General features: G+C 43.1%; 4 protein-coding genes, 1 long non-coding RNA gene, 1 other non-coding gene and 1 pseudogene across 12 annotated transcripts in view; 5 read left to right on the top strand and 2 right to left on the bottom strand.

Annotated features, from left to right (window-relative positions):
• Positions 1–21,601, top strand: part of LOC135526589 (protein phosphatase 3 catalytic subunit alpha-like) — a 48,152-nt gene extending 26,551 nt beyond the window's left edge. For all 5 annotated transcript variants that reach the window (XM_064955092.1, XM_064955095.1, XM_064955096.1 and 2 more), the window contains 9 exons: positions 6,777–6,916; positions 7,703–7,780; positions 8,121–8,215; positions 8,471–8,596; positions 12,962–13,045; positions 13,181–13,265; positions 15,008–15,105; positions 16,095–16,142; positions 20,926–21,601. In XM_064955092.1, the coding sequence (XP_064811164.1) occupies positions 6,777–6,916; positions 7,703–7,780; positions 8,121–8,215; positions 8,471–8,596; positions 12,962–13,045; positions 13,181–13,265; positions 15,008–15,105; positions 16,095–16,142; positions 20,926–21,104 (933 nt within the window). In that variant the 3' untranslated portion in view covers positions 21,105–21,601. The remainder of the gene's footprint in view (positions 1–6,776; positions 6,917–7,702; positions 7,781–8,120; positions 8,216–8,470; positions 8,597–12,961; positions 13,046–13,180; positions 13,266–15,007; positions 15,106–16,094; positions 16,143–20,925) is intronic.
• A 7,635-nt stretch (positions 21,602–29,236) lies between these two features.
• Positions 29,237–35,391, top strand: LOC135527108 (stimulator of interferon genes protein-like). The gene is made up of 6 exons (XM_064955755.1): positions 29,237–29,888; positions 30,026–30,206; positions 30,774–30,882; positions 31,080–31,321; positions 33,839–34,025; positions 34,189–35,391. Exons 1-6 carry the CDS (start codon positions 29,305–29,307, stop codon positions 34,458–34,460), a joined length of 1,575 nt encoding a protein of 524 aa, XP_064811827.1. The 5' UTR covers positions 29,237–29,304; the 3' UTR covers positions 34,461–35,391.
• A 3,935-nt stretch (positions 35,392–39,326) lies between these two features.
• On the top strand, positions 39,327–41,370 carry LOC135526587 (DNA damage-inducible transcript 4-like protein). Its single transcript, XM_064955091.1, has 2 exons — positions 39,327–39,608; positions 40,283–41,370. The coding sequence occupies exons 1-2, from the start codon at positions 39,437–39,439 to the stop codon at positions 40,729–40,731; spliced, it is 621 nt and encodes a 206-aa protein (XP_064811163.1). The 5' UTR covers positions 39,327–39,436; the 3' UTR covers positions 40,732–41,370.
• Positions 41,283–65,340, bottom strand: LOC135526585 (bromodomain-containing protein 8-like). Of its 3 annotated transcripts, XM_064955088.1 has the most exons (19): positions 65,233–65,340; positions 56,977–57,073; positions 56,768–56,837; positions 55,418–55,467; positions 55,171–55,293; positions 54,870–54,950; positions 54,631–54,695; positions 54,355–54,515; positions 53,892–54,083; positions 52,948–53,044; positions 52,231–52,263; positions 49,295–49,449; positions 48,712–49,161; positions 48,424–48,623; positions 48,111–48,203; positions 47,955–48,023; positions 47,512–47,797; positions 42,277–42,321; positions 41,283–41,823 (listed from the first exon to the last, which is right to left on the bottom strand). In XM_064955088.1, the coding sequence occupies exons 1-19, from the start codon at positions 65,249–65,251 to the stop codon at positions 41,764–41,766; spliced, it is 2,346 nt and encodes a 781-aa protein (XP_064811160.1). In that variant the 5' UTR covers positions 65,252–65,340; the 3' UTR covers positions 41,283–41,763. The 3 variants fall into 3 exon arrangements, with proteins under 3 accessions (XP_064811160.1, XP_064811162.1, XP_064811161.1); XM_064955090.1 differs by lacking the exon at positions 42,277–42,321; XM_064955089.1 differs by lacking the exon at positions 52,231–52,263.
• On the top strand, positions 64,628–96,864 carry LOC135526588 (uncharacterized). Its single transcript, XR_010453326.1, has 3 exons — positions 64,628–64,757; positions 86,637–86,716; positions 95,756–96,864. It is a non-coding gene; the product is annotated as an uncharacterized LOC135526588 (long non-coding RNA).
• On the top strand, positions 65,364–65,436 carry trnaa-agc (transfer RNA alanine (anticodon AGC)). Its single transcript has one exon. It is a non-coding gene; the product is annotated as a tRNA-Ala (tRNA).
• On the bottom strand, positions 68,130–73,747 carry LOC135526861 (microfibril-associated glycoprotein 4-like; annotated as a pseudogene).
• Positions 96,865–144,179: the final 47,315 nt, after the last annotated feature.

Below are 144,179 nucleotides of genomic sequence, written 5' to 3'. Positions count from 1 at the left end.
TTAACCACATTTTAACCACACACTTGTTGTTCGTGTACATAGATTTTATAATGTTGTGCTCCCCCCCAACACCGCTTTCCATCAATTTGTATAGCAGACCCTCATACCAAATTGAGTTAAAGGCTGTTTTGAAATCAACAAAGCTCTCTGTCTCATATCTCTCTCTGTCTCTGTCTCATATTTCCCTCTCTCTGTCTCATATCTCTCTCTCTCTCTCTCTGTCTCATATCTCTCTCTCTGTCTCTGTCTCATATTTCCCTCTCTCTGTCTCATATCTCTCTCTCTCTGTCTCATCTCTCTCTCTCTGTCTCATATCTCTCTCTCTCTGTCTCTCTCTGTCTCATATTTCTCTCTCTGCCTCATCTCTCTCTCTTTGTCTCATATCTCTCTCTCTCTGTCCCTCTCTCTCTCCCTCTCTCTCTCCCCCCCCCCCTCTCTCTCTCTCTCTCTCTCCCTCTCTCTCTCTCTCTCTCCCCCTCTCTCTCTCTCTCTCTCTCTCTCTCTCTCTCTCTCACTCTCTCTCTCTCTCTCTCTCTCCCTCTCTCTCTCTGTCTCTTTCTGTCTCATATTTCCCTCTCTCTGCCTCATATCTCTCCCTCTCTCTGTCTCTCTCTGTCTCATATCTCACCCTCTCTCTGTCTCATATCTCTCTCGCTCTCTGTCTCATATATCTCTCTCATCTCTCTCTGTCTCATATCTCTCTCTCTATCTCATATCTTGCTCTCTGTCTCATATCTCTCTCTGTCTCTCTCTGTCTCATATTTCTCTCTGTCTCATATCTCTCTCGCTCTCTGTCTCATATATCTCTCTAATCTCTCTCTCTCTCACTGTCTCATATATCTCCCTCTGTCTCATATCTCTCTCTCATCTCTCTCTCTCTGTCTCATATCTCTCTCTCTATCTCATATTTCTCTCTCTGTCTCATATTTCTCTCTCTCTGTCTCATCTCTCGCTCTCTGTCTCATATCTCTCACTCTCTGTCTCTCTCCCTCTCTCTCTCTCTCCCCCTCTCTCTCTCTCTCTCCCTCTCCCTCTCTGTCTCTCTCTGTCTCATATTTCTCTCTCTGTCTCATATCTCACCCTCTCTCTGTCTCATATCTCTCTCGCTCTCTGTCTAATATATCTCTCTCATCTCTCTCTCTCACTGTCTCATATCTCTCTCTCTGTCTCATATCTCTCTCATCTCTCTCTCTCTGTTTCATATCTCTCTGTCTATCTCATATCTCGCTCTCTGTCTCATATCTCTCTCTCTCTGTCTCATATCTCTCTCGTTCTGCCTCTTTAACTCTCTCTCTCACTCTCTGTGTATTCTGTTTTTTCTGTGGTCCAGTTGGGAGATATAAAGAACTGTCTTCTTCATTTCTGAGTGTTCTAGTTATCTCTTGTGTAAACACATTTCTATTCCATGTACAGTTCATTCAGAAAGTATTCAGACCCTTTGACTTTACCCCCCCCAAAATGTACGTTACAGCCTTGTTCTAAAATGGATTAAATACAAACAAATCCTCAGCAGTCTACACACAATACCCCATAATGACAACACAAAAACAGGTTTTTAGAAATGATTGCTAGTCTATTAAAAATAAAATAAATAAATACCTTATTTACATAAAAATGCAGACCTTTTGCTATGAGACTCGAAATTGAGCTCAGGTGCATCCTGTTTCTATTGATCATCTTTGAGATGTTTCTACAACTTGACTGGAGTCCACCTGTGGTAAATTCATTTGATTGGACATGATTTTGAAAAGCACCCACCTGTCTATATAAGGTCTCACAGTTGACAGAGCAAAAACCAAGCCATGAGGTCGAAGGAATTGTCCATAGAGCTCAGAGACAGGATTGTGTCGAGGCACAGATCTGGGGAAAGGTACCAAAACATTTCTGTAGCATTGAAGGTCCACAAGAACACAGTGGCCTCCATCATTCTTAAACTGAAGAATTTTGGAACCACCAAAACCTGGTGAGCTGGTCGCCCGGCGAACTGAGCAATTTCAGGAGAAGTGCCTTGGTCAGGGAGGTGACCAAGAAAAAATCAAATCAAATCAAATCTTATTTGTCACATACACATGGTTAGCAGATGTTAATGCGAGTGTAGCGAAATGCTTGTGCTTCTAGTTCCAACAATGCAGTAATAACCAACAAGTAATCTAACTAACAATTCCTAATCTACTGTCTTATACACAGTGTAAGGGGATAAAGAATATGTACATAAGGATATATGAGTGAGTGATGGTACAGAGCAGCATAGGCAAGATACAGTAGATGGTATCGAGTACAGTATATACATGTGAGATGAGTATGTAAACAAAGTGGCATAGTTAAAGTGGCTAGTGATACATGTATTACATAAGGATGCAGTCGATGATATAGAGTACAGTATATAGGTATGCATATGAGATGAATAATGTAGGGTAGGTAACATTATATAAGGTAGCATTGTTTAAAGTGGCTAGTGATATATTTACAACATTTCCCATCAATTCCCATTATTAAAGTGGCTGGAGTTGAGTCAGTGTCAGTGTGTAGGCAGCAGCCACTCAATGTTAGTGGTGGCTGTTTAACAGTCTGATGGCCTTGAGATAGAAGCTGTTTTTCAGTCTCTCGGTCCCAGCTTTGATGCACCTGTACTGACCTCGCCTTCTGGATGATAGCGGGGTGAACAGGCAGTGGCTCGGGTGGTAGATGTCCTTGATGATCTTTATGGCCTTCCTGTAACATCGGGTGGTGTAGGTGACCTGGAGGGCAGGTAGTTTGCCCCCGATGATGCGTTGTGCAGACCTCACTACCCTCTGGAGAGCCTTACGGTTGAGGGCGGAGCAGTTGCCGTACCAGGCGGTGATACAGCCCGCCAGGATGCTCTCGATTGTGCCTCTGTAGAAGTTTGTGAGTGCTTTTGGTGACAAGCCGAATTTCTTCAGCCTCCTGAGGTTGAAGAGGCGCTGCTGCGCCTTCTTCACGATGCTGTCTGTGTGAGTGGACCAATTCAGTTTGTCTGTGATGTGTATGCCGAGGAACTTAAAACTTGCTACTCTCTCCACTACTGTTCCATCGATGTGGATAGGGGTGTTCCCTCTGCTGTTTCCTGAAGTCCACAATCATCTCCTTAGTTTTGTTGACGTTGAGTGTGAGGTTATTTTCCTGACACCACACTCCGAGGGCCCTCACCTCCTCCCTGTAGGCCGTATCGTCGTTGTTGGTAATCAAGCCTACCACTGTTGTGTCGTCCGCAAACTTGATGATTGAGTTGGAGGCGTGCGTGGCCACGCAGTCGTGGGTGAACAGGGAGTACAGGAGAGGGCTCAGAACGCACCCTTGTGGGGCCCCAGTGTTGAGGATCAGCGGGGAGGAGATGTTGTTACCTACCCTCACCACCTGGGGGCGGCCCGTCAGGAAGTCCAGTACCCAGTTGCACAGGGCGGGGTCGAGACCCAGGGTCTCGAGCTTGATGACGAGCTTGGAGGGTACTATGGTGTTGAATGCCGAGCTGTAGTCGATGAACAGCATTCTCACATAGGTATTCCTCTTGTCCAGATGGGTTAGGGCAGTGTGCAGTGTGGTTGAGATTGCATCGTCTGTGGACCTATTTGAGCTGTAAGCAAATTGGAGTGGGTCTAGGGAGTCAGGTAGGGTGGAGGTGATATGGTCCTTGACTAGTCTCTCAAAGCACTTCATGATGACGGAAGTGAGTGCTACGGGGCGGTAGTCGTTTAGCTCAGTTACCTTAGCTTTCTTGGGAACAGGAACGATGGTGGCCCTCTTGAAGCATGTGGGAACAGCAGACTGGTATAGGGATTGATTGAATATGTCCGTAAACACACCAGCCAGCTGGTCTGCGCATGCTCTGAGGGCGCGGCTGGGGATGCCGTCTGGGCCTGCAGCCTTGAGAGGGTTAACACGTTTAAATGTTTTACTCACCTCGGCTGCAGTGAAGGAGAGACCGCATTTTTCCGTTGCAGGCAGTGTCAGTGGCACTGTATTGTCCTCAAAGCGGGCAAAAAAGTTATTTAGTCTGCCTGGGAGCAAGACATCCTGGTCCGTGACTGGGCTGGATTTCTTCCTGTAGTCCGTGATTGACTGTAGACCCTGCCACATGCCTCTTGTGTCTGAGCCGTTGAATTGGGATTCTACTTTGTCTCTGTACTGACGCTTAGCTTGTTTGATAGCCTTACGGAGGGAATAGCTGCATTGATTGTATTCAGTCATGTTACCAGACACCTTGCCCTGATTGAAAGCAGTGGTTCGTGCTTTCAGTTTCACACGAATGCTGCCATCAATCCAAGGTTTCTGGTTAGGGAATGTTTTAATCGTTGCTATGGGAATGACATCTTCAACGCACGTTCTAATGAACTCGCACACCGAATCAGCGTATTCGTCAATGTTGTTATTTGACGCAATACGAAACATGTCCCAGTCCACGTGATGGAAGCAGTTTTGGAGTGTGGAGTCAGCTTGGTCGGACCAGCGTTGGACAGACATCAGCGTGGGAGCTTCTTTTTTTAGCTTTTGTCTGTAGGCAGGTATCAGCAAAATGGAGTTGTGGTCAGCTTTTCCGAAAGGGGGGCGGGGCAGGGCCTTATATGCGTCGCGGAAGTTAGAGTAACAGTGATCCAAGGTTTTTCCGCCCCTGGTTGCGCAATCGATATGCTGATAAAATTTAGGGAGTCTTGTTTTCAGATTAGCCTTGTTAAAATCCCCAACAACGATGAATGCAGCCTCCGGATAAATGGTTTCCAGTTTGCAAAGAGTTAAATAAAGTTCGTTCAGAGCCATCGATGTGTCTGCTTGGGGGGGGATATATACGGCTGTGATTATAATCGAAGAGAATTCTCTTGGTAGGTAATGCGGTCTATATTTGATTGTGAGGAATTCTAAATCAGGTGAACAGAAGGATTTGAGTTCCTGTATGTTTCTTTCATCGCACCATGCCTCGTTAGCCATAAGGCATACACCCCCACCCCTCTTCTTACCAGAAAGGGGTTTGTTTCTGTCGGCGCGATGCGTGGAGAAACCCGTTGGCTACACCGCATCGGATAGCGTCTCTCCAGTGAGCAATGTTTCCGTGAAGCACAGAACGTTACAGTCTCTGATGTCCCTCTGGAATGCTACCCTTGCTCGGATTTCATCAACCTTGTTGTCAAGAGACTGGACATTGGCAAGAAGAATGCTAGGAAGTGGGGCACGATGTGCCCGTCTCCGTAGTCTAACCAGAAGACCGCTACGTTTCCCTCTTTTTCGGAGTCGTTTTTTGGGGTTGCTGCATGCGATCCATTCCGTTGTCCTGTTTGTAAGGCAGAACACGGGATCCGCGTCGCGAAAAACATGTTCTTGGTCGTACTGATGGTGAGTTGACGCTGATCTTATATACAGTAGTTCTTCTCGGCTGTATGTAATGAAACCTAAGATGACCTGAGGTACTAATGTAAGAAATAACACATAAAAAAACAAAAAACTGCATAGTTTCCTAGGAACGCGAAGCGAGGCGGCCATCTCTATCGGCGCCGGAAGTTGAACCCGATGGTCACTCTGACAGAGGTCCAGAGTTCCTCTGTGGAGATGGGAGAACCTTCCAGAAGGACAACCATCTCTGCAGCACTCCACCAATCAGGCCTGTATGGTAGAGTGGCCAGACAGAAGCCACTCCTCAGTAAAAGGCACATGACAGCTCTCTTGGAGTTTGCCGAAAGGCACCATAAAGGACTCTCAGACCACGAGGAACAAGATTCTCCGGTCTGATGAAACCAAGATTGAACTCTTTGGCTTGAATGCCAAGCGTCACGTCTGGAGGAAACCTGGCACCATCCCTACGGTGAAGCATGGTGGTGGTGGCAGCATCATGCTGTGGGGATGTTTTTCAGCAGTAGGGACTGGGAAACTAGTCAGGATCAAGGCAAAGAACGGAGCAAAGTACAGAGATTTCCTTGACGAAAACCTGCTCCAGAGAGCTCAGGACCTCAGACTGGGGTGAAGGTTCACCTTCCAACAGGACAACGACCCTAAGCCCTTAGCCAAGACAATGCAAGAGTGGCTTCTGGACAATTTCTAAAAACCTGTTTTTGCTTTGTCATTATGGGGTGATTGTGTGAAGATTGATGAGGGGGTGGAAACTATTTAATCAATTTTAGAATAAGACTGTAACGTAACAAAATATAGAAAAAGTCAAGGGGTCTGAATATTTTCTGAATGCACTGTTTCTATACATGTACGTATCTATAGATGTATGTATCAATGTACACTGAGTGGACAAAACATTAAGAACAGTGGTCTTTCCATGACAAACTGACCAGGTGATTCTAGGTGAAAGCTATGATCCCTTATTGATGTCACTTGTTAAATCCACTTCAGTCAGTGTAGATGAAGGGGAGGAATTAGGTTAATGAAGGATTTATAAGCCATCAGACAATTGAGACTTGGATTGTGTGTGTGTGCCATTCAGAGGGTGAATGGGCAAGACAAAATATTTAAGGGTCTTTGAATGAGGTATGGAAGTAGGTGCCAGACACACTTGTTTGAGTGTGTCAGGAACTGCAATGCTGCTGGGTTTTTCATGCTCAACAGTTTCCCATGTATCAAGAATGGTCCACCACCCAAAGGACATCCAGCCAACTTGACACAACTGTGGGACGCTTTGGAGTCAACATGGGCCAGCGTCCCTGTGGAACGCTTTTTGACACCTTGTAGAGTCCGGCGCAACTGAATATAAGGAAGGGGTTCCTAATGTTTGGTAAACTCAGTGTATATATATCTGTTGTGTTGTCATTGTCTCTATAATCCAGCTGGACAGGTTCAAGGAGCCTCCAGCGTTTGGACCCATGTGTGACCTGCTGTGGGCCGACCCACTGGAGGACTTTGGCAACGAGAAGACACAAGAATACTTCGGCCACAACACAGTCAGGGGCTGCTCCTACTTCTACAGGTGAACACAGAGACACTGACACAATGACGCACTACGCACACACACACACACACACACACTTCTAACGCAGGTGAGATCCAGTGTGATCTGTTGGCGTGATGTACAGGAGAAAGGTGTGGTACTGGAGGGGAGATGAATGAGGGGAAACATGTTGTAGTAGTTGATTACAAGCTTGATTCAGAGATCCAACAACCAAAGAAACATTGGGATTTGTGGAACAGCTGTAACACTGGCCCGTTATCTCACAGATCCACACACACAGTTTCAGCGCTAAGCCATATCCCACAATCCCTAGGGAGACTGCACCGTTCTGTTTCCATGACGACTGGCTACTACTGCCAGATTGGGGAGTGATATTAAGATACAGTGAGGGAAAGAGAGCAAGAGGGAGGGGGAGTGAGGGAGGAAAAGAGATGAATAAAATGAGAGACCAGAGGATTGACGTGATGGATAGTTGAGACTGTTGTTATTATATGGTGCTCAACCATATGGAGCCTACACCAGTCTACTGAGAGAAACATACAGTGCCCTCCTACTAGATCTGGTTCTGCTGTTTTTATTAGGGGCTCAATGATGACCCCTGGTGGTCATTCAATGTAAACTGTTTCAGACTATCCTCGTCTGATATAGTGCAGGGGTGTTCAGAATCAAATCTCTCTTACTCTCATGTACACACACATTGATTCATACACAGCATAGTTTGGCTACTTCACTATGATGTTTTGATTTACACAGAGGGACACTAACACTCTCTCTCTCTCGTTCTCTCTCTCGCTCTCTCTCCAGTTACCCTGCGGTGTGTGAGTTTCTACAGACCAACAACTTATTGTCTGTCATCAGAGCACATGAAGCGCAGGATTCTGGGTAAGAGAAGCCCTTCTTCTTCTTGGGTCATTGACAAACTGTCATTCTTCACATGGTGAGTGACAGAGTGACATTAAAGGGCTCTAACATTCACCTGTCCACCCCAGTGTGTGTTGATTGATCCAGGGGTGGGGGTTGTGATGGCAACACAAACGGTTCAGTCCACCGATACAGTTTCATAATCAAATCAGTCAATTTATAAACAGTTATCCATCGTCAAGGCGAACTTAACCACACAACAACCATATATTTAACCCTATACCCCTAACGGTTGACTCCCCAATCTTTGTAATCCTAACTCTACCCTGTATCCCAATCCCTTGACCGTTTCCCTGTTCAGGTACCGGATGTACAGAAAGAGTCAGACGACAGGCTTCCCCTCCCTCATCACCATCTTCTCAGCACCTAACTACCTGGACGTCTACAACAACAAAGGTCAGGCATGCGCGGGCACACACACACACACACACACACACACACACACACACACACACACACACACACACACACAGACAGACAGACAGACAGACAGACAGACAGACAGACAGACAGACAGACAGACAGACAGACAGACAGACAGACAGACAGACAGACAGACAGACAGACAGACAGACAGACAGACAGACAGACAGACAGACAGACAGACAGACTATCAGTGTGTAACAGGCCTGCCCTCTCATTCTCTCACAGCGGCGGTTCTGAAGTATGAGAACAACGTGATGAACATCCGTCAGTTCAACTGTTCCCCTCATCCCTACTGGCTGCCCAACTTCATGGACGTCTTCACCTGGTCCCTGCCCTTCGTTGGAGAGAAAGGTGGGAAAAAACCCTACACATATTACAAACACCAAAATAAACGGATTGTCTCCCACTCTGAATATGTTCTCTCTCTTGTTTTCTCTCTCTCTCGCTCTTATTCTCCTTCTCTCTTATTCTCTTTCTCTCTTATTCTCTTTCTCTCTTATTCTCTTTCTCTCTTATTCTCTCTCTCTCTTATTCTCTCTCTCTCTTATTCTCTCTCTCTAACTCTCTTATTCTCTTTCTCTCTTATTCTCTCTCTGACTATCCTATTCTCTCTCTGACTAACTCTCTTAATCTCTCTATCTGACTAACTCTCTCTCTTATTCTCTCTCTCTGACTAGCTATCTTATTCTCTCTCTCTGACTAACTATCTTAATCTCTCTCTCTGACTAACTCTCTCTCTTATTCTCTCTCTCCAACGCTCTCTCTTATTCTCTCTCTCTGACCCTCTCTCTTATTCTCTCTCTCTGACCCTCTCTCTTATTGTCATGGCTTTCGTCGTGGGAAGGAGGAGCGGACCAAAATGCAGCGTAGTTGTGATTCATTTTATTTGATAAGGAAACTATACACGATTAAACTAACAAAATAACAAACGTACGAAAACCGAAAACAGCCCTATCTGGTGCAAAACACAGAGACAGGAACAATCACCCACAAACACACAGTGAAACCCAGGCTACCTAAATATGGTTCCCAATCAGAGACAATGACTAACACCTGCCTCTGATTGAGAACCATATCAGGCCAGACATAGAAATAGACAAACAAGACATCCAACATAGAATGCCCACTCAGATCACACCCTGACCAACCAAAACATAGAAGCATACAAATAAACTATGGTCAGGGTGTGACAGCCGCAAAACCTGAACCTATCGGGGAGGGTCTGGGTGGGCATCTGTCCACGGTGGCTGCTCCGGTGCTGGATGTGGCCCCCACTTCACCGTAGTCCTCCCCCACCTTGTCCGCTTCTGTGACCTCCTAGCCACGGCAACCCTACTAAATAACACGGGACAGAGGGGCAGCTCGGGACAGAGGGGCAGCTCGGGACAGAGGGGCAGCTCGGGACAGAGGGTCTCCTCAGACTCCGGCAGCAGCGCCGTACAGGCGAGAGACTCCAGCAGCAGCGCCGGACATACGGGAGACTCCGGCAGCAGCGCCAGACAGGCGGGAGACTTCGGCAGCAGCAACGGACAGGCGGGAGACTCCGGCAGCAGCGCCGGACAGGCGGGAGACTCCGGCAGCAGCGCCTGACAGGCGGGAGACTCCGGCAGCAGCGCCGGACAGGCGAGAGACTCTGGCAGCAGCGGAGAGGAGGAAGGCTCTGGCAGATCCTGGCTGACTGGCGGATCTGGAAGAGTCTGGCTGACTGGCGGATCTGGAAGAGTCTGGTTGACTGGCAGATCTGGATGAGTCTGGTTTACTGGCAGATCTGGAAGAGTCTGGTTGACTAGCAGATCTGGAAGAGTCTGGTTGACTGGCAGATCTGGAAGAGTCTGGCTGACTGGCAGATCTGGAAGAGTCTGGCTGACTGGCGGATCTGGAAGTGTCTGGTTGACTGGCAGATCTGGAAGAGTCTGGTTGGCTGGCAGATCTGGAAGAGTCTGGTTGACTGGCAGATCTGGAAGAGTCTGGCTGACTGGCGGATCTGGAAGAGTCTGGCTGACTGGCGGATCTGGAAGAGTCTGGTTGACTGGCAGATCTGGATGAGTCTGGTTTACTGGCAGATCTGGAAGAGTCTGGTTGACTAGCAGATCTGGAAGAGTCTGGTTGACTGGCAGATCTGGAAGAGTCTGGCTGACTGGCAGATCTGGAAGAGTCTGGCTGACTGGCGGATCTGGAAGTGTCTGGTTGACTGGCAGATCTGGAAGAGTCTGGTTGGCTGGCAGATCTGGAAGAGTCTGGTTGACTGGCAGATCTGGAAGAGTCTGGCTGACTGGCGGATCTGGAAGAGTCTGGCTGACTGGCAGATCTGGAAGAGTCTGGCTGACTGGCGGATCCTGGCAGACTGACGGCTCTGGCTGCTCCATGCTGACTGGCAGTTCTGGCTGCTTCATGCTGACTGGCAGCTCTGGCTGCTCCATGCTGACTGGCGGCTCTGGCTGCTCCATGCAGATTGGCAGCTCTGGCGGCTTCTTGCAGACTGGCAGCTCTGACTGCTCCATGCAGACTGGCAGCTCTGGCAGCTCCATGCAGACTGGCAGCTCCTTGCAGACTGGCAGCTCCTTGCAGACTGGCAGCTCCATGCAGACTGGCAGCTCCGGCTGCTCCATGCAGACTGGCAGCTCTGGCTGTTCCATGAAGACTGACAGCTTTGGCTGCTCCAAACGGGCAGGAGACTCCGGTAACGCTGTAGAGGCAGTAGGCTCTGGCAGCGCTAAACAGGCGGGAGACTCCAACAGCGCAGGAGAGGAGGAAGGCTCTAGCTATGCTGAACAGGTGGGAGACTCCAGCAGCGCAGGAGAGGAGGAAGGCTCTGGCTGCGCTGAACAGGCGGGAGACTCCGGCAGCGCAGGAGAGGAGGAAGGCTCCGGCAGCGCTGGAGAGGAGAGGCGCACTGTAGGCCTGATGCGTGGTGCTGGCACTGGTGGTACTGGGCCGAGGACACGCACAGGAAGCCTGGTGCGGGGAGCTGCCACCGGAGGGCTGGGGTGTGGAGGTGGTACTGGGTAGACCGGACCGTGCAGGCGCACTGGAGCTCTTGAGCATCGAGCCTGCCCAACCTTACCTGGTTGAATACTCCCGGTCGCTCTGCCAGTGCGGCAAGGTGGTATAGCCCGCACTGGGCTATGCATGCGAACCGGGGACACCGAGCGTAAGGCTGGTGCCATGTAAGCCGGCCCAAGGAGACGCACTGGGGACCAGATGCGTAGAGCCGGCTTCATGGCATTTGGCTCGACGCTCAATCTAGCCCGGCCGATACGTGGAGCTGGAATAGAACGCACCGGGCTAAGCACCCACACTGGAGACACCGTGCGCACCACAGCATAACACAGGGTCCTTCTCCGAATAATTCCTCCTCCCATGTCCATTCCTCCTTTAGTTGCTCCTTGGGGCGGCTACACTCCCCTGGTTTAGCCCAGGGTCCTCTCCCGTCGAGGATTTCCTCCCAAGTCCAAAAGTCCTTTTTTCGCTGCTCCTGCTGCTGCCTTTGCTGTATCCCGTTACCACGCCGCTTAGATCACACCCTGACCAACCAAAACATAGAAACATACAAAATAAACTATGGTCAAGGTGTGACACTTATTCTCTCTCTCAGACCCTCTCTCTTATTCTCTCTCTCTGACCAACCCTCTTATTCTCTCTCTCAGACCCTCTCTCTTATTCTCTCTCTCTCTGACCAACCCTCTTATTCTCTCTCTCCAACCCTCTCTCTTATTCTCTCTCTCTGACCAACCCTCTTATTCTCTGAATCTCTCTCTCTTATTCTCTCTCTCTGACCCTCTCTCTTATTCTCTCTCTCTCTGACCAACCCTATTAATCTCTGAATCTATCTCTCTTATTCTCTCTCCAACCCTCTCTCTTATTCTCTGAATCTCTCTCTCTTATTCTCTCTCTCCAACCCTCTCTTATTCTCTCTCTTTGACCAACCCTCTCTCTTATTCTCTCTCTCTGACCCTCTCTCTTATTCTCTCTCTCCGACCCTCTCTCTTATTCTCTCTCTCTGACCCTCTCTCTTATTCTCTCTCTCTGACCAACCCTCTTATTCTCTGAATCTCTCTCGCACTTATTCTCTCTCTCTGAATCTCTCTCTTATTCTCTCTCTCTCTGACCCTCTCTCTTATTCTCCCTCCAACCCTCTCTCCTATTCTCTCTCTCTCTGAGCCTCTCTCTTATTTTCTCTCTCTGACCAACCCTCTTATTCTCTGAATCTCTCTCGCTCTTATCCTCTATCTCTGAATCTCTCTCTTATTCTCTCTCTCTTATTCTCTCTTTCCAACCCTCTCTCTTATTCTCTCTCTCCAACCCTCTCTCTTATTCTCTCTCTCTCTGACCAACCCTCTTATTCTCTGAATCTCTCTCTCTTATTCTCTCTCTCCGACCCTCTCTCTTATTCTCTCTCTCTGACGCTCTCTCTTATTTTCTCTCTCTAATCCTCTCTCTTATTCTCTCTCTCTGACCCTCTCTCTTATTCTCTATTTCTGAATCTCTCTGTTACTAACTCTCTCTCTCTCTGGACCTTTTTTGGAACACCATTATTTTTGTCTTACTGAGATTCAATGTCAAGGCCCAGGTCTGAAATAATCTGTGCAGAAGATCTAGGTGCTGCTGTAGGCCCTCTTGGCTCCGGACAGAAGCAACAGATCATCTGCAAACAATATACATTTTTCTTCAGAGTCTCTCTCTCATATTGACTGTGCCCTCTCTCTCGCTCCACAGTGACAGAGATGCTGGTGAATGTTCTCAGTATCTGTTCAGATGATGAGCTCATGGAGAATGACGGAGAGGAAGAGGTCTATGATGGTAATCATATCTTTATAAATAGATACACATGGGAAGACCTGTTGCATCCCAAATGGGACACAGACACTTTGATTGGTTCCATTTTTATGTCTATTCAACCTTCCTTTTCACTCCTCTGTGATTGGTTCCCTCCAGCGAATGCAGCGGCAGCTAGGAAAGAGGTGATCAGGAACAAGATCCGTGCCATAGGGAAGATGGCCAAAATGTTCCAAGTTTTACGGTGAGTGAATTTGTGTGTGTGTATAATTTTGTGTGTACAGTGGCTTGTGAAAGTATTCACCCCCTTGGCATTTTTCCTATTTTGTTGCCTTACAACCTGGAATTAAAATAGATTTTTTTGGGGGGGGGTTTGTGTCATTTGATTTACACACCATGCCTACCACTTTGAAGATGCAAAATATTTGTTATTGTGAAACGAATAAGAAAAAAGACAAAAAAAATGGAAAACTTGAGCATGAATAACTATTTACCCCCACAAAGTCAATACTTTGTAGATCCACCTTTTGCAGTAATTACAGCTGCAAGTCTCTTGGGGTATGTCTCTATAAGGTTGGCACATCTAGACACTGGGATTTTTGTCCATTCTTCAAGGCAAAACTGCTCCAGCTCCTTCAAGATGGGTAGGTTCCACTGGTGTACAGCAATCTTTAAGTCAATTGGACTGAGGTCTGAGCTTTGACTAGGCCATTCCAAGCCATTTAAATGTTTCCCCTTAAACCACTCGAGTTTTGCTTTAGCAGTATGCTTAGGGTCATTGTCCTGCTGGAAGGTGAACATCCGTCCTAGTCTCAAATCCCTGGGAGACTGAAACAGGTTTCCCTCAAGAATTTCCTTGTATTTAGTGCCATCCATCATTCCTTAAATTCTGACCAGTTTCCCAGTCCCTGCTGATGAAAAACATCCCCACAGCATGATGTTGGCACCACCATGCTTCACTATGGGGGATGGTGTTCTCGGGGTGATGAGAGGTGTTGGGTTTGCACCAGACATAGTGTTTTCCTTGATGTCCAAAAAGCTCAATTTTAGTCTCATCTGACCAGAGTACCTTCTTCCATATGTTTGGGGAGTCTCCCACATGCCTTTTGGCGAACGCCAAATGTATTTGCTTATTTTTTTCTTTAAGCAATGACTTTTTTCCTGGCCACTCTTCCATAAAGCCCAGCTCTGTGGAGTGTACAGCTTAAAGTGGTCCTATGGACAGATACTCCAATCTCCGCTGTGGAGCTTTGCAGCTCCTTCTATCTATTCTATCTAGCAACCTTTTGGTTACTGGCCCAACACTCCAACTACTAGGCTACCTGCCACCTCTGCTTAGTGGTGTTGCAGACTCTGGGGCCTTTCAGAGCAGGTGCTTATATATATTGAAATCATGTGACAGATTATGTGGCACTTAGATTGCACATATGTGGACTTTATATACTTTACTGTCTATTGACTTTTCTACTGTGTTATTGACTGTATGTTTGTTTATTCCATGTGTAACTCTGTGTTGTTGTTTGTGTCACACTGCTTTCCTTTGTCTTGGCCAGGTCGCAGTTGTAAATGAGAACTTGTTCTCAACTGGCCTACCTGGTTAAATAAAGGTCAAATAAAAAAATTAAAATAATAAAATGTAACTAATAATATGACTTCTGGAGGTAATTGGTGTAATCTTATTTAGGGCTTCATAGCAAAGGGGGTGAATACATATGCACGCACCACTTTTCAGGTTTAATTTTTAATATATTTTTTATGAGAGTTATTTTTTCATTTCACTTCAGCAATTTGGACTATTTTGTGTATGTCCATTACATGAAATCCAAATAAAAATCTATTTAAATTACAGGTTGTAATGCAACAACATAGGAAAAATGCTAAGGGGGATCAATGCTTTTGCAAGGCACTGCAAGTGTCCGAATGTGCGTAGAAGCATGTGAGACTGTGTATGTTCGTTTCTAATGTATGTGTGTGTGTGTGTTTTAGGGAGGAGAGTGAGAACGTACTGACCCTGAAGGGACTGACACCCACTGGCATGCTGCCCAGCGGAGTTCTGTCAGGAGGCAAGCAGACTCTGCAGAGTGGTGAGTACACACACATGCGCGTACGCACACATATTAAACACACACACATGCGCGCGTGCGCACACATATTACACACCCCTCCACACACACACACACCGGCAAACAGACCCACACACACATTCCCACTTTCTCACAAACTTTCTCTCTGTCTGCCTCTCGCTCCGTCTGCCTCTCGCTCTGTCTGCTCTCTCTCTGTCTGCCTCTTTCTCTGTCTGCATCTCTCTCTGCGTCTGCTTCTCTCTCTGCATCTCCTTCTCTCTCTGCGTCTGCTTCTCTCTCTGCATCTGCCTCTCTCTCTGCATCTGCCTCTCTCTCTGCATCTGCCTCTCTCTCTGCCTCTGCCTCTCTCTCTGCATCTGCCTCTCTCTCTCTGCCTCTGCCTCTCTCTCTGCATCTGCCTCTCTCTCTGCCTCTGCCTCTCTCTCTGCCTCTGCCTCTGCCTCTCTCTCTGCGTCTGCCTCTCTCTCTGCCTCTGCCTCTTTCTCTGCGTCTGCCTCTCTCTCTGCCTCTCTCTCCCTCTGTCTCTGCCTCTTTTTCCGTCTTTGTCTCTGTCTCTCTGCCTGACTGTCTCTTTCTCTCTCTAATTTACTCTGCCTCTCTTGCTCTGCCGCTCTGCCTCTTGCTCTCTCGCTTGCTCGCTCTGCCTCACTCTCGCTCTCTCGCTCTGCCTCTCTCTCGCTCTCTTGCTCTGCCTCTCTCTCTGCCTCGCTCTGCCTCTCTCTAACGCTCTCTCTACCTCTATTCCATGTTCGTCCTCTGTCAATCACTCTGTCACTCCTCACCTCACTACAACTATAGCCTGGTATATGTGTGTGTGAGCTAACGCTAGCTAATGAATGTGCTAACACCAGACACCCTCAGCACTGAAGGCTGCAGTACTGCTGTGAGGGTTTTGCATGAATAACCCTCACCCTTCTCTCACTTTCTCACTTTCTCTCTCTCTCTCTCTCTCTCTCTCTCTCTCTCTCTCTCTCTCTCTCCATCCTCAGCTACCATTGAGGCCATTGAAGCCATCGATCCTGTTGAGGACTCAGAAGGTAAATTCCCCTCATTCATCAACAATTAGAGTGAGTGTGTGTGTGAGAGAATGAAAGAGGGGGATGAGGCATGGTGACCCATCTACGCCATACACTTACCCACATTGCATTGAGCTCTTCTAACAGCACTGCTCATGGTGAAGCATGACTCTTATTCTTTCTCTGCCTCACACACACACACACACACACACACACACACACACACACACACACACACACACACACACACACACACACACACACACACACACACACACACACACACACACACACACACACACACACACACACACACACACACACACACACTTCCCCCAGACACACACACACAAATTGCCTCACACACACTTCCCCCAGACACATTCCACACAGGCACACACACTCCACACACACCACCCACCACAGTATGACAAAGTGACTAATCATGAGTGTGTGTCGGCTGGGGGAGGAATCTGACCCTACGATAACTCTAATATCGTCCCTACACAAATACATTGTCCCTACACAAATACATCATCCCTACACAAATACATCGTCCCAACACAAATACATGGTCCCTACACAACCCCTGCTATTTGGATTTGGTACAACATGTGCTGTGTGGAGCCTGTGGAGTTTTGCATTGGAAATGTGATGTTCCATGATAGAACACATTGTAAAAAAAACACAAGACCACTACAGTCTTTATGTCGAGCTTATCTTCTACTAATCTGGTTATTGTGTGTAGGAATTACTTATCATGTACTAAACTGGTTATTGTGTCTGGGAATTGCTTATCATGTACTAAACTGGTTATCATGTGTAGGAATTGCTTATTGTGAACTAAACTGGCTATCGTGTGTATGAATTGCTTATTGTGAACTAAACTGGTTATCATGTGTAGGAATTGCTTATCGTGCACTAATAAACTGGTTATCGTGTAGGAATTTCTTATTGTGCACTAATAAACTGGTTATTGTGTAGGAATTTCTTATCGTGCACTAATAAACTGGTTATCGTGTGTAGGAATTTCTTATTGTGCACTAATAAACTGGTTATTGCGTAGGGATTTCTTATCGTGCACTAATAAACTGGTTATCGTGTAGGAATTTCTTATCGTTGCACTAATAAATGGTTATCGTGTAGGGATTTCTTATCGTGCACTAATAAACTGGTTATCGTGTAGGAATTTCTTATCGTGATACTAATAAACTGGTTATCGTGTGTAGGAATTTCTTATCGTGCACTAATAAACTGGTTATTGTGTAGGAATTTCTTATTGTGCACTAATAAACTGGTTATCGTGTAGGAATTTCTTATCGTGCACTAATAAACTGGTTATCGTGTGTAGGAATTTCTTATCGTGCACTAATAAACTGGTTATCGTGTGTAGGAATTTCTTATCGTGCACTAACAAACTGGTTATCGTGTGTAGGAATTTCTTATCGTTGCACTAATAAACTGGTTATTGTGTAGGAATTTCTTATCGTGCACTAATAAACTGGTTATCGTGTAGGAATTTCTTATCGTGATACTAATAAACTGGTTATCGTGTGTAGGAATTTCTTATCGTGCACTAATAAACTGGTAATTGTGTAGGAATTTCTTATTGTGCACTAATAAACTGGTTATCGTGTAGGAATTTCTTATCGTGCACTAATAAACTGGTTATCGTGTGTAGGAATTTCTTATCATTGCACTAATAAACTGGTTATCGTGTGTAGGAATTTCTTATCGTGCACTAATAAACTGGTTATCGTGTAGGAATTTCTTATCGTGATACTAATAAACTGGTTATCGTGTGTAGGAATTTCTTATCGTTGCACTAATAAACTGGTTATTGTGTAGGAATTTCTTATCGTGCACTAATAAACAGGTTATCGTGTGTAGGAATTTCTTATCGTGCACTAATAAACAGGTTATCGTGTGTAGGAATTTCTTATCGTGCACTAATAAACTGGTTATCGTGTAGGAATTTCCTATCGTGCACTAATAAACTGGTTATCGTGTAGGAATTTCTTATCGTGCACTAATAAACTGGTTATTGTGTAGGAATTTCTTATCATGCACTAATAAACTGGTTATCGTGTGTAGGAATTTCTTATCGTGCACTAATAAACTGGTTATTGTGTAGGAATTTCTTATTGTGCACTAATAAACTGGTTATTGTGTAGGAATTTCTTATCATGCACTAATAAACTGGTTATCGTGTAGGAATTTCTTATCGTTGCACTAGTAAACTGGTTATCGTGTGTAGGAATTTCTTATCATGCACTAATAAACTGGTTATCGTGTGTAGGAATTTCTTATCGTGCACTAATAAACTGGTTATTGTGTAGGAATTTCTTATTGTGCACTAATAAACTGGTTATCGTGTGTAGGAATTTCTTATCATGCACTAATATACTGGTTATCGTGTGTAGGAATTTCTTATCGTTGCACTAATAAACTGGTTATCGTGTGTAGGAATTTCTTATCGTGCACTAATAAACTGGTTATCGTGTGTAGGAATTTCTTATCATGCACTAATAAACTGGTTATCGTGTGTAGGAATTTCTTATCGTGCACTAAACTGGTTATCGTGTGTAGGAATTTCTTATTGTTGTAACAACGTTCTTCGTTTGTCGAAAGAGAGTCGGACCGAAATGCAGCGTGTTGGTTACTCATGTTTTTTAATGGAACAAATGACGATACACGAAATAACTTAGAAATACAAAAACAACAAACGGAACGTGAAAAATCTATACAGCCTGTCTGGTGAACACTAACACAGAGACAGGAACAATCACCCACGAAATACAAAGTGAAACCCAGGCTACCTAAATACGGTTCCCAATCAGAGACAACGAGAATCACCTGACTCTGATTGAGAACCGCCTCAGGCAGCCAAACCTATGCAACACACCCCTAATCAACCACAATCCCAATAACTAAAAAACCCCACTATGAAATACAACAACATAAACCCACACCCTGGCCTGACCAACTAATTAACGAAAACACAAAATACTAAGACCAAGGCGTGACAATTGTGCACTAATAAACTGGTTATCGTGTGTAGGAATTTCTTATCATGCACTAATAAACTGGTTATCGTGTGTAGGAATTTCTTATCGTGCACTAATAAACTGGTTATCGTGTAGGAATTTCTTATCGTGATACTAATAAACTGGTTATCGTGTGTAGGAATTTCTTATCGTTGCACTAATAAACTGGTTATTGTGTAGGAATTTCTTATCGTGCACTAATAAACAGGTTATCGTGTGTAGGAATTTCTTATCGTGCACTAATAAACAGGTTATCGTGTGTAGGAATTTCTTATCGTGCACTAATAAACTGGTTATCGTGTAGGAATTTCCTATCGTGCACTAATAAACTGGTTATCGTGTAGGAATTTCTTATCGTGCACTAATAAACTGGTTATTGTGTAGGAATTTCTTATCATGCACTAATAAACTGGTTATTGTGTAGGAATTTCTTATTGTGCACTAATAAACTGGTTATTGTGTAGGAATTTCTTATCATGCACTAATAAACTGGTTATCGTGTAGGAATTTCTTATCGTTGCACTAGTAAACTGGTTATCGTGTGTAGGAATTTCTTATCATGCACTAATAAACTGGTTATCGTGTGTAGGAATTTCTTATCGTGCACTAATAAACTGGTTATTGTGTAGGAATTTCTTATTGTGCACTAATAAACTGGTTATCGTGTGTAGGAATTTCTTATCATGCACTAATATACTGGTTATCGTGTGTAGGAATTTCTTATCGTTGCACTAATAAACTGGTTATCGTGTGTAGGAATTTCTTATCGTGCACTAATAAACTGGTTATCGTGTGTAGGAATTTCTTATCATGCACTAATAAACTGGTTATCGTGTGTAGGAATTTCTTATCGTGCACTAAACTGGTTATCGTGTGTAGGAATTTCTTATTGTTGTAACAACGTTCTTCGTTTGTCGAAAGAGAGTCGGACCGAAATGCAGCGTGTTGGTTACTCATGTTTTTTAATGGAACAAATGACGATACACGAAATAACTTAGAAATACAAAAACAACAAACGGAACGTGAAAAATCTATACAGCCTGTCTGGTGAACACTAACACAGAGACAGGAACAATCACCCACGAAATACAAAGTGAAACCCAGGCTACCTAAATACGGTTCCCAATCAGAGACAACGAGAATCACCTGACTCTGATTGAGAACCGCCTCAGGCAGCCAAACCTATGCAACACACCCCTAATCAACCACAATCCCAATAACTAAAAAACCCCACTATGAAATACAACAACATAAACCCACACCCTGGCCTGACCAACTAATTAACGAAAACACAAAATACTAAGACCAAGGCGTGACAATTGTGCACTAATAAACTGGTTATCGTGTGTAGGAATTTCTTATCATGCACTAATAAACAGGTTACTGTGTAGGAATTTCTTATCGTGCACTAATAAACAGGTTATCGTGTGTAGGAATGTCTTATCGTGCACTAATAAACTGGTTATCGTGTGTATGGATTGCTTATCTTGTATGTAGCAGCAGGGTTGAGATCAATTCCATTTAAATTTCAGCCAATTCAGAAAGTAAACAAAATTCTAAATGTTCTTTAAGCATTGAAGAGATTTGGAAATGGAATTTCAATGTATCTCCCTGAATTGACTGGAATTTAAATGGAATTCACCTCAACCCTGGTAGCAAGTGCACTGTAACTACATTGTGTGTGTATTACACGAGCGTGAGGATATGTGTGTGTGTATTAGATGAGTCTGTAACTGAGTTGTGGTCTGCCTCCCCAGCAATCCGAGGCTTCTCTCCTCAACATAAGATCAATAGCTTTGCGGAGGCCAAGGGTCTGGACCGGATCAACGAGCGCATGCCCCCTCGGCGTGACGCCGTCAACAGTGTGGGTGTCTCCATGGGCCGCATGAACATGGGGGAGCCCAACGGCACCGACAACAACAGCAATATACAGTGATGCACACACACACATTTATACATAAACACAAATACACACAGATATAAAGTACATACCCACACACACACACATTTGACTTACACACTTAAAGTAAAGCACACTTACGGTAAACATACTTAGACATGCACTTAAACAAGGATCATACAGAACACACAGTCAACATATAGACCTACACGTACACAGTAATGGTACACACACCATCCTCCTCCCCTCCCCTGGCCTGTTGCTCCCCAGCCCTTCTCTCTACCCGTTTGACAAGACTGCCATGGATGGATCAGACCTCCTATCGGACAAACTGTACTGCAGGTTCCATCACTCCCTGACCTGGTCACACACTACTACAGACCCCTGACCTGACCACCTGACCACACTACACTACGGAACACTCTACTGGACGTTCTGGAACACTCCAATGCAAAACAAAGAGATAATGTTCTGTTCTAATTGTGTAGTGGGGCTGACTGGGGGACAGATGTTACCTTTCTGTTATGTTGGGGGCAGAGGGAGGGTGGGGCTGACTGGGGGACAGATGTTACCTTTCTGTTATGTTGGGGGCAGAGGGAGGGTGGGGCTGACTGGGGGACAGATGTTACCTTTCTGTTATGTTGGGACAGGGGAAGGGTGGGGAGTGGGGAGTGGAGGCATGTAGGTGAGAGGTCGACGGGGGCTAAGGTGGCATGCGGTGGAGGTACTACCTGTCCGTGATTTACAGTTTCCTCTTCTCATTTTAAAACAGGAAGTTGTGTCAGCCCTGTCGGTGGTTTACTTCATTCATTTTATTTGATAAGATATCTAGATAGGGAGATGGATAGTTGTCATGGCGGCTGTGAGTTTATTGGTGTATGCGTTTGCATCTGCGTGTGAAATTTGAATGCCATTTTCATCTGCAAACATACATGGTAGTGCTTTCCAATATGTTTTGCTACTAGTACTATATGATAATAACAGGACATTGAAATTAAGCATAATATTTATTAACTTCAAGGAAAAGATGAAGTTGTCAGAAGGTTCAAAATGCAGTCTTATTACCTGAGTGTTCTCCATCCTATTAAGCCAATATGCTCCACTGGCCAGTTAGCCAGTGCTGAGGTGGCACACAGAGTTCACAGTACACTCACTACCACCCAGGTAGACGCTGCCTCTAAAGTCAGATAAACAAAGCTGATCGTTCAACATTTTTAGGGGCAATGTCTGTCTGTTCCACTCTTATGTTCTATTGCTGCCAAGTCAGATGATTTCCAAAACTGATCTTATTTCAGTTTTAAGGACACCTTTTTACCACTTTTACATATTTTACTTGCTGGGACTATCTACACTTCTATGTTCTATTGCTGCCAAGTTAATCATAGAAATAGAAAGCATAGAATGGACACCTGTATCAGAGATTGAAATGTACAAACAACTATGATTGGCTGTTTAGTTGGCATGCAATCAGAATCAGCATGAGTGAAGTCTGTTCTATGCATTCCATTTCTATGGTGTCCTCTTATGTGCTGTCCAGTTGCCTATTACCTGAGTCGGCTGTAACTGGAGTAAGTCCCTATATATGCTGTTTTGTTCTACTTTGAAAATGAAATGGTGTTTTTGGCTGAGTGTGAACAGTGACTAACAGAAGGTTATTTATTTGTAAAGCATTTATAAACGCATCAGTGCATGCAATTAAGTTATTTGATAATAATAATGTGAAATTCTATTTGTGCTGTGTTTCAGTATGGTAAGTTATTTTTATCTTCTTGTTTCAAATTAACTAAGGGATGATATTTATTTGTGAAAAAAAAACATTTTCCAGTTTTTATTTTATTTTGGGATTTCGTTTTTTATTTCATTTGAGGTTTTTCATGACTGTATTATGAGTTAATGTATTGTTTTATTTTGATGCTGTACAGACTAGACGTTTGTATGAGGTGCCATGCGTTGTGACTCTATCGCTCCTCTCTTCTCTGATGTGCAGGAGTTGTTTTGAAACCTACACTTAGAAAAAAACGGTTCCAAAACGGATCTTCGGTTGTCCCTATAGGAGAACCCTTTTCGGTTCCAGGTGGAACCCTTTTTGCTTCCAGGTAGAACTCTTTTGGGTTCCATGTAGAAAGAACCCTCTGTGGAAAGGGTTCTAAATGGAATTCAGAAGGGTTCTACCTGGAACCAAAAAGGGTTCTTCAAAGGGTGTTCCTATGGGGACAGCCAAAGAACCCTTTTTTCTAAGAGTGTACAATAGTGTGAATGAATAACCGTATTATAAAAAGACACAGACTTACATTCAGGCAGCCAAAGCATGATTGCATGGTAAACTCATCTGTAAAAGCAGACAGTTACAGAAGTTGTCTCAAACATTTTAAAGGAAAAGTGTATTCTCTAATCATAATTCTTAAATTATATTCTTGTTATTTAATATTATCATTATTATATTTATAATTAACATTATTCTTAAGCTCTCTGCTAATTGCTCTTGCGTTTTGCTGATCCTTGTTTGGTCTCATTGTGCTTTATTTTGAGAGGTGAACTTACCGGAGACCTCGTGCCATATAGTTTGTGCCATGGTTCTCTCTCGGACTCCTTTATTACACAAACTGTAAGCATGCCCCATGGGACAAACCACTTTTTTACTCTTGAATAAAATATGCATGAACCTTTGGCATACTTCTGTTTATGGCCTGTCTCACGTCAGAGTTAGACGTTCATCCATGTTTCTCACACATCACATTTCAGTTCCAAATGTCAAAGTGTTTAAGATCAGGCATTAACTCTGATTTTTAAAGGTTTCTTTTGCTGGATTCGAACATGCAACCTTCTGAAACAGAAGCAGATGCTTACGCATCCCCATGCACAACGCCCTACGGAACCTACCTGAAGGTAACAGCGTTCACTGTTGCCCCTAGTGGCCGGTTTCCACATCATCTCCCCACATCCTCAGACATGGATGGATGTCGAATTCTGTCTTTTATCACGGCTGATCTGGCTAGTTTATTAACTCCTTCATACACAGACAAACGCATCCAGAAATGCACCCACATGTGGACACACACACCACAGGCTCTTCCTGACATAATAGGGTCGGGGTCCAATCCATCAAGGGGATAAATTTCAATTTGAGTCATGAATTGGACATTTGCTTTATTTTCTAGGAAAAGAGGAAAACAAGTTCAATTGACTCCAGCCATGATCACCTTGTCGCTGTAGCTTCATTCACCTCAGGAAATAGGGGATTTAACATTCTACAAACACGTCATACAACAATTAGCCTGCTATGCACTAGCTCAGCACCGGGATTAGAACTATAGTTTTGTTTAATGTCAAGTCAAACAGCAGTTACATAGACAATGCCATCTACTACAGCTGTCTTTAGCTACCTCTGCAATGTGTTGAGAAAAAGTCCTGCCGTTTCATGCAGCTGCGTCGATGCGGCTCTCTACAGAGAGGAAGAGGCTAAACGAGAGGTTTCATTATCACCAAAATCTGACCAAAATGATCCCAATGCGTTCCTATGGGGTTATTTTGGAACTAAACTTGTCGCCTGCCTTCGCACCTTTGGGAAGACTCCCGTTGTTAGGGTGGAGACATACATGTAAGCATTTTGTCATTGTATACAGATCTCTGCTCTCCACAAACCCAGCCAGTTGCCAGCCACACAAACAGCCTTCGCCTCCCGCTCCCAGGTGTCCGCATGGTATTCAAATCAGACCAGCTGACACTGCTAAACTGCATTTGCCTTTGAATCGGGATTGGAATGATTTTAGTTGCCTATTTTAAATAGTTTGTGTTGAGCTAGTGTATGGCCATACCCAATTGACACCCCTGTTTAATATTAATCTCATACAGAAGTCCACACCTGGATAGGTACTGTACATTTATAAGGTGTGAGAAGACTGGAGAGAGGTGGGTTGACCGAAACGTGTTAAATCACCTCCCGAACAGTTCATCATAAGAACACATACTGTATGGTTAATCAGAGATGTTCATTAAGACAGCTGTAGCAGTATATTAAAACAGTGATAAATTGGGTTATAAAAACACCCATGCCGCTTCTTCCACTCCCTGTTCCACTACTGTTACCTAGTACAGTACATCAACCCCTCTCTGTGGAATTTGTTTAGGGCAAGCTTTATACCTCTCTGTCTTTATCACTTTTCATCTAGCTCTATTGGTCTTTATCGCTCATTGTGTGGGATATATTGCCTCTTGTAAACTGAAACTGAAACTATTACCCAAATTTGTACAACACAAAGGGAAGCAGGGAGAGAGTGAGAACACAAGTGGAAAATGAGAGGGAGAAGTGATAGCTCTGATTTATAATCTCTATTCATCTGATTTTCTATCAACACACATCTATTTTAATCTCTTTCAATCTGGAATTGTCTCTGTTGTTCTGTGTTCTGGAACTGGGATCACTCAAAACACATAAAGGTAAGCTACATAAAAAATGATAAAAATGTTTTCTGCATTTGAACTGAACCTTTAAATGATTCAGTGTCTAGATCTGACTATAGGATAGCAATTCCCTCATTGAGATATGTATTTATTGTGTATATATGAATGAATGCTCTTTAATTACCTGTTACTTTTATTTCTTATTCTTATCCATATTTTTTTAAACTGCACTGCTGGTTAGGGGTTCGTAAGTGAGCATTTCACTGTAAGGTCTATTCGGCGCATGTGACTAATGCAATTTGATTTGATATGATTTGAGTCAGTGATAGTCTCCAGACTGTGGTATGAGAATGTAGTCATGGAGATTATGTATGTATTGTGGGTCGTTTTCACTACTCTGCAGTGCACGGTAACATCAGGGCACCATTTAATAGTTCATGGGTTTTACTGGACTATAATTCTTATTTCCTTCAATCTAATTCTAATATAAAGATGGTCCTCTTCCTTTCCACTTTATACAATGCAAAGCAAAGCAGGCTGAGGGTTTCTCCTAAAGGGATACTTTGGGATTTTGGCAATGAGGTCCTTTATCTACTTCCCCAGAGTCAGATGGACTTGTGAATTAATTGAACATTTGCTTTTTTATTATTTTTGAACAGATTTCATATGGCAGGTAACCTAGCGGGTAGAGAGCCGAGCAACTTAGAGGAAGTTTGGTCGTTTTACAAGCCAGTGCTAACTAGCCTTAGTGCAACGACTGGAATTCTATAGGTGTTATTGCACTAACGCTAGTTAGCACTGGCTTGTGAAACTACTGTACCTCTAACTTCCTTCATACTGGACACAGATACATACAAATAGTATCCACAATTTAATCTGAGTCTGGCAAGTAGATTAAGGGCTCATTGCAAAAATCTCGAAGTATTCCTTTAAGTAGATTAGCCATTTTATTTGATTAACGATAGTCATATTCCCAGTCTTCCCCCATGCAGGCATGCACTGGCCAATTGTAGGAATTGCTCACCTGTAGTTGACTTGAGGACCAGAAGATCAGGCTTTCCATTGTGTAGTAATGTAAAAATGTGTCTTTGATTGCTATGCCAACATTGCACAATACTGGACAACGAAAAGATAAAAGACGTGTTTGACTCTACCTTATAAACTTAAATCGGGTGCTGGATCCTGGTATATTGTGCAAAGAACAGAAATAGGACAGCACTCCAGTAAATAAACTTAAATTGACATACAGTATGAGCCCTTCTTCAGCGTGCAAGGCAATGGCAATCAATGTCGCAACAAGAAGACCTCACAGGTGGGCATAATTGTAAATTCACAGTCAGTATTGGCCCAATCAAGAGATCCCAGCAGAGAGAGCTGTGGGGGAAACATGACAATCTAAGAAAGATACATGGTGTCACGGCTCAGGCTAAGACTCAGATGCAGACACAGGAGGCAGATAGTACGAGTATCAGAGTTTATTATAGTACAAGAGGCAGGCAAAAGGTAAGTCAAGGCAGGCAAAACGTCCTAATCCAGAGTCAGGAAGGATCAGGACAGGCAGAAAGGGTAGAACTGTGGGCAGGATCAGGGTCAGGACAGGCAGAAAGGGTAGAACTGTGGGCAGGATCAGGATCAGGACAGGCAGAAAGGGTAGAACTGTGGGCAGGATCAGGGACAGGACAGGCAGAAAGGGTAGAACTGTGGGCAGGATCAGGGTCAGGACAGGCAGAAAGGGTAGAACTGTGGGCAGGATCAGGGTCAGGACAGGCAGAAAGGGTAGAACTGTGGGCAGGATCAGGACAGGCAGAAAGGGTAGAACTGTGGGCAGGATCAGGGTCAGGACAGGCAGAAAGGGTAGAACTGTGGGCAGGATCAGGGTCAGGACAGGCAGAAAGGGTAGAACTGTGGGCAGGATCAGGGTCAGGACAGGCAGAAAGGGTAGAACTGTGGGCAGGATCAGGGTCAGGACAGGCAGAAAGGGTAGAACTGTGGGCAGGATCAGGGTCAGGACAGGCAGAAAGGGTAGAACTGTGGGCAGGATCAGGGACAGGACAGGCAGAAAGGGTAGAACTGGAAAGACTAAGAAAACCAAAACTAGAGCACAGGAAACATGGGAACACGCTGGTAGGACTTGACAGGACAAGATGAACTGGCAACAGACAAACAGTATGAATGCACAAGGGATAATGGGGGAGATGGGAAACACCCTGTGCGGTCTGGAGACAAGCACAAAGACAGGTGAACAGATCAGGGTGTGACACACAGACACACAATACAATTACATTATGATGTCATTACCAAAGTGTTTGGCCTATTGATAACATACTACAAACAACAAGAAAAATAACATTCCTCATTAAGGCTGGAAACAGGAGACAAAGCGCTGTGAGACAGAGGTTTAATCCTAAACACATGAAAAGTGAAATGAATACGGAGGGTGTGGGGCAACAGAAGACAAACAGCAGAGGGGCTAAGGATTTTATTTATGGGGAAAGGGCCGATGAAACGGGTGGAAAGTTTACGGGACTCCACCCGGAGGGGCAGGTCCCGAGTGGAAAGCCATCCCCTCTGCCCAAGTCGATAGCGGGGAGCAGGGGTCCGGTGGCGATCCACCTGTCGCGATACCTGGATGTGGTCTTCAAGTCAAGCCAGGCAAAGGGTTGTAATCCAAATCAGAGTCAGGCAGAAAGGTCAGAACAATGGGCAGGATCAGGGACAGGACAGGCAGAAAGGTCAGAACAATGGGCAGGATCAGGGACAGGACAGGCAGAAAGGTCAGAACAATGGGCAGGATCAGGGACAGGACAGGCAGAAAGGTCAGAACTGGGAAGACTAGGAAAACAAAAACTTGAGCACAGGAAACATGGGAACATGCTGGTAGGACTTGACAGGACAAGATGAACTGGCAACAGACAAACAGAAAACGCAGGTATGTATACACAGGGGATAATGGGGGAGATGGGAAACACCTGGTGCGGTCTGGAGACAAGCACAAAGACAGGTGAAACAGATCAGGGTGTGACACACAGACACACAGACACACAGTACAATTTCATTATGATGTCATTACCAAAGTGTTTGGCCTATTGATAACATACTACAATCAACAAGAAAAATAACATTCCTCATTAAGGCCTGCTGGGGCAAGAATGCACAAGTAGTCTATCCAATAAGTCTCACTGTGGAGAAGTAATTTATCCCCATCTCCTCCCCTACATGTCCTTCACCAATTCAATGCCCATATAACGCAAGGCACTTAGTTCATGATTATGGCTGTTGAAATGTCTGGCAACCTTTCAAGAAGTTGTGAAAATGACAAAAGGGACAGGTGTTTACTGATGATTTGTATATATCTGTCATACTAAGTCATGGTGCTGTTATGCCTGTTCCTCAGATGCAACAGTCGGCAGGGGAGGAGAGTCTGGTCCCTCAGCCTCGTGGGAGTCTACCCAAAGCCGGTGTTATATCTGTCATACTAAGTCATGGTGCTGTTATGCCTGTTCCTCAGATGCAACAGTCGGCAGGGGAGGAGAGTCTGGTCCCTCAGCCTCGTGGGAGTCTACCCAAAGCCGGTGTTATATCTGTCATACTAAGTCATGGTGCTGTTATGCCTGTTCCTCAGATGCAACAGTCGGGAGGGGAGGAGAGTCTGGTCCCTCAGCCTCGTGGGAGTCTACCCAAAGCCGGTGTTATATCTGTCATACTAAGTCAAGGTGCTGTTATGCCTGTTCCTCAGATGCAACAGTCGGGAGGGGAGGAGAGTCTGGTCCCTCAGCCTCGTGGGAGTCTACCCAAAGCCGGTGTTATATCTGTCATACTAAGTCATGGTGCTGTTATGCCTGTTCCTCAGATGCAACAGTCGGGAGGGGAGGAGAGTCTGGTCCCTCAGCCTCGTGGGAGTCTACCCAAAGCCGGTGTTATATCTGTCATACTAAGTCAAGGTGCTGTTATGTCTGTTCCTCAGATGCAACAGTCGGCAGGGGAGGAGAGTCTGGTCCCTCAGCCTCGTGGGAGTCTACCCAAAGCCGGTGTTATATCTGTCATACTAAGTCATGGTGCTGTTATGCCTGTTCCTCAGATGCAACAGTCGGGAGGGGAGGAGAGTCTGGTCCCTCAGCCTCGTGGGAGTCTACCCAAAGCCGGTGTTATATCTGTCATACTAAGTCAAGGTGCTGTTATGCCTGTTCCTCAGATGCAACAGTCGGGAGGGGAGGAGAGTCTGGTCCCTCAGCCTCGTGGGAGTCTACCCAAAGCCGGTGCGATAGGATTGGCTGCCATGGTGATGATGGCCATCTTGGTTTTGGAGCCTGAGAGCTTCTTCAGACACGTTGCAGCAGCGATACTCATCCTGACTGTGGGGCCCTCGCTGCATGGAGTGTTTCTTCTCATAGAGGAATGTCTTCATCATGCAACCACCCGGTGAGGGAACTTAACTTCCATGGTCATACTCATACCCACAAAACATGGTCGCTGAATAAATAGATCAATATTGACATATTACCTGCCTCCCTCTCTACCTCTCCCTCTCTCCTTTTCTCACCCCTCTATCTACCCAGGTACCGTGGTGGGAGGCTGGGTCAGATGGTGACAGCCTGTGTGGGTGTGTATACTTTCCTGGGTGTGGGGTTGGCAGCGCTGCTGTTTGGCCTGACTGAGCCACAGCCCTGGAGAGACCAGTGGAGCATGGTGGTCTTGGCCTGTGGCCTCTACCCTCTACTCAGAACCCTGGGAGTACTGGTGAGATAACAAGAGCCTGATCTGGAACTCTCACACACAATATGAACCAACACAGAACCCTGTGTGTCTCCAGCAGCGTTGGGGTGAATTCCATCTAAATTCCATTAAATTCACGATGTTCCCTGAAGTTCCAAGTCCAGTTCTTTTGAATGCTTTACAATGAGGACAATTTGGAATTCTGCATCGACTGGAATTGAAATGGAATTGAACCCAATCCTGGTCTCAAGGATGGTTTTAATCATCAGTCTGGTGTGGGTCTCCAAACCCTCTCCTTTAAGCCACTAATAACATAGTTTAGCTTCCTGAAGCCAATTATACTGAACGATACTGTAGCTTACATGCTGCTGTAAAATGCTGACTGTGTGTTAGTGTGATTCTTGTTAGCTCACCAGAGTTGTGGTTTTTGATTGCTCATCATGGTTGTGGTTTCAGTAAATCCCAGTAAATATTTTTATACCAGATTCCCTGCATGTCTGTCTGTGATGTCTGTCTGTGAGTAATTCTGCATGTCTGCCTGTGATTAATTCTGGTTATTTCCCGGTTGATGTTTCTCTCTCCCATATCCAGGGTCCGTCTGAAGTGGAAGTGTCAGAGATTTGTGAGGAGAGGAAGATGAACGTGGCTCATGGCCTGGCTTGGTCTTTCCACCTGGGCTACCTCAACATGGTGTTGCCTCGTAAGTAGACTACCATCAGCTCACACACACAAAGAAAATCATATCCTCTGGATTTGATGCTGATTAATCACAACGAACAGTCAGAGAGAAGGCTGTACTCATTTTGACAGGGGCATTTATTAAGCTTTTTTCTGTAACGTAACAAATACTGTATCATGTCAGCTGTGTGTATTTGTTGATCTGTATTTTTGTGGTAGGGTTGGAGGTTTCTATAGCAGAATTCCGCGCCTCACACACGGCAGGTCCGTTTGAGACCAGGGGTTCCAGAAAGCTCCTCATCCTCCTCCCTCTCAACGCCAACATCGCTCACAAGCTGGAGGATGAGGACACCAACATCTATTTCTATGACAACCTCCCTAACACAGAGATCGACAGAGCAGGAGTCAGGGGGCGTGTCTACAAGCACAGTGTCTACAGTCTGTTGGACGAGAACAGACAGGTAGGTAGGGATTACCTTACAGTCAGTCACCTTCTCAAACACTATCCCAAAGTGAAATGCATTACACTGGCACCACCATGTGGTCAAACAGTGAATCAACAGTGAGTGGTTAAGAACCTCTGGAAAATACAAAAATTATGTGGAAAAGCCCAACACGTGCACAACGTGGCCAAATGTGTGCACAATCTATAAACCCATTTGCAGATTTTTTGGGTTGTTGCACTGAATTGCCTAATCCCAGTATTCCCTGTTTGTGTGTGTGTGTCAAATCAAATGTTATTTGTCAACATGTACCGAATGCAACAGGTGTAGTAGACCTTACAGTGAAATGCTTACTTACAAGCCCTTATTTGTTTATTTTTTTAAATAAAATTTTAAAAATTCTGGAAAGTATTTACTAAAAAGAAACTGAAGCAATATATATATTTTTTAACAAATAAAAAAAATTAAGGAGCAACAATAAAATAACAGTAGCGAGGCTATATACAGGGGGTACCGGTACAGAGTCAATGTATGTAGGCATCAGTTAGTCGACGTAATTGAGGTAATATGTACATGTAGGTAGAGGTAAAGTGACTATGCATGGATAATAAACAGAGAGTAGCAGCAGTGTAAAAATGGGGGTGGGGGGGACAATGCAAAAAGTCTGGGTAGCCATTTGATTAGCTATTCGAGAGTCTTTTGGCTTGAGGGTAGAAGTTGTTAAGAAGCCTTTTGGAACTAGACTTTGCGCTCCGGTACCGCTTGCCGTGCGGTAGCAGAGAGAACAGTCTATGACTGGGATGGCTGGCGTTTTTGGCCATTTTTGGGGCATTCCTCTGATACTGCCTGGTATAGAGGTCCTGGATGGCATGAAGCTTGGTCACAGTGATGTACTGGGCCATACGCACAACTCTCTGTAGTTCCTTGCGGTCGGAGAACGAGCTGTTGCCATAGCAGGTGGTGATACAACCAGTCAGGATGGTCTCGATGGTGCAGCTGTGTAACTTTTTGAGGATCTGAGGACCTATGCCAAATCTTTTCAGTCTTTTGACGTGGAATAGGCGTTGTCGTGCTATCTTTACGACTGTCTTGGTGTGTTTGTGGGAGAGGCTGTTATCCTGGCACCACACTGCTAGATCTCTGACCTCCTCCCTATAGGCTGTATCATTGTTGTCGGTGATCAGGCCTACCACTGTTGTGTCGTCGGAAAACGTAATGATGGTGTAAGAGTCGTACTTGTCCATGCAGTCATGTGTGAACAGGGAGTACAGGAGGGGACTGAACACGCACCCCTGAGGAGGCTCCGTGTTGAGGATCAGCGTGGCAGATATGTTACCACCTGGGGGTGGCCCGTCAGGAAGTCCAGGATCCAGTTGCAGAGAGAGGTGTTTAGTCCCTGGGTCCTTAGCTTAGCGATGAGCTTTGAAGGAACTATGGTGTTGAACTCTGAGCTGTAGTCAATGAATAGCATTCTCACGTTGGAGTTCCTTTACTCCAGGTGGGAAAGGGCAGTGTGGAGTGCAACAGAGATTGCATCATCTGTGGATCTGTTGGAGTGTTACGCAAATGGGAGTGAGTCTAGGGTTTCTGGGATAATGTTGTTGATGTGAGCCATGACCAGCCTTTCAAAGCACTTCATGGCTACAGACGTGAGTGCTACGAGTACATAGTCATTCAGGCTGGTTACCTTGGGGTTCTTGGGCACAGGGACGATGGTGGTCTGCTTGAAACATGTTGCTATTACAGACTCGGTCAGGGACAGGTTGAAAATGTCAGTGAAGACACTTGCCAGTTGGTCAGCACATGCTCAGAGTACACATCCTGGTAATCCGCCTGGCCCTGCAGCCTTGTGAATGTTGACCTGTTTAAAGGTCTTACTCACATTGCCTATGGAGAGCTGATCACAAAGTCGTCTGGAACAGCTGATGCTCTCATGCATTTTTCAGTGTTGCTTGCCTCGAACCAGCATAGAAGTAATTTAGCTCACCTGGTAGGCTTGTGTCACTGGGCAGCTCACAGCTGTGCTTCCCTTTGTAGTCTGTAATAGTTTGCAAGCCCTGCCACATCCGACGAGCGTCGGAGACGGTGTAGTACAATCCATTCTTAGTCCTGTATTGATGCTTTGCCTGTTTGATGGTTCGTCAGAAGGCATAACAGGATTTCTTATAAGCGTCCGGTTAAAAATCCCGCTTCTTGAAAGTAGCAGCTTTACACTTTAGCTCAGTGTGGATGTTGCCTGTAATCCATGGCTTCTGATTGGGGTATGTACGTACAGTCACTGACGTCATTGACGTCATCAATGCACTTATTGATGAAGCCAATGATTGATGTGGTGTATTCCTCAATACCATCGGCAGAATCCTGAAACATATTCCAGTCTGTGCTAGCAAAACAGTCCTGTAGCTTAGCATCTGCGTCATCTTCCACTTCCTTATTGAGCAAGTCACTGGTACTTCCTGGTTTAGTTTTTGCTTGTAAGCAGGAATCAGGAGGATAGAGTTATGGTCTGTTTGTTATGTGTGTGTTTGTCTGTAGGCCCATCACTGTGTGGTGGAGTATGCCACCCCTCTGCTGACACTGTATAAGATGTCTCAGGAGAGTAATGCAGGGTTTGGGGAGAGGGACAGGAGAGAGCAGGTACTGCTGTTCTACAGGACTCTACAGGACATACTGGACCGCTCACTGGAGTGCAGGAACCACTACCGACTCATCCTGCTCAACGGTTAGATGTCTGTCTTTCAGTCCGTTTGTCCGTCTGTCCGTGTGTCTCTCTGTCTGTCCGTCCGTCCTTCTCTCTTTCTCACTCTCATAATATAAGCTTGAATGTCCTCCTATGTGCCTAATATTACGACCTATGGACCCTATGTAATTTCTACTTCTTGTAGATGAGCATGAGGATGACCCTCACTTCCTGTCCAAGGCCATTCTGAAGAACCTGGATCAGCAGGAGAAAGAAGAGTTCTTTGTTCTCCCTGTCAACCCTCAGCCTGAGGTGGACCACCCACTCATCCCTCCCGCCACGATCCGCATAGATGACATGCACCAAATTGAGCCAATGAGCAGTGTACCATCACTCATGATCAGTCATGACATGCCGCGTACACTCAGGGAACCAGACATCCTTTCTCCATATGGTGGGACAGGTCTAAGGAGATAAACACTCACTTACATTTTAGTAGATGCTCTTATCCAGAGCAATTTACAGGAGCAATTAGGGTTAACTGCCTTGCTCAAGGCCACATTGACAGATGGTCAAATCTTTGTTAGTTTACTATGTTTGTTTGTTTACTATAGTTAAACACTGGATGTTCGGGTTCTCAATGCAAAAAAAATGATATTATTATACAACAGAATTAGTTTTAAGGAAAATGAAAACAGTAGAAATACAATAGATCCTGAACTGCTTAACTGAATATGAATGCTAGGTAATATATGTCAAGGAATTTAGGTTGCTACTGGTGTGTAGCTGTTTGTTATTTTGCAGGATATTGTTAATTGTGTATTACAGTCCTATATTGGCTGTAACATTTAGTGTTGTTTATCTGTGATCAATTTGTGTGTCATGTATGCATAACTGATGTAGTCATATAATAACAACCCCGCTTATTCCTTACATTGTCTGCATGTTGTTCTATACTCTCCTAAGCTCTGTAATTTATCTGTCCGTACTGTGTGTACACCGCTATGATGAATTTACATGGTTTGCACAGACTGAATGTGCATGCTTGAACCACGGTGTGAAGTAAACAGAGATAGAGAGAGAGAGAGAGATTCCATCTTTGCATGCTTGGCCGGGGCTAGGGAGTGAGCTGAGAGCTGAGCCTGATCATTCAGAGGAGAACAGAGCCTGAGCCACAGGTTAACAGGCATGTTATCTAGCTACAGTCAGTACCATAGAAATATCATTCATTGAATGGGCTTGGATGCTCTAACCCTGGCAATTTGACTGGTAAACTCATGGGTACCTCACAATGGCTGCCTGGTATTGAGATGTGATAATTTTCATGGTATTTTGGAATGTTCTATCAACTGATGCTGGATTGCCATGGTAATGTAGAATGTTCATTAAAATAATGTTAACTAATATGGCACATGCAGTGGAATGTATTTCCTGTAATGCTAGTTGAATTGACTCAACAAATCACATCACAGATTGAAGGGTACACTTCTTGCTTTTACTTCCTGGCATGGGTCTAGGTCGAAAACATACAGGATAAGACAACAAGGTCACAAATCTGGGACCAGCACCATTGCTAACTAGCATAGCTAAAAGTTGTTGCAAAGAGTTATAAGATATTATACAACGGGTGGGTCTAATCCCGAATGCTGATTGGTTAAAACCGCATTCCAGCCGGTGTCTATTCCACAAGTTACCTCCGGCTAAATCTATTACGTTAAAATGCCTTTTTACTCTTCTTCCATCTGACTGTGCAATCCACTTTCTCATCAGCCCAGCCAAGCAATTTATAAACTTGATCTCCACTATAAAAAGCATCTAGACATTATCTCACATTTCTTTTCGATTAACATTCCATTTTCAACAGCGGAGATTTGTATAAACCTCGCTGTCTGTCTCTCTGACATTTGCAACATTGTTTGAATATTCAAATTCGATCTCCAGCTGTCCAATAGAAATGAACGTGTCAGGAGTCGGGATGGGACAGACAGGCAGTCAACGTTTCTCAGCAAGTCGAAATCATCAATAAGCTGGCATCATTTTTTATGGATTTAAACAAAGAAATGTCAAATGAAAAAAGGTAGAACAAAATGAAGTGCAGCTAGTTTGCAGTCTTTCCAGCTTCAGTTTGAAGTAATTGTGTTAGTTGTGTTGCTGGCTATCTCCTCTGAACAACAGTGTACTGACTAGGGAACACATTTTCTATGCCAGGTGAAATCTGGCATCATTAGCCCATTGCTATGGATGTATCCTAATAAATGTCTCTAGAAAACAGCTTAAACAAATGCAAATGCAACTACTTTGCAGTTATTCTGGCTGCACGGTTTGACGTGACTGTAAGTTAGCCGTAGTTGGTAAGTTAGCCGTAGTTGGTAAGTTAGCCGTAGTTGGTAAGTTAGCCGTAGTTGGTAAGTTAGCCGTAGTTGGCTAGCTAGCAGGCAAGGGATGAGAACGTTACCAGCCAGTATAACAAACTACTGGGTCAGTCCATAGATACAGAACAAAAAGACTGAATGACTGGGTCTCGTCTCTAGCAACCGAACCAGCCGGCTTGGGTAGCAACCCTAGATTTGTGTCGGGACTATATCTTGTGGAAGGATGAAATAGTATAAATAAATGAAAAAAAATCATTATTTAAATATGTTGGTAACCCGTTGTATAAATGTGATAATACCTTCGAAGCCGGTGTTTGGAGGATATATTGGCACGGTGAAACAAAGTGCATATGGTGTCTGTGTGCGTTAGGAGAGCCTTAGGGCTCTAATCAATCCGTATCATGGATGTTCAGCGTTATAATTTAAAGGCAATGGTCCCGCGTTAGCGGAGACTGCATTCACAGGGCAAAGCTGCATATGTCTGCTCAATCAGGGCGGCCCATCAGGAAGTCCAGGACCCAGTTACCCAAACCGGCCAGCTTGGGTAGCAACCCTAGATTTGTGTCGGGACTATATCTTGTGGAAGGATGAAATAGTATAAATAAATGAAAAAAAATCATTATTTAAATATGTTGGTAACCCGTTGTATAAATGTGATAATACCTTCGAAGCCGGTGTTTGGAGGATATATTGGCACGGTGAAACAAAGTGCATATGGTGTCTGTGTGCGTTAGGAGAGCCTTAGGGCTCTAATCAATCCGTATCATGGATGTTCAGCGTTATAATTTAAAGGCAATGGTCCCACGTTAGCGGAGACTGCATTCACAGGGCAAAGCTGCATATGTCTGCTCAATCAGGGCGGCCCATCAGGAAGTCCAGGACCCAGTTGCAGAGGGAGGTTTTTAGTCCCAGGGTCCTTAGCTTAGTGATGAGCTTTGAGGGAACTATGGTGTTGAATGCTGAGCTGTAGTAAAGGAATAGCATTCTTACATAGGTGTTCCTTTGTTCCAGGTGGGAAAAGGCAATGTGGAGTGCAATAGAGATTGCATCATCTGTGGATCTGTTAGGGTGGTATGCAAATTGGAGTGGGTCTAGTGTTTCTGGGATAATGTTGTTGATGTGAGCCATGACCAGCCTTTCAAAGCACTTCATGGCTACAGACGTGAGTGCTACGGGTCGTTAGTGACTTTGGCAGGTTACCTTGTTGTTCTTGCTTGAAACATGTTGTTATTACAGACTCAGACAGGGAGAGATTGAAAATGTCAGTGAAGACACTTGCCAGTTGGTCAGCGCATGCTCGGAGTACACGTCCTGGTAATCCGTCTGGCCCTGCGGCCTTGTGAATGTTGACCTGGTGATAGACCATGCCTGAGCTAGGAAGCAGATGACTGAGTCTGGGACTGGTCTGGGTGTTCTGGACTAACTTTGAATAGATTTGAGCAGTTTCAGAGTGTCTCAACCACTGAATATGCTTGGAGGACAAAACGTTGTGACAGAAATAGGGCACATCAGTGATATATGGTGCATTTGATTAATTTACTTAATTAGGTCAATCATTTGATAACCTGTGAATACCTGTTCTCAATCTGATGAGGAAGCTGATATCTGTGAGCAAACACACACAAACAAATGGGAAATGCAAGCAGAGTGGCTGTCTGCAACAGGCCCAGCCAGACACAGTGGTAAGCCCCACAGACCCACACATTATGTGGTTTCCCTTCACTTCCATATAAAGATAGTAAACTCCCTCTTTACTGATGTCATAATGGTAGCCAGATCCTCACATGATCTGGGCAGGGCTGGTGTACAGATATAGTCACAAAAGGGGAAAAGTCCCTTTCTGTGACTCATAACTGAACTCTTTTACAGTCAGACTCCTTCCTGGGGCACAGATCTAGCCATAGATTCTGAACAGGTCCAACATGTGAGTTTAAAAATAGCACATACGTCTATATATATACTTGTTTTTTCAATTCCAATACCCACAACACACATTTTTATTTTATTTAACCCAGCAAGCAAGTCAGTTAAGAACAAATTCTTATTTACAATGACAGCCTACCCCGGCCAAACGACGCTGGGCCAATTGTGCACCACCCAATGGACTCCCAATCACAGCCAGATGTGATACAGCCCGGATTTGAACCAGGGACTGTAGTGACACCTCTTGTGCTGAGATGCAGTGCCTTAGGCCACTGCATCACTCAAGAGCCCAAGAGCTGTTTGGTGAGAAAACACTGACTCTTCTAGATACACATTAATTTCAACATGTCTGAAACACTTGTGTGAGTGTTGAAAGGGCCCAGGGTGAGAGGGAAACAGAGAGGAGAGCAGGAAGGGAGGATCCAAGGTTCAGGGGAAATCCACTTCCTGCCTGGTCAGTGAGTATCAGGCCATGTGATGTGATTCACCTGTGACTCAGCCCAGGTAGTAGCTAACTGGGCTGGCCTGGTCTAGATTCACAGGCACAGGTAGGGAACAGAACAGTGAGTGTTTTCCAGTGTATTCCAGACCCTACAGGTCACATACTTATGAAAGGATTCATCAAAAGGGAATCAAGACAACCATTTCCAATATCCAATACGATCATTTTTAGGGGGCTACCTTTTTAGGCCTAAATTAGGTATCCATAATTCTGTAATCAGCTGAAAATACATTATGAGATCAGAATAATCTTTGTTTAGAACAAAACAAAACAATTTGTTCTAAATATGAGTAATTGTTTATTTTCATCTTCTTGATAACCTACCAAAATATACCTGTCAAATAGCATTCATTGCACAGAAGACAGAATACTGGATAAAAGAGGGGATATTATCAGTATTGAGTAGCCAGCCAATGCAACGTCTAAGGCATGTTGCGTGAGGCTGATTCAACCCGGTTCAGCAGTTGCTCGCTGTCGCGCTGCTATGGTAACCAAGGAGGCGGTCCCACACGTGATCAAACTCAGCTGATGCAACCAAGGAGTATTTAAACACAGAGAGGGCTCCAATGACCACAATAAACTGACTTCTACATGGAGAGAATAGATAGAAAACGTGTATCACTGAGTGGAGTATTGGAGATAGAGAGACGGTCAAAATGGTCTATACCCCGGCACTGGTCCTCGGACACGGAATACCGATTGTGTCTGAAGAGGATAACATTGTCGAACTGATGAGAAAGTTTCTCTGTCAAATCACTTCGAGCGACAAAAAATATGTGCGCCGAGGCAGCATTGAAAGTTCCGAATTCATCAAGGAAATAAACTCAAGTAAGTCTCTGTTCTGAAATCTAAGTATGTATTTCATCAGATGTACTGTACTAAATAATGGCTTTTGATAACCATTCCATTTCATTTTGGTGAATTTATAGGCCTTTTGACAAACTTTGTTGAGGACCATAATGGAAACAAGTATTTTTACTTTGTAATCCTAGGCAACTTTGGTATATGTATCTGTTGCCTGGTGTAACATGTATTTTCCAAGCGGCCACAGTAGCCTGCGGTGATACAATGCAGCTGATGCTGCCAGATAGTTTACTGTTGCCGACAGCTCATGACTGTATCAGTTGATGATCTGTTCTAAGAAGTTAATTGACCTGAGCTCTGTCTCCTAGTTTAAAGTGGCTGATACATTGCCTTATTTTTACGATAAGTTCCCTATTACAATGTTACTAAGCATGTAAAATTCTAAATCTATAGTGCAACACGTGTTTAGGACTAATCATCAAAATAATGACATTTTTAAGATGGTTTGAAATGTAATGGTGCAATGTTCTTGAATAGCCTGAATAACTAAGTAGGTCAAAAAGTCTTGGCAAATATAGTAGATATAAGGCCTAAATATAGCCCCTGCCAAATGTCTGCAATACTAAAGTATAGGCTGTGCAACTTCAACTCCTGGTTGATCAGCAATATTGATATCAACACATCATTCTCTTTTCCAGGTCTGGACTCTGAAACGGCTCTCGACTGTGAAGAGAGAACACTCCATCAGGACATGACCAGGCAGATAGTGCGTTGTCTCTCTGAAGCTAAAGAATCCAGTCTGCGGTGCCGGATACTACTGCTTCCCCGCACGCTGACTGCCAATGTTGCCTTGGATGTGGTGCGTTCCTCAGCGGGAGAGCCGTGCGGGCTCCGTGGGGCCTTCATACAGGTCTATTTGGAGACACAACTGGGCCAACAGCTGCAAATGCTGGGCACTATAACACCCGACCCGACTGTCACTCCTACTTTCGAGCTGTCCGTCGTGTTCAAGCTGGACAAAGACTGTTGGCCGCTTCTCAAGCACATATTCGTTACCGACAATGTGTTGAAACTACGACCCGAGTACCGACTGGTCAAGAAGAAATTGTATTCCTCTGCGAGCCCCGTCATACATGAGTTCTGCTGAGACAATTTCTTATCAGGAATCAACATGTGGCCTATAATTCTCCACATTCCAGTTAGGAGAAAAAGCTGTTGCACCACTGTCTTTTTGCAGTGTACTAAATATATGTTAGTGTACACTACTGTATTGGAGAGTTGACATCAAATGAATGTTTTGCACTGGAATATCACTGAAGAACGGTCAGTTCAATTGTGAAAAGAGATCATTTTGTATTGTTTTAAAAAGGAATTGATACCCTATGTTTTGTACTACAATCTAACTCTGACAGGTTTTATTTTTTTGTGCACATTTCTGTTTGACACAATTGCTTGATTGTCTTTTGTAAAACCATGGAAATCTCATGCTGGCTGTGGAAGCAAGCTAGTGTTGCCCCTTAGCCTGTCTGACTGTTGCAGTATTTTTAAACAGAGAAATGTGAATGTTTTTGCACAGTATTCTTTTCAGGGTTGCCATACTCTTTCAATCAAAACAGCTGTCAGAATCACCAATGATTAGTCTATACCCTAAGAACTGAAGGTCTCAACTTAGGTCTGTCAAAGTTACGGACACTTCCATTGTTTGCAATTCTCTTACTTTTAATAAACAGTTGAACAACAAAACATACAAATGGGGGAAAAAAATAAAACTGTACATAAAGTTCAACACTCCAGTACTACTTTTTTGTACTCCCACTAACATACAGTAGACTCATAATTTCTTGCAGGATATTTTACAGTTGGCTACATCCTAAAACACAATGGGGCCCAAGTCAGTCACTAGTACTGTAGTAGTAAAACTGATTCAGTACTCCAGGGCTGCAGTGTCTGCTGGTTACTTGTGGCAACTGTCAATCTAGTGTACTGGCTTCAAATGCAAATCATAGACTTAAGTTAGTTAAACTGTACACAGGACTGCAGCCATACCGCGACCTAAAAACTCTGATTAAACTCAAACAACTAACTTCACAGAACAGTAACTCCATCAAACATTCTCTGGTTTAAATCGTCCAATCCCTACATCAAGTCTCATTGGCACCCTACTGCCTTTTGACTCCGGTTATTTCTTCATCTTCATGTCTGCTTCAATTGCACAGCGGCGCCCTCTGGTGCCCCCGTCCTGCAGGGAAGAGAGGTTGGGTTAGAGGTGAGTCCGACACCAGGTTAGAAACCCAGCGATGGCTCCTGGTCGGCCTGTTTAAAACAAGATTATCTCTGCTGCCTGCCAGATGAAATGAAGAAAACAAAAGATTAAAAGGACAGAAGAACAATGGACCAGACGGGACATGCTAAGAAAGAAGTTGAAGACAACCACTGAACACATAAAAAAAAGGCATATGGGGCTAAACAAATGCACGTACACCCACAACCAGGATGGGTCCACTTAATCAAATACCGAAGGTCAAAAACTTGGTGAGGGAAGTGGTTGTTAATATAAGAGGTGAGTGTATGCATTTTAAATGTTTCACTATAGTCAGTGTGAGTAGCAAACTTGTTTTGGTAGTGTGACGTAGAAACAGAGCGTGCACTCTGCTTAGTCTGGTGAGATTTGACCTTTGACCTGAATACTTACAAAAAGAGAGAGAAGGAAAGCGGGAGAGGCCATTGGGACACTGTCCTGTAGGAGGACAAACAGTTAGTGAGAAAAGAAACACACACACACACACACACAGTGACATTTACCCCTTGTACACACACACATCCAGAGTAAACAACACAAAAAAGTACAGTCAGACAAACAAGACAACACATTCAGACAGTCAAGTGAGAAGACAGGAGTCAGTCGAAATGGAGAGAGGAGAGACAGTACGGACAGACAGTTCAAATGGAGAGGGGAGAGACAGTAAACAAAGAGGGGAGCGACAGTAGACAGTAGTAACGGAGAGGGGAGCGACAGTAGACAGTAGTAACGGAGAGGGGAGCGACAGTAGTAACGGAGACAGTAGACAGTAGTAACGGAGACAGTAGACAGTAACGGAGAGGGGAGTGACAGTAGACAAACAGTAGTAACGGAGACAGTAGACAGTAGTAACGGAGACAGTAGTAACGGAGAGGGGAGCGACAGTAGACAAACAGTAGTAACAGAGACAGTAGACAGTAGTAACGGAGACAGTAGTAACGGAGAGGGGAGCGACAGTAGACCAACAGTAGTAACGGAGACAGTAGACAGTAGGGACGGAGACAGTAGACAGTCGGTAGTAACAGAGAGGGGAGTGACAGACAGACGGTAGTAACGGAGAGGAGAGACAGTAGACAGACTGTAGTAATGGAGAGGAGAGAGACAGTAGACAGACGGTAGTAATGGAGACAGTAGACAGACGGTAGTAACGGAGAGGAGAGACAGTAGACAGACAGTAACGGAGAAGAGTCAGAAGACAGACGGTAGTGACGGAAAGGAGAGAGTCAGCAGACAGACAGTAGTAACGGAGAGGAGAGTCAGTAGACAGAAAGTAGTAACGGAGAGGAGAGACACAGTAGACAGATGGTAGTAACGGAAAGGGGAGAGAAAGTAGAAAGACGGTAGTAACGAAGAGGAGGGACAGCAGACAGCCGGCACTGACAGAGAGGAGAGAGACAGTAGAAAGACGGTAGTAACGGAGAGGAGAGAGACAGTAGACAGACGGTAGTAACAGAGGAGAGTCAGTAGACAGACGGTAGTAACGGAGAGGAGAGACAGTAGACAGACGGTAGTAACGGAGAGGAGAGACAGTAGACAGACGGTAGTAACGGAGAGGAGAGACAGTAGACAGACGGTAGTAACTGAGAAGAGAGTCAGTAGACAGACGGTAGTAACGGAGAGGAGAGACAGTAGACAGACGGTACTAACGGAGAGCAGAGAAACAGTAGAAAGACGGTAGTAACGGAGAGGAGAGAGACAGTAGACAGACGGTAGTAACTGAGAGGAGAGTCAGTAGACAGACGGTAGTAACGGAGAGGAGAGACAGTAGACAGATGGTAGTAACGGAGAGGAGAGACAGTAGACAGACGGTAGTAACGGAGAGTAGAGACAGTAGACAGACAGTAGTAATGGAGAGGGGAGCGACAGTAGACAGACAGTACTAACATAGAGGGGAGACAGTAGACAGACGGTAGTAACGGAGAGGGGAGTGACAGTAGACAGACGGTAGTAACGGAGAGGGGAGTGACAGTAGACAGACGGTAGTAACGGAGAGGGGAGTGACAAAAGTAACAGAGAGGAGAGAGACAGTAGACAGACGGTAGTAACGGAGAGGAGAGACAGTAGACAGACGATAGTAACGGAGAGGAGAGACAGTAGACAGACGGTAGTAACGGAGAGGAGAGACAGTAGACAGACGGTATAAATGGAGAGGAGAGTCAGTAGACAAACGGAAGTAACGGAGAGGAGAGACAGTAGACAAACGGTAGTAACAGAGAGGAGAGACAGTAGACAGACGGTAGTTATGGAGAGGGGAGACACAGTAGACAGACGGTAGTAACGGAGAGGAGAGTCAGTAAACAGACGGTAGTAACGGAGAGGAGAGTCAGTAAACAGACGGTAGTAACGGAGAGGAGAGTGACAGAAAGACGGTAGTAACGGAGAGGAGAGACAGTAGAAAGACGGTAGTAACGGAGAGGGGAGACAGTAGACAGACGGTAGTAACGGAGAGGAGAGACAGTAGACAGACGGTAGTAACGGAGCAGAGACAGTAGACAGACGGTAGTAACGGAGAGGAGAGACAGTAGACATACGGTATAAATGGAGAGGAGAGTCAGTAGACAAACGGAAGTAACGGAGAGGAGAGACAGTAGACAAACGGTAGTAACAGAGAGGAGAGACAGTAGACAGACAGTAGTAACGGAGAGGAGAGAGACAGCAGACAGCCGGTACTAACAGAGAGGAGAGAGACAGTAGAAGACGGTCGTAACGGAGAGGAGAGAGACAGAAGACAGACGGTAGTAACGGAGAGGAGAGTGACAGTAAAAGACGGTAGTAACGGAGAGGGTAGCGACAGAAGTAACAGAGAGGAGAGTCAGTAGACAGACGGTAGTAACGGAGAGGAGAGACAGTAGAAGACGGTCGTAACGGAGAGGAGAGAGACAGTAGACAGACGGTAGTAACGGAGAGGGGAGTGACAGTAAAAGACGGTAGTAACGGAGAGGGTAGCGACAGAAGTAACAGAGAGGAGAGTCAGTAGACAGACGGTAGTAACGGAGAGGAGAGACAGACAGACGGTAGTAACGGAGAGGAGAGACAGTAGACAGACGGTAGTAACGGAGAGGGGAGTGACAGTAAAAGACGGTAGTAACGGAGAGGGTAGCGACAGAAGTAACAGAGAGGAGAGACAGTAGACAGACGGTAGTAACGGAGAGGAGAGACAGTAGACAGACGGTAGTAATGGAGAGGACAGTAGAAAGACGGTAGTAACGGAGAGGAGAGTGACAGAAAGACGGTAGTAACGGAGAGGAGAGACAGTAGAAAGACGGTAGTAACGGAGAGGGGAGACACAGTAGACAGACGGTAGTAACGGAGAGGAGAGACAGTAGACAGACGGTAGTAAAGGAGCAGAGAGACAGTAGACAGACGGTAGTAACGGAGAGGGGAGAGACAGTAAACAGACGGTAGTAACTGAGAGGAGAGACAGTAGAGAGTAGTAACAGAGATGAGACACAGTAGACAGACAGTATTAACGGAGAGGAGACACAGTAGACAGACGGTAGTAACGGAGAGGAGAGACAGTAGAGAGTAGTAACAGAGATGAGACACAATAGACAGACGGTAGTAACGGAGAGGAGAGACAGTAGAGAGTAGTAACAGAGATGAGACACAATAGACAGACGGTAGTAACGGAGAGGAGAGACAGTAGAGAGTAGTAACAGAGATGAGACACAGTAGACAGACAGACAGTAACGGAGAGGAGAGTCAGTAGACAGACGGAAGTAACGGAGAGGAGAGTCAGGAGACAGACGGTACTAACGGAGAGGAGAGAGTAGACAGTAGTAACGGAGACACAGCAGACAGACGGTAGTAACGGAGAGCAGAGAGTAGACAGACAGTAGTAACGGAGACACAGTAGACAGACAGTAGTAACGGAGAGGAGAGAGTAGACAGAAGGTAGTAACAGAGAGGAGAGAGTAGACAGAAGGTAGTAACAGAGAGGAGAGAGTAGACAGACGGTAGTAACGGAGAGGAGAGAGTAGACAGATGGTAGTAATGGAGAGGAGAGAGTAGACAGACAGTAGTAACGGAGACACAGTAGACAGACAGTAGTAACGGAGAGGAGAGTGACAGTAGACAGACAGTAGTAACGGAGAGGAGAGACAGTAGACAGACGGTAGCAACGGAGAGGGGAGTGACAGTAGAAAGACGGTAGTAACGGAGAGGAGAGACAGTAGACAGACGGTAGTAACGGAGAGGAGAGACAGTAGAAAGACGGTAGTAACGGAGCGGAGAGAAAGAAGGCAGTAACGGAGAGGAGAGACAGTAGACAGACGGTAGTAACGGAGAGGGGAGTGACAGTAGAAAGATGGTAGTAACGGAGAGGAGAGACAGTAGACAGACGGTAGTAACGGAGAGGGGAGTGACAGTAGAAAGACCGTAGTAAAGGAGAGGAGAGACAGTAGACAGACGGTAGTAACGGAGAGGAGAGACAGTAGACAGACGGTAGTAACGGAGAGGGGAGTGACAGTAGAGAGACGGTAGTAACGGAGCGGAGCGACAGAAGGTAGTAACGGAGAGGAGAGACAGTAGAGAGTAGTAACAGAGATGAGACACAGTAGACAGACAGTATTAACGGAGAGGAGAGACAGTAGAGAGTAGTAACAGAGATGAGACACAGTAGACAGACAGACAGTAACGGAGAGTCAGTAGACAGACGGAAGTAACGGAGAGGAGAGTCAGGAGACAGACAGTAGTAACGGAGAGGAGAGACAGTAGACAGACGGTAGTAACGGAGAGGGGAGTGACAGTAGAAAGACGGTAGTAACGGAGAGGAGAGACAGTAGAAAGACGGTAGTAACGGAGAGGAGTGACAGTAGAGAGTAGTAACAGAGATGAGACACAATAGACAGACGGTAGTAACGGAGAGGAGAGACAGTAGAGAGTAGTAACAGAGATGAGACACAGTAGACAGACAGACAGTAACGGAGAGGAGAGTCAGTAGACAGACGGAAGTAACGGAGAGGAGAGTCAGGAGACAGACGGTACTAACGGAGAGGAGAGAGTAGACGGTAGTAACGGAGACACAGCAGACAGACGGTAGTAACGGAGAGCAGAGAGTAGACAGACAGTAGTAACGGAGACACAGTAGACAGACAGTAGTAACGGAGAGGAGAGAGTAGACAGACGGTAGTAACGGAGAGAGTAGACAGACGGTAGTAACAGAGAGGAGAGAGTAGACAGACGGTAGTAACGGAGAGGAGAGAGTAGACAGATGGTAGTAACAGAGAGGAGAGAGTAGACAGACGGTAGTAACGGAGAGGAGAGAGTAGACAGATGGTAGTAATGGAGAGGAGAGAGTAGACAGACAGTAGTAACGGAGACACAGTAGACAGACAGGAGTAATGGAGAGGAGAGAGTAGACAGACAGTAGTAACGGAGACACAGTAGACAGACAGTAGTAATGGAGAGGAGAGAGTAGACAGACAGTAGTAACGGAGACACAGTAGACAGACAGTAGTAATGGAGAGGGGAGACAGAGGCTCCATGCTGCTACAGAGGAAGTGTAATGGCAGGGAGGTTAGGAGAGAGGCAAGATAAGATTATTGGGGCATGAGATGGGTACAGAGTCTGTCCTACGTCTTGGCTCGTTGGTGTCGATGCTGAGGTGTGTGTCTAGTCTAGTTTTACCTTCTCCACTGGCTCCCCCGGCTTGCGGCCCCCCTCGCGGCCTCTGAGGCTCTTGGTGGAGATAGAGGACTCTGACGTCTGCATGATGAGCTGAGTGGCCAGAAACTGCTGCACGTGTTCTAGAACGTCCCTCTGCATCTCCAGGGCCATGTGGAACACATCGTGGTCAGAGCTGTTGTACATCACCGCGTTCTGGAACATCAGCATGATGTCACGCTGGAACTCCGCTGTCGTACGGATCTGACCCGCCTCGATACTCTTCTTGATGGCCGACAGATCCATGGGTCTGTGTGTGGTTGCGTTAGGGAGGAGTGTGTGTGTGTGTGTGTGTGTTTTAGAGGGGAAGGTTAGTGTGTACTTATATTGTTCATATAGATTTTATTTTCATATGTACATAACATATAATTCAGCAAACAAGCAGTTTTCTCTTATAGCACTCTCACCTGTGTACAATGCTGTGGTAACCAGGGGCGATGTCATCAGACACAGACTGGAGGAACACACTGGCATACCTGTCACAGATAACAACAACAGATCAGGCAAACCCTACACTGCCTTAACCATGTGCCCAATAATAGCCAATATGTCTACGAGCTGACCTGTGATTGGCTGCTGCTCTCCACACCAGCATGATGGCTTTCTTCCAGATCTTCTGAGCCTGAACGGCCTCCTGATCCTCCCCACATATCGAGCTGAGAGAGAGATCCACAGACAGGAGGGTAGGTGAATGGTAGAGGGAGAGAGACAGGCAGGATTGTGATGATAGTGCACAAAAGCCCACAAGACAGCTTACTACAGAGAAACCACCCCTCATCTTTTTAAGGGTCGAGTTGACTTGCTTTATTCAGGCTTGTGATGGCATGTTCAGATTAAGAGTTGCCATGGATACAAGGACCAGGGTTGGAAACTTACAACTGAGAAGAGGCGGGGCTGCTGGCTAGCGAATCAGCTGTGGTGTAGCGTTGGGAGGAGGGGCCATAGCCATCCTCACTCTCACTGGCTGCCGGTTCTACTTCTGATAGATAGGGCCCCTCCCCCTCCCCACACTCCTCTTTCATCTCCACCTCTTCATCAGGATCCCCGTCGCTCCCTCCATCCTCATCCTTCACTTCCTACATAAAGATACACAAGGAGAGATGATAATTCAACTGCACCTGCTAAAGGTGTGTGTGTGAGTGTTACTGAAAAGAGGACAATTACCTTGGAATCTTTCCCTGATCCAGAACTGTCTTCTGAGTCTAGGCAGGGTGTGTTTGGTTCTGGCTGGGTCCACTCCTCATTCTCAGTCTTCACAGCTGTGCTCAGGCTTCCTTCCACCGTGAGAACTCCTTCCTCTGTGACCTCACTTCCTGCCAGGCTGTCGTCAGCGGCAACAGAAGGAGCAACGTCTGTCCCCACTGTTTCTAATCCCTCCTTGGCTTCCCCCCTTCCACTCTCTGTATCTGGCTCCAGGACCCCAGGGTTAGCTCCCGCTCCACCCTGAAGCTCCTGTGTGGGGTTAGACTGAACCGTGGGCCCAGGCTCTGAGGACTTCAAGTCATGGGCCTCCCAGGGGCCTGAGAGGGAGTGGCCGGCAGAAACAGCCTCCTCACAGAGAGAGAGAGCAGCCTCCACTGCTGCAGCATCTAGAGCCTCCACAGAGTCATCCACCTGAGAAATACAGACAGACAGAGAGAGAGAAAGAGATACACACACAGAGAGAGGACTGTGATGAGTGCGCACAAACAAGACCGCTTACTACAGAGATATTTAGGTCAAAAGCTGCACCCCTCACACTATTTACCTTCTCCTCTATGATGGCGATGATGTCTCCGACTGTCTCCAGGTCCAGCTCATCCCCCATGTAGGAAACAGCTACCAGGTCCTCCTCCACTAGCCCCGCCTCCTTCACCAGCTCCAACTCCTCACCCAGCTCTGCTTTCACGACCGCCTCTCCGACTGAACACACACACAGAGACAGAGAGAGAGAAAGAGGCATGTGTCACCACAAATAGTACACCGGTATCACTGGGAGTAGAAATCAGATGCATGTTCCTCTTCACATACAGTGCAAGAAAAAGTATGTGAACCCTTTGGAATAACCTGGATTTCTGCATAAATTAGTCAGAAAATTTCATCTGATCTTCATCTTAGTCACAACAATAGACTGTGTGCTTAAACTAATAACACACAAATTATTGTATTTTTCTTGTCCATATCGAATACATAATTTAAACTTTCACAGTGTCGGTTGGGGAAAAGTATGTGAACCCCGAGGCTAATGACTTCTCCAAAAGCTAATTGGAGTCAGCTAACTTGGAAATCCAATCAATGAGACGAGATTGGAGATGTTGGTGAGAGCTGCCATGCCCTATAAAAAAACTCACAAAATTTGAGTTCACTATTCACAAGAAGCATTGCCTGATGTGAACCATGCCTCGAACAAAAGAGATCTCAGAAGACCTAAGATTAAGAATTGTTGACTTGCATAAAGCTAGAAAGGGTTACAAAAGTATCTTTAAAAGTCTTGATGTTCATCAGTCCATGGTTAGACAAATTGTCTATAAATGGAGAAAGTTCAACACTGTTGGTACTCTCCCTAGAGAGAGCACAGCGCAGAATGCTCAATGAGGTTAAGAAGAATCCTAGAGTGTCAGCTAAAGACTTACAGAAACCTCTGGAACATGCTAACATCTCTGTTGATGAGTCTACGATACGTAAAACACTAAACAAGAATGGTGTTCATGGGAGGACACCATGGAAGAAGCCACTTCTGTCCAAAAAAACACATTGCTGCATGTCTGAAGTTCGTAAAAGGGAACCTGGATGTTCCACAGCGCTACTGGCAAAATATTTTGTGGGCAGAGGAAACTCCAGTTGAGTTGTTTGGAAGGAACACAAAACATTATGTGTGGAGAAAAAAAAAGGACCAGCACACCAACATCAAAACCTCATCCCAACTGTAAAGTATGGTGGAGGGAGCATCATGGTTTGGGACTGCTTTGCTGCCTCAAGGCCTGGACAACTTTTTATCATCGACAGAAAAATGAATTCCCAATACATTTTTCAGGAGAATGTAAGGCCATCAATACACAGAAGGACAACGACCCAAAACACAGAAGTAAATCAACAACAGAATGGCTTCAACTGAAGAAAATATGCCTTCTGGATTTAAAATGCTGTGGCATGACCTCGAGAGCAGTTCACACTAGAGGTCAACCGATTAATCGGAATGGCCAATTAATTAGGGCCGATTTCAAGTTTTCATAACAATCGGAAATCTGTATTTTTGGACACCGATTTAGCCAATTTTTTAAAACACCTTTATTTAGCTAGGCAAGTCAGTTAAGAACACATTCTTATTTTCAATGACGGCCTAGGAACGGTGGGTTAACTGCCTCATTCAGGGGCAGAATGACAGATTTTTACCTTGTCAGCTTGGGGATTCAATCTTGCAACCTTACAGTTAACTTGTCCAACGCTCTAACCACCTGATTACATTGCACTCCACGAGGAGACTGCCTGTTACGCTAATGCAGTAAGAAGCCAAGGTAAGTTGCTAGCTAGCATTAAATTAAAACAATCAATCATAATCACTAGTTAACTACACATGGTTGATGATATTACTAGTTTATCTAGCGTGTCCTGCGTTGCATATAATCGATGCCTTGCGTATTCGCGAAAAAGGACTGTCGTTGCTCCATTGTGTACCTAACCATAAACATCAATGCCGTTCTTAAAATCAATACACAAGTATATATTTTTAAACCTGCATATTTAGTTAATATTGCCTGCTAACATGACTCGTTGCGAACTGTGAAAACTATTTATTCCTAACAAAGCCAGCCAACTTCATCAAACGGGGGATGATTTAACAAAAGTGCATTTGCGGAAAAAGCACAATCGTTGCACGACTGTACCTAACCGTAAACATCAATGCATTTCTTAAAATCAATACACAGAAGTATATATTTTTAAACCTGCATATTTAGCTAAAAGAAATCCAGGTTAGCAGGCAATATTAACCAGGTGAAATTGTGTCACTTCTCTTGCGTTCATTGCACGCAGAGTCAGTGTATATGCAACAGTTTGGGCCGCCTAATTTGCCAGAATTTTACGTATTTATGGCATAACATTGAAGGTTGTGCAATGTAACAGGAATATTTAGACTTAGAGATGCCACCTGTTAGATAAAATACGGAACGGTTCAGTATTTCACTGAAAGAATAAACGTCTTGTTTTCGAGATGATAGTTTCCGGATTCGACCATATTAATGACCTAAGGCTCGTATTTCTGTGTGTTATTATGTTATAATTAAGTCTATGATTTGATAGAGCAGTCTGACTGAGCGGTGGTAGGCAACAGCAGGCTTGTGCGTTTTGCCAGCAGCTCTTCGCTGTGCTTCAAGCATTGGGCTGTTTATGACTTCAAGCCTATCAACTCCCGAGATTAGACTGGTGTAACTGATGTGAAATGGCTAGCTAGTTAGTTTGGTTGAGTTTACTGCTGCCAAAGGAGGGTCAACCAGTCATTAAATCCAAGGGTTCACATACTTTCCCACCCTCCACATTGAATGTTTACATGATGTTCAATAAAAACATTAAAAACATATAATTGCTTGTGTGTTATTAGTTTAAGCAGACTGTGTTTGTCTATTGTTGTGACTTAGATGAAGATCAGATCAAATTTTATGACCAATGTATGCAAAAATCCAGGTAGTTCCAAAGGGTTCAACATACTTTTTCTTGCCACTGTAGATATTCCTTCCCTTTCTAGAGTGAGAGAGACAGCTGGGTTTAGAGAGAAACACTGACAGATAATGTGGGAGAGAGAGACAGCTGGGTTTAGAGAGAAACACTGACAGATCATGTGGGAGAGAGAGACAGCTGGGTTTAGAGAGAAACACTGACAGACAACGTGGGAGAGAGAGACAGCTGGGTTTAGAGAGAAACACTGACAGACAATGTGGGAGAGAGAGACAGCTGGGTTTAGAGAGAACCACTGACAGACAATGTGGGAGAGAGAGACAGCTGGGTTTAGAGAGAAACACTGACAGACAATGTGGGAGAGAGAGAGACAGCTGGGTTTAGAGAGAAACACTGACAGACAATGTGGGAGAGAGAGACAGCTGGGTTTAGAGAGAAACACTGACAGACTGACAGTGTGGGAGGAAGAGAGAAACACTGACAGGCAGTTTGGAAGAGAGGGGAGGAGAAACAGATGAGACAGTTTTAAACTGTGTTGGGTGGGGCAGTGGGGGGGGTAATGTTTCCTGTTGGACACAACAAAGTACATCTAACAAAAGGACCGAGTCACACACTTTGCTTCTAAAAAAACATGTAAAGCACAGAAGCACACACCAGCACATATAGCACTCAACTAAAATACCAATCAACCCAAACACGTAACAGCCAGCCAGCTAGCGTGTCGGGTTATATCACGGTTTCCATAGTTACCGGAGCTGGCGACCTCAAAGCCTGCTGGGATATCAAGGGTTGTAGTGGGAACTCCTCCATTAGCCAGTCCTGCAGCAGCAACATCCCCCTCCAACACCTGACCCAAAGAGATTACATCAACAACACACAATAGCCCTGATTCAACTGTTTTTACTGAGCGGCTTGGTAGAGATGTCGGATCTGAATTTGACCTTTATGGTCACAGAAATTGAATTCTGTAGCAACAGTTATTGAATGTTTAGTCCATAATATTGCGTGATCTGTGTTTAGCCTATTAGCTGGCCAAAAGTAGGCTGCATGAAAAGTGCAATATTGTTAAAGGGGAAATTCGCAGTTGAAACAATAAAGTTTGTTTCGATAAAAAGCTGATGGATGGGGCTGGAGAAATGTAACCACTCTAAAATGCATAGACAGAGCTATGGATGCAAGGATTGACCATCCATTAGTCAAATATCCTAGTTTTAACCATATTTTGAGACTATGCCATTTACATTTGCTTTATTTACAAATATTGGAGTTAAACAAGATTATATTTGTAGTTCTGATGGGGTATGACAGTTGAACTAAGCTCATGAGGCATTTAGAAGTTATATTCTTCAAGAATAAATGGGTACATATCATTCATTTATAAGTCCAAAAATGTATGTAGCAACTGCTGATTGCCGCTTTAATATAACCATGTGTTAGTGTGGGTTTCAGTGAATTTATGTAAATCACGGAGCTCATCTGCATTTCCTGCGGTGCAGCAAAATTCTCAGCAACAAGAGAGTGATCAAATTGAAACAGGAATTTCCAACAACAGTAGCTTGTGAAGTCAAACTTAATCTGGACTCTCTCCCTAAAACAGATCCACCCAATATAATCCAATAACACAAAATAATCCAATAATTTCATCCCTTATTACTGCAAATCCTCCATTTTTTAAATCCCTCTGTATTTCTCACCAGTCTGGGGCTAGCAGAAATCAGGCTGCCTTTCTTCAGCAGCTCTGAGAGGAGAGGGGAGGGAGGCGGTGTGGACTTCTGACTAAGGAGCCTCTTCTGTGGGGAGTCATCTACGAGAGACCCAAGGCTTCCCTCCTTAGGCAGCAACATTGGAGCATCCGACGATGGTAGAAACACAGCCACCCCCTGGGCCTACGTGGACAGAATGGGGGAGAAAAAAAACATCCTCCTCTATTTAATAGACCACAGCATTTCCACTGTATTCCTTCCAATACGGATAGACTTTTTCTTAGACCGTATTTGACCCATTTCATGCATGCTGATGGAAGTGCAAGGCAGTGCTTGAATACAGAATAAGCAAGTCACTTGTCATTTGCTACCAATACACACATCAACAACTGTTGAAGACAAAAAGCTAAACAAAGCAGGCATATGATGACCAGTACTTGGGTCCTTCCCTTACCACAGTAGTGCCAGAGGTCTCCTCTGCCTGGGGCATGGCTGTGTCTGTTGGGGGTGTGGGGGTATCTGTCTGTGCCTCCATGCTCGTGGGACTGGCACCCAGAGGGGAGCGTACAGTGACACTGGGCACCCGCTTGGGTGTGTTCTTAACCGCTTGGCGAGCTGAGATCAGAGAGTACGGGTTGTTATCACTAGTAGTTCCTGAGCTTAATCATCGGTCCAATCAGTGGTGCCCAAACATTTGGATGATTATTATTACTATTAGGCCAAAGCTTACCCTGGTAGGCTGTATCTGTGGCCTTCCTCTTAAGATCTGCCTCATCCTCATCCTGCTTCTTTTTCCTTCCAAACAAAACCATTTTAAAACACAATCTTCACTGCTAAATCTGGTACAGAATGTACCCTCTGAATCACAATGTAGTGTACACAACAAATAAACACAAAGACACTGGTGGACAGACAGACATGCAGACAAATCGAGAGACAGACAGGTGGACAGACAGACCGGTTTCTTACTGTGATACTTCTGTCCACAGATCCTCCAGCCGGGAATCCAGATGTCCGGTCTGGATCAGATCCACCTCCTTCTTCAGCTTCCTGTTAGAGCAGGAAGTAGAGGTCACATTGTCATCTACAATGGCTTTGAACAGAAACATTGGCTATGCATTGAGCGCGATGGGTTTAATGTGTGAGAGCGGGAGAGTGCATGAGTGTGTGTGTGTAATGTGAGAGAGATAACAAGAGAGAGAGAGAGAGACAGAAAGACAGAGTGAGAGATTGAATGGGTGTGTGAGCAAGAGTGCCCATATGTCTTGACCTGTATTTGTCCTGTGTGTCTCTCAGTAGTTTCTTCAGCTCCTCTATCCTCTCGGCAGTAAGTCTTCGAACGATCACATCCTCGATGGTCTCCACCACCTCACCCTTTTCCCCACGCTTACGCCTGAAACAGCAATGTACATTAGACACATGATTACACTATGTGGGAACTGCTCTGATGACAGCTGGAGAGCTGCCTACGCAACAGAATACTCCAATAAAGTGCATGTGTGTGTTTGTGTACTCACTTTGGAGCCTCTGTGGTCTCCAGCAGCTCAGAGTACTGAGAGGCACAGTGCTGTGGGGGTCAGAGGCACAGACAGCAAGTTATATACATTATACATACACACAAATGTATGTGGACACCCCTCCAAATTAGTGGATTCGGCTATTTCAGCCACAACAGTTGCTGACAGGTGTATAAAATTGAGTACACGGCCATGCAACCTCCATAGACAAACATTGGCAGTAGAATGGCCTTCCTGAAGAGCTCAGTGACTTTCAAAGTGGCACCGTCATTGGATGCCACCTTTCCAACAAGTCAGTTTGTCAAATTTCTGCCCCACTAGAGCTGCCCCGAACAACTGTAAGTGCTGTTATTATGAATTGGAAACGTCTAGGAGCAACAACAGCTCAGCCGCAAAGTGGTAGGCCACACAAGCTCACAGTTTGGGACTGCCGAGTGCTGAAGCGCGTAGTGTGTAAAAATAGTCTGTCCTCGGTTGCAAAACTCACTACTGAGTTCCAAACTGCCTCTGGAAACAACGTCAGCACAATAACTGTTGGTCAGGAGCTTCATGAAATGGGTTTCCATGGCCGAGCAGCCGCACACAAGTCTAAGATCACCATGTGCAATGCCAAGCGTCGGCTGGGAGTGGTTTAAAGCTTGGCACCATTAGACTTTGGAGCAGTGGAAAAACGTTCTCTGGAGTGATTAGTCATGCTTCACCATCTGGCAGTCCGACGGACGAATCTGGGTTTGGTAGATACCAAGAGAACGCTACCTGCCAAATGCATAGTGACAACTGTAAAGTTTGGTGGAGGAGGAATAATGGTCTGGGGCTGTTTTTCATGGTTCGGGCTAGGCCCCTTAGTTTCAGTGAACGGAAATCTTAACGCTACAGAATAAAATGACATTCTAGACGATTCTGTTTTAGCATGAAAATTCCCTTGTGCACAAAGCGAGGTCCATACAGAAATGGTTTCTCGAGATCGGTGTGGAAGAACTTGACTGGCCTGCACAGAGCCCTGACCTCAACCCCATCGAACACCTTTAGGATGAATTGAAACGCCGACTTCGAGACAGGCCTAATCGCCCAACATCAGCGCCGACCTCACTAATGCTCATGGCTGAATGCAAGAACGTCCCACAGCAATGTTCTAACGTCTAGTGGAAAGCCTTCCCAGAAGAGTGGAGGTTGTTGTAGCAGCAAATGGGGGACCAACTCCATATTAATGTCCATGATTTTAGAATGAGATGTTCGACTAGCAGGTGTCCACATGCTTTTGGTCATGTGCTCATATATAGTAGCTGACCTTTTAACCTTGTTCATCATGACAGAGATTAATTGTTGTGTCACAGCGTGTCTGTCTCATACCCTCTGAGAAAACCAGTCTGGAGGGCGGCCTTGCTCTGAGAAAGGCTTGATGGCTCTGCTGACAGACACCCTGAAAGGCAGGAGGACAATCAAGTAGTGTACACAAATGACCATGTAGAAAAGTTTACAATGTACACTGAAGAAAGAAAAACATGTAGATGCAGACAGAGTGACAGATGGGAAAAAGTTGGTAGTGTGTGTTTGTTTACCAGTTTTGGTCTCCGCTCCTCATAACAGAGGAGGCTAGGCATAGTTTCTCCCTCAATGACCACGGTTCCGTCGGGCCAATGGACAGCACCTTGTGTTCTACATAAAGACAGAGATAAGGAAATTATGAAGATTGGAAGAGGTAGGTTAGCAATAGCCCATACATAGATGCTAACTACCTTTAGCTTCTATAAACGATAGTATCTTCTGGCCGGAGGAGTTTTGTTAAAACCTATATATTTTTTTTTTTACCTTTATTCAACTAGGCAAGTCAGTTAAGAACAAATGATTTACAATGACCGGACGACGCGGGGCCAAGTTTGCACCACCTATGGGACTCCCAATCACGGCCAGATGTGATGCAGCCTGGATTCAAACGAGGTACTGCAGTGGCGCCTCTTGCACTGAGATGCAGTGTCTTAGACCACTGTGCCACTCGGGAGGGATAAATAAACCTCAAAACCACTCATTCCTACGATTAATAGTGTTAAATAACACTAATATGTGATAACTATTTTTGTGAACAAATGTTTCATGTTGTCATTATAACAAGGTTGGAAGAAATGTGAAAATCTTCTTGGGAAATCTGTTGCAGCTCAAGTCTACTACAAAACCCACAATACAACGCTGTCTCTCTGGGCTGGCTAGCTAGTTAGGTAGCAAGAAAACATAGCTACACACAACAATACCAGCACGTGAAGTAGCAAGCTAGCAATCGGCTAAACAAACTGTGATATAAATGTAAGTCTCTCTCACATGAGTTCAACTTGCAGTTTGTATCTGCCCAGGGCACGTTTCTTTCACACAGAGATACCGTTGAGGAGATGGGAAACTATTCGAATCGTATTAACGGCCATTGTGTACGTTGACAGTGCATCGTCAATTGGCCAAGTTTTGCATTCTGGGACAAGGAGAGCTCTCCTTCAAGTAGTGAATGGGAATCAATCGGGCACCTGCTCAAAAACGGAACCTTGGCATGAATTTCGCAAACAAGAAGTACAACATTGCAAATCTTTTCCAAGATGTGATAATTAACGTGTTCTCTGTAGTATCGTATAGCTTTGGAATTGTAACATTACGTACTTTTGAGGAAAATAGGCAATCCCTTTGAGAAGGGATTGCGTGACGTTAGTTTAGAAACCGCATGCAGCATTAGGACAACGTGAATGCGATGGGTCGACAGTCAGTTGGGGTGGGGCGTTTCTCCATTTATTGCCCCTTGGGATACCTCCCTCATCCTTTCTGTAATATCTCTGTTTTCAACAGACACACACGGTGCAGTGCAACATGGTACTTGGAAGGAGAAACAGAGATTAATAATTCGGTACACTGTTGAGATTTAGATATGCTCAGTGAAATATATACTTTGTCATGACGATATCAACAGATGGATGTGTTCTAGACAAGTATGCTCATACCATCTACTGGCTGATTTCGCAACATTAGCGCATTATCCCCTAGGTAGCCTAGTGTTAGAGCGTTGGACCGAAAGGTTGCAAAATCAAATCCCCGAGCTGACAAGGTACACATCTGTCGTTCTGCCCCTGAACAAGGCAGTTAACTCACTGTTCCTAGGCCGTCATTGAAAATAAGAATTTGTTCTTTACTGACTTGCCTAGTGAAATAAAAGGTACAAAAAATAAATATATATTTGGCCTTGTGTTTTAGGTTACTGTCCTGCTGAAAGGGGAATTTTTCCCCAGTGTCTATTGGAAAGCAGACTGAATAAATGTTTTCCTCTAGGATTTTGCCTGTGCTTAGCGCTATTCAATTTATTATTATTATTTTTAAACGCTCCATAGTCCTTGCTGATGACAAGCATACCCATAACATAATGCAGACACCACCATGCTTGAAAATATTAAGAGTGGTACTCAGTGGCGTGTTGTGTTGTATTTGCCCCAAACATAACGCTTTCTTTTCAGGACATAAAATGTATTTCTTTGCCAAATTGTTGCAGTTTTATTTTAGTACCTTTTTGCAAACAGGATGCATGTTTTGGAATATTTTTATTCTGTAAAGACTTCCTCCTTTTCACTCTGTCATTTAGGTTAGTACTGTGGATTATTTTATTTATCTGTTATTTTACCATATAAATTGACTGAGAACACGTTCTCATTTACAGCAACGACCTGGGGAATAGTTACAGGGGAGAGTTTCGCGAACAAGAAGTACAACATTGCAAATATTCTCCAAGATGTGTGATAATTAACGTGTTCTCTGTGTTATCGTATAGCTTTGAAATTGTAACATTACGTACTTTTGTTGTTGGTCCATACTCAGTTTTATCCTATCACAGCCATTAAACTCTAAAGTCACCATTGGCCTCATGGAGGACCGGGCATTCCCCAATTCTCATCGATGGGCTGTAGCAGAACAGTTTGAGAGCTTCAAGTTCTAGGGTGTCCATATCACCAACAAACTATCATGGTTCAAACACACTAAGACAGTCGTGAAGTGGACACTGCAAAGCCTATACCCCCTCAAGACTGAAAATATTTGGAATTGGTCCTCAAAAGGTTCTACAACTGCACCATCCTGATTGGTTGCATCACTGCCTGGTGTGGCAACTGCTCGGTCTCCGACTGCAAGGCACTACAGAGGGTAGTGCGTATGGCCCAGTAATTCACTGGGGCCAAGCTTCCTGCCATCCAGGACCTCCTATACCAGACAGTGTCAGAGGAAGGCCCTAAAAATTGTCAAAGAACTCCAGCCCCTCTAGTCATAAACTGTTCTCTCTGCTACCGCATGGCAAGTGGTACCGGAGCACCAAGTCGACGTCCAAAAGGCTTCTTAACAGCTTCTACTGCCAAGCCATAAGACTCCTGAACAGCTAATCAAAGGGCTACCCAGACCCCTCTTTTACACTGCTGCTACTCTGTTTATAATCCATGCATAGTCACTTTAACTCTACCTACATGTACAGTGCCTTGCGAAAGTATTCGGCCCCCTTGAACTTTGCGACCTTTTGCCACATTTCAGGCTTCAAACAAAGATATAAAACTGTATTTTTTTGTGAAGAAACAACAACAAGTGGGACACAATCATGAAGTGGAACGACATTTATTGGATATTTCAAACTTTTTTAACAAATCAAAAACTGAAAAATTGGGCGTGCAAAATTATTCAGCCCCCTTAAGTTAATACTTTTGTAGCGCCACCTTTTGCTGCGATTACAGCTGTAAGTCGCTTGGGGTATGTCTCTATCAGTTTTGCACATCGAGAGACTGAATTTTTTTCCCATTCCTCCTTGCAAAACAGCTCTAGCTCAGTGAGGTTGGTTGGAGAGCATTTGTGAACAGCAGTTTTCAATTATTTTCACAGATTCTCGATTGGATTCAGGTCTGGACTTTGACTTGGCCATTCTAACACCTGGATATGTTTATTTTTGAACCATTCCATTGTAGATTTTGCTTTATGTTTTGGATCATTGTCTTGTTGGAAGACAAATCTCCGAATAAACGTCCTCTCACTGTCAACTGCGTTTATTTTCTGCAAACTTAACATGTGTAAATATTTGTATGAACATAACAAAATTCAACAACTGAGACATAAACTGAACAAGTTCCACAAAAATGTGACTAACAGAAATGGAATAGTGTGTCCCTGGACAAAGGGGGGTCAAAATATCCTTCCTGTTTGGCCCTGTCCGGGGTGTCATTGGATGGGGCCACAGTGTTTCCTGACCCCTCGTCTCAGTCTCCAGTATTTATGCTGCAGTAGTTTATGTGTCGGGTGGCTAGGGTCAGTTTGTTATATCTGGAGTACTTCTCCTGTCCTATCCGGTGTCCTGTGTGAATTTAAGTGTGCTCTCTCTAATTCTCTCTTTCTTTCTCTCTTTCGGAGGACCTGAGCCCTAGGACCATGCCTCAGGATTACCTAACATGATGACTCCTTGCTGTCCCCGTGCTGCTGCTCCAATTTCAACTGTTCTGCCTGTGATTATTATTATTTGACCATGCTGGTCATTTATGAACATTTGAACATCTTGGCCATGTTCTGTTATAATCTCCACCCGGCACAGCCAGAAGAGGACTGGCCACCCCACATAGCCTGGTTCCTCTCTAGGTTTCTTCCTAGGTTTTGGCCTTTCTAGGGGGTTTTTCCTAGCCACCGTGCTTCTACACCCGCATTGCTTGCTGCTTGGGGTTTTAGGCTGGGTTTCTGTACAGCACTTTGAGATATCAGCTGATGTACGAAGGGCTATACAAATCAATTTGATTTGAACAGTCAGTACTGCAGTGCATCTCCTCCTCATGGACTGCACCAGATTTGGCAGTTCTTGCTGTGAGATGTTACCCCACTCTTCCACCAAGGCACCTGCAAGTTCCCGGACATTTCTGGGGGGAATGGCTCTAGCCCTCACCCTCCGATCCAAAAGGTCCCAGACGTGCTCAATGGGATTGCGATCCCGGATCTTCGCTGGCCATGGCAGAACACTGACATTCCTGTCTTGCAGGAAATCAGACACAGAATGAGCAGTATGGCTGGTGGCATTGTCATGCTGGAGGTTCATATAAGGATGAGCCTGCAGGAAGGGTACCACATGAGGGAGGAGGATGTCTTCCCTGTAACGCACAGTGTTGAGATTGCCTGCAATGACAACAAGCCCAGTCCGATGATGCTGTGACACACCGCCCCAGACCATGATGGACCCTCCACCTCCAAATCGATCCCACTCCAGAGTACAGGCCTTGGTGTGACACTCATTCCTTCAACGATAAACGCGACTCCGACCATCACCCCTGGTGAGACAAAACCGCGACTCGTCAGTGAAGAGCACTTTTTGTGCTCTTGATTTTTTTGTGATGTCTGGTTAGGACCTGCCTTGCAACAGGCCTACAAGCCCTCAGTCCAGCCTCTCTCAGCCTATTGCGGACAGTCTGAAAACTGATGGAGGGATTGTGCATTCCTGGTGTAACTCGGGCAGTTGTTGTTGCCATCCTGTACCTGTTCCGCAGGTGTGATGTTCAGATTTACCGATCCTGTGCAGGTGTTGTTTTTTCATAACTGTGACCATAATTGCCTACCGCCTGTAAGCTGTTAGTGTCTTCACGACCGTTCCACAGGTGCATGTTCATTAATTGTTTATGGTTCATTGAACAACCATGGGAAACCGTGTTTAAACCCTTTATAATGAAGATCTGTGAAGTTTTTTTGGGATGGATTTTTACGAATTATCTTTGAAAGACAGGGTCCTGAAAAAGGGACGTTTCTTTTTTTGCTGCGTTTATTAGTGCTTTATTTTCCATAAATATTTAACAAAATGTTAGAATTTTTCTTCCACTTTGACAGAGTATTTTGTGCAGATCATTGACAAAAAAAATGGTAATTGAAATCCATTTAAATCCCACCTTGTAACAAAATAAAATGGGGGAAAAAAATCAATGGGTGTGAATACTTTCTGAAGGCAGTGTAAGCTTCCACCAAATTGACAGGAGTTTCATGATTTTTTATTTCGGGGGGTGGGTTACCCCTTTAAGAGCCCAGATGCTTGCTCTAAACCTTAACACAGGGGCGGCAGCTAGCCTAGTGGTTAGAGCGTTGGACTAGTTACAGAAAGATTTTTACAAGATCGAATCTCCGAGCTGACAAGGTAAAAGTCTGCCGTTCTGCCCCTGAACAAGGAAGTTAACCTAGGCTGTCATTGAAAATGAGAATTTGTTCTTAACTGACTTGTTAAATAAATGAAATAAACACGCTTCGCTTGCGGTACGGTTTTGGGAACGTATATTTCATATCAGCTATTTTTTTTTCTAAAACCAAAAGGTTAAATTACAACACACCTTTAGAGTGTTTGGTTTCACACACTGCCATATGTACCTGTTACAGCGCTAGTTTGCAGAAAACAGACGGAGGACAGTCGACTACCTGTGCTAATTACCTATTTCCGTCTACAAACACCTGTGTGTAAACGGAAGACGGACGCCACAAACGTGTTGTCACTGACAAATACTGTTGACTGCAACTGTGCTAAAACAGTAAGTGTGTATTTGTGAAATTATTTCGATGTGATATGAAAGGAGAGGGATTCATGTTTCTAGAACTGTACCGCAATTGAGAATCGATTCATGTTAATGTTCAGACCGAGCGTCCTGCTCTAAACAAAACTTCCCCTTACAGAAGACTCCTTCGTCCAATGACTCATTACCGATAGTCATGATCAAGAGCTACGCCTAACCCTAAGTCCAGGTTGGACGTCTAGATGGAGTATTTGGCTGCCAGAGCCAATTCGCCTCTAAATAGAACATGAAAGGTCCTTGGACTACAAGGAGTAACATTATGCTCCTTTAGTCTATTATTAGGCTAACTTAGATTTGACCAGGGATGCAAACTGCTGAGGGCCCAAAAAGGTTACTTTTTTTTTGCATTGAAACATGGAGGTTGGAAATGGAGGTTTTAACTAATTAAACGACAAAGAATATGATCTACATGATCAGTCTCTGTGTGTAAAATAAAAAGTGGTTAATGTGAACCTAACTCAGAGCTAAAAATGTAAAGGAAGCAATCCAATATTATTTGTTGCCTAGACTTTACTGCAAATGACACTCAAGTCTTGAGAAAAAAACAATACACTAATATTGCAGTTAGCCATGACAGCCTTCATAATAGAACGCTTGAGACCACACACATAAATATTGCACTTGGGGGGAAAAAACATCTTAAAGTAGAAATAGAATGAAACAAACTGGCATTCTATATTTGCTCTATTATAGTGGCCACTATAGACACAAATCAAATCAAATCAAAGGCTACACGTGTGCAAAAATATAATCCCCCTCCCACACACACATTACTGTCAAGTTCAACACAACAAAATCAATATCTTTAGGCTACAATTCACATTACTACATTGGACACTTTCTGTCTGTGGACATCTGTTCTACAATGTGCCAGCAAAAGTGGGAAAGTGTGTGGTGTTCCTTTCACCTCTGTAGTGGTATTCAGCTTAAACCAGGCCCAGCTCCAACTACACGCCAGGCCCAGCTCCAACTACACTTAATCCCTGAATCCACTTGTTTCACAACCAACGACTAATTTTCACCTAATTCTCTCATTCTGAAAATTAATCACATACTGTAAAGGGAAAACATTAGCTAACAGATAGTGGTTCGTTCCTTTGCTAGTTAACGTTGCACACAGATTGCCAGGGTCCAGTAAGCAACTAACGCGTTATAACTTGAGGAACGGCAAGGAGTCGTATACCAGTTCACACTATAGCGAATTGGTTAGGTTACTAATGTTAGTTAATCTGATGTTGTAAAGTTAGCTAGCTAACGTTAGTTGTCCGACTTTTGGCAAGTAAATTTACACACCATAAACTAAATTATTTGATCAGATAAATTGGATAATGTTGCTCAACATTTTTATGGCTAGCTAATGGAGAATTCGATCCAGCTAGCAAGATACAACGCTAATAGTTGTTCCACCACACTTTCTCCCTCACCTCAAACTTTCCAAAATGCCAGTAGTTTTTCAGTTACAGCTCATGAAGTATGCTTCATCACCTTCTCCGTGGTCAAGCTTAACGTTACCGCTTCGTTATCGTTCAGGGTACGAGCTGCTGTAACTGGCAAACTGCCTTGACAGAAGAGCGCGCGCGGATGCTGTCTCTTCTCTCTTCAGCCGCGTGCTGCGCTGCATTCTGTTGTTATGTGAACGATTGGCTGAGCCTTGGATACAGCCAGATTTGCTACAAACGCGCATCACTAGTGCACTTACAGCCAGTAGTGATCCAACCCCCCCCCCAAAAAACTTTTCTCATCGGATCTACACGAATACCGTAAGTCACCTATTTTGGATTCAAAACGGTGAATATCGCCGAAATGTGACTAGTTTGCATCCCTGGATTTGACAGGTCGCTGCGCAGGGGTGATGGGGGAACCAACCTTAGCCTAGATTTGAGCTCTGACCTAACTAGTTAGCTAAACAGCAAGCTACAATCTTGTTAATGCAAAGAAAGCTACAATCTTGTTAATGCAAAGAAAGCTACAATCTAGCTAACTAGAAAAGCATAACATCACCACTTAGCTAGCTAGGTAATCTAACCCAATATTTGTTTTTGTTGTTTACCATATTCGGCTATGAATTTAGCTAGCTATAGCTTGCCCGGCGCTAACAAAATCCAGGAAGGCTAACTAGACAAATATAATGTATAAAGCCAGCTAGCTACAAACATATTGTAGATTACATTTGAAATATATGTTTACGTTGTAGCTGCATTTGCAAGTAAGCAAACAATAACAAATAATACTCACTCCCGACTCCACTCGCCATTTTTTTCTTTGTCGACGGGGCCTCGCCACTAAACTTCCGCCGGAATCATTTCAATGTAGTACAGGCGCTGACGATGACATATCAAGAAATCACATACCCTCTCCTTAATACAGGGGGATTAGCTCAAATGGTAGAGCGCTCGCTTAGCATGCGAGAGGTAGCGGGATCGATGCCCGCATCCTCCATTCTTTGAATTGCATGTGATATGTGTGTTATGTTAGAAATGGATGTTGCTGCAGTTCTATTTTTGTAACTTTTGCAGTGTTGGAAAAAGTACTCAATTGTCAAACTTGAGTAAAAGGAAAGATACCCGAATAGAAAGTGACTCAAGTAAAATACTACTTGAGTAAAAGTCTAAAAGTATTTGGTTTGAAATATACTTAACTATTAAAAGTACATGGAATTGCTAAAATGTACTTAAGTATCAAAAGTCAAAGTATACACTACTTTACACCACTGGACTTTTGTGACCTTTTTCGCCAATCATGTCCAAATCATCCTAAAGTACAGTATGTAAAATGTTTTTAGGTATGATGTAGTTTGTTGATTAAGACGACATGGAAGCATGTCAAATGTATGATAAGAAAAACAGCCTTTGTGTCGGGTTATGAGTAAAGTAGGACATTTATCATAGGAGTAACGAGAGTATCCTACGGATGTGTCCTACTCCGGGGCATGGTCACGTTAAGCCCTGCCTCGCCGTGTATCTACAATGTGACTGCTGAAAGGATACTTGGTTTATCCATACAGCTGCGATCTAGCTATTTTTTTGTGTGCTAAATTTGATCTCTCATCAAAATGACGACAAGCGAAATACGGTGGCTGATAAGGAAAACACAACAACAATGTTATGGTGGCTCATTAGGAAAATGACACGCATTTTAAAATTCATGACACTGAAACAAAAGGGGTAAACAGCAAGTACGCCTACACATGTTTTTATATTTCGATATGATATCGATATCAAATTTTAAAAAGTATGAAACTGATATCAATATGGACTTTCCATATTGGTGGCCAACATTACTCATGAATCATGATCAGATCAGCTCACCTATAGGAATAATCACAGCAATGAGCTCCCGAGTGGCACAGTAGTCTAAGGCACTGCATTTCAGTGCAAGTGGCATCACTGCGGCCCTTGGTTTGAATCCAAGCTGTGTCACATCTGGCTGTGATTGGGAGTCCCATAGGGCGGCGCACAATTGGCCCAGCAAATTAATTACTTAAAAATCATACAATGTGATTTTCTGGATTTTTGTTTTAGATTCCGTCTCTCACAGTTGAAGTGTACCTATGATAAAAATTACAGACCTCTACATGCATTGTAAGTAGGAAAACCTGCAATATCGGCAGTGTATCAAATACTTGTTCTCCCCACTGTATAACGTGATTTGACGTCATTTTATCTGTGGCCAATGACATTGAGCCTTCTTGGAAGGGCACTTCTAATGTAAATCTATGGCAGGACCTAAAGGGCTTGAATTCTTTATGTCTACCTTTACTAAGGACTGGTGATGTAGTTTCTCCAAGAGTGACAGAACACTAAGCCAATCACGGTGCAATGCTCCGATTTTCTGCTGACTTGTCCCACCACCACAGAAAGCACTGAGCTAGGCTTAAACACCTGCATTTTGGAGCTGCCTAACTCAAGAAAACAAAAAAGAGACCATGTTTGTCTTTTTTAACTCAATGATATATATATATATTTTTTACATGGTTAGCAAACAGGTATGTGACTTGTTTTAATGCCAAAATACATGCAAAACAGGCAAGCCTCCCCACCAAAAAATATTTAAATATATTTTTTTTGGTTAAAAATGTAGGGCCATTGCCCTTATCCAACCCTAACCGTTTTTAAACTTCAATGGGGTGACTTCAGATTCTGTCACATTTTTACCTATAGGTACTGTACATGGTTTCCTGCTGATCTTGCTCTGCTGAAGTGCAATAGCAGACTCTAGTGGTTAGATGCTATCATGGCATTCTGATATAATATGACTTGGTGCCATCAGTAGCAATTATTTGATTGGTTCTTATGACTCCAGTTAGTCACTCCTATGAATATGACAGCTTAAAGCAAGTGTTATAATGCATCATAAGTGTATCAAAAGGCATTTCAAATGCAGTTATGAAGCATGATGTGTGTGTGTGCCTCGTAGAAAGTGTCAGCACATCTGTTCTCAGCTAATCTTTATTAAAAAGTTAAATTAACTCAGTAAAAGTTCACAGTTTGGATTGTTTTATCTATATTAACAGATATCATTTTCAGGACTCATTCAATCTTATCATAGCAAAGTGACGTGAGCTCATGGCAGCCATAAAAGGAGAACAACACATTTATGCACTAAGGGATGGTTTCCCAGGCCAAGATTTAAGCCAAATCCTGGACAAACAATAATTATCAATGGAACATGGTCATTGAAAGTGCATTATAGTCCAGGACTAGGCTTAATACCAGGCCTACGAATGTTAAACGTAATGCCCTTTGCTACCACACACACATACACTGCATACCTTATATTGTAACATTGGCCTCATTCCAGGCTGATTACATTGCAGTCATTGCATTGCATCAACTACTGTTCAACTACTGTACTAGCATCAGGCACAGGGTCGCTACAGTATATGAAATTCATATCCAGGCGTTGTGAGATCTGGCAGGTGTCTAGAATGTAGTAGGCCTGGAGCGAGTCCAATGTTTGTGACAGTTGATAAACATAACAACATGAATTAAATCTGGTCAGATCAGAAACACTCATAGCATACATAACAGACAGTGTATATAACACTGAACAGCCCTGATATCCCACATTTCACTCTAATCTGGTACAGGGGGCTCTGATTGTCTGATTAACAACATAATGTCAGAGTAGTGTTACCAAGCCCCTGCTATACACATTGGGAGACCCTGCTGGTGCAGCTTCTCTACACTGGGGGCTGTTCCAGAAAGTTGGATCAATGATTTAGCCGGCTTACTGTTCAAAATGGTAATCAACCAGTGAATAAAGAGTTATATGTGGCTGTTTATCAAATGTAGCTACCCCACTGGTCCAAGGCACTGGTATAATCTTCATAGAGACAGCTTTCAGAGAATAATGATAACCTTTCCAGTGATTCCAATTGACACTTGTAGCGTAATGTTTGGTGGTTCCCCATAGGTACTCTCCATTGATGTTAGCGTAGTGACATGAACCATACCAACATGCCCCATAGTAAGTAGCTGCACAGTTGTCAGACCAAGTGTCCTGGTCTTTGTCGAAGGTGCTGAACATCAACCCGCTATGAAGGCCAGTGAGTCACCTTGGAAACAGAAAAAATGGTCTATTGAGAGTGTTTGCATTTTCTAAAAATTCTACAATAGTGACCCAATTTACCATAGCTAAACCATTTAATTACCTCACTATAGACCTACCTATCTAAAACAGCCACTATTACTACTGCAATGTACAGTTACTACTACTACTTCTGGGCTGCTTACTACTACTACTACTACTTCTAGGCTGCTTACTACTACGACTACTACTGGGCTGCTTACTACTACCGCTATTTCATTTTTTATTTATTTTACCTTTGTTTAACCAGGCAAGTCAGTTAATTTTCAATGACAGCCTGGGAACAGTGGGTTAACTACCTTGTCTGCTCGGGGTTTTGAACTCGCAACCTTCTGGTTACTAGTCCAACGCTCTAACCACTAGGCTACCCTGCCGCCCCACTACTACTACTAATACTACTACTATACCTACTACTACCACTACTTACTACTACTACTACTTCTGGGATGCTTACTACAACTACTACTACTACTTCTGGGATGCTTACTACTTCTGGGATGCTTACTACTACTACAACTACTACTACTACTTCTGGGATGCTTACTACTACTACTACTACTACTACTTCTGGGATGCTTACTACTACTACCACTACGACTACTACTACTACTACTACTACTACCACTACTACTACTACTACTTCCTCTTCAAGGAATACCTAGGATAGGATAAAGCAATCCTTCTCACCCCCCCCCCTTAAATGATTTAGATGCACTATTGTAAAGTGGCTGTTCCACTGATGTCAGAAGGTGAATTCACCAATTTGTAAGTCGCTCTGGATAAGAGCGTCTGCTAAATGACTTAAATGTAATGTAAATGTACTACTACCACTACGACTACTACTATTACTACTACCACTACTACTACTACTACTACTATTACTACCACTACTACCACTACGACTACTACTACTACTACTACTACTACTACTACTACTACTACTGCTACTACTACTTCTGGGATGCTTACTACTACTACCACTACTACTACTGCTACTACAACTACTACTACTACTACTACTACTACCACTACGACTACTACTACTACTACTACTACCACTAAGACTACTACTACTACTACTACTACCACTACGACTACTACTACTACTACTACTTCTGGGATGCTTACTACTACTACCACTACGACTACTACTACTACTACTACTACTACTACTACTACTATTACTACCACTACTACCACTACGACTACTACTACTACTACTACTACTACTACTACTACTACTACTACTACTTCTGGGATGCTTACTACTACTACCACTACTACTACTGCTACTACAACTACTACTACTACTACTACTACCACTACGACTACTACTACTACTACTACTACTACCACTACGACTACTACTACTACTACCACTACGACTACTACTACTACTACCACTACGACTACTACTACTACTACTACCACTACTACTACTACTACTACCACTACTACTACTACTACTACTATTACTACTACTACTACCACTACGACTACTACTACTACTACTACTACTACTACTACTCTGGGATGCTAACTACTACTACTACTACTACTACTACTACTACTTCTACTACTACTTCTCGGATGCTTACTACTACTACCACTACGACTACTACTACTACTACTACTACTTCTGGGCTGCTTACTACTACTACTACTACTACCACCACTACTACTACCACTACGACTACTACTACTACTACTACTTCTGGGCTGCTTACTACTACTACTACCACTACTACCACTACGACTACTACTACTACCACTACGACTACTACTACTACTACTACTATTACTACTACCACTACTACTACTACTACTACTACTACTACTACTACTACTACTTCTGGGATGCTTACTACTACTACTACTACTACTACTACTACTACTACTTCTGGGCTGCTTACTACTACTACTACTACTACCACTACTACTACTACCACTACGACGACTACTACTACTACTACTACTACTACTATTACTACTTCTGGGATGCTTACTACTACTACTACCACTACGACTACGACTACTACTACATTTACATTTACATTTAAGTCATTTAGCAGACGCTCTTATCCAGAGCGACTTACAAATTGGTGAATTCACCTTCTGACATCCAGTGGAACAGCCACTTTACAATAGTGCATCTACTACCACTACAACTACTACTACTACTACTACTTCTGGGCTGCTTACTACTACTACTACTACCACTACTAATACTACCACTACGACTACTACTACTACTACTACTACTACTACTTCTGGGCTGCTTACTACTACTACTACCACTACGACTACTACTACTACTACTACCACTACGACTACTACTACTACTACCACTACGACTACTACTACTACTACTACTACTACTACTTCTGGGATGCTTACTACTACTACTACTACCACTACGACTACTACTACTACTACTACTACTACTACTTCTGGGATGCTTACTACTACCACTACTACTACTACTACTACTACTACTACTACTACTACTACCACTTCTGGGCTGCTTACTACTACTACTACCACTATGACTACTACTACTACTACTTCTGGGATGCTTACTACTACTACTACTACCACTACGACTACTACTACGACGACGACGACAACAACAACAACTACTACTACTACTACTTCTGGGATGCTTACTACTTCTACTACTACCACTACGACTACTACTACTACTACTACTACTACTACTACTACTTCTGGGATCCTTACTACTACTACTACTACTTCTGGGCCGCTTACTACTACTACTACTACTACTACTACTACTACTACTACTACTTCTGGGCTGCTTACTACTACTACTACCACTATGACTACTACTACTACTACTTCTGGGATGCTTACTACTACTACTACTACCACTACGACTACTACTACGACGACGACGACGACGACAACAACAACAACAACTACTACTACTACTACTTCTGGGATGCTTACTACTTCTACTACTACCACTACGACTACTACTACTACTACTACTACTACTACTACTACTTCTGGGATGCTTACTACTACTACTACTACTTCTGGGCCGCTTACTACTACTACTACTATTACTACTACTATTACTTCTGGGATGCTTACTACTACTACTACTACTACCACTACTACTACTTCTACTACTACTTCTGGGATGCTTACTACTACTACTACTACTACTACTACTTCTGGGCTGCTTGCTACTACTACTACTACCACTAATACTACTACTACTACTACTACTACTACTACTGCTACTACTTCTGGGCTGCTTACTACTACTACTACTACTACTACTACTACTATACTACTACTACTACTACTACTACTACTATACTACTACTTCTGGGCTGCTTACTACTACTACTACTACTACTACTACTACTACTTCTGGGCTGCTTACTACTACTACTACGACTACTACTACTTCTGGGCTGCTTACTACTACTACTACTACTACTACTACTACTACTACTACTACTACTTCTGGGCTGCTTACTACTACCACTAATACTACTACTACTACTACTACTACTACTACTACTATACTACTACTACTACTACTACTACTACTTCTGGGCTGCTTACTACTACTACTACTACTATACTACTACTACTACTACTACTACTACTACTACTACTACTACTACTACTACTACTACTATACTACTACTACTACTACTACTATACTACTACTACTACTACTACTACTACTACTACTACTACTACTACTACTAGGCTACAGTTACAACATGCACCACTACTGCCGTCACTACAGTTGTCCCACTACAGGCCCACCACTAGTTCCAACTCAGTCACTACTACTATTACATTCTCCTACATTTTCCAACACAGTCACTACTACTATTACATTCTCCTACATTTTCCAACACTGGCCTCTAACAATTTAAACTTCCATACATTTCCAATTGCTTACAAAATACTTATAGGAAATTTCACCACTTTTCAACCTCATATTCATCATTTCCAGCACCACCCCAACACCAACATACATTTTTAAAAGGGCGGATGCACACCAGATGATGTCCAAAGTGTTTCTGGATGATCATCTGGTTAATATCATGTGATTTTTAACCAACTCTGAGCAGGCAAAGGTTAGTGAAGTAACATGTACCTGCTCATAGTTGGTGAAAATCACATGATACACACCAGATGATGTTAAAACTTTTTCCAATGACATAATCGAAAACATAGCCTATTTTCCTCTATCCTTTTGACGACAACACATAGTAAAGTGCTGTTTTCACACTTTGATGTTGGGGTGGTGCTGGAGATGATGCATGTGAAGTTGACAAGTTGACAATTTAAGGATGAGTGAGAACTGAAGTAAGCACACATATTTTTTCAGGAAAATCACCCTTTAAAGTGCTCTGCTGTTTATAGGACAAAAACACAGCATTTGTTCTCAGACAGCTGTGAAGCCAGAGCACATTGTGTGAATGACTTGTGTTCCTCTTTGAAAATGGTATCACCGACAAGGCAAAAACAACAAATGTTGTCTCTCACTCACCTGCTCCTCCGTTGGTGAATCCAGTGACATGTAGCTTGTATCCGTCTGCCTCAGAGTCCAAAAAGAAGGAAGAGTACATGGCAAAGACACGGTTTCCTTCAAAGCCCTCCATGTCTACCCTCAGCTCATACTTCCTCCTCTTAGTGAGAAGGATGTCCTCCAGTCCTGAAGAGACAATGCTAGATCAAATTGCAGGTTACAGTATACAAAGTTATCATTTGTATATTCTACTTGTTTCATCTTATTTTGGGGGATTCTTTTCTTATTTTTTTGCTAAAGTAAATTCTCACCTCGCCAGTATTCTCCCTCTGGGTTTCCAAAACCAACTTTTTACTGGTTCCAGGGTCTGTAGAAGTTCAGAGATCCATCTATCCTCCTCTGGATTACCTGAGAGAGAGTGAGATAGATAGATAGACAGACAGACAGACAGACAGAGATGTTTAGCAACTATTCACATGGTCTGTAAGAAATGTTAATAAGAGCCCAACATAGTACTATGATACTCACAGTCCACTTGCCTCCATCCGTGTTCATGTCACAGTACACTTAAACAGGTGTCAAAAAGGGGTAGATGGGGTAGACGCCACTTGCTTGCGGGATGTTGTAGACTACATTCATTAGTCTGCATCCAGGTTGATATCACATCGAGGGGCAGAGTGGACTGCTACAACAGCCAGAAGTAACACTGCCAACATGTGAGCCTTAGAGAGAGAGGAGAAAGAGAGAGAGAGGGGGAGAGAGAGAGGATAAATAGAGAGAGGGGGAGAGAGAGAGGATAAATAGAGAGAGAGGGGGAGAGAGAGGAGAAAGAGAGAGGGGGAGAGAGGAGAGAGAGGGGGAGAGAGAGGAGAAAGAGAGGGGGGAGAGAGGAGAAAGAGAGAGAGAGGGGAAGAGAGAGAGAGGGGGAGAGAGAAGAGAGAGAGGGGGAGAGAGAGGGGGAGAGAGAGGGGAGAGAGGAGAAAGAGAGAGAGAGGGGGAGAGAGAGAAAGAGAGAGGAGGAGAGAGAGAGGATAAATAGAGAGAGAGGGGGAGAGAGAGGAGAAAGAGAGAGGAGAAAGAGAGAGGGGGAGAGAGAGGAGAAAGAGAGAGAGAGGCGGAGAGAGAGAGAGAGGGGGGGGAGAGAGAGGAGAAAGAGAGAGAGAGGGGGAGAGAGGAGAAAGAGAGAGCGAGGGGAGAGAGAGAGGGGGAGAGAGAGGATAAATAGAGAGAGAGGGGAGAGAGAGGAGAAAGAGAGAGAGAGGGATTGAGAGAGGATAAATAGAGAGAAGGGGAGAGAGAGGAGAAAGAGAGAAAGAGAGAGAGAGGGGGAGAGAGAGGAGAAAGAGAGAGCCAGGGGGAGAGAGAGGATAAATAGAGAGAGAGGGGGAGAGAGAGGAGAAATAGAGAAAGAGAGAGAGAGGGGGAGAGAGAGGAGAAATAGAGAGAGGGGGAGAGAGAGGAGAAAGAGAGAGAGAGAGAGGGGGAGCGAGAGGAGAAAGAGAGAGAGAGAGAGAGGGGGAGAGAGAGGAGAAATAGAGAAAGAGAGAGAGAGGGGGAGAGAGAGGAGAAATAGAGAGAGAGGGGGAGAGAGAGGAGAAAGAGAGAAAGAGAGAGAGAGGGGGAGAGAGAGGAGAAAGAGAGAGAGAGAGGGGGAGAGAGGAGAAATAGAGAAAGTAAGAGAGAGCGACACAGAGAGTGAAAGGTTTCAAACAAAACCACACAAAACCACACAAAACCACACATAACATCTTCAAGAAAATGCAATTATTTGATTTAAGTCAGTCTCACCATCAGTATAGTTCAAAGATTTTCAGCCTCAAGTTCAAACCTTAAAAAGAAATATTGAATACGATAGAGGTTAGAGAAAACAGTTAGTTGAATTCTAGCGACTGAATTTTTAAATATTCAGTCCAACCCTAAAGTGTCCCTGTCCTTCCCAGCTGACTGACAAGCATCAGTGTCCACTGTTTCTGTTCTAGCACTCTCTGAGCTTTAGGAAGACTTTTATACAGCCATATATGAATATGAATTTACATATTAACATAAACGTGATGGAGAGGCGGAACCCAACACTAGAGGATTCAAACAGGTCACATGACTTTACACAGGTTGCACATATCACAGTGTAACAGCAATCCAGTTCCAAATTGTATCTTTCTGTGAGGAAATGTTGTTGGTGACCGAAAGGTCAGAAGAAGAATACTTTTATGGTCGATTGTCATTTTCAGATCATGAACATTCATCTTTTATTGCCACCAACAGGTCACTGACTACTGGCTTACAGATAGACGGTTGAATGTTGGTGGTAGCCTCGCAAAGCCACCTGATCCTGCAAGCTTACATTAAACCCTTTTACACAGCGTGAATCAGTCTGGTATTTATGAGTCTATGTTGGTGGTACCACTTCAATGCTTTTAGCCCAAACTGTTTTCAGTAGCTACTCGTTAATTCCCTTTCTGATTTTAATGCTGTGAACCCTATATATTTGATGTAGTTATTTATAGGGGAACAATGCACATGAATCAACATCAATATTACAATAATGCAACATTCATGTAAATGTGCAGGGGCTAGCCAAAAGATCATTTGCACCCGTAGTCCCTTGGCAGGTAAGGGCCTTTACACAGCCACTATACAAATGCTCACTAAAACAATACAAAATACGTTACATCCAATAATATATAATTCTAACAACAACAACTTATTCGTAATAAAAAAAACACTATCTTCAACTGTCGCCTTACACATGAGGAACCACAGATAAATAGTGTACAGTTTTGAATAGATTTGAGCCATGTTTTCAATTTAAAAGTACCATAAGCAGTGCAGCTTCTCAAGTCCAAGGGAGTTACTTACGCCTCTTGCAAAGGTACGCTACACCCTGCTACAACAACTCCCCGTGGAGTGAAAGAGGTATGGGACTGTAGGTGCGGGTAAGGATGACAAAGGCAGAGAATATACCGTTTACTGGGAATTTATTTATTCCTTCATACGGTAATATGGGGAAAAGGGGCTGGATGGAACCAAAGCAAAGAAAGTAAATGTCAAAGCCCCCCCCCCCTCCTATCTTACCTGCCTACCCACTACTTACCTAACTTAGCACCACCTGGTGCGCTAACCAAAACACAGGGGGTGGTCCGCCCAGGTCTTACCTAGTGTGCATAGGCAGTAAATACTATGGGTTATGTATGCCCATTGCATTCCAGTATATTGTAGCTCTAACAAAGGCCAATTGACCAAATTTACTGCGTCGAAAAGGGACAACGCAATCCCCTCTAGTTACTGTCCTTGTTATCCTGGAGGTTCTTTCCTTGATCATCATATGCATTTATAGTCGCTCTTGCTTGTGACGAGCATGTGAGGCAATATCTCAGATGTGAAAAGATCAGAGCATGCATATATAGTCTGGCGGTCTCCAGAGGAAGGTAATCTGAAGTTGGATAATCCAAACTTGACCGTGTTAACCACCTTCTTCACATGTTTCTTAAATGTGAAGAATGACGTCGAGATACCTGAAGTTAGACAACTTTCAGATTTTCCCATTAACAAGAACAGCTCGTTGGGAAGAATCAATGGATTTCTTAGAGAAGTACATACAAACAGTCTTGTCGATATTTAAATGCAGGCAAGAATCAGTTATTCTTTTAAAAGCGTCTACCATAGCTTCAGTTAACTTTTCTATTTTTTGAGTGTACAAACTGGACTGTATCGTCTGCATACATATGCATGTTAACTTGTGGGCAAGCAAGTTGGAGATAATTTATATAGATGGTAAACAGAAGGGGCCCTAATATTGACCCTTGTGGGACCCCAATGTTATTGTAAAGAGAGTCTGATTGAGTGTCCCCCAGACGAACCCTTTGACTTCTGTTTGTCAGATAGGAATACATCCAACTAACAACTTCAGTGGACACATTAAGGGAGGATAGTTTGGATAGGAGGACCTTATGATTCACAGTATCAAATGCCTTTTTAAGATCCAACAAGACTGCACCGACTTCACCACCTATGTCCAGTTTTAGATGTATTGCACTCCAGAAAATAACATTTGGCTGTTTCAGTAGAATGGTTAGTTCTGAATCCAAATTGCATGTAATGTATGGAGTTTTCTTGATTCAGGTGATCAGTCAGATGATCAGCCACACATCTTTCAGCTACTTTTGATAGCACTGGAAGAATGCTTATTGGTCAGTTATTTTCCACCAGTGTCGGGTCACCGGATTTTAAAACGGGCATCACTGCAGCAGACTTCCAAGCATTGGGGAAGAACCCATATTTGATGGACAGATCAACTAGATGTACAATAGGGGAAATCAGACAATATTTGTGTTTCTTCAGGAATACAGTGTCTAAACCAAATACATACAGTTGAAGTCGGAAGTTTAAATACACTTAGGTTGGAGTCATTAAAACTTGTTTGTCAACTACTCCACAAATGTCTTGTTAACAAACTATAGTCTTGGCAAGTCGGTTTTGTGCATGACACAAGTCGTTTTTCCAACAATTGTTTACAGACAGATTATTTCACTTACAGTTCACTGTATCACAATTCCAGTGGGTCAGAAGTTTACATACACTAAGTTGACTGTGCCTTTAAACAGCTTGGAAAATTCCAGAAAATAATGTCATGGCTTTAGAAGCTTCTGATTTACATCATTTGAGTCAATTGGAGGTGTACCTTTGGATTTATTTCAAGGCCTACCTTCAAACTCAGTGCCTCTTTGCTATACATCATGGGAAAATCTAAATAAATTAGCCAAGACCTCAGAAAAATATTGTAGACCTCCACAAGTCTGTTTCATCCTTGGGAGCAGTTTCCAAATGCCTGAAGGTACCACGTTCATCTGTACAAACAATAGTAAGCAAGTATAAACACCATGGGACCACGCAGCCGTCATACCGCTAAAGAAAGAGACGCGTTCTGTCTCCTAGTGATGAACATACTTTGGTGCGAAAAGTGCAAATCAATCCCAGAACAACAGCAAAGGACCGTGTGAAGATGCTGGAGGAAACAGGTACAAAAGTATCTATATCCACAGTAAAATTAGTTCCTGACCTCAATCCTATATACATTTGTGGGCAGAACTGAAAAATCATGTGCGAGCAAGGAGGCCTACAAACCTGACTCAGTTACACCAGCTCTGTCAGGAGGAATGGACCAAAATTCACCCAACTTATTGTTGGAAGCTTGTGGAAGGCTAGCCGAAACATTTGACCCAAGTTAAACAATCTAAAGGCAATGCTACTAAGTGTATGTAAACTTCTGACCCACTGGGAATGTGATGAAAGAAATAAAAGCTGAAAAAAATAATTTACTCAACTATTATTCTGACATTTCACATTATTAAAATAAAGTGGTGATCCTAACTGACCTAAGACAGGGAATTTTTACTATGATTAAATGTCAGGAATTGTGAAAAACTGAGTTTAAATGTATTTGGCTAAGGTGTATGTAAACTTCTGACTTCAACTATATTTTGTTCTAGAGATCCTGAAGAAACTAATAATAATGTGCACTGCTGATGCTGAGGAAATTCAGGAATTTCAGGAATTCTGAGTTTAATATTATCCATGGGAGTGAGAACTGTGGTCTTGGTTGAAAATCTTTGAGCCAGTTCCCTGACAGAGTCAACAAAACAATTGTTGAAGGTGGTGGATATGAAAATTTAGTATTGAATTAGGATCCCATGAACCTTTTAATTCAGGATGTTTTTTGGACTTTTCAGCTCCTCTCCCTTTTAGTTTGTTGAGATTTTCCCAAATCACTTTGCCATTTCCTTTTGCTTCATTGATCACTCTGAGGAAAAACTCTGCTTTTGTTATATTCCTTACCACCTCATTTTTCAGTGATGTAAATAACTCAGCAAAAAAGAAACGTCCTCCTATTGTCAACTGCGTTTATTTTCAACAAACTTAGCATGTGTAAATATTTGTATGAACATAACAAGATTCAACAACTGAGACATAAACTGAACAAGTTCCATAGACGTGACTAAGGTAAATGGAATGATGTGTCCCTGAACAAAGGGGGGGTGGGGTCAAAATCAAAAGTAACAGCCAGTGTCTGGTGTGGCCACCAGCTGCATTAAGTACTGCAGTGCATCTCCTCCTCATGGACTGCACCAGATTTGCCAGTTCTTGCTGTGAGATGTTATCCCGCTCTTCCACCAAGGCACCTTCAAGTTCACAGATATTTCTGGGGGGAATGGCCCTAGCCCTCACCCTCTGATCCAACAGGTCCCAGACATGTTCAATGGGATTGAGATCCGGGCTCTTCGCTGGCCATGGCAGAACACTGACATTCCTGACTTGTAGGAAATCACGCACAGAACGAGCAGTATGGCTGGTGACATTGTCATGCTGGAAGGTTATGTCAGGATGAGCCTGCAGGAAGGGTACCAATATGAGGGAGGAGGATGACTTCCCTGTAACGCATAGCGTTGAGATTGACTACAATAACAACAAGCTCAATCCGATGATGCTGTGACACACCGCCCCAGACCATGACAGACCCTCCACCTCCAAATCGATCCCACTCCAGAGTACAGGCCTCGGTGTAACGCTCATTCCTTTGATGATAAACATGAATCTGACCATCACCCCTGGTGAAACAAAACTGCAACTTATCAGTTTTGAGCACTTTTCGCCAGTCCTGTCTGGTCCAGCGACGCTGGGATGGTGCCCATAGGCGACGTTGTTGCCGGTGATGTCTGGTGAGGACCTGCCTTACAACAGGCCTACAAGCCCTCAGTCCAGCCTCTCTCAGCCTATTGCAGACAGTCTGAGCACTGATGGAGGGATTGTGCATTCCTGGTGTAACTCGGGAAGTTGTTGTTGCCATCCTATACCTGTCTCGCAGGTGTGATGTTCGGATGTACCGATCCCGTGCAAGTGTTGTTACACATGGTCTGCCACTGCGAGGATGATCAGCTGTCCATCCTGTCTCCCTGTAGCGCTGTCTTAGGCGTCTCACAGTACACATCTGCAGTCCTCATGCCTCCTTGCAGCATGCCTAAGGCACGTTCAATAGCGAAATATGGGTGACACTTGGAGGGGGTGTAGACAAGAACAAGGACAGGTGAAACAGACCAGGGTGTGGCAGTACCCCCACCCCCCCAGGGGCGCCACCTGGCATCCTACCAGGGCGCATACCTGGTTGACCTGGGTGCCGACGGTGGAAGTCGGCAATGAGGGCTGGGTCCAGGTAGTCTCTAGCGGGGACCCAGCACCTCTCCTCCGGGCCATAACCCTCCCAGTCAACCAAGTACTTGAAACCCCTGCCCCGCGGTCAAACATTCAGCAGCCGTCTCACCGTGTATTCTTGATTGTTATGTCGTTAAGGCTCGGTAGTCAATGCACGGACACAGGGTCTTGTCCTTCTTTTCCACAACAAAAAACCCCGTGCCGGCAGGGGATGCAGAAGGATGGATGCCACCAGCAGCCAGAGAGTCCTCAATATACTCCTCCACAGCCTTGGAATATAGCTGACCATGAGGCGGTGTGATGCCTGGGAGAAGGTCAATGGCACAATTGTAGAGATGATGCGGGGGAAGAGAAGTAGCCTGTGCCTTGCTGAAGACCTCCAGGAGGTCGTGGTACTCTGCGGCGATGGAAGAGAAATCCGAGGCTTGACTTAAGCCCTGAGGAGGCCGTCTCGAGGAAGGCTGCGCTGCTTTGAGGCAATGGGAATGGCAGAACGGACTCCAACCCAGGATGGAACTCGTGGTCCAGTCAATAACGGGGTTGTGTTTTTGGAGCCAAGTAAATCCCAAAACAGGAACATGGGGGGACTCAATGAGGAGAAGCTGTATAGCCTCACTGTGATTTCCTGAAACCCGCAGATGAACAGGAACAGTGCTTTGGGTAACTCTACCAATGGAGTGGCCGTCCAGTGCTCTAGCATCCATGGGAACAGAGAGGAGTTGAGTGGGGATACCTAATTCAGAAACTGGGGTAGCTTCCATGAAATTCTCATCCGCCCCAGAGTCAATGAGCACCCGGAGAGACTTAAAACGGGTACATCCTCAGTGTTCACATTAAACTTTCTTTATTTTTACTATTTTCTACATTGTATAATAGAATGATAGTAAAGACATCAAAACTATGAAATAACACATATGGAATCATGTTGTAACCAAAAAAGTGTTAAGCACTTCTTCAAATAGCCACCCTTTGCCTTGATGACAAAACCATCAAGCGCTATGATGAAACTGACTCTCATGAGGACCGCCACAGGAATGGAAGAGTTACCTATGCTAAGGATAAGTTCATTAGAGTTACCAGCCTCAGAAATTGCAGCCGAAATAAATGATTCACCGAGTTCAATTAACACATCTCAACATCAACCGTTCAGAGGAGACTGTGTGAATCAGGCCTTCATGATCGAATTTCTGCAAAGAAACCACTATTGAAGGACACCAATAAGAAGAGACTTGCTTGGGCCAGGAAACACGAGCAATGGACATTAGACCGTCAGAAATGTGTCCTTTGGTCTGGAGTCCAAATTGGAGATTTTTGGTTAAACGGATTAACTCCGCATGTATATTTCCCACCTTAAAGCATGGAGGAGGAGTTGTTATGGTGTGGGGGTGCTTTGCTGGTGACACTGTCTGTGATTTATTTAGAATTCAAGGCACACTTAACCAGCATGGCTACCACAGCATTCTGCAGCGATACGCCATCCCATCTGGTTTGCACTTAGTCCCACTATCATTTGTTTTTCTACAGGACAATGACCCAACACACATCCAGGCTGTGTGGGCTATTTTATCAAGAAGCAGAGTGATGGGGTGCTGCATCAGATGACCTGGCCTCCACAATCCCCCGACCTCAATCATATTGAGATGGGGCCGCCAGGGTGCAGTTGCCTCGAATGAAACGGCGGTAGAAATTGGCAAACCCCAGGAAACGCTGTAGCTGCACCCTCGACTAGGTTGGGACCAATCCACAACTGCTTTCACCTTTTCTTGGTCCCTCTGGACATTTCCGTCAGTGATGACATATCCCAGAAAGGAGAGAGTAGAACGATGTAACTTGCATTTCTCTGCTTTCAGAAATAACTGGAAATCCATGAGGCGCTGAAGGACTTGTCGAACATGGAGGACGTGTTCTTGGCAGAACGGGGAAAAAACAGGATGTCGTCGAGGTAGACAAACATGAAACAATTTAACATGTGCCGGAGCACATCATTTACCAGGACCTGGAAGACCGCGGGGGTGTTGGTGAGTCCAAACGGCATGACCAAGTACTCATAATGTCCACTGGCAGTGTTGAAGGCTGTCTTCCACTTATTCCCTTTGCGAATCCAAACCAGGTGGTAAGCATCCAGAAGATCCAGTTTGGAGAAGATGGTGGCCCCCGGAGAGGTTCAAAAGCCATAGGAGAGGAGTGGTAGGGGGTAACAATTATAGATTGTTATGTCGTTAAGGCTCGGTAGTCAATGCACGGACACAGGATCTTGTCCTTCTTTTCCACAACAAAAAACCCTGTGCCGGCAGGGGATGCAGAAGGATGGATGCCTCCAGCAGCCAGAGAGTCCTCAATATACTCCTCCACAGCCTTGGAATATAGCTGACCTTGAGGCGGTGTGATGCCTGGGAGAAGGTCAATGGCACAATTGTAGAGATGATGCGGGGGAAGAGAAGTAGCCTGTGCCTTGCTGAAGACCTCCAGGAGGTCGTGGTACTCTGCGGGGATGGAAGAGAAATCCGAGGCTTGACTTAAGCCCTGAGGAGGCCGTCTCGAGGAAGGCTGCGCTGCTTTGAGGCAATGGGAATGGCAGAACGGACTCCAACCCAGGATTGAACTCGTGGTCCAGTCAATAACGGGGTTGTGGTTTTGGAGCCAAGTAATTCCCAAAACAGGAACATGGGGGGACTCAATGAGGAGAAGCTGTATAGCCTCACTGTGATTTCCTGAAACCCGCAGATGAACAGGAACAGTGCTTTGGGTAACTCTACCAATGGAGTGGCCGTCCAGTGCTCTAGCATCCATGGGAACAGAGAGGAGTTGAGTGGGGATACCTAATTCAGAAACTGGGGTAGCTTCCATGAAATTCTCATCCGCCCCAGAGTCAATGAGCACCCGGAGAGACTTAAAACGGGTACATCCTCAGTGTTCACATTAAACTTTCTTTATTTTTACTATTTTCTACATTGTATAATAGAATGATAGTAAAGACATCAAAACTATGAAATAACACATATGGAATCATGTTGTAACCAAAAAGTGTTAAGCACTTCTTCAAATAGCCACCCTTTGCCTTGATGACAAAACCATCAAGCGCTATGATGAAACTGACTCTCATGAGGACCGCCACAGGAATGGAAGAGTTACCTATGCTAAGGATAAGTTCATTAGAGTTACCAGCCTCAGAAATTGCAGCCGAAATAAATGATTCACCGAGTTCAATTAACACATCTCAACATCAACCGTTCAGAGGAGACTGTGTGAATCAGGCCTTCATGATCGAATTTCTGCAAAGAAACCACTATTGAAGGACACCAATAAGAAGAGACTTGCTTGGGCCAGGAAACACGAGCAATGGACATTAGACCGTCAGAAATGTGTCCTTTGGTCTGGAGTCCAAATTGGAGATTTTTGGTTAAACGGATTAACTCCGCATGTATATTTCCCACCTTAAAGCATGGAGGAGGAGTTGTTATGGTGTGGGGGTGCTTTGCTGGTGACACTGTCTGTGATTTATTTAGAATTCAAGGCACACTTAACCAGCATGGCTACCACAGCATTCTGCAGCGATACGCCATCCCATCTGGTTTGCACTTAGTCCCACTATCATTTGTTTTTCTACAGGACAATGACCCAACACACATCCAGGCTGTGTGGGCTATTTTATCAAGAAGCAGAGTGATGGGGTGCTGCATCAGATGACCTGGCCTCCACAATCCCCCGACCTCAATCATATTGAGATGGTTTGGGATGAGTCGGACCTCAGAGTGAAGGAAAAGCAGCCAACAAGTGCTCAGCATATGTGGGAACTCCTTCAAGACTGTTGGAATTGAATTCCAGGTGAAGCTGGTTGACAGAATGCCAAGAGTGTGCAAAGCTGTCGTTAAGGCAAAGGGTGGCTATTTGATGAACCTCAAATATAAAATATATTTGTTTAACACTTTTTTGCTTTCTACATGATTCCATATGTGTTATTTCATAGTTGTGTTGAATGAGTAGGTGTGTCCAAACTTTTGACTGGCACTGTAAATTTGGCACATTAGGATACAAAAACACAGTCATGGGAAGCACAAGTAAAACATCACAAATCGCCCAGAAAAACAGTTACATTCCTCCACAAATAAGACCCCAATCAATACTCTAAACGATGCGAACGGCAGTAGAACATCTCAATTAAATGTGTTTTGAAATTTTGTTCCAACAATACGGTGCTTTAAAGCTAAAAGCAGATTTACCTAGCTTGGTGAAGACCCTAGAAACCTCAAGAGTTAACCAATGCTGTGAACTGGTTATGCAACTCAGATGTCTATACTTCAACAGCAAAGTTAGATAAAACTGACGTTTATAAAGTAGGGCATTTTTGATACAGGATGCAGTGATGAGTATTAAAACTGTCACCTGTAACAAAACGAAGGGCACTATGGTAGATGGCATTTAAAGGTTTAAGAGTTGTAGCAGCTGTATTGTATAAATAATATCACCATAATCAAGAACAGATAAAAAAGTTGACTGAATAATCGGCTTCCTACTGCTTAGAGAACGGCACAATCTGTTTCAATAGAAAAGGCCAACTTTAAATCTTAGCTTCTTAACCAGCTCATCTATATGCTTTTTTAACATCACATCCATATAAATCCAAATGCCTAAGTATTTATATGCGGGAACACGTTCAATTGGAGAACCATCTAATGAGTGAACATTATGTATTTTGTTTTAAGAACAAGTTTTACATAAGCAAGAGATTCCTGCATAGCAATAACATCTGACAGTAGTTTTGACACAGCCAGGTCAACAGTCAGGGCAATAGCATACATAATAGTATCATCTGCATAGAGATGAAGTTTACCATTTTTAACAGCTTCACCAATGGTGTTCATATAACTAGTGAAGAGAACAGCTTCCAAAATTGACCCCTGTGGCACACCTTTGTGCACTTGAAATTCCGACTTAACCCCATCAATCACGGTGGCCTGAGTTCTGTCACTAAGATAATCATAAAACCATGAACAGGTGTCAGAGCTCAGGCCTATCGAGGACAACTTATTCAATAACATAGCCTGATAAACAGTATCAAAAGCTTTTGACAGGTCCACTAACAAAGCAGCATATTTCTTTGAGTTTCTAAAACATTGACAAGATCAGCAACAACTAAAGTGGTTGCTGTAATAGTGCTATGGCCAGGCCTAAACCCTGATTGGTTTACATTAAAAATACATTTCTCAGATAATAAAGAGAAAAGTTGTACATTTACCAAGGATTAAATAATCTTAGCTAGACAAGGAAGCCTTGAAACGGGGTCATAATTATTAAGATCACTACTATCCCCGTCCTGAATTCCATACTTTTGGAATATTTCCTGATAAAAATATTAACTAAAAATGTGGGTTACTGAGCCAACAATGATGTGTCAATAATGGCATTTTTTTCCATAATGAGGCAAGTGTCTGAATGTATTTGTTGTGGCAGAGAGGAGGAAGTAGAATCCTTCAGGAATTTGATAGGTTCCCATTACAATCCGAAAGAGCGGTTACATAATAATCAGATTTAGACTTTCTGATTTGTCTTACACAATGATACCTCAGTGGCTGACAAGCTTGCCAGCCCGGGCCTGAGCCTGTTTTCCTGGCCTTGATCCAAGCATCATCGCCTTTATGAATTATTTCTGATAATTCCGGAGCATTCAACCTACCTTTAATTAACCCTTTGTTTTTTTGAAGACAACTGAAAAAAGTCTGAACGCTAAATCAGGTTCAGGGATAGCTGAAACACAATTAAGGTAGCGGAAATAAAGATCATGTAAAAAATCCTGTTCCCTGAAGGCTTAGATTTTTGTATTCTCACATCTTTAGCACAAAACCACCTAAGGTCAAAGGGTATGTTTTCAAGTGTCTGTCCTATATCTAAGAGATATACAGTAAGAAAACTCAACCCATATTTAACCCCTTTTTTTGGCACTAAAGTACATTCATAAATACTTCCATAATTTTGTTTTACTGGTACCTTGGTACTTTCAGATGAATCTTGTGAGGCTTGTGGGTGTACTAGAGTAGGGATCATCAACTAAATTCAGCTGCAGGCCAATTCTTTTTTTTCTTGAGCTGATGGTCAGGAGGCCGGAACGTAGTAAAAATGAATTTGTAGACTGCAAATTGACCGCAAGAAACCCAAACGGATATACTGTTTGAAAAAAATATAATTTCAAACCTAGCCTACATTTGTATATGATCACATACATCACTCTATTATGAGTGGGAATACTTTGGAACAGATTTCCAAAATTAAAATCACTTGGAGCTGATTTGTGTTTTTACAGTCTTATGTTTTTTATTTTATTTTTCAGAAAACTCAGCGGGGAACCCTGTCCGAGACCAAACCACCAACATGTATGTGTTCGTGAGAGTCGATGCTGGTGTCATATTAGTACGTAGCCCAAACTGTTCGGATGCTACACTTGTCAAGTAGAACCATACAGGGTTTTTCCAATTTGTCCCCATAGGGGAACCCTTTTTGGTGCTGGGTAGAACCCTTTGCAGGGGGTTCTATGTAGGGTTCTTCAAAGAACCCTCTGTATAAAGTTCTACCTAGGACACTCTATGAAGCATTCTGCCTAGAACCCTCTATGAAGGGTTCTACCAAGAACCATTTTATAATCTAAAAGGTTCTACCTAGAACCCTTTTATCTTTGGAGGGTTATTCCTAGAACCCTCTTTGAACGGTTCCACCAGCGATATTAGCCTTTAAAATTGTTTTATTTATGACAATATATTACATATACAGTGGGGCAAAAAAGTATTTAGTCAGCCACCAATCGTGCAAGTTCTCCCACTTAAAAAGACGAGAGAGGCCTGTAATTTTCATCATAGGTACACTTCAACTATGACAGACAGAATGAGGGAAAAAAAATCCAGAAAATCACATTGTAGGATTTTTTATGAATTTATTTGCAAATTATGGTGGAAAATAAGTATTTGGTCACCTACAAACAAGCAAGATTTCTGGCTCTCACAGACCTGTAACTTCTTCGTTAAGAGGCTCCTCTGTCCTCCACTCTTTACCTGTATTAATGGCACCTGTTTGAACTTGTTATCAGTATAAAAGACACCTGTCCACAACCTCAAACAGTCACACTCCAAACTCCACTATGGTCAAGACCAAAGAGCTGTCAAAGGACACCAGAAACAAAATTGTAGACCTGCACCAGGCTGGGAAGACTGAATCTCCATCTTTTTAAGTGGGAGAACTTGCACAATTGGTGGCTGACTAAATACTTTTTTGCCCCACTGTATCATAAGGCCTTTTTTTGAGGGCCTAGTTACTGTATACCGTAACACAGTGGTGTTAGGAATCTCCTGGTTTACAGGCCACATCAAGCCTGCAAATCATATTATGCTGGCATGCAAAGTGATGTGTAGTTCCTTTTGGAGTCCAGTTAGGATATCCAACAAGTGGAATTGTTAATCGCCCGCAACCTGCATTCAGAATGACTGCCAGGGTAGGGCAGATTGAATACTGAGACGACCTCAATCATCTAAACTAGAACAACCATCTCATTAATGGGTGCAATAAATCCTACAGATTGTATTATTTTAGAAAATTGTATGTTATTTATCTTTCTGTAGCATAAAATGTATTAACCAATGAAAATCTCCCTCAAATAGACCATGCTGAGAAATAATATACTGTATATAAAGAACCCTTCCTGCCTTCCAAATAATCATCAGAATTCTTTCTTCCAAAAAGGGTTATTCTGATCAAAACGGTTCTTGGTAGAAAGAACCCTATCCCTCCGCAAAGAACCGTTTTTAAACCCTTTATTCTAAGAGTGTACAGACAGAAGTTGGCAGATCGGCTGTACCGACTTCAGACGAGTCCCAAAACGGCAAACACCATCATGTTTGTGAGAGTCTTGTCTTTTCAGGGGGGTCATATTAGTTTTTTAGCCCAAACCCTTCGGACGCTACAGACGTCTTTGTGAGAAGACCGAGTTTCGGCAAAAAACAAGGTTGAATCATGATGACGTCAGTGATCTTCAGGTCATAGCTCTAGAAAGAGACCCAAGTTCCGGATTTATAATTGCGAGTTGGATGACCGTTCAAAACATATTTTCCCAGTCAGTGCTAGTTATTTCCGAGTTTCCAGTTGTCTTGAACTCACTGAAGTCAGATTTCGCAGTTCACCGCTGTTTTGAGTGTGAAACAAATCATGCTTCATTGACAGCTTGGCCAATGTTGAATGTTAATCATTTTACACTTGGAACAGAGACCCTTAATGCCAGATTTGAGACAACATAGCCACTCCACTGAATAGCAGACTAGTGATTGTTTTGAAATGCTTGCAGTTAGCCACTGATTCCTTCCAAACCACTCATTGTTAAATTTGCGATTTCCAACTTGTTGTGTAATGTTTATGTCCAATGGCCGATGAGCACTGATATGTTTTATCTAGAATTTATCTTAATTATTTATCTTCATATGACAAGGATTAAAAAGGATTTGCCAGTAGATTGTCAACTTGATTCATGATGATGACTGCTAGCTAAGATTTTGAAAGTATGATATTGTCATGATCAGTCCAATCAAGTTGTAGATATAACATGATTTGACGTCATTTTATTTGTGGCCAATGACCCTGAGCCTTCTTGGATGGGCACTTCTAATGTAACTCTATGGCAGCACCCAAAGGGGCTTGTATTTTCAAGCTCTACCCTTAGACTTGGCGGTAACGTAGTGTCCCCATGAGTGACAGAACACTAAGCCAATCATGGCGCAACTAGAGAACATTACCAACACCTATGCTCCGTATTTTCCTCTGACTGCCCCACCACCACAGAAAGCACTGAGCTAGGCTGAAACACCTGCATTTTGGAGTTGCCTTACTCAATAAAGCAAAAAATAGATCATGTTTGTATTCAGCTTTGTTTATTTTTTTTATACATTGTTTGTAAACTTATGTGACATGTGATAATGCCAAAATAACATGCAAAACAGGCAATCCCCCCCTCCAGAAAAAAATGTGTAGCTAAAAATGTGGGGCTCAACCCCACCACCCTGAATGACGGGTCGCCACTGGTTGATGGTAATCTCACACCTTTTGTGTTGATGTGTCAAGGGAAAGGCCTTAAAAAGTTGATACCCAACTAGAAGTCCTGACTTTTATCCAATACTGTTGAGCGTTGGCACAATATGGATGCAGTAGCAAAAGACCTTGCACATAATGTCATCATTGTATGGTAAAGTGAGATGAGAAGCATGATGGGAATGCCAGGGGCTTTTGTCATTCCACCTGCCATTGCAACATTGCGTCACTCTCTGGCGATTGGGTTTTGCCATTACATGCAACAGTAAATAGGCTTTTTGTTTATATATTTTCCCTGTCGCTGTTTTTGTTCTCTTCCTGTTGTGGTAGGCATCCTCCAGACAACCACCCCAAACTGATCTCCATGGCACACAAAGCCAGCCTTTTGATTCAAGAGCTTATTTTCTTTCCAGTGTTCCATATATTTATTGGTCTCTTTTCTTCTTCCTCTCCCTCTGTGATTAGTGGAAAAAGCTACAGCCCTTCCTCCTCCAGCCCCCCCCCCTCCCCCATCCCCTCCCCCTGCTTTATTCCCCCCCACTCCTTCCTCCTCCCGCTTCCCTCCACCCTCGCCCCACTTCCCTCCCCACTCACTCCCCTCCTCCCTCTTCCCTCCCCCTTCTCCAGCTTCACTCCCCCTCCCCCTTCCACTCCCAAGCTTCCCTCCCCCTCTTCCCGATTTACTCCCAGTCTACCTCCTTACCACCCTCACCAACCCACAGACACACACATTAATCCTTGCTCAGGCCTCAGTTTACAGATACAATGGGGTTTGGAGAATTGGACTTGAGATAATTGTGCTGCTATCCCATTTCGGCTGTAATGGAATCGCTCGGTGGGCCCCAGTCCAGCTTAGAGGAGAATGGCGTCTTTGCTGATAACACAAAAACAAGTCTGCGTGCCCGGCACTATTTGGAGATTGTCTTAACGGTGGTTTTGATTACTTTGTGAGACATCTCTTTCTTTTGCATCCACCCTCCTTTCTCCACATTTTCACATTCATCTCCTCTTCTCCTTTCATTATAGCAGTGTTTCCCAAACTCAAATCCTGGGGCCCCTCTTGGTGTACGTTGTGGTTGTTGCCTTAGCACTACACAGCTGATTCAAATAACCACCTCATCATCAAGCTTTGATTGTTTATTTGAATCAGCTGTGTAGTGATAGGGCAAAAAACAAAACGTATTCGGTGCCATGTTGTGGGGGACTTTGGAAAAGCAGGAGCTGTGAAAATAGTGGCCACAATCACTGTAATTAACACAGGTGTCTATCTGGAAGAACACCTGCTCTATTAACTCCTGGCTGTTGAAGTTGGCAACCTCCTGGCCCTGGGGTCAGCAGCAGCGCAGTGGTCATTCATCATGAATGGTGAGTGGATGCAGATGGCTGGGAAACAACACTGCTACATGTGAAAACGGCAGATGGAAAAATGTATGGCAAAACCTAAACTTTAAACCAACCAAAAAACGACCATATATTTGACCCGATTAAAGATACTAGGTGTATATCGCAAGTCACGACTTCACAGCGGATGAAACATTTTTTTTTTATCAAACTGCATTTTTGGGCAGAAATGCCTTCTTGAACATGTTAACTTTCATGTGCCTTAACAAACTTGCCATCTGTAAATACGAATACAATTGTTAAATTACGAGCCTTGTTGCTTAAACTACAGCAATCTTCCCACTAGCCATGATTGGCTGAGATAATGAGTGAGCTGGACATGCCGAGAGATGAGTTTGTATTAGTCTGCAATATATAAGACTTTTGTCTATTTGAGCTGGTCAGTCTGTGTTGGTAACCCTGTCGAACGCGGCTTTTTTTATAATGTAGCTGCATAAGTGTTGCTCTCCACTTTCTGGAGGATCGAGTTTTGAAATGATTAGAATTAGAGTATGATCGCTAAAGAGGTGGGAAAACACCTGTTTCCAGATTACGTCTTCAAACTAAGGGCATTTGTGGTATGGATCCAGGGAGACACGTCCATCATATCATGTATAATTATGTATACAGACAGGTAAGATAGTCTAGCTCGCTACATTTTCAGATATGACATGTTTCTAATTTTGACAAAGTGGTTTCCTTTTAAGCTAAAGTGTACTGTTAGCTAGCGTTAGCAGGCTGGCTCGTTAGCTAGCATGACTTGATGTGTGTGATCTTACATGTTGTTTACCTAGCTAGGTTCATTGTTTACCTAGCTAGCTACATGTCTTAAGCTAAAGTGTACAACACCCGTTGAATATGGTCGATGTCAGTAAACATCAGCACAAAAGCATAATGAAATTGTTGTCAGCAGAGCTGGTTCGACTGTTTTCATGTTATCCAGAGGTAAACAAATCATCGGCCAGAGCGTCAAGAGTGCGCTCTGAACGCAAGGAGATGGGTGGGGCTAAAGCTTAAGAGGGTGTGAACAATGCTGAATGGGTGTAGACAAAGAAGAGCTCTCTCACCGAAATGCTAAAATGCAATTTTCTCAAAACTTTCAAAGCAGAATTACTTTCCTATTGTTCCTCAAATGCAGTGTATGATATACCATTTTGTAGCTCTGAGTCTCTACTTGTATCCATTGTAAAAATCAGAAATTCTCATTTTTGCTACATAAATTAAATGAAATGTATTTATATAGCCCTTCGTACATCAGCTGATATCTCAAAGTGCTGTACAGAAAGCCAGCCTAAAACCCCAAACAGCAAGCAATGCAGGTGTAGAAGCACGGTGGCTAGGAAAAACTCCATAGAAAGGCCAAAACCTAGGAAGAAACCAAGCCTGGTTCCTCTCTATGTGGGGTGTAATTTTCATCATAGGTGCATAAGTTCAAACAGGTGCCATTAATACAGGTAACGAGTGGAGGACAGAGCAGCCCCTTAAAGAAGTTGTTACAGGTCTGTGAGAGCCAGAAATCTTGCTTGTTTGTAGGTGACCAAATACTTATTTTCCACCATAATTTGCAAATAAATTCATAAAAATCCTACAATGTGATATTCTGGATTTTTTTCTCTAATTTTGTCTGTCATAGTTGTAGTGTACCGATGAAAATTACAGGCCTCTCTTTTTAAGTGGGAGAACTTGCACAATTGGTGGCTGACTAAATACTTTTTTGTCCCACTGTAAGTAAATTGGCCAAATCATATTGTAATGAAATGGTAACAGTTTTAACAACTTAACATCTACTTTAGTAGTTTAGCTAGCAAAGGAAGCAGACCAATCCAAACTATTCTCCCAGCATGTCCAGCCCATTCATTATCTCCAATCATGGCTAGTGGGAATGTTCTGGTCTTTTTCCGTGTCTAACCAACTGGGCTTGTAATTTAACAATTGTATTCATTTACAGATGGAATACATATTTGTATAAGTCACATGAAAGTTCACCTTTTTCAGAAGGCATTTATGTTTATGTTTACATTCAAATGCCTCTCCTGTGAGGTGGTGACATGTGACATACGCCTAGTTTCCTGAAAAAAGTCACATATATGGATCTGTGCCATTTACTTTAAACTGGACAGTGTTTACAGCATGAGCGGTTGTGAGTAGATGTGCTGCTTTAAGATCAGAGAGAGCTGCATGTAGCCTCATACCCTTTGGTAGCTAGTGAGTTATTAGCCCAGTTATAGATAATTTGTAGTCAGCAATAGGGGAATGATCGCTTCCTACAAGAGCACAAAACTTGTACATTTCTAGCCATCTTTGAAAAGCGAGTCAGGTAAAAATATATTTTTTGTAGTCTTCAAGGGGCAGTGTTGTATTTTGAGACAGGCTTGAATAAGCTAAGTAGCCAAATAAGCAGAGGGTAGCATCATTTGTCTGATTTACTGTAATAATGGTATGGGAATAATAATGGATTTTATGTTTTCTTGCATCTGTAACGGCGTTCTTCGTTTGTTGCAAGAGAGTCGGACCGAAATGCAGCGTGTTGGTTACTCATGTTGTTTAATGAAACAAATGATGAATACATGAAAATACTGCGACAAAATACAAAACAACAAAACGGAACGTGAAACCTATCTGGTGAAACTACACAGAGACAGGAACAATCACCCACGAAATACAAAGTGAAACCCAGGCTACCTAAATACGGTTCCCAATCAGAGACAACGAGAATCACCTGACTCTGATTGAGAACCACCTCAGGCAGCCAAACCTATGCAACACCCCTACTCAGCCGCAAATCCCAATACCAACAAAAACCCCAATACGAAATACAACATAAACCCATGTCATACCCTGGCCTGACCAACAAATAAACTAAAACACAAAAATACTAAGACCAGGGCGTGACAGCATCAAACAACACTAGATTTTCAGTCACCTCCTGGTCTGAAGGACAAGTGGATAAATGGGTTAATGTCAAGCCCAGACTGTTTAAAAAAAAGTTTAATGGAATATAGGCCTACATTGAACAGCACACGTTGCCTGCTACTGTAGGCTGAATGATTACACCAATATTTCCATGTCAAAATGTAATGGGATGCATTTGCTCTATTGTTTCTGATGGTAGGGGGTCTCTGGTCGGCCTACATTATGATAAAATAATAAAAGTAAAGCTTACTTGGCCACTGTTAAAACTGTAACTTAAAGCGGGTACATCCTCAGTGTTCACAGTAACCTTTCTTTAATTTTAATATTTTCTACATTGTAGAATAATAGTGATGACATCAAAACTATGAAATAACACATATGGAATCATGTTGTAACCAAAAAAGTGTTAAACTCTTCAAATCACCACCCTTTGCCTTGATGACAGCTTTGCACACTCTTGGCATTCTCTCCACCAGGTTAATGAGGTAGTCACTTGGAATGCATTTAAATTAACAGGTGTGCCTTCTTAAAAGTTAATTTGTGGAATTTACTTTCTTTTTAATGCGTTTGCGCCAATCAGTTGTTTTGTGACAAGATAGCCCTATTTGGTAAAATACCAATCCATATTATGACAAGAACAACTCAAATAAGCAAAGAGAAACAGCAGTCCATCATTACACTTAAGACAATAAATGTCAGTCAAGCTGGAAAATTTCAAGAACTTTCAGAGTTTTTTCAAAGTGCAGTTTAAAAAATGAACTAAACATGCTGTTGGTTGGGTATAGCTCTGTAACTAAACATGTCTAAGGTTGGGTGTAGCTGGTGCTTAATTTGAGCAGGATCCTGCCGGAACAGCAATTGGCACCACTCTGTTTTGGGTTGTTTTGTTCTGGAAACATTTTGACTGGCTCCGGTACCTCTCATAGCATGATATTGTATTTTCAATTTTTGCAATGTAAAAATTTGAATAAAAGTGATCAAAGTTCATTCAAGTTGCCTCTCCGTTAATTCTCCTGCCCGTCACAAAAAAAAAAACATAATGTGAAAAACTATATTTTCTGCCCGGGCCTAATATTCTAAGGGTTTATTTGAGCTGGGCCAGCCTGGCTTTATGGTTTGCACAACATTGTAAACTGTATTTGAGACCAACGTGTGGCCATGGCTGTGTGAGAAGCGCACCAGTATCTCACATGACTGGAATGAGATTTACTTTCTACGATTCCTCTCTGCTCTGATAGATATGAGTCTGCAACTCTCATCTCTCAAGCATTGCACTTCATAATTTATTTCCTTTTAGAATCATAGCCACGCGAAGCATTCTGAAGGAACTGCAGCACCCCTGATATATTGGAATACATTTGCCAAAGTTATATATTTACTGCTGTCTGTTCAGAAATAAATTAAATAATTCAGAATAGCCTACTACACCATGAGCAGGCCTATAATTTAGCCACAGAAGATCAATAGCTTCTTTAAAAAAATAGCCTAGCTGTGGATTGTAGCCCAATAACAAGGAATAGCCTACAGTCAGGAATGCACAGCAAATCTATAAGTGAAAAAAACAGCATGCAGGCAAAACAGGCCTTTCGCATTATTTCAAATACAATTGTTGGTGTTAAAACTGAAAGCTTCAGTCAGCTGATTCCAGCCATCCCTTCTGGTTAGTTCTAGTCAGGCACTTTAGTCTCCCATTCAGAGGACCCCCACTTTTGTTTGTGTCTTATTGGTTAAGGTCACGCCAAATAATTATCACCACATCTCCTTCAGCCTATCAGTGGCCTTGATTCCCGGGACTTCAGTTTCAGTTAATCTATTATTCCCAGCATGCTGTGTGGTCAGAAACCTACTTTCCCCATCCTGATGAGGCCTTCCACATGTTTTCCTCCTGTGGACTGAATCCCTGTATGCCTGATGTTTCATATGTACAAGTCCAACAGGCTGTTTAGTCTATTGCCATGTGACAAGGCCGTATGCCTGCTGTAGTGTATAACCCTTGCTGTTATATATTTACCTGTGCTAGTTTATACAGCCATGTCATTCATATTATAGCAGTGCTATAACCTAAGTTTTCTTTCTCCTCTTTCCTTTCAGAACCACATAGTTCATGTCAGTTCTCACTGGACATGCTTCTCAGTTATCTGAACCATGAGGGATCAGGTGTGTGTGAATGTGGACATCTTCTTCCATTAAACTCCCCTTAACCTGGACATCTACCTCATCCTTGTTCTGACCGGACATTCTGTTGTGGTTGCTACCGGTCTTAAGCCAGAACCTAAGATTTCTTATTACATTCATGATTCTCTACAACCTTACCCTTATTGTTCATCGGGAAACACAGCTTGTAAAGAAAATTGCTCCTGCTGAGAAGAGAATACTATACTGTAGGCTACCAAAATATTTAATCAACTTCCAAATATTGTTTAACAAAAGAGTGAGGCTTTTGGAATGAGCGCATTTACCATAACCAGCAAGTGAGCTGTGCGTCATTTGGTGAGCCAGTGAAACTGGAAAGCATTTTTAGGACTATAATTTCCTCATATTGTAGCCTACAATATGTATCTCCGCACACATAGGACTAGGCTATTGATTGATTCAAGACCAGGTCGTTTTTGTCAGTGTAAAAGTAGCCTGCCATTTTGATCATGTGCTGTATTAAAAAAGATTCTGCTAAAGTGTAACGTCTGCTTCCAACTCACACCCTCAAACACGTAGATCCCCTGAACGCAGCTCATTTTCCAGCCCACTTTCCAGCTCACTCTCAAACACCTAGATCGCCTGAACGCAGCTCACTCTCCAGATCCCAATCACCTGTTCACACACCTGTATGTCATTATCACACACTATTTAGTTCAGTTCTTTGCACCCCATCACTGTGGGCTATTGTTTGTTTTGTGACAAACGTCTTTCGGAGCGCTGGGTTGCCTGTGATTTACTCCTCCCGTGTATGATAGTTTTAGCCTGCTTGTACTTTAGCCTATTGGATTTCCTGTTATCTACCTATTGCCTGATCTCCCGAACTATGTTACTAGCCTTTTCCCTGCCTGTACTGTTGGCCTTTTGGACCCCCTGTGTATGACCTTCTGCCTGACCCTGGACCCAGCTACCTGCCTCCTCCTCCTGTGGTCCTTAGCAATAAATACCTGCTGCGCCCTGCGCTTGAAACCAGCTCTCTGTCTCCCCTCGTGTTCATTACACAAAGTCTCCAGTCATGTAAAATGAGGTAGAATTGCATGAAATATGTTTTTTGAAAGGCCACATTCTTTCTGAACCCTAGGCTACTAGAAATGTTCTCCATGTCTGCAACTTCTGTAAGTACCTCTACGCCACTACGCAAATGCAATGACATGCATGCAATGCTTTATTATAAAGGTGATTTCTTATTATTTGTTCGGCTACCTCAGGACTACCAGGTCACCCCACTCTCTCACTCACCTTTTGTTTATTGCACCTCCCGAGTTACAAATGAAGCAATGGGGTAACTCTGTAACTAAACATGCCATTGGTTGGGTGTAATGCTGTAACTTAACATGCCATTGGTTGGGTGTAACGCTGTAACTAAACATGCCATTGGTTGGGTGTAACGCTGTAACTAAACATGCCATTGGTTGGGTGTAATGCTGTAACTTAACATGCCATTGGTTGGGTGTAACGCTGTAACTAAACATGCCATTGGTTGGGTGTAACGCTGTAACTAAACATGCCATTGGTTGGGTGTAATGCTGTAACTTAACATGCCATTGGTTGGGTGTAACGCTGTAACTAAACATGCCATTGGTTGGGTGTAACGCTGTAACTAAACATGCCATTGGTTGGGTGTAACGCTGTAACTAAACATGCCATTGGTTGGGTGTAACGCTGTAACTAAACATGCCATTGGTTGGGTGTAACGCTGTAACTAAACATGCCATTGGTTGGGTGTAACGCTGTAACTAAACATGCCATTGGTTGGGTGTAACGCTGTAACTAAACATGCCATTGGTTGGGTGTAACGCTGTAACTAAACATGCCATTGGTTGGGTGTAACGCTGTAACTTAACATGCCATTGGTTGGGTGTAACGCTGTAACTAAACATGCCATTGGTTGGGTGTAACGCTGTAACTAAACATGCCATTGGTTGGGTGTAACGCTGTAACTAAACATGCCATTGGTTGGGTGTAACGCTGTAACTTAACATGCCATTGGTTGGGTGTAACGCTGTAACTAAACATGCCATTGGTTGGGTGTAACGCTGTAACTAAACATGCCATTGGTTGGGTGTAACGCTGTAACTAAACATGCCATTGGTTGGGTGTAACGCTGTAACTTAACATGCCATTGTAGTGAACATGCAGTACATGTGATTGAAGTCATGTAATGGTTTGAGGTGTTTCAGGTGGACCTGTGTGTGTGTTTTGTGTATAAGGCGTATGAGTAAGCGGTGTTAACTACTTCTCTAGGCTGGTTGGGAAGGCAGGGATGGCTTTAGATATGAAGGCTAAATGATCTTTTGACCTCCTAGGTCGGCCCTCATTCCCTTTGCCTTCTGCAGAGCCTCATCCGTAGGCTTCTGGCTGTACTCCACTCTCTTACTGGCGTCCAGAAAGACACACACAAACACACAGTCAGTGTCATCACCACAGCATATTACAGGGTCAAGTCATGGACATTTTTTATATTTTCCCTGCCTGCTGTAAATCAAATTACTATATGTAAATATTAACTGTCAAATAATGCCAATGTTTACTTTTGGATTACCTGGTGCAGCATACAAGATAACAAAAAACACAATGACACGGCTAAATGTGTTTCTAAACAACTTGAGACCGGGGTTGGAAGGAGAGAACACTCATGGAAAGGAGGGAGATATGCTGTCTTCAGGTGATTTTCTGTTTAATGTATTTATTTCACATTAGCTGATGTAAGTCAGTGGAACTAAGCCCATAAAAGGAAATCATAGGATAATTTGTGTGTCTGTTAGGAAGAACAGTTACTGTTATAACTCATTCTATAACTACTTATTTGAAATCTAATATGCCTACTTAGTTCTTTGAAAATAAATCACAAATAAATGCATTTTTGTAGGCATTCATGTATCATGTAGGTAGTCTGTCATGGACATGTTGATTGTAAGTCATAAAATGACAATAGGATATATTGAAATTTGCCTCTTCCCTCAATTATTTTGTAATTTTAGTTGTGTGCAAGCAGATATAGTAAGGAGGCTTTCAATAGCTCATAAACACATATCTTGCCTATTGTTTGCCTACTGTAAGATGACTGTCTGCAACTAGTCAGCCACAACCACCTTTTAGATTTTTCTTGAAGGTGGGGTGATTTAAAGAAATTAATTGTTATAGCATGAACATTTTCAAAACCCCTGCACTTGGGAAAGGGATAGTTGCTCACATTATTTATTAATAATAATTCTTAATAGGGCTCATCTCTCAACGTTCATCTCAAAGGGCACCAGATCGATGTATTCAGCTGTTAAAATTAACATTTTCTTCTATCTTGCCGGCCGACTGGATCTACCTGACCGGTCCCATTCGACTGGAACTATCTGGCAGGCTAGCTGTTACCAGTTACCATCTGGCCAGCCGGCCGTCCAGTCACATCTGTCCGACCGACTGCTCCTTCCAAGCCGTCAACTAGTCCGGCTGACCGGTCCCATCTCTCTGGCCTGCCGACGGGTCCATTCTCGCTGGCCGGCTGGTACTCTCTGGTTATAGCCTCTCTAAAAACAATTGCCTAGCTGTGGATTGTGTGTAGCCCAGTAACAAGGCTTGCCTACAGTCGGGAACATGCAGCAGATCTGTCTGGGAAAAGCATAAACACACTTACGACAAAACAGGCCTTTCGCAATATTTCAAATACCATCGCCGGAAAACAGGTTGGAAAACAAATGGCTCCTGCTGAAAATAGAAGTCTCTAATCTGTCTGATGTTAGCACCAAAATATTTGATCAAATTCCAAATAGGTATATAGTGCGAACGTTGTTTTAGTTTGTAAAACAATACAGATCTAGGCTTTTGGCACAAGGGCATCGGCCATCTCTGTTGCTGTCAAGTGAGCTGCGCATTGTGTGAATCCGTTAGTACGGTTACATGCACACACAATGAAATTATTGTGGATAGTCAGATTTAATATGGTTTGTTTAAAACTGAGTGATAGGAAGCACTAGCACCACCACCAATCAGCCTACACCAATGTGAACACACATTGTTACTATGACAACTAGCGTAGTCATGTCAGCAAATTACTGCTGTCTGAACACACATCCGATTTGATCATTTGTAACTTGGTGTTTTGGACAGTCTGTATTCCACAACGGGTTTCAAAAACAAAACTGATTTGAGCTTTAAGGCCTGCAGTGTGAAATGCTTAATTTTCTGATAGTATAGCCTACAACATGTGTCTCCACACACCTAGGCCCAGACTATTGATGGATTCAACACAAGGTTGTTGTTATTGATCTCAGATTCGATCATTTGTGAGATATAAAAAGTCTCCAGTCATGTAAAATGATGTAAAATTGCATGAAGTGGTTTCATAAAAGGCCAAATATTTCCCGGACCGAGGCTACTACAAATACGTTGATATCCTACCCTCTTTTCATATCTTTAGGAGGCACTGTAACTAACTTGCTTATTTTGATGAGTGTGTTGCAGAAATAAATAGCCCTCTGATCAAAAATGTGCAAATGTTCACTACACAGGAAGTTAGTATGTTATACATTTCGAGATATGAATTATGAAAGCCCCCACGTAAATCAAATTGGCATAATAGAAAAATCCATAATTTTAAACTAGAGATGTTTTTTTTGCATTGGATGCGTCTCAATCCACCGCATCTTCTGATGTTGCACTTCCACATCTGTGGTGAAAGGTGACGGAGGTAGAGTGGTGTTTGTAGAGTGGTAGAGTGGTGTTTGTAGAGAGGTAGAGTGGTGTTTGTCAGACCATGAGACATCCTGAAAATCGCTCTTCTCACAAAATATTCTATGGCGTCCGAACAAACTATTAGGACCCTTCTATGGAAAGACATCACAAACACGATGGTGTTCTCCGTTTTGGGGACTTGTCTGAAGTAGGTACAGCCAATCTGCAGACTTCTGTGTGTAGCGTCTGAACAGTTTGGGCTACACACTAATATGACCCCTCTGTGGAAAGGTGAGACTCACGAACACATACATGTTGGATGTTAGGCCTCACAAGACACGTCTGAAGGTCGCCCAGTGAAACAGTTTAATACATGTATGGAAGCATATTGTATATGGAGACTGTTTTAGTGGCAAAAGTAAAATTCCTTTTGAAGTGTGTGTCACATATCTGATATCTCTCAGATATATGACACACACTTCAAAACAAACTTCCTTGAGATTTTTTGTGGGGGAACTCTCTGTTTTTTTACATATTGTTTTGATTCTTCAAGGGATCTTAAAATTCCAAATCAAATAGCAAAATGGTTCTTGGTATGACCTTCTTAAAACAATTCCATATAGCTTAGTAGAACCCCCCCCTTCCCCCTGTCTATGTTGACATAAAAAGCCTGTTCTTTGCAGAGTATAGAGGGCGTCAATGAAGTCGGTGAGAATCAAGTCCTTTCTCATTGCTGTCCATCAGGGGGCACTGCGGCCCTTCAGAACCACCTTGCCTAATAAATAAAGTAACTCCCTTGAAACAGCTCTGAGGCATAATTTCCTTGGTCAAAGCATACAATGTTTTTGGCATAATGCAAGCAGGAGTAATATCAAGCAAGCAAATAGGTGATTTCTTGTGAAGCAAAAATATCTGATACACAAAGAAGAATATTAAACATGTATTTTCATACTGTTGTTGAAGCTATTATGCTGAACAAAATATAGTGTTGCAATATGGCCCATGGTTACTCTAATGTAGAACTTTTGGATTGCAAAGAAAAAAGAGAGGTGAAAAGCAAGTGTGAGGGGAGGATGTGCAGGTTTACTCATTGCCGATTGTGGGTGACCTGCAAGGGTGGATAGTGAACAACTTATGTTTTCCATTGTAATTACCTCAGCACACACCTCTTGTGAGTCACTTGTTTGCACATTCTCTTTTACTAAGCTATGTGCTTAGCTACATATAAAACAAGAGGAGGGGATTGCAGGATGCGATGGAGAAAGAGGGTGAAAAAGAGGATGGGATGTCGTAGACAATATGAGGATGGGGGAAAAAGAAAAGTGAGGGAAAGGGCAATACGGGTAGAGAGGAATAATCGGATGAAGGAGAGAGAGAGAAGGGCGGCAAACAAAGGGCTTCGTGTTTAACCTTCGCTCTGTAGGAGACCCAGTGAAATCAGTCATGACTTTCTTTAGGTTGGGCGAGAAGGGAAGACCAGTTACACACTATACTGTGATGGCTGTGACTGGCTTAGACGTCGCAGATCTGACCAACACCATATACCTGATGGCTTCACAATAGAAACTAAGTCCGTTCAACATGACAGTCTCAGCTTCATATATTCATTAACATCGGCTAACAATCTGAACTGTTAAAAGCTGAAAATTGTTTGTGCAAAAGTCTTCCTTAGATACACATTTGAGTCATTGCTATTGTAACAAGCAATGTGATTGCAGCCCATGATTATGACTACTGAAATGACCTCTTCCATTGCTGTGACGAGCAGGCAGTTTAGCAGTCACTAAGTAACATACATTCCCACTCGTGTGCCAGTTTTGTGCTGAATCAACTCTCCTACACACACTAAAGCTAATTAATGCTGTAGCTTTGCTGGTTAATTGGGGCCCTAAACAATCGGAAAGCACATTGCCCCCTTGATACAAGCTTTCTTTACAATAGGAGCATTTGTTAATTCCAAATCCAGCCTCTGTTCATTCTCATTCCCTACCCCTCTTTCTCTTTCTGTCTCTATAACCCCCTCTCTCTTTTATTTACCACTCTCTCTTGCACTCTCTCCCCCTGCCAACTCTCTGTGCCTCCCCCATTTCCACCCCCCTCTCTACCTGCTGCTCCACCCTCCTCCCAGTCTGCTGCTCCACCCCCCTCCCAGTCTGCTGCTCCACCCTCCTCCCAGTCTGCTGCTCCACCCTCCTCCCAGTCTGCTGCTCCATCCTCCTCCCAGTCTGCTGCTCCACCCTCCTCCCAGTCTGCTGCTCCACCCTCCTCCCAGTCTACTGCTCCACCCTTCTCCCAGTCTACTGCTCCACCCTCCTCCCAGCCTACTGCTCCACCCTCCTCCCAGTCTACTGCTCCACCCTCCTCCCAGTCTGCTGCTCCACCCTCCTCCCAGTCTGCTGCTCCACCCTCCTCCCAGTCTGCTGCTCCACCTTCCTCCCAGTCTGCTGCTCCACCCTCCTCTCAGTCTACTGCTCCACCCTCCTCCCAGTCTGCTGCTCCACCCTCCTCCCAGTCTGCTGCTCCACCCTCCTCCCAGCCTACTGCTCCACCCTCCTCCCTGCCTGCTGCTCCACTCTGCCTCCAGGTTCTGGCACCAATTAAAGCCTTAAACAACCATCAAACTAAAGCAACACGCAGGGGCCAACAATGCCACATCCCCCGTGTGAGGACTTTCAGAAATGTGGAGAGCGAGAGCAGGGGGCAGGAGGGGGAAGAAGGTGTGTACTTGTGTATGTGTTCATGAGAGAAATAAATAAAATCTGGGTACGTTTATGGGTCTACGCACAAGCCTTGAAAACAGAACTGAATCAATTCAGAGGTCACACATTTATTTTCTTTACAGATCGTCAATGTTGGTTATAAATGGCCTTTAACACCCATGTAACTTTAAAGGATAAACACAGTCTCTTTCTCTTTCTGAGACACACGCATGCACACACACTAGCTCCGGGGGTCTAAAGCATGGCTAGAACAGCAGGTCCTTCTAGTGCTTGTTTTCATTATTGATCCCTGCAATATTGACCAGGGGAGTGTGTATCAGTGAGGCCATTCTCCCAGCTGGCTGTGTCTCTTCAATAATCATGTCAATGTTCCAGGCTATCATCTCATTGTTCCAGGCTATCACATTCAATAAGTACACATGGATATACTTCCACACAAAGCAGGCATGCAGAAGGTGATACACCGTCACCCATGAAGCCTCACTCATACCACCCTCACACATACAACCTAATTCATACAGTGTCATTCATAGACCCTCACTCAAGGCTTTCTTGTCTACTGAAGACATTTGAATCCATGGTAAATCTTTTCTATCTGAGAAATGTATTTTAATGTAAACCAATCAGGGTTTAGGCCTGGCCATAGCACTATTACAGCAACCACTTTAGTTGTTGATGATTGTCACAACTTCCACCGAAGGTGGTTCCTCTCCTTGTTCGGGCGGTGCTCGGCGGTTGGCGTTGCCATCCTACTAGCCATCACAATACATTTGTATTTTTCTGTTTGTTTTGTCTTTGGTTCATTTACACCTGGTTTTCATTTGCTTTCATTTCTGTGTGTATATTTACCCCTGTTTCCCGCTTCGGTTTGTGTGGGATTATTTTCATGTTGCTCGTTGAAGTTGTCCAGTTTATTCACGTGTGTACAGTGTTGTAGGAAAAGTAAGGAGCTTTGTTTTTCGCCTTCCGTGAGTGACTGTGTGTTCCTATGTCTTGGGTGTGTTATTTGGTATTGTACCTGACCCATTGTTGGACTTGCCTATTAAAGACGCTACTTTGACATCTCTGCTCTCCTATGCTTGACTACCTTAACTAACTCAAGTACAAAGGCGCAACAATGATCTTGTCAATGCTTTAGAAACAAAAATGAAATGTGCCTGCTTATTTAGTGGACCTGTCAAAAACTTTTGATACTGTTTTTCAGGCTATTTTATTGAATAAGTTGTCCTCGATAGGCCTGAGCTCTGACACCTGTTCATGGTTTTATGATTATCTTAGTGACAGAACTCAGGCCACCGTGATTGATGGGGTTAAGTCTGCATTTCTTGAAGTATATAAAGGTGTACCACAGGGATCGCGCCTGATCGCTTCACAATATTTTTTATAAAACACCATTGGTCAATTTTAAACTTCATCTATATGCAGATGATACTATTATGTATGCTCTTGCCCTGACTGTTGACCTGGTTGTGTCAAAAATACTGTCTGATTTTATATGTATGCAGGAATCCCTTGCTGATTTAAAACTTGTGCTTAATACGGTAAAAACAAATGCTGTTTATAAACTACCGTAAGAATGTTTCAGGTGAACTGTTCACTCATTAGACGGGGCTCCAATCAAACGTGCCCCCATATAAATACTTAGGCATTTGGATTCATATAGATTTATATATATATTATATACAGTTGAAGTCAGAAGTTTACATGCACTTAGGTTGGAGTCATTAACCTTTTTGGGATAGGGGGCAGCATTTTCACTTTTGGATGAATAGCGTGCCCAGAGTGAACTGCCTCCTACTCTGTCCCAGATGCTAATATATGCATATTATTATTAGTATTGGATAGAAAACACTGAAGTTTCTAAAACTGTTTGAATGATGTCTGTGAGTATAACAGAACTCATATGGCAGGCGAAAACCTGAGAGAAATTCAACCAGGAAGTGGGACATCTGAGGTTTGTATTTTTTCAAAGCTTGGCCTATAGAATACTCATTGATAAATGGATGAGGTTGCTCTTCCTCGGGCTTCCACTAGATGTCAACCGTCTTTAGAAACTGGTTTGAGGATTCTACTATAAAGGAGGGGCTCATGAGACCTCTTTGAGTCAGTGGTCTGGCAGAGAGCCTTGGTCTCATGACGCGCGCTCCCGACAGAGTTACTTCTCGTTCTGAAGACAAAGGAATTCTCCGGTTGGAACATTATTGATGTTTTATGTTAAACATCCCAATGATTGATTCCATACGTCGTTTGACATGTTTCTAAAGGACTGTAATGGAACTTTTTGTCTGGATGAAGTGCCTGCGCCTCATGAAGATGGATTACTGGGCTGAACACGTTAACAACAAAGTGGCTTTGGACATAAATGATGGAACTTTGATGGACAACAAAGTCAAGGTATTGGAGTTGTAACGGTTTTCCTCCTCTTCTGAGGAGGAGTAGGAAAGATCAGACCAATATGCGGCGTGGTACGTGTCTATGTTAATATTTATTTTAACTGAACACAAAACAAAATAACAATAGAATGAACGAAAACGAAACAGTCAGGTGGAGAAACACAAAACAGAAAACTACACACAAACACCAGGTGGGAACAGGCTACCTAAGTATGGTTCTCAATCAGAGACAACGATTGCCAGCTGCCTCTGATTGGGAACCATACCAGGCCAAACACACAGAAATAGAAAACATGGAACACAAAACATAGAATGCCCACCCCAACTCACGCCCTCACCAAACTAAAATAGAAACATAAAAAAGGAACTAAGGTCAGGACGTGACAGGACATGACAGGAGTGGCCATCACAAAGCCCTGACCTCAATCCTATAGAAAATGTATGTCCAGAACTGAAAAAGTATTATTTTCCACCATAATTTCCAAATAAATTCATTAAAAATCCTACAATGTGATTTTCTGATTTTTTTTTCTCTCATTTTGTCTGTCATAGTTGAAGTGTACCTATGATGAAAATTACAGGCCTCATCTTTTTAAGTGGGAGAACTTGCACAATTGGTGGCTGACTAAATACTTTTTTGCCCCACTGTATAACCTCACTCATATACCCTCACTCATATAGCCTCACTCAAGATAAGTACTGTGCCAGCTTAGAACATAGTCATTCATGTAAAGTTGATTGGCTGCAGAATTGCAGACTGCCGTAAGAAGCTTTGCAGTGTGCCACTACCTTTTCTACTTTGTTTGTAATATTCCAGTATCATTTACATTAATTAAATAGGAGCCAATTGAAGAAACATAAGTGGTGTCATCTAAGTCCTCCAATTTCACAATGCATTTGGAAAGTATTCAGACCCCTTTACTTTTTCCACATTTTGTTACATTGCAGCCTTATTCTAAATTGGATTAAATTGTTTTGTTCCCTCAATCTATACACAATACCCCATAACGACAAATCAAAAACACGTTTTAGAATTTGTAGATTTTTTTTGTAAATTAATTATCACATTGACACAAGTATTTAGACCCTTTACTCAGTACTTTGTTGAAACACGTTTGGCAGCATTTGACAGCCTCGAGTCTTCTCTGGTATGACGCTACAAGCTTGGCATTATTTTCAGCCGATTCTCTGAAGCTCTGTCAGGTTGGATGGGGAGTGTCGCTGCACAGCTATTTTCAGGTCTCTTCAGATATGTTAGATCGGGTTCAAGTCCAGGCTCTGGTTGGGCCACTCAAGAATATTCAGAGACTTGTCCAGAAGCCACTCCTACGTTGTCTTGGCTGTGTGCTTAGGGTCGTTGTTCTGTTGGAAGGTAAACCTTCGCCCCAGTCTGAGTTCTTGTGCACTCTGGAGCACTCTTTTCATCAAGGAAATCTCTTTGCTCCGTTCATCTTTCCCTCGATCCTGACTAGTGTCACTGAAAAACCTCCCCACAGTATGATGTTGCCACCCCCGTGCTTCACCGTAGGGATGGTATTGGCCAGGTGATGAGCGGTGCCTGGTTTCCATCAGACAAGACACTTGGCATTCAGGCCCAATCTTGGTTTCATCAGACCAGGGAATCTTGTTTCTCATGGTCTGAGAGTCCTTCAGGTGCCTTTTGGCAAACTCCAAGCAGGCTGTCATGTGCCTTTTTACTGAGGAGTGGCTTTGTCTGGCCACTCTGCCATTAAGGCCTGAGTGCTGCATAGATGGTTGTATTTCTGGAGGGTTCTCCCATCTCCACAGAGGAACTCTGGAGCACTGTCAGAGTGACCATCAGGTTCTTGGTCACCTCCCTGACCAAGGCACTTCTCCCCTGATTGCTCAGTTTGGATGGGCGGCCAGCTCTAGGAAGAGTCTTGGTGGTTCCAAACTTCTTCCATTTAAGAATGATAAAGGCCACTGTGTTCTTGGGGACCTTCAATTCTGAATACATTTTTTGGTAACCTTTCCCACATCTGTGCCTCGACACAATCCTGTCTCAGAGCTCTACAGACAATTCCTTCAACCTCAAGGATTGGTTTTTGCTCTGACATGCACTGTCAACTGTGGAACCTTATATAGACAGGTGTGTGCCTTCCCAAATTATTTCTGTTTTGTTATTTTGAATACATTTGGTTGATAAAGTTTTACTTATAACAGCAATAATTCAAGCCATTCATTTAAAATGTCTGCTCTCCTGAGTGTATACTTTCCTGTTTATTTTGCAGGTGCAGTAAAGAAGTGGGACCTGAAGGCACAGATCAAGATATCAAGGGTGCCATGGCAGAGCACCTCAAGCACACACCAGGGAGAATGGGGGGTGGTGACAACAATAGTCATTGCTAGGGTTTCAGACTCTATGCTCGAGGTGTAACGGTTCACTGGACAGAACCCGTTTTTTATTTTGTCGTCGTTTCGTGATTGGTTTAAAGTTTAGGTTTTGCCATACATTTTCCCATCTGCCGTTTTCACATGTAACAGTGTTGTTTCCCAGCCATCTGCATCCACTCACCATTCCTGATAAACGACCACTGCGCTGCCGCTGACCCCAGGGCCAGGAGGTTGCCAACTTCAACAGCCAGGAGTTAATAGAGCAGGTGTTCTTCCAGATTGACACCTGTGTTAATTACAGTGATTTTCACAGCTCCTGCTTTTCCAAAGTCCCTCACATGGCATCGAACACTTTTTTGTTGCCCTAGCACTACACAGCTGATTCAAATGATTAAAGCTTGGCAATGAGGTGGTTATTTGAATCAGCTAAGGCAAAAACCACAACGTGCACCAAGGGGGACCCCAGGACCGAGTTTGGGAAACCCTGCCTTAGGGCAGAGTCCTACATCGGTTGGTTGCATACTTTTTGAGCATTCTATATGTCTGCGGGCCGGGTTGCACTCAAAAACAAACATCACCCCCATGCTGTTGTCAGAGTGGCACTGAGACAGGATGCTTGCACACACAAAGTGGTATAGCATACCCTGCTTTCCCTCCGCCTTCCCTTCATATCATCTTACTTTATCACAGTCACTGTTTTCTCCCTATAAGGTAGCTCGGCCACAGGAAGTGGCAGTGTTTGAGAACAAAATGAGAGGAAGAAAATGATTGAAAACAGTTCACAAGTGAAGTTTCAAGTTTGGAAACATATAGTTGATGTTATCCTTGGACGGATTTTCACTCAGCATGCAAATCCATGTTGATTGACAGTTCCAAAACAGGCAATTCCTTCGACCTCATGGCTTGGTTCTTGCTCTGGCATGCACTGTCAACTGTGGGACCTTATAGAGACAGGTGTGTGCCTTTCCAAATGATGTCTAATCAATTGAATTTACCACAGGTGGACTCCAATCAAGTTGTAGAAACATCTGAAGGATGATCAAAGGAAACAGGATGCACCTGAGCTCAATTTCGAGTCTCATAGCAAAGGGTCTGAATAACTATGTAAATAAGGTATTTATGTTTTTTATTTTGAATAGATTTGCAAACATTTCTAAAAACCTGTTTTTTCTGTGTCGTTGTGGGGTATTGTGGGTAGATTGTTCTTAACTGACTTGCCTAGTAAAATAAAGGTAAAATTAAAATTAAAGATTGATGAGGAAAATTGTTTATTTAATCCATTTTAGAATAAGGCTGTAATGTGAAAAAATGAAGCAGTCTGAATACTTTCCGAATGCACTGTACTTCAACTAATCACTTGGGAAGGATCACTTAAGTTGCACGAAAGCTAGAGGGGTCTGATGGTGTAATAGTGGTCCATACATTACCTTTACATCACCTGTAGCACACAGAATATTGATCAATCTCTCTCAACAGGTTAGTGGTTTGTATAATGTTCTCGCAAATGGATACCTCAGTGTACATTTGCGGCAGTGTAGCCTAGTGGTTAGAGCATTGGACTAGTAACCGAAAGGTTGCAAGTTCAAATCCCCGAGCTGAGAAGGTACAAAATCTGTTGTTCTGCCCCTGAACAGGCAGTTAACTCACTGTTCCTAGGCCGTCATTGAAAATAAGAATTTGTTCTTAACTGACTTGCCTAGTAAATAAGGTAAAAAAAAACAACAACATTGCCTTCAGCAAGTATTCACCCCCCTTTTCTTTTTCCACATTTTGCTGTGTTACAGCCTGAGTTTAAAATGGATTACATTTAGATGTTTTGTCACTGGCCTACACACAATAGCCCATACTGTCAACGTGGAATTATGTTTTTCAAAAATGTACAAATCTGAAATGTCTTGAGTCAATAAGTCCTTTATGGGAAGGAAGCCTAGGTAAGTTCAGGAGTGAATGTTGTAGTTACCCCACAATGTTAGCCTAATTGACCGTGAAAAGAAAGAAGCCTGTACAGACATTCTGTTTGCCACAAGGCACTAAAATAAAACTGCAAAGAATGTGGCGAAGAAATTAACTTTTTGTCCTGAATACAAAGCGTTATGTTTGGGGAAATACAACCCAACACATTACTGAGTACCATTTCATATTTTCAAGCATGGTGGAGGCTGCATCATGTTATGGGTATGCTAGTCATTGACAAGGACTATGCAGTTTTGTTTAGGATAAAGATAAATTGAATCTAGCTAAGCACAGGCAAAATCCTAGAGGAAAACCTGGTTCAGTCTGCTTTCCTGGAGGCGAAAGCAACGCACACCTGTTTTGGCGAGGTGCTGGCTAGTGGAGTAGAACACTTGAAAAAGAAAAGGAGAGCCTCTCACTCTAGGAGCTCAGATGCAATAATTGAATAACCAACGTTTCGACAGCCAAGCTGTCTTCATCAGGGCTTTCCAACAGACACTGGAAGACAAATTCACCTTTCAGCAGGACAATGACCTAAAACACAAGGCCAAATATACACTGGAGTTAATTACCAAGACGACATTGAATGTTCCCGAATGGCCTAGTTAGTTTAGACTTAAATTGTCTTAAAAAATATGGCAAATCTTGAAAATGGCTGACTAGCAATGATCAACAACCAACTTGACAGAGCTTGAAGGATTTTTAAAATAATAATGTTCAAATATTGTACAATCCATGTGTGCAAAGCTCTTAGACTTACCTAGACAGACTCACAGCTGTAATTGCTGTCAAAGGCGATTCTAACATGTATTGTCTCAGATGGTTGAATATTTATCTCATCAATATATATTTGTGTTGTTTTTTTTGTGTGCAAATGTTAGAATTTTTCTTCCACTTTGACATTACAGAGTATTTTGTGGAAAAAGTCAAGGTGTGTGAAAAGGTAATGTCACCAACTGACAAATGAGAGAATACTACAGTGGATGTGTGATTTTGAAAGAGTTTGGGATCCATGCTTGACCATGTGATCATTATGATCATTATTTTCCTCTGAGTTACTGCTTCGCTGCTTGTTCACTCCCATTTCTGTTAAAAGATGTTAAGAATTTGAAAATGAGGAGGACCTTGGATTTATGGCTGAAAAGGAGCCCTTTGTTGTAGACCTGAGACTGTATTTTTTGAGCCAAGACTCTCCCCAGGGTAGTTTAGAGTGGAACGTTGCTATGGGAAGCGTAGTTTGTGTCTTTTGGAAAATATATGGAAAGAAGTGGAAATGCAGCTAGAGTCATGAGAGGAATTGGCAAGCAGGTTGGCAGGCAGGGGTGGCAGAGAGCGCCCCAGGCAGGGGTGGCAGAGGGCGCCCCAGGCAGGGGTGGCAGAGGGCGCCCCAGGCAGGGGTGGCAGAGGGCGCCCCAGGTAGGGGTGGCAGAGGGCGCGCAGGACTTGTAATCTGCGAGTGGCAGCAGTTTGAATACAGATATGTTTTTTGGTGTTTTTCTTTTCCATAGAAAAGTTTGTGGTCATATGCACATCCTTAAAAACATATGTCTTGGCTAACGAAGATCGGTTTCGGATTGATACGTAGTAAATAAAGCAGTGAATTGCTGGCCTTCTTGTTCTTTATTTTCTAACTAACCTGTCAATCCTCCCCTTAACCATAGCATGCATCATCCTAATATGGAGAAGTTAAAAGGGCAATCTGCATTTGCTACATACATTTTTAAACTATAAAATTAATGATATACATGTATGCCCATTGACTCTTGAAGAATATAACTTTTAAATGTCTCATGAGCTTAGTTCAACTGTGTTACCCTATCAGAACTACAAATATAATCTTGTTTTACTCTGTATAACCTTAAAACATGGTTACAACTATAATGTTGATATAATGGATGGTCAGTCCTGTATCCATAGCTCTGTCCATGAGTGTGTTTACATTTCTCCATCCCAATCTCTCAGCTTTTTACCACATCAGTGACACTTTGTCATTGTTGCACCTGCAGATTTCCCCTTAAAGGTACGGAGAAGAAAAAGGGGAGATATTAAAACACAAACCACAGTCTGAATGACAGACACTTGCATGTAGAGCCTTTTTTGAACTCTTTATTTACACGTCTTTCTCTATCTCCTCTCTTCCTGTGTCTTTAACCTACAGTATGTGGAGATGATTAAGTGCGCATGGGCGTAAACATTACATTTCAAATAGATGTAATCACACAGACATGTCTTTAATGAAAAGCTTTCTGTTGTGAATTCATTAACTAACACATGAAAGGGAGTCTCCCTGTTGTGTCCACTCCCGGCAGGACGTATTCTGCTCATGGGCTTGTTAAGATCTGGAAAACAGCCAGGTGTAACTAAATAGAATTTATCAACTTGCAAAGACGACTGATTTTGCCACCGTTTTGTCTTGTCATTAGCAAACATGAAAGCAGTAAGCAAATGTATCAATTCACTCTTCACTAACCCTGCCCCCCATAGTTATGACGAGGCGGCAGGGTAGCCTAGTGGTTAGAGCGTTGGACTAGTAACCGGAAGGCTGCAAGTTCAAACTCCCGAGCTGACAAGGTACAAATCTGTCGTTCTGCCCCTGAACAGGCAGTTAACCCACTGTTCCTTGACCGTCATTGAAAATAAGAATTTGTTCTTAACTTACTTGCCTGGTTAAATAAAGGTAAAATAAAAAAATAAAAAAAATAAATTGTTGCTGTCTCTGTCAAGCTTTCACTTCTGATTCAAACATGTAAACTTATACAGAAGATAAACCAGACTTTCCAGACTAAGTGATAACAATGGCTGCCCATTCACTTCAATGGAAGTTGCTCAAAAGTGCATTAGCCAAAAATACCAACACACCATGCATCACCAGCTTGCTTTACCTGCTCATTAAACAAGTGCAACTGTGACTCCATGCCTCACCAATGTGATTGGCTTGCACTCTACTGGACCACAGCCTGGCTGTGATGACCGAAGCATGGAAATAAAATTAACAACTTCACAACTTTATCATTTAAACATTAAGACATCCACCAAAATAATTGAGGATGAATCAGTCCATGTCCTAATGAGAGGATATCTCAATCTCCTCTCTATTATAGAATTTCACTAGCGGTCAAAAGTTTTAGAACACCTACTCATTCAAGGGTTTTTTTATTTTTTATTTTTTTTTACTATTTTCTACATTGTAGAATAATAGTGAAGACATCAAAACTACGAAATAACACTTATGGAATCATGTAGTAAGTAACCAAAAAAGCAACAAAAAAAAGTCTAAATATATATTTAAATTTGAGATTCTTCAAAGTAGACACATTTTGCCTTGATGACAGCTTTGCACACTCTTGGCATTCTCTCAACCAGCTTCATGAGGTAGTCACCCGGAATGCATTTCAATTAACAGGTGTGCCTTAAAAGTTAAGTTGTGGAATTCCTTTCGTTCTTAATGCGTTTCAGCCAATCAGTTGTGTTGCGACAAGGTGGGGGTATGCAGAAAATAGCCCTATTTGGAAAAAAACAAGTCCATATTATGGAAAGAACAGCTCAAATAAGCAAAGAGAAAGTTCATCAAAACCATCAAGCGCTATGATGAAACTGGCTGTCATGAGGACCGACACAGAAATGGAAGACCCAGAATTACCTCTGCTGCAGAGGATAAGTTCACTCGAGTTACCTGGCTGTCATGAGGACCTCCACAGAAAAGGAAGACCCAGAGTTACCTCTGCTGCAGAGGATAAGTTCACTAGAGTTACCAGCCTCAGAAATTACAGCCAAAATAAATGCCTCACAGAGTTCAAGTAACAGACACATCTCAACATCAACTGTTCAGAGGAGACTGTGTGAATCAGGCCTTCATGGTTGAATTACTGCAAAGAAACCACTACTAAAGGACACCAATAATAAGAAGAGACTTTGTGAAACACAATGTGGGTGAAAGGATGATCTCTGCATGTGTTTTTCCCACCATAAAGCATGGAGGAGAAGGTGTAATGACGTGGAGGTGCTTTGCTGATGACACTGTCAAGGCATACCTAACCAGCATGGCTACCACAGCATTCTGCAGCGATTCGCCATCCCATCTGGTTCGGGCTTAGTAGGACGATCATTTGTTTTTCAACAGGACAATGACCAAACACACCTCCAGGCTGTGTAAGGAGAGTGATGGAGGGCTGCATCAGATGACCTGGCCTCCACAATCCCCCGACCTCAACCAAATTGAGATGCATTTAACCATGCCAAGGTGACTGGGAATATGGTCAAGCACAAACAGTGTAGTTATTCCCTTAGGCAAAACTTCAGTACAGAGACAAAGTGGAGTCACAATTCAACGGCTCAGACACGAGACGTATGTGGCAGGGTCTACACACAATCAAGCATTACAAAGGGAAAACCAGCCACGTTGCGGACACCGACGCCCTGCTCCCACAGAAGCTAAACACCTTCTTCGCCCGATTTGAGGATAACACAATGCCACTGATGTGGCCCGCTCCCAAGGACTGTGGGCTCTCATTCTCCGTGGCCGACATGAGTAAGACATTTAAGCGTGTTAACCCTCGTGCTTCTACACCTGCATTGCTTGCTGTTTGGGGTTTTAGGCTGGGTTTCAGCACTTTGAGATATCAGCTGATGTACGAAGGGTTATATAAAGACATTTGATTTGATGCATCACTGTCTGTGTGTGTGAGCCATTTCAGATTGTCAGTGATGTGTACGCCGAGGATCTTGAAGCTTTACACCTTCTCCAGTACCGTCGCTGTGGATAGGGGAGTGCTCCCGCTGTTTCCTGAAGTCCACGATCAGCTCCTTTGTTGTGTTGAGAGAGAGGTTATTTTCCTGGCCCCACTCTGCCAAGGACTTCACCTCCTCCCTGTGGGCTGTCTCATCATTGTTGGTAATCAGGCCTACTACTGTAGTGTCGTCTGCAACCTTTATGATTGAGTTAGAGGTGTGCGTGGCCACTCAGTCATGGGTGAACAGGGAGTACAGGAGAGGGCTGAGCACGCACCCTTGTGGAGGCCCTGTGTTGAGGATCAGCGAAGTGGAGGTGATGTTTCCTACCTTCACCACATGGTTGTGGTCCGACAGGAAGTCCAGGACCTCGTTGCACAGGGCAGGGTTTTGACCCAGGGAAACTAGTTTAACGATAAGCTTGCAGGGTACTATTGTGTTGAAGGCTGAGCTACAGTCAATGAAAAGCATTCTGATGTACAGTTGAAGTCGGAAGTTTACATACACCTTAGCCAAATACATTTAAACTCCGTTTTTCATAGTACCTGACATTTAATCCTTGTAAATATTCCCTGTCTAAGGTCAGTTAGGATCACCACTTTATTTTAAGAATGTGAAATGTCAGAATAATAGCAGAGAGAATGATTTAGCTTGTATTCAGCTGATTTCAGCTTGTATTTCTTTCATCACATTCCCAGCAGGTCAGACGTTTACATACACTCAATTAGTATTTGGTAGCATTGCCTTTAAATTGTTTAACTTGCGTCAAACATTTTGGGTAGCCTTCCACAAGCTTCCCACAATATGTTGGGTGAAGTTTGGCCCATTACTCCTGACAGAGCTGGTGTAACTGAGTCAGGTTTGTATGCCTCCTTGCTCGCACACGATATTTCAGTTCTGCCCACAAATCTTCTATAGGATTTAGGTCAGGGCTATGTGATGGCCACTCCAATACCTTGACTTTGTTGTCCTTAAGCAATTTTGTCACAACTTTGGAAGTATGCTTGTCCATTTGAAAGACCCATTTGTGACCAAGCTTTAACTTCCTGACTGTCAATGTCTTGAGATATTGCTTCAATATATCCACATAATTTCCCCTCCTGTTGCCATCTTTTTTGTGAAGTGCACCAGTCCCTTCTGTAGCAAAGCACCCCCACAACATGATGCTGCCACCCCCGTGCTTCACTGTTGGGATGGTGTTCCTCGACTTGCAAGCCTGCCCCTTTTTCCTCCCAACATAACGAAGCCAAACAGTTCTATTTTTATTTCATCAGACCACAGGACATTTTTTCAACAAGTACAACCTTTGTCACCATGTGCAGTTGCAAACCGTAGTCTTCCTGAGCGGTATGATGGCTGCTTGGTCCCACGGTGTTTATGTTTGCTTACTATTGTTTGTACAGATGACCGTGGTACCTTCAGGCATTTGGAAATAGTCCCCAAAGATGAACGAGACTTGTGAAGGTCTATAATTTATTTTCTGAGGTCTTGGCTGATTTCTTTAGATTTTCCCATGATGTCAAGCAAAGAGGCACTGAGTTTGAAGGTAGGCCTTGAAATACATCCACAGGTACACCTCCAATTGACACAAATTGTGTCAATTCTCCTATCAGAAGTTTCTAAAGCCATGACACCATTTTAAAATGTTCCAAGCTGTTTAAAGGCAAAGTCTACTCAGTCTATGTAAACTTCTGACTTCTGACAGGAATTGTGATACAGTGAATTGTAAGTGAAATAATCTGTCTGTGAACAAATGTCTACTGTATTTAGTCAATGCCACTCCGACATTGCTCGTCTTAATATTTATATTAATATATTTCTTAATTAACTTCTTTTACTTTTAGATTTGTGTATTGTTGTGAACTGTTAGACACTACTGCACTGTTGGAGCTAGAAACACAAGCATTTCACTACACCCGCAAAAACATCTGCTAAATATGTGACCAATACAATTTGATTTGATTCTAGAACTATATCTCATACTCTCCTCTCTATTATGGAATTACATCTCACTCTCCTCTCTATTATAGAACTATATCTCACTCTCCTCTCTATTATAGACCTATATCTCACTCTCCTCTTTATTATAGACCTATATCTCACTCTCCTCTCTATTATAGAACTATATCTCACTCTACTCTCTATTATAGACCTATATCTCACTCTCCTCTCTATTATTGACCTATATCTCACTCTCCTCTCTATTATAGACCTATATCTCACTCTCCTCTCTATTATAGACCTATATCTCACTCTCCTCTCTATTATAGAACTATATCTCACTCTCCTCTCTATTATAGACCTATATCTCACTCTACTCTCTATTATAGACCTATATCTCACTCTCCTCTCTATTATAGAACTATATCTCACTCTCCTCTCTATTATAGACCTATATCTCACTCTCCTCTCTATTATAGACCTAAATCTCACTCTCCTTTCTATTATAGACCTATATCTCACTCTCCTCTCTATTATAGAACTATATCTCACTCTACTCTCTATTATAGACCTATATCTCACTCTCCTCTCTATTATAGACCTATATCTCACTCTCCTCTCTATTATAGACCTATATCTCACTCTACTCTCTATTATAGACCTATATCTCACTCTCCTCTCTATTATAGACCTATATCTCACTCTCCTCTCTATTATAGACCTATATCTCACTCTACTCTCTATTATAGACCTATATCTCACTCTCCTCTCTATTATAGAACTATATCTCACTCTCTTCTCTATTATGGAATTACATATCACTCCCCTCTCTATTATGGAATTACATCTCACTCTCCTCTCTATTATAGAACTATATCTCACTCTCTTCTCTATTATGGAATTACATCTCACTCCCCTCTCTATTATGGAATTACATCTCACTCCCCTCTCTATTATGGAATTACATCTCACTCTCCTCTCTATTATAGAACTATATCTCACTCTCCTCTCTATTATGGAATTACATCTCACTCTCCCCTCTATTATGGAATTACATCTCACTCTCCTCTCTATTATAGAACTGTATCACACTCTCCTCTCTATTACAGAACTGTATCTCACTCTCCTCTCTATTATGGAACTATATCTCACACTCTCCTCTCTATTATGGAACTATATCTCATACTCTCCCCTCTATTACATAACTGTATCTCACTCTCCTCTCTATTTTTAGAACTGTATCTCACTCTCCTCTCTATATTTAGAACTGTATCTCACTCTCCTCTCTGGAACTATATCTCACTCTCCTCTCTGGAACTATACCTCACTCTCCTCTCTTTTATAGAACTATATCTCACTCTCCTCTCTATTATAGAACTATATCTCACTCTCCTCTCTATTATAGAACTATATCCCACTCTCCTCTCTATTATAGAACTGTATCTCACTCTCCTCTCTGGAACTATATCTCACTCTCCTCTATTATAGAACTATATCTCACTCTCCTCTCTATTATAGAACTATATCTCACTCTCCTCTCTATTACAGAACTGTATCTCACTCTCCTCTCTGGAACTATATCTCACTCTCCTCTCTTATAGAACTATATCTCATACTCTCCTCTCTATTATGGAACTATATCTCATACTCTCCTCTCTATTACATAACTGTATCTCACTCTCCTCTCTATTTTTAGAACTGTATCTCACTCTCCTCTCTATATTTAGAACTGTATCTCACTCTCCTCTCTGGAACTATATCGCACTCTCCTCTCTTATAGAACTATACCTCACTCTCCTCTCTATTATAGAACTATATCTCACTCTCCTCTCTATTATAGAACTATATCTCACTCTCCTCTCTATTATAGAACTGTATCTCAATCTCCTCTCTGGAACTATATCTCACTCTCCTCTCATATAACTATATCTCACTCTCCTCTCTATTATAGAACTATATCTCATACTCTCCTCTCTATTATGGAACTATATCTCATACTCTCCTCTCTATTATGGAACTATATCTCATACTCTCCTCTCTATTACATAACTGTATCTCACTCTCCTCTCTATTTTTAGAACTGTATCTCACTCTCCTCTCTATTATAGACCTATATCTCACTCTACTCTCTATTATAGACCTATATCTCACTCTCCTCTCTATTATAGAACTATATCTCACTCTCTTCTCTATTATGGAATTACATATCACTCCCCTCTCTATTATGGAATTACATCTCACTCTCCTCTCTATTATAGAACTATATATCACTCTCTTCTCTATTATGGAATTACATCTCACTCCCCTCTCTATTATGGAATTACATCTCACTCCCCCTCTCTATTATGGAATTACATCTCACTCTCCTCTCTATTATAGAACTATATCTCACTCTCCTCTCTATTATGGAATTACATCTCACTCTCCCCTCTATTATGGAATTACATCTCACTCTCCTCTCTATTATAGAACTGTATCACACTCTCCTCTCTATTACAGAACTGTATCTCACTCTCCTCTCTATTATGGAACTATATCTCACACTCTCCTCTCTATTATGGAACTATATCTCATACTCTCCCCTCTATTACATAACTGTATCTCACTCTCCTCTCTATTTTTAGAACTGTATCTCACTCTCCTCTCTATATTTAGAACTGTATCTCACTCTCCTCTCTGGAACTATATCTCACTCTCCTCTCTGGAACTATACCTCACTCTCCTCTCTTTTATAGAACTATATCTCACTCTCCTCTCTATTATAGAACTATATCTCACTCTCCTCTCTATTATAGAACTATATCCCACTCTCCTCTCTATTATAGAACTGTATCTCACTCTCCTCTCTGGAACTATATCTCACTCTCCTCTATTATAGAACTATATCTCACTCTCCTCTCTATTATAGAACTATATCTCACTCTCCTCTCTATTACAGAACTGTATCTCACTCTCCTCTCTGGAACTATATCTCACTCTCCTCTCTTATAGAACTATATCTCATACTCTCCTCTCTATTATGGAACTATATCTCATACTCTCCTCTCTATTACATAACTGTATCTCACTCTCCTCTCTATTTTTAGAACTGTATCTCACTCTCCTCTCTATATTTAGAACTGTATCTCACTCTCCTCTCTGGAACTATATCGCACTCTCCTCTCTTATAGAACTATACCTCACTCTCCTCTCTATTATAGAACTATATCTCACTCTCCTCTCTATTATAGAACTATATCTCACTCTCCTCTCTATTATAGAACTGTATCTCAATCTCCTCTCTGGAACTATATCTCACTCTCCTCTCATATAACTATATCTCACTCTCCTCTCTATTATAGAACTATATCTCATACTCTCCTCTCTATTATGGAACTATATCTCATACTCTCCTCTCTATTATGGAACTATATCTCATACTCTCCTCTCTATTACATAACTGTATCTCACTCTCCTCTCTATTTTTAGAACTGTATCTCACTCTCCTCTCTATTATAGAACTATATCTCACTCTCCTCTCTTATAGAACTATATCTCACTCTCTCCTCTCTATTATGGAACTATATCTCATACTCTCCTCTCTATTACATAACTGTATCTCACTCTCCTCTCTATTATAGAACTGTATCTCACTCTCCTCTATTATGGAACTATATCTCACTCTCCTCTCTATTATATAACTATATCTCACTCTCCTCTCTATTATAGAACTGTATCTCACTCTCCTCTCTGGAACTATATCTCACTCTCCTCTCTTATAGAACTATATCTCACTCTCCTCTCTATTATGGAACTATATCTCACTCTACTCTCTATTATAGACCTATATCTCACTCTCCTCTATTATGGAACTATATCTCACTCTCCTCTATTAAGGAACTATATCTCACTCTCCTCTCTATTATGGAACTATATCTCACTCTCCTATCTATTATAGAACTATATCTCATACTCTCCTCTATTATAGAACTATATCTCACTCTCCTCTATTATGGAACTATATCTCACTCTCCTCTATTAAGGAACTATATCTCACTCTCCTCTCTATTATGGAACTATATCTCACTCTCCTCTCTATTATAGAACTATATCTCATACTCTCCTCTCTTATAGAACTATATCTCACTCTCCTCTTTATTATGGAACTATATCTCACTCTCCTCTCTATTATGGAACTATATCTCACTCTCCTCTATTAAGGAACTATATCTCACTCTCCTCTCTATTATGGAACTATATCTCACTCTCCTCTCTATTATAGAACTATATCTCATACTCTCCTCTATTATAGAACTATATCTCATACTCTCCTCTCTATTATAGAACTATATCTCATACTCTCCTCTCTATTACATAACTGTATCTCACTCTCCTCTCTATTTTTTAGAACTGTATCTCACTCTCCTCTCTATATTTAGAACTGTATCTCACTCTCCTCTCTGGAACTATATCTCACTCTCCTCTCTGGAACTATACCTCACTCTCCTCTCTATTATAGAACTATATCTCACTCTCCTCTCTATTATAGAACTATATCTCACTCTCCTCTCTATTATAGAACTATATCCCACTCTCCTCTCTATTATAGAACTGTATCTCACTTTCCTCTCTGGAACTATATCTCACTCTCCTCTCTTATAGAACTATATCTCATACTCTCCTCTCTATTATGGAACTATATCTCATACTCTCCTCTCTATTACATAACTGTATCTCACTCGCCTCTCTATTACATAACTGTATCTCACTCTCCTTTCTGGAACTATATCACACTCTCCTCTCTTATAGAACTATACTTCACTCTCCTCTCTATTATAGAACTATATCTCACTCTCCTCTCTATTATAGAACTATATCTCATACTCTCCTCTCTATTATGGAACTATATCTCATACTCTCCTCTCTATTACATAACTGTATCTCACTCTCCTCTCTATTATAGAACTATATCTCACTCTCCTCTCTTATAGAACTATATCTCACTCTCTCCTCTCTATTATGGAACTATATCTCATACTCTCCTCTCTATTACATAACTGTATCTCACTCTCCTCTCTATTATAGAACTGTATCTCACTCTCCTCTATTATGGAACTATATCTCACTCTCCTCTCTATTATATAACTATATCTCACTCTCCTCTCTATTATAGAACTATATCTCACTCTCCTCTCTATTTTTAGAACTGTATCTCACTCTCCTCTCTGGAACTATATCTCACTCTCCTCTCGTATAGAACTATATCTCACTCTCCTCTCTATTATGGAACTATATCTCACTCTCCTCTATTAAGGAACTATATCTCACTCTCCTCTCTATTATGGAACTATATCTCACTCTCCTCTCTATTATAGAACTATATCTCATACTCTCCTCTCTATTATAGAACTATGTCTCATACTCTCCTCTCTATTACATAACTGTATCTCACTCTCCTCTCTATTTTTAGAACTGTATCTCACTCTCCTCTCTATTATAGAACTACAGTGCCTTGCGAAAGTATTCGGCCCCTTGAACTTTGCGACCTTTTGTCACATTTCAGGCTTCAAACATAAAGATATAAAACTGTATTTTTTTGTGAAGAATCAACAACAAGTGGGACACAATCATGAAGTGGAACGACATTTATTGGATATTTCAAACTTTTTTAACAAATCAAAAACTGAAAAATTGGGCGTGCAAAATTATTCAGCCCCCTTAAGTTAATACTTTTGTAGCACCACCTTTTGCTGCGATTACAGCTGTATGTCGCTTGGGGTATGTCTCTATCAGTTTTGCACATCGAGAGATGAATTTTTTTCCCATTCCTCCTTGCAAAACAGCTCGAGCTCAGTGAGGTTGGATGGAGAGCATTTGTGAACAGCAGTTTTCAGTTCTTTCCACAGATTCTCGATTGGATTCAGGTCTGGACTTTGACTTGGCCTTTCTAACACCTGGATATGTTTATTTTTGAACCATTCCATTGTAGATTTTGCTTTATCTTTTGGATCATTGTCTTGTTGGAAGACAAATCTCTGTCCCAGTCTCAGGTCTTTTGCAGACTCCATCAGGTTTTCTTCCAGAATGGTCCTGTATTTGGCTCCATTCATCTTCCCATCAATTTTAACCATCTTCCCTGTCCCTGCTGAAGAAAAGCAGGCCCAAACCATGATGCTGCCACCACCATGCTTGACAGTGGGGATGGTGTGTTCATTGTGATGAGCTGTGTTGCTTTTACACCAAACATAACGTTTTGCATTGTTGCCACAAAGTTCAATTTTGGTTTCATCTGACCAGAGCACCTTCTTCCACATGTTTGGTCTGTCTCCCAGGTGGCTTGTGGCAAACTTTAAACAACATTTTTTATGGATATCTTTAAGAAATGACTTTCTTCTTGCCACTCTTCCATAAAGGCCAGATTTGTGCAATATACGACTGATTGTTGTCCTATGGACAGAGTCTCCCACCTCAGCTGTAGATCTCTGCAGTTCATCCAGAGTGATCATGGGCCTCTTGGCTGCATCTCTGATCAGTCTTCTCCTTGTATGAGCTGAAAGTTTAGAGGGACGGCCAGGTCTTGGTAGATTTGCAGTGGTCTGATACTCCTTCCATTTCAATATTATCGCTTGCACAGTGCTCCTTGGGATGTTTAAAGCTTGGGAAATCTTTTTGTATCCAAATCCGGCTTTAAACTTCTTCACAACAGTATCTCGGACCTGCCTGGTGTGTTCCTTGTTCTTCATGATGCTCTCTGTGCTTTTAACGGACCTCTGAGACTATCACAGTGCAGGTGCATTTACACTCTCCTCTCTATTACAGAACTGTATCTCACTCTCCTCTCTATTACAGAACTGTATCTCACTCTCCTCTCTATTATAGAACTATATCTCTCACTCTCCTCTCTATTATAGAACTATATCTCATACTATCCTCTCTATTTTAGAACTAAATCTCACTCTCCTCTCTATTATAGAACTTATTTTTGATCACAGACCATACAGAGGCTTTTGAAAATATTCACCCCCTTGGCATTTTTCCTATTTTGCTGCTTTACAGCCTGGAATAAAAATAGATAATTGGGGGTTTGTATCATTTGATTTACACAACATGCCTACCACTTTGAAGATGAACAATATTTTTTATTATAAAACAAACAAGAAATAAGACAAAACAACTGAAAACTTGAGCGTGCATAACTATTCACCCACCCCATCCCCACCCCCTTCTATAAGCTTGGCACATCTAGCCACTGGGATTTTTGCCTATTCTTCAAGGCAAAACTGCTCCAGCTCCTTCAAGTTGGATGGGTTCCGCTGGTGTACAGCAATCTTTAAGTCATACCACAGATTCTCAATTGGATTGAGGTCTGGACTTTGACTAGGCCATTCCAAGACATTTCAATGTTTCCTCTTAAACCACTCAAGTGTTGCTTTAGCAGTATGCCTAGGGTCATTATCCTGCTGGAAGGTGAACCTCCATCCCAGTCTCAAATCTCTGGAAGACTGAAACAGGTTTCCCTCAAGAATTTCCCTGTATTTTGCACAATCCATCATTCCTTCAATTCTGACCAGTTTCTGTTCTGAGAATTATGTTCTCAATGTTTATAAACCAATTCAATTAAACTACTCAGTCTGCTAAATCAGGATTTGTAAGATACTGATTGAAATGAAACAGACAGAGGCCCAGCTAAAATAGTCAATAAGTTTGAGAGCTGGTCTGTTGTACAAAACCATTAATTTTATACTGGCTTCTTACGCCCACATACGCACATACTTCACAAACAAAACATTAGGTATCCTACTCACACACTGTCCTGCTACCCAGCCGACAAAGATTGGGGGAGTCCGTGAGAAGCATTCCCTGTCCTCTTTCAAGATAGGGAGACCCTGGGAAGTACTCTGTGGCCCCCGGCCAAGGTCGGCACTTTCACTCGAGTGGTAGCATGAGACGGAGTCTACAACCCACACAAGTGGCTCAGGTAGTGCAGCTCATCCAGGATGGCACATCAATGCAAGCTGTGGCAAGAAGGTTTGCTGTGTCTGTCAGCGTAGTGTCCAGAGCATGGACGCGCTACCAGGAGACAGGCCAGTACATCAGGAGACGTGGAGGAGGGCAACAACCCAGCAGCAGGAACGCTACCTCCGCCTTTGTGCAAGGAGGATCAGGAGGAGCACTGCCAGAGCCCTGCAAAATGACCTCCAGCAGGCCACAAATGTGCATGTGTCTGCTCAAACGGTCAGAAACAGACTCCATGAGGGTGGTATGAGAGCCCGACGTCCACAGGTGGGGGTTGTGCTTACAGCCCAACACCGTGCAGGACGTTTTTCATTTGCCAGAGAGCAGCAAGATATGCAAATTCGCCACTGGCGCCCTGTGCTCTTCACAGATGAAAGTAGGTTCACACTGAGCAAATGTGGCAGACGTGACAGTCTGGAGACACCGTGGAGAACGTTCTGCTGCCTGCAACATCCTCCAGCATGACCGGTTTGGTGGTGGGTCAGTCATGGTGTGGGGTGGCATTTCTTTGTGGGGCCGCACAGCCCTCCATTTGCTCGCCAGAGATAGCCTGACTGCCATTAGGTACCGAGATGAGATCCTCAGAACCCTTGTGAGACTATATGCTGGTGCGGTTGGCCCTTGGTTCCTCCTAATGCAAGACAATGCTAGACCTCATGTGGCTGGAGTGTGTCAGCAGTTCCTGCAAGAGGAAGGCATTGGTGCTATGGACTGGCCCGCCCGTTCCCCAGACCTGAATCCAATTGAGCACATCTGGGACATCATGTCTCGCTCCATCCACCAACGCCACGTTGCACCACAGACTGTCCAGGAGTTGGCGGATGCTTTTGTCCAGGTCTGGGAGGAGATCCCTCAGGAGACTATCCTCTACCTCATCAGGATCATGCCCAGGCATTGTAGGGAGGTCATACAGGCACGTGGAGGCCACACATACTCCTGAACCTCATTTTGACTTGTTTTAAGGACATTACATCAAAGTTGGATCAGCCTGTGGTGTGGTTTTCCACTTTAATTTTGAGTGTGACTCCAAATCTAGACCTCCATGGGTTGATACATTTGATTTCCATTGAGAATTTTGTGTGATTTTGTTGTCAGCACATTCAACTATGTAAAGAAAAAAGTATTTAATAAGAATATTTCATTCATTCAGATCTAGGATGTGTTATTTTAGTGTTCCCTTTATTTTTTGAGCAGTGTATAATTCTACTGACTAAAACCACACACATCATTAGAATAATCTCATGATTCTAATCAATTTCATACAATCATATAGTTTCAGGGTGGAATATTCTAATCATTCATATGAACCTATAAATTCCATCAACAGTTTCCCAGTCCCTGCCGATGGAAAACATCCCTACAGCATGATGCTGCCACCACCATGCTTCACTGTGAAGATGGTGTTCTCGGGGTGATGAGAGGTGTTGGGTTTGTCTGGGGCCAAAAAGCTCAATTTTTGTCTCATCTGACCAGGGTACCTTCTTCCATATGTTTGGGGAGTCTCCCACATGCCTTTTGGCAAACACCAAACGTTTTTGTCTTTAAGCAATGGCTTATTTCTAGCCACTCTTCTGTAAAGCCCAGCTCTGTTGAGTGTACGGCTTAAAGTGGTCCTATGGACAGATACTCCAATCTCCGCTGTGGAGCTTTGTAGCTCCTTCAGGTTTGTCTTTGGTCTCTTTGTTGCCTCTCTGATTAATGCCCTCCTTGCCTGGTCCATGACTTTTGGTGGGCGGCCCTCTCTTGGCAGTTTTATTCTTTCCATTTTTTAATAATGCATTTAATGGTGCTGAGATGTTTAAAGTTTTTGATATTTTTTTGTAACCCAACCTTGATCTGTACTTCTCCACAACTTTGTCCCTGACCTGTTTGGAGAGCTCCTTGGTCTTCATGGTGCCGCTTGCTTAGTCGTGCCCCATGTTTAGTGGTGTTGCAGACTCTGGGGCCTTTCAGAACAGGTGTATATATACTGAAATCCTGTGAAAGATCATGTGACACTTAGTTAATTAGATTGCACACAGGTAGACTTTATTTATGTGACTTCTGAAGGTTATTGGTTGCACTAGATCTTATTTAGGGGCTTCATAGCAAAGGGGGTGAATACATATCCACACACCAATTTTCGTTTTTTTTCTTTTTGAAATTTTTTTGAAACAATTTTTTTAATTCCACATGACCAATTTGAACTATTTTGTGAATGTCCATTACATGAAATACAAATAAAAATCCATTTAAATTACAGGTTGTAATGCAACAAAATATGAAAAACGCCAAGGGGTTTGAATACTTTTGCAAGGCACTGTATGTGTCAGTGTGTTTTTTTAATCACACAAACACACTTCCTTGAGAGAAATTATCACATTTTGGTGACTGTTTGTCACTGCCTACTCAATTGCTGCTAATTCACCCGCTAGTCCTCCTCAAATCAAATCACATTTGATTAGTCCTGTACACATATTTAGTAGATATTATTGTAGGTGCAGTGCAATTCTTATGTTTCTAGCTCCAGTAGTACAGTAATACCTAACAACACAAAACAATAGACACATATAAATAAAGGAATTATCAAATATCACAACGAGCAATGTCAGAGTCTGGATATAAAATGCATATGATGGTGTGTATGGACAGTGTATGAATAGAAAAGCTGCGTACAGCAGCATTTGTAGAGGATGAGCCTTGACTAGAAAACAGTATATACACATCAAGTGGGTAAAACAGTACGTAAAAATTATTTAAGTGACCAGTGTTCAATAACTATGTACATGGGGCAGTACTGGGCGGGCGGAGGCCGGCTGGTGGTGACTATTTAACAATTGTAAGAATGCTTGTGTCTGAGCCGCTGAAGTGCGAATTCACGTTGTCCATGTACTGTCGTTATGCCTGTTTGATTGCCTTACTGAGGGCATAGCGAGACTGTCTGTATTCGTCTATGTTCCCAGTCACCTTGCTGTGGTTAAATGTGGTGGTTCACTCTTTCAGTTTTGCACGAATGCTACCATCCATCCACAGTTTGTGGTTTGGATAAATTCTAAATGTCACAGTGTGAACAACTTCCTCTATGCACTTCCTGATGAACTCAGTCACCCAGTCAGTGTATATGTCAATACTATTCTCAGTGGCAACACGAAACATATCCCAGCCCGCATGACCAAACAATCTTGAAACATAGATTCCGATAGGTCAGACCAATGTTGAACAATCCTTATCATGGGTAATTTCTGTTTAAAATGTCTTCCCATAGGAGGGGAGGAGCAGAATGGAGGCGTGGGCAGGAGAGGGCCTTGTAGCCATCCCGGAAGGGGGAGTAGAAATGGTCAAGAGAGCTCAATAAGCAAGTTGCACAGGAGATGTGTTGATAGAACTTCAGGAGTGTTTTCTTCAGATTTCCTTTAATAATAAAGTCCCCAGCTACAATAAATGTGTCATCAGGATATACGGTTTCCAGTTTTCAAGTCAAGTGTAGTTCCTTGAGAGACATTGCGGTGTCGACTTGGGGGGGGTGGGGAGATATGCACGGCTGTGATGAAGACTGAAGAGAATTATCTCGGGAGGTAATGCGGTTGGCATTTGATGATGAGGTAGTCTAGGGACTTGAGTTCCTGTACATTATCACAATCACACCATGTGTTCTCATAAAACATACATCTCCACCTTTCTTTTTCCCGGAGAGTTCTTTCTTCCTGTCCGGGGACAGTATATCTGGAGAGAGACATAGTTCCGTGAAACAGAGTATGTTACAGTCCCTGATGTCTCTCTGGAAGAACATCCCCACACTGAGCTTGTCTGCTTTATTGTCCAGGAGACTGATCATTAGCAAGTAATGTACTCGGAAGCTGTGGATGGTATGCACACCTCCTGAGTCGGACCAGAAGCCCACCCCTTATCCTTCATCTCTGTCGATGGCGTCTTGGATGAATGGAATTGCCCCAGGGAGTCCAAACATAGGATCCAACTCAAGATGGTGACCATTAATCTAATATCCAAAAGTTTTTTTCAGCTGTAGGTATAAGGTTCTGTATTTATTTTCTTAGTCAACCTTGTGTTCTGTTTCATTGTGTTCTTGAACATAGCCCTGTCTTTCATTTTTGTTAATTGATTTCATATGTGAGTTACTCACCTGGTCTCATCAGCTCCTTATTTAGTTCAGTTCATTCTGTTTGTGCCTTTGTGAGGTATTGTTTGTTTTTGACTGTACTAAGCCTTTTCCTAGCTCGGATGTGTGAACCAGTTATAGCCTTCAGTCCTAGTTTTGATTCACCTGCCTGTTTGCCTACCTGTGTATGACCATTGCCTGCCTGTGACCACAAGTCCTGCCTTCTGTGAAGGTGAAATAAACACCTGCCGCGCTCTGCGCGTGAATCTACACCTTTTTCTCCCTGAGTATTCACTACAGTAGGTAATAATGCAAGAAACGTTCTGAGCAAAAAAGAACTACGCAAAAATTAAAATGCTGCGAAGTTGGCCAGGCCCTAGAAACAGGACGACAATGTTTGTCGACGCCATCTTATAAACTCCTGGTTATCAGTTCTGGGGAATTAGAAGGGGAGCTTTGTCACCACTAATGTATTTTAACTACCAAGATGAATTGTGTAAGCTGTTTAGTGAGTTTCACCATGGGATAGTACATAAATACTTGCTAGTATATTAAAACATTATAGCATTAGAATAATCACGTCAGTGCAAGTAATTTTGGATGGCAAATAGACAAATAGTGGTAACAGGTACTTTTGCTACAATAAAATGTTTACTGTCTTTGGCATGTTAAAATGTCATATCTTCTCTGAATGGACTGACCCTAATGTAGAGGGGTAAGTCCATTCAGATGTAGATGACCCTAATGTAGAGGGGTCAGTCCATTCAGATGTAGATGACCCTAATGTAGAGGGGTCAGTCCATTCAGATGTAGATGACCCTAATGTAGAGGGGTCAGTCCATTCAGATGTAGATGACCCTAATGTAGAGGGGTCCGTCCATTCAGATGTAGATGACCCTAATGTAGAGGGGTCAGTCCATTCAGATGTAGATGACCCTAATGTAGAGGGGTCAGTCTATTCAGATGTAGATGACCCTAATGTCGAGGGGTCCGTCCATTCCAATGTAGATGACCCTAATGTAGAGGGGTCAGTCCATTCAGATGTAGATGACCCTAATGTAGAGGGGTCAGTCCATTCAGATGTAGATGACCCTAATGTAGAGGGGTCCGTCCATTCAGATGTAGATGACCCTAATGTAGAGGGGTCAGTCCATTCAGATGTAGATGACCCTAATGTAGAGGGGTCCGTACATTCCGATGTAGATGACCCTAATGTAGAGGGGTCAGTCCATTCGGATGTAGATGACCCTAATGTAGAGGGGTCCGTCCATTCCGATGTAGATGACCCTAATGTAGAGGGGTCAGTCCATTCAGATGTAGATGACCAGTGGTAGTCCTACTGTACTGTACACAGTCAACCAGTGGTAGTCCTACTGTACTGTACACAGTCAACCAGTGGTAGTCCTACTGTACTGTACACAGTCAACCAGTGGTAGTCTTACTGTACTGTACACAGTCAACCAGTGGTAGTCCTACTGTACTGTACACAGTCAACCAGTGGTAGTCCTACTGTACTGTACACAGTCAACCAGTGGTAGTACTACTGTACTGTACACACAGTCAAACAGTGGTAGTACTACTGTACTGTACACACAGTCAACCAGTGGTAGTCCTACTGTACTGTACACACAGTCAACCAGTGGTAGTCCTACTGTACTGTACACACAGTCAAACAGTGGTAGTCCTACTGTACTGTACACACAGTCAACCAGTGGTAGTACTACTGTACTGTACTGTACACAGTCAACCAGTGGTAGTACTACTGTACTGTACACAGTCAACCAGTGGTAGTACTACTGTACTGTACACAGTCAACCAGTGGTAGTACTACTGTACTGTACACACAGTCAACCAGTGGTAGTCCTACTGTACTGTACACACAGTAAACCATTGGTAGTCCTACTGTACTGTACACACAGTCAACCAGTGGTTGTCCTACTGTACTGTACACACAGTCAACCAGTGGTAGTCCTACTGTACTGTACACACAGTCAACCAGTGGTAGTCCTACTGTACTGTACACACAGTCAACCAGTGGTAGTACAACTGTACTGTACACAGTCAACCAGTGGTAGTCCTACTGTACTGTACACAGTCAACCAGTGGTAGTCCTACTGTACTTTACAAACAGTCAACCAGTGGTAGTACTACTGTACTGTACACACAGTCAACCAGTGGTAGTACTACTGTACTGTACACAGTCAACCAGTGGTAGTCCTACTGTTCTGTACACAGTCAACCAGTTGTAGTACTACTGTACTGTACACACAGTCAACCAGTGGTAGTCCTACTGTACTGTACACACAGTCAACCAGTGGTAGTCCTACTGTACTGTACACACAGTCAACCAGTGGTAGTCCTACTGTTCTGTACACAGTCAACCAGTTGTAGTACTACTGTACTGTACACACAGGCAACCAGTGGTAGTACTACTGTACTGTACACACAGTCAACCAGTGGTAGTCCTGCTGTACTGTACACACAGTCGCCAGTGGTCGTCCTACTGTACGGTACACACAGTCAACCAGTGGTAGTACTATTGTACTGTACACACAGTCAACCAGTGGTAGTACTACTGTACTGTACACACAGTCAACCAAGGGTAGTACTATAATACTGTACACACAGTCAACAAGTGGTAGTACTACTGTACTGTACACACAGTCAACCAGTGGTAGTACTACTGTACTGTACACACAGTCAACCAGTGGTAGTACTACTGTACTGTACACACAGTCAACCAGTGGTAATCCTACTGTACTGTACACACAGTCAACCAGTGGTAGTCTTACTGTACTGTACACACAGTCAACCAGTGGTAGTCCTACTGTACTGTACACAGTCAACCAGTGGTAGCCCTACTGTACTGTACACAGTCAACCAGTGGTAGTCCTACTGTACTGTACACAGTCAACCAGTGGTAGTACTACTGTACACAGTCAACCAGTGGTAGTCCTACTGTACTGTACACAGTCAACCAGTGGTTGTCCTACTGTACTGTACACACAGTCAACCAGTGGTAGTCCTACTGTACTGTACACACAGTCAACCAGTGTTAGTCTTACTGTACTGTACACACAGTCAACCAATGGTAGTCCTACTGTACTGTACACAGTCAACCAGTGGTTGTCCTACTGTACTGTACACACAGTCAACCAGTGGTCGTCCTACTGTACTGTACACACAGTCAACCAGTGGTAGTCCTTCTGTACTGTACACACAGGCAACCAGTGGTAGTACTACTGTACTGTACACACAGTCAACCAGTGGTAATCCTACTGTACTGTACACACAGTCAACCAGTGGTAGTCCTACTGTACTGTACACACAGTCAACCAGTGGTAGTCCTACTGTACTGTACACACAGTCAACCAGCGGTAGTCCTACTGTACACACAGTCAACCAGTGGTAGTACTACTGTACTGTACACACAGTCAACCAAGGGTAGTACTATAATACTGTACACACAGTCAACCAGTGGTAGTACTATTGTACTGTACACACAGTCAACCAGTGGTAGTACTACTGTACTGTACACACAGTCAACCAGTGGTAGTCCTACTGTACTGTACACGCTGTCAACCAGTGGTAGTCCTGCTGTACTGTACACACAGTCAACCAGTGGTAGTCCTACTGTACTGTACACAGTCAACCAGTGGTAGCACTACTGTACTGTACACACAGTCAACCAGTGGTCGTCCTACTGTACTGTACACACAGCCAACCAGTGGTAGTCCTACTGTATTGTACACAGCCAACCAGTGGTAGTCCTACTGTACTGTACACAGTCAACCAGTGTTAGTACTACTGTACTGTACACAGTCAACCAGTGGTAGTACTACTGTACTGTACACACTGTCAACCAGTGGTAGTACTACTGTACTGTACACACTGTCAACCAGTGGTAGTACTACTGTACTGTACACACAGTCAACCAGTGGTAGTCCTACTGTACTGTACACACAGTCAACCAGCAGTAGTCCTACTTTACACACAGTCAACCAGTGGTAGTACTACTGTACTGTACACAGTCAACCAGTGGTAGTACTACTGTACTGTACCACACAGTCAACCGGTGGTAGTCCTACTGTACTGTACACACAGTCAACCAGTGGTAGCCCTACTGTACTGTACACAGTCAACCAGTGGTAGTCCTACTGTACACAGTCAACCAGTGGTAGTACTACTGTACTGTACACACAGTCAACCAGTGGTAGTCCTACTGTACTGTACACACAGTCAACCAGTGGTAGACCTACTGTACTGTACACACAGTCAACCAGTGGTAGTCCTTCTGTACTGTACACACAGTCAACCAGTGGTAGTCCTACTGTACTGTACACAGTCAACCAGTCGTAGTACAACTGTACTGTACACACAGTCTACCAGTGGTAGAACTAATGTACTGTACACACAGTCAACCAGTGGTATTACTACTGTACTGTACACAGTCAACCAGTGGTAGTCCTACTGTTCTGTACACAGTCAACCAGTTGTAGTACTACTGTACTGTACTTACAGGCAACCAGTGGTAGTACTACTGTACTGTACACACAGTCAACCAGTGGTAGTCCTACTGTACTGTACACATCGTCGCCAGTGGTCGTCCTACTGTACGGTACACACAGTCAACCAGTGGTAGTCCTACTGTACTGTACACACAGTCAACCAGTGGTAGTACTATTGTACTGTACTTAGAGTCAACCAGTGGTAGTACTACTGTACTGTACACAGTCAACCAAGGGTAGTACTATAATACTGTACACACAGTCAACCAGTGGTAGTACTACTGTACTGGACACACAGTCAACCAGTGGTAGTACTACTGTACTGTACACACAGTCAACCAGTGGTTGTCCTACTGTACTGTACACACAGTCAACCAGTGGTAGTCTTACTGTACTGTACACACAGTCAACCAGTGGTAGTCCTACTGTACTGTACACAGTCAACCAGTGGTAGTCCTCCTGTACACAGTCAACCAGTGGTAGTACTACTGTACACAGTCAACCAGTGGTAGTCCTACTGTACTGTACACACAGTCAACCAGTGGTAGTCCTACTGTACTGTACACACAGTCAACCAATGGTAGTCCTACTGTACTGTACACAGTCAACCAGTGGTTGTCCTACTGTACTGTACACACAGTCAACCAGTGGTCGTCCTACTGTACTGTACACACAGTCAACCAGTGGTAGTCCTTCTGTACTGTACACACAGGCAACCAGTGGTAGTACTACTGTACTGTACACACAGTCAACCAGTGGTAGTCCTACTGTACTGTACACACAGTCAACCAGTGGTAGTCCTACTGTACTGTACACACAGTCAACCAGTGGTAGTCCTACTCTACTGTACACACAGTCAACCAGCGGTAGTCCTACTGTACACACAGTCAACCAGTGGTAGTACTACTGTACTGTACACACAGTCAACCAAGGGTAGTACGATAATACTGTACACACAGTCAACCAGTGGTAGTACTATTGTACTGTACACACAGTCAACCAGTGGTAGTCCTACTGTACTGTACACACTGTCAACCAGTGGTAGTCCTACTGTACTGTACACACAGTCAACCAGTGGTAGTCCTACTGTACTGTACACACTGTCAACCAGTGGTAGTCCTACTGTACTGTACACACAGTCAACCAGTGGTAGTCCGACTGTACTGTACACACTGTCAACCAGTGGTAGTCCTACTGTACTGTACACACAGTCAACCAGTGGTAGTCCTACTGTACTGTACACACAGTCAACCAGTGGTAGTCCTGCTGTACTGTACACACAGTCAACCAGTGGTAGTCCTACTGTACTGTACACAGTCAACCAGTGGTAGTACTACTGTACTGTACACACAGTCAACCAGTGGTCGTCCTACTGTACTGTACACACAGTCAACCAGTGGTAGTCCTTCTGTACTGTACACACAGTCAACCAGTGGTAGTCCTACTGTACTGTACACACAGTCAACCAGTGGTAGTCCTACTGTTCTGTACACACAGTCAACCAGTGGTAGTCCTACTGTACTGTACACATAGTCAGCCAGTGGTAGTCCTACTGTACTGTACACACAGTTAACCAGTGGTAGTCCTACTGTACCATACACAGTCAACCAGTGTGTGAAGATATCCCTCTGATATCCCAGCTAGTCAGACAGAGAAGTGGTAGAATTGGCATTTGGTGAAACTGCCATGTCAGTTTGGGATATTACAACAACAAAGAAGGCATTTGGTGAAACTGCCATGTCAGTTTGGGATATTCCAATAGCAAATAAGTTACTGCAAACAGCCGAGTACCATCAACTGTGACCTGACTGATTCAGATCCAGACAAACCATCACAGTTCAACAGCTGGGGTCCTGACTGGTCCAGATCCACTCAGACCCTCACAGTTCAACAGCAGGGGTTCAATCTCTGCTAATCTGACACATCCAGGAAATGGAACAAGCTAACATTTTAAAAGAAAAAGGAAGCGAAGCATCTAGACCCCTGATCGGAGTCAGCCAATTGGACAGAGTTAAGTGGGGCCTTGCTGTCCAGGATGGTTGGTTGATTAATGGGTCGGAACTGATGGAGGGAAACATGCACTAATGGATTGATCTTCCCGAGCAGGAAGAACTCAGTGAATCAAACTTCCCCTTTATAATGCAATTTACTCCCCTAGCAAATTTACTCCACCTGCTTCTTGTCCATCAGTGATAACCAATGTCAAGCGAATAGGTAGGAGGTTGGAGTAGGGTGGGGCGACATTTGGATGAGGAAAGGGTGAGTGGGTGGCTGAGGCTTGGGGAGAGGGGGGAGAAGAGGGGATGGAGAGATGTGGGGAGGAGAGAAGTGAGGTAGGGGTTGGCGGAGGTTTCGGTCAGGGCCGGATCCTCATCCATCACCCGTTGAAGTTATTTAATTTCTGCCTGGCAGGTTGGGCTACCCTGGGGGATGTTCTGGATCAGGGCACAGCAATCACTATCCATCTCCTCTCATTTAGCACACCGTGCCAGCCTCTCCGGCCCACCTCCAGCCACACCGCTCAACTATACACACACACCTGCCTACTGACAGTCAGGACCTGGCACATCCAGTGCTGCATTACCGCCAGGTCCCTCTGTCCCCTCCCTCTCTCCCTACCTCCCCCAGCCACAGCTCTGTCTGTGTTGAGGTGTTGTCAATGGACAGCGACAGAGAGCAAGGGGCTAACATGACAGACACAAATTCCTGGTGTTTTCTAAGCAGTTATTTCAGGTCATGTTGGAGATGATATCGGCTCAGTACTGTGATGTCGGGGAAGAGAGAAGCTGTTGCGAGACTTCACCATTCATAACTTAGAGATCACACTTCATAACCTTATCCATCCACTGTGTCCAAATTGTGAAAGGATTTTCTGGTCCCCCCTATATCCTAATCACTTGATTTTAAAATAATATGTTAAGACAAATATTGATGCCATAAGTCAATGGTGCCACTTGTCAATGATTTTAGAGGGCATGATACTGATGATTTAAATGGTTTCTACTGTTCAGATCTGTTTACATTATAGACTGTCTCCCCGACTGTCACAATGTGTCTTTCAATCGTCTACACCTGTCTAGAAATGTGGGCACAATCAGAATGTGGATAAGATCAGGACACAGAACCCATGTTAGTGCATAGTATAAACAGGACTATAGATTTTACATATCATTATCATGGACAGAACCCCCTCAGGCCCTAGCCACATTTGGATTTTGTGTCAGATTCATCTGTTGCTGGATGAATGACAAGGTAGGTGATATACTGACAAAACGCTCAAACGGTATGCAAAAAGTAGTGATGAGTTGTTATTTTGATGGACAAGAATGGACAATGATGTACATCATATACGATTTCATCTGTGCTCCTGCGTCTGGTCAGTTCCATTGAGAGCTCCTCACCAGTCATACAGCTTGGCTCTCTAGTCAGTTCCATGGAGAGCTACTCACCCAGCCATACAGCTGGGCTCTCTAGTCAGATCCAAGGAGAGCTACTCACCCAGCCATACAGCTGGGCTCTCTAGTCAGATCCAAGGAGAGCTACTCACCCAGCCATACAGCTGGGCTCTCTAGTCAGATCCAAGGAGAGCTACTCACCCAGCCATACAGCTGGGCTCTCTAGTCAGATCCATGGAGAGCTCCTCACCCAGCCATACAGCTGGGCTCTCTAGTCAGATCCATGGAGAGCTCCTCACCCAGCCATACAGCTGGGCTCTCTAGTCAGATCCAAGGAAAGCTACTCAACCAGCCATACAGCTGGGCTCTCTATTCGTTCAAAAACAAGCTTTATGAAAGCAATATGTTTTAGGAACATCCCCATGTCAAGGACTATTGGTTACATCAATTTATGTCCATCTGGCATTAAAAGTTCTTCAACTTTTCGAAAGTCAGACATTTTGGAAATGGAACACAAAGTAAATCATATTGTAAATTAAATAATGATTTCCTGACTCAAACCATTGTACAACAAACATTGGAAAGCTCAGAGCATTGTTTTGAAATAAGACTAGAGTGGGCCTTTAAGACGATATGAAACAAACTCTGCACTACTCTGAAAGACAGTGTTCTGACGGTGTAGTTCGGGGAAGAAGCTTACTTTCCTAGCTCTGTGATCTCCAGTTTGTCTCCCAGCAGTTAGGCTAATTTCACCCGGCGGGAATCCTTTTGAAACCCATCCCGGTGCAATCACAGAGAAACAAAATTTTTGTCCGTGATTGCTGAGCTGAAACTGAGATTGACATCTTGTCGGGATGTGTAGATCTCTCTCCTTACAAATCAGAGAGAGAGAAAGAATGAGAACGACGGAGGAAGAGAGAGAGGGGAAGGGTGTGTGAACATTTTGAGAGATAATCAGAATTCTATGCTCGATCTTCCCTCTGCATATTTTCTTCATGTCAAAACCATATTAGTCAAAACAGATTATTCAGAACTGTAGAGATGGATAGTCTTTATGCACCTGATAAAACTCAGGGAAGGGAGTGCTGTAATTTTGAAGGCCATGCAGTTCACCTCTGTGATCTCACTGCAGTTAGGGTCAATCACTGGGGATGTCCATATTAGGGTAAATATGTCAATATGCCAAAATATTACCCCCATATATTGCTTTCCCTTAAACCCAAAAGATACGGAGAAAATGTGGAGACAGGAGACAAATTATAATACCAGGGGGATGCACTTAACCATAATCAGAAAGTGGTAAGATCATGTTGTTGAAAATGTAAAAGTTGCATGAATAGTGCATTTGGAAAGTTTTCTGACCCCTTGACTTTTTCCACATTTTGTTACGTTACAGCCTTACTCTAAAATGGATTCAATAGTCCCCCCCTCCCCATCAATCTACTCTCAATACCCCATAATGAGAAAGCATTCAAGTTCAAGTTCGGGCTCTGGCTGAGCCCCTCAAGGACATTTAGGGACTTGTCATGAAGCCAATCCTGCGTTGTCCTGGCTGTGCACTTAGGGTCGTTGTCCTGTTGGAAGGTGAACTTTCACCCCCCAGTCTGAGGTCCTGAGCGCCCTGGAACAGGTTTTCATCAAGGATCTCTCGGTACTTTGCTCCTTTCATCTTTCCCTCAATCATGACTAGTCTCCCAGAAAAACATTCCCACAGCATGATGCTGCCACCGCCATGCTTCACCGTAGGGATGGTGCCAGGTTTCCTCCAGACGTGACGCTTGGCATTCAGGCCAAAGAGTACAGTCTTGGTTACATCAGACAAGAGAATCTTGTTTCTCATGGCCTGAGAGTCCTTTAGGTGCCTTTTGGCAAACTCGAAGTGGACTGTCATGTGCCTTTTACTGAGGAGTGGCTTCCGTCTGGCCACTCTACCATAAAGGCCTGATTTGTGGAGTGATGCAGATATGGTTGTCCTTCTGGAAGGTTTTCCCGTCTCCACAGAGGAACTCTGGAGCTCTGTCAGAGTTACCATCGGGTTATTGGTCACCTCCCTGACCAAGACGTTTCTCCCACTGATTGCTTAGTTTGGCCGGGCGGCCAGCTTTCAAACTTCTTTCATTTAATAATGATGGAGGCCACTGTGTTCTTGGGGACCTTCAATGCTGCAGAAATTGTTTATGATACCCTTCCCCTGATCTGTGCCTTGACACAATTCTGTCTCAGAGCTCTACAGACAATTCCTTCGACCTCCTGGCTTGGTTTTTGCTCTGACATGCACTGTCAACTGTGGAACCTTATATAGAGACGTGTGTGCCTTACCCAATCATGTCCAATCAATTGAATGTAGTACAGGTGGACTCCAATGATGTCATATAAACATCTCAAGGAAGATCAATGGAACAGGATGCACCTGAGCTCAATTTCTAGTCTCATAACAAAGTGTCTGAATACTTTTGTAAATTAGGTATTTGTTTTTTATTCTTAATAAATGTGCAAACATTCTAAAAACCTGTTTTTGCTTTGTCATTATGGGTTATTGTGTGTAGATTGATGAGGAAAATGTATTATTTAATCAATTTTAGAATAAAGCCATAACGTAACAAAATGTGTAAAAAGTCAAGGGGTCTGAATACTTTACACAAGCACCGTAAATGCCAGATGACCCCTTTGGTTGAATTGTTTTATTACAAAATTACTCTTTAGCTATTCCCTAGTTTCTCCTCTCACATTATAATCAATCATCATCAACCAGACAAGAACATAGTATAATAGAAATGCCTTGAAAGTAGATGTATTCCAACTCTTCCTTAGCCAATGATGAAGGGTTAAACTGTATTTATGACGAAGCATTAACCTGCATTGAGAATTAAGCATTAACCCGCATTTATGATGAAGGATTAACTCGCATTTATGATGAAGGATTAACCTGCATTTATGATGAAGGATTAACCCGCATTTATATGGGAAACAACATCAAGTCTAGGATTTGGTCGTTTTAGTAATTTATTCAGGGTGCAACATCTGTGACAATGTTCCCGATGCAGGACTAAATTATTGCCAACACCAAGAAAACACCAACTACCTATGAATATTATAATACACATACATTTTCAAGTTAATCTGAAAGGTATGCAGATCCTTAGAGAAGTTAATTTATCAGGACTTGTTACACCATGCATTAACATGTGGTTTTGATATCCGACCAAAATGATCCAATCACTATCGCATCTACACATGGTATTAATTATATTCTCAGATAAAGTTCTTGTTGTAGATTTTAGGATGGAATTAACTAGCGCCACCTTGCCCTATGGTAGGTGAATCATTGCATCTATACATTTTAAGTCCAGCTAACTTGGATATTTAAAACTTCTTATGGCTGGCAGTATTGAGTAGCTTGGATGAATAAGGTGCCCAGAGGTGCCCAGAGTAAACTGCCTGCTACTCAGTCCCAGTTGCTAATATATGCATATTATTAGTATATTTGGATAGAAAACACTCTGAAACTGTTTGAATGATGTCTGTAAGTATAACAGAATTCATATGGCTGGCAAAAACCTGAGAAAGAATCCAACCAGGAAGTGGGAAATCTGAGGTTGGTCGTTTTCAACTCATTCCCTATTGAAGATACAGTGGGATATTGGTCATGTTGCACTTCCTAAGGCTTCCACTAGATGTCAACCATCTTTAGAACCTTGTTCGATGTTTCTACTGTGAAGTGGGGGCAAATGAAAGGGGAATGAGTCAGAGGTCTGGCAGAATGCCTTGAGTTCGTGACGTTCGTTCACTTGAGAGCGAGCTCTGTTCCATCGCAATTCTACAGACAAAGGAATTCTCAGGTTGGAACATTTATTGAAGATTTATGTTAAAAACATCCTAAAGATTGATTCTATACTTCGTTTAACATGTTTCTACGGACTGTAACGGAACCTTTGGACTTTTCGTCTGCTCGTGTGTCATGAAGTTGGATTACTGGGATGAACGCGCTAACAACAAGGAGGAATTTGGACATAAATGATGGACATTATCGAACAAAACAAACATTTATTGTGGAACTGGGATTCCTGGGAGTACATTCTGATGAAGATCATCAAAGGTAAGTGAATATTTAAAATGTTATTTCTGACTTCTGTTGACTGCACAATATGGCGGATGTCTTTTTGGCTGGTTTGGTCTCTGAGCGCCGTACTCAGATTGTTGCATGGTTTGCTTTTTCCTTAAAGTTTTTTTGAAATCTGACACAGTGGTTGCATTAAGGAGAAGTGTATCTAAAGTTCCATGTATAACACTTGTATTTTCATCAACATTTATAATGAGTATTTCTGTAAATTGATGTGGCTCTCTGCAAAATCCCTGGATGTTTTTAGAACTACTGAACATAACGCGCCAATGTATACTGAGATTTTTTGATATAATATCAAACAAAACATACATGTATTGTGTAACATGAAGTCCTATGAGTGTCATCTGATGAAGATCATCAAAGGTTAGGGTGATTAATTCTATCTCTATTTCTGATTTTTTGTGACTCCTCTCTTTGGCTGGAAAAATGGCTGTGTTTTTCTGTGACTTGGCTCTGACCTAACATAATCGTTTGTGGTGCTTCCGCCGTAAAGCCTATTTGAAATCAGACACTGTGGTGGGATTAACAAGAAATGTATCTTTAAATGGTGTGAAATACTTGTATGTCTGAGGAATTTTAATTATGAGATTTCTGTTGTTTTGAATTTGGCGCCCTGCACTTTCACTGGCTGTTGTCATATCGATCCCGTTAGTGGGATCTCAGCCATAAAAAGTTTTTAAACTGCATTGACTTTCCTAAGTTGCATTTTTACAGTGTATGTAATTAAACATTTATTTGAAAAACCTACTATAAACTGCACCATGCGTTCAAAGCCAATGTCAGATATGCCTATATTCCATTAAGAGAGGATAATTCAATATTGGGAAATTAGCAATAAAGTGGCAATCATTAGAAAGCAGTGATTTTCTACCGTACCTTCAAAAAACATCGAAATGAACACAATTGATTTGTAGGCCTAATGTTAATCTCAATCAATTGAAGAATAGACTTTTCTGGTATTAAAATATGCTGTATTTGTGAGCAACAGTGCAGGAGGATGAAACAGGTTTGTCTCAGTACCAGAATTTTGTGTTGTGTGTTTCTATATCTTAACCAAGTTGTCAAATATGTGCACTGTTAGGACAGCAAGACTAAATATGTAATGAATGGTGATCACTAAATGTGAGATGTTTTCCAACATCTTTTAGTGTATCCGAGACTAAAGTATTTTTTGATTGCTAGAACTGTGGGAAAATGTAGACAGTAAAGTGATAGAGATGGGGCTGGAATCCCCATGTCAGGGGGTTTATGTGGTCCGGAGAGGGTTAACTACTATGCCAGACCCCGGCGCGGGGCTTCTGTCTTCAAGAATCCTGATTTAAATCACAAGCTGAAGGAAATGTCTCTCTTTTCCTCCCCTGATAGTTAGACATTGAATTCCATACCATGAGAACCTCTCTTTAGGATCACTGTGGGTGGCTAGGGGGCCACTGGAGATATTGGCTCAGATTTATGTCTGGAGGTGGTGTTTGTGTTCGGAAACTGGTGTTTGTGTGTGTGTGTGTGTGTGTGTGTGTGTGTGTGTGTGTGTGTGTGTGTGTGTGTGTGTGTGTGTGTGTGTGTGTGTGTGTGTGTGTGTGTGTGTGTGTGAGAGAGAGAGAGAGAGTCGCCTCACTTCAAGTCGCCTCACTTCAAATCCTTAGGAAACTATGCGGTAAATTGTTAAAAGTATATATTTCTGACATTGTTAGTCCAGAAAATGTTATTACAAGAACCATTGGATATAAGAGCGACATCAACTTAACATCATGACGACCAGGAATACGATTTTCCCGAAGCGGATCCTTGTTCGGACTTCCACCCTGGACATCTAATCCCAGAGGCCGACCCAAAACAACGTCGTTACCGCAGGAGAGGCAGACGGAGCAGCCTCCTGGTCAGACTTAGAAGGCGAGCACAACATCCACCGCTTCCCAGCATATTACTCGCCAATGTCCAGTCTCTAGACAACAGGGTGGACAATATTAGGGCACGAGTTGCCTTCCAGGGAGACATCAGAGATGAACATTCTCTGTTTCATGGAAACATGGCTCACTCGGGATACGTTGTCAGAGTCGGTACAGCCATCGGGTTTCTTCATTCTTCACGCCGACAGAAACGAACATCTCTCTGGTAAGAAGAAGAGCGGGGGTGTATGCCTCATGATTAACGACTAGTGGTGTAATGGACCGTAGTTGATCCGTGATCCGTACGGATCGCCCCCCATGTTTCGGCGCGCATGGGAACCGCGGATCAATTGCAAAGTAGTCTTTCCACTGTAGAGTTTATGTCAATGGGGTGGCAGGGTAGCCTAGTGGTTAGAGTGTTGGACTAGTAACCGAAACTGTCGTTCTGCCCCTGAACAGGCAGTTGTTATTTAACACTGTGTTCCCACTGTGTACCCACTGTTCTTAGGCCGTCATTGAAAATAGGAATTTGTTCTTAACTGACTTGCCTAGTTAAATAAAGGTAAAATAAAATGCATATGTTCAGTTGGTCGGATTACCAGAATATAGTTAATTTCCCCCCACTTTCTGATGTTCCCAGAATCTCTGTTAACCAAGGGTTTTGCAAATGTAAAATCAGTAGGGTAGAGAGAGGAAAAAGGGGGAAAGAGGTATTTATGACTGTCATAAACCTAACCCCAGACTGTCATAAACCTAACCCCAGGCCAGTGTCATGACACAACCCTATTGAGCACTGAAACTGCACCATCTGTGTCCATGATCCTACCTCTGAAAACAAGGATTCTACAATCCATGGCCCCAAGTGAGAAAGACAGTACCATCACTAGAGATGTCAAGGCTGCCATTAGAGAACAGAGAAGACCTGAACCCCAGATACCCCCCTAATGTACAGGACTACATTCATAGATCTACTGCACAGGATCCAAGGTTCAAGTCCCTGTTTAACCTAGACGTTGCCCTACGCCGGAGGACATATAGTGATCTCATCACTGAGATTGTGGCCACTGAAGAGGTAAAACAATAAATGAGAGTGAATTACTTAAATAATAGATATAATACAGTCTACTCTTAGTCTATCCTACTGTTGGAATCATCCATTTTTAATTTGGAATAATAATGGCTTTTATTAAATGTTACTGCCACAATTATAGTTATATGAAATATGAAAATAAATAATTTGTTAGTTTAATATATCAAGTAATTGTTTCTGCAGGGTCAAGCCGCAGAGCCGACAGGAACAGACTCAGAGGCATCTCCTCCACAAAATATTTCGGCCATGAAGGAGCTTTTCATTGGAGACCTTTGCGAGCAAGGACACGGGCAAGACGTTTGCCAGTGTAACCGGTGTGAAATGGTTAGCTAGTTAGCAGGGTGCGCACTAATAGCGTTTCAATCGGTTACGTCACTTACTCTGAGACCTTGAAGTAGTTGTTTCCCTTGCTGTGGCTTTTGTGGAGCGAAAACTAGCTAACTAGCTAGCCATTTCACACCGGTTACACCAACA

Source organism: Oncorhynchus masou, chromosome 32 (genome assembly GCF_036934945.1).
Source record: "Oncorhynchus masou masou isolate Uvic2021 chromosome 32, UVic_Omas_1.1, whole genome shotgun sequence".
Lineage (NCBI taxonomy): Eukaryota > Metazoa > Chordata > Actinopteri > Salmoniformes > Salmonidae > Oncorhynchus > Oncorhynchus masou.
This window is presented reverse-complemented; position numbering and strand designations above follow the sequence as displayed.

Bases quoted from the DNA above. Each gene is read 5' to 3' on its own strand.
- LOC135527108 (XM_064955755.1), top strand. From the start codon at position 29,305: ATGCCTGTTCCTCAGATGCAACAGTCGGGAGGGGAGGAGAGTCTGGTC. The intron at 29,889-30,025 runs GTGAGGGAACTT...CTATCTACCCAG, and splicing joins CTTCATCATGCAACCACCCG to GTACCGTGGTGGGAGGCTGG. The intron at 34,026-34,188 runs GTTAGATGTCTG...TACTTCTTGTAG, and splicing joins CCGACTCATCCTGCTCAACG to ATGAGCATGAGGATGACCCT.
- LOC135526587 (XM_064955091.1), top strand. From the start codon at position 39,437: ATGGTCTATACCCCGGCACTGGTCCTCGGACACGGAATACCGATTGTG. The intron at 39,609-40,282 runs GTAAGTCTCTGT...TCTCTTTTCCAG, and splicing joins CATCAAGGAAATAAACTCAA to GTCTGGACTCTGAAACGGCT.
- LOC135526585 (XM_064955088.1), bottom strand. The intron at 54,696-54,869 runs GTAAGAAACCGG...TTTGTTTGGAAG, and splicing joins CTGTGGACAGAAGTATCACA to GAAAAAGAAGCAGGATGAGG. The intron at 49,450-52,230 runs GTATGTTGAACC...GTGTGTGTTCAG, and splicing joins ATCTACAGTGGCAAGAAAAA to TCGGAGAGGCGGTCGTGAAA.